The sequence below is a fragment of the Macrotis lagotis genome, chromosome 7 (genome assembly GCF_037893015.1).
Source record: "Macrotis lagotis isolate mMagLag1 chromosome 7, bilby.v1.9.chrom.fasta, whole genome shotgun sequence".
Taxonomy (NCBI): Eukaryota; Metazoa; Chordata; class Mammalia; order Peramelemorphia; family Peramelidae; genus Macrotis; species Macrotis lagotis.
Window position 1 is genome coordinate 1,641,722 of NC_133664.1, and position 139,449 is coordinate 1,781,170.

General features: G+C 51.4%; 4 protein-coding genes across 11 annotated transcripts; 2 read left to right on the forward strand and 2 right to left on the reverse strand.

Moving 5' to 3' along the window:
• Positions 1-5,668: 5,668 nt before the first annotated feature.
• COL28A1 (collagen type XXVIII alpha 1 chain) lies at positions 5,669-72,921 on the reverse strand. The gene is made up of 37 exons (XM_074195366.1): positions 72,836-72,921; positions 70,054-70,257; positions 69,142-69,698; positions 64,799-64,819; positions 63,583-63,639; positions 62,761-62,814; positions 61,942-61,983; positions 61,702-61,728; positions 59,066-59,110; positions 57,488-57,532; positions 56,960-57,013; positions 47,320-47,388; positions 46,083-46,151; positions 44,936-45,004; positions 44,031-44,099; positions 42,897-42,965; positions 40,782-40,850; positions 39,982-40,050; positions 38,083-38,154; positions 37,133-37,201; positions 34,980-35,051; positions 32,413-32,481; positions 31,750-31,818; positions 30,250-30,318; positions 29,275-29,343; positions 23,635-23,703; positions 21,952-22,020; positions 20,111-20,179; positions 19,603-19,683; positions 19,483-19,518; positions 18,693-18,729; positions 17,588-18,142; positions 15,266-15,423; positions 10,582-10,786; positions 7,979-8,154; positions 6,507-7,505; positions 5,669-6,340 (listed from the first exon to the last, which is right to left on the reverse strand). Exons 2-35 carry the CDS (start codon positions 70,190-70,192, stop codon positions 7,982-7,984), a joined length of 3,465 nt encoding a protein of 1,154 aa, XP_074051467.1. The 5' UTR covers positions 70,193-70,257; positions 72,836-72,921; the 3' UTR covers positions 5,669-6,340; positions 6,507-7,505; positions 7,979-7,981.
• A 5,871-nt stretch (positions 72,922-78,792) lies between these two features.
• Positions 78,793-97,834, forward strand: MIOS (meiosis regulator for oocyte development). 4 transcript variants are annotated; one of them, XR_012470398.1, is made up of 11 exons: positions 78,794-80,262; positions 80,487-80,585; positions 81,588-81,848; positions 82,507-82,676; positions 83,894-83,959; positions 85,598-85,756; positions 85,971-86,123; positions 88,558-88,762; positions 89,919-90,048; positions 90,868-92,363; positions 92,454-97,833. XR_012470398.1 is itself a non-coding variant. In XM_074195367.1 (10 exons), exons 1-10 carry the CDS (start codon positions 78,966-78,968, stop codon positions 90,962-90,964), a joined length of 2,637 nt encoding a protein of 878 aa, XP_074051468.1. In that variant the 5' UTR covers positions 78,794-78,965; the 3' UTR covers positions 90,965-97,834. The 4 variants fall into 4 exon arrangements, 2 of the variants coding, with proteins under 2 accessions (XP_074051469.1, XP_074051468.1); XR_012470397.1 differs by having other exon boundaries at positions 92,458-97,833; XM_074195367.1 differs by having other exon boundaries at positions 90,868-97,834.
• A 264-nt stretch (positions 97,835-98,098) lies between these two features.
• On the reverse strand, positions 98,099-99,554 carry RPA3 (replication protein A3). Its single transcript, XM_074195369.1, has 4 exons — positions 99,348-99,554; positions 99,187-99,261; positions 98,757-98,865; positions 98,099-98,400 (listed from the first exon to the last, which is right to left on the reverse strand). Exons 1-4 carry the CDS (start codon positions 99,444-99,446, stop codon positions 98,321-98,323), a joined length of 363 nt encoding a protein of 120 aa, XP_074051470.1. The 5' UTR covers positions 99,447-99,554; the 3' UTR covers positions 98,099-98,320.
• A 194-nt stretch (positions 99,555-99,748) lies between these two features.
• Positions 99,749-117,940, forward strand: UMAD1 (UBAP1-MVB12-associated (UMA) domain containing 1). 5 transcript variants are annotated; one of them, XM_074195374.1, is made up of 4 exons: positions 99,749-99,819; positions 100,067-100,169; positions 102,196-102,263; positions 114,747-117,940. In XM_074195374.1, exons 2-4 carry the CDS (start codon positions 100,088-100,090, stop codon positions 114,999-115,001), a joined length of 405 nt encoding a protein of 134 aa, XP_074051475.1. In that variant the 5' UTR covers positions 99,749-99,819; positions 100,067-100,087; the 3' UTR covers positions 115,002-117,940. The 5 variants fall into 5 exon arrangements, with proteins under 5 accessions (XP_074051475.1, XP_074051474.1, XP_074051473.1 ...); XM_074195373.1 differs by lacking the exons at positions 99,749-99,819; positions 114,747-117,940 and adding exons at positions 108,578-108,646; positions 109,541-110,239 and having other exon boundaries at positions 99,915-100,169; XM_074195372.1 differs by lacking the exons at positions 99,749-99,819; positions 114,747-117,940 and adding an exon at positions 102,773-103,295 and having other exon boundaries at positions 99,919-100,169.
• The last annotated feature ends 21,509 nt before the right edge of the window (positions 117,941-139,449 follow it).

The following is a 139,449-nucleotide window of genomic DNA, read 5'->3' on the forward strand; positions in this document are numbered from 1 at the left end:
GAGAGAGATCACCTGGCTTACTGTCTTCCCTCCCCTTCTAGCTTCTCCTCTTCCTGGGGCAGATGACTGGGGGGGCAGCAGCAGGGGCACCTGCCTGGGCCCTCCTCAGGTGTGGGTCGACCTGGCTTGCTTGGCTACAGACCAGGAGTCAGCCGCTCTGATCAGGTCTCATCCAGGGCCTCCCAGGCCGGTGGATGCTCGGCTTGGGGGAATTCAGACTCTGCCACCTCATCTCTCTGCGCCTGCCTCAGTTTCTTCAGTTGTCTGGACTCCCCTTCCAGCTCCTCGAATGGATTCTCTGAATTGCTGATCTTCACAAGTCTGTCTTTCAGGGTTAGAAAAGGGTTGCCTGCACAAGAACCCTGTGAGGCTGACGTGGCAGGGCCCATTTTAGAGAGCAGGGAACTGAGGCCCAGTGAAGTCTGTGACTTGTCCAAGGTCACCCGGCTACTGCGTGTCAGAAGCAGACCACTTCTTTGCCCATTATACCATACTGCTCCAAAGGGGGATATTCCTGATGGACAGAAGAGCAGCATTCTTCTTCCCTGGACCATGACCTCTCTCCTCTCCCCAGTGCCATCCTGGGTCTTCCTCCCACCTGGTCTCTCTCTCTGGAGGCACCTGTCTCTCCCTTTGCTCCATGTCCCCTCCACTCTCATCCCACCGCCTCAAAGCCCAGCCTTGTCCGGGTAGGTCCTCGCCCCCTGCTCCAGCCCTCCTGGCTGCTGCCTGCTTCCTATGCGCCCTCACCTGTCCTCCTTTCCCCTCTGGACCCCAGGAATCCTCCCCAGGTCAGTTGAGAGTCCTAAAGGGCGAGGTCAGCCCCTGGGGTCAAGCCAGCGGGTCCCACCCAAACTGGACCTCTGGGTGCTCTGTCCCAACCAGCGTTCAGTGGTTCCACTTGTTCCCATGAGCACCGTCTTCTCGCTCGTTTTCCCATCCATCAGCAGGAATTAGCGCACCCACAGAAGCCAGGATGATTCAGAGGCAGTTGATTTGCAGTGAGGCATTAGCCTTTGAGGATCCTAATTGGCATCTCGTGGAAGCTCTCAGCAAAGGGATGTGGGCGCCTGCTGGGCCAGCTTCCCTCCGAGGTGTGAGCCCAAAGCTCCCTGAAATCCTCTGATGACAAGAGGCCGCTGGAGGAAGCAAGGGAGAGCTTCCCGTGCTTCCCAAGCTTCCCGAGCTTCCCAAGCTCCCGTTATAGCCTCCTCCAGCCCTCAGGTCTGGTCTCTGCTGGCCACACAAGCTTGGCTTCTAGTGGGGGTGCCGGGTGACCGGTGACCAAAGAGAAGGGAGACCTGAACCCCAAGCCTGCCTTGGACGGGGTCGGCAGGACCTGGACCAGTCACTGAACCTCTGCTGGTCTCAGTCCATCCCTAGGGTTGCTGCATTCAGAGTGAAGGGCCCAGATAAGCTGAACTACTGGGAACTGGGACAACCGTAAAACCCTTACTTCTCACAGGAGCGCCAAGGCCATAGGGTGATGGCCGCGGGACGTTCCTCCCAGGATGACCTTAGAGGACTAGCCTGGGGGGAGGTCGAGGGAGCCAGGCTGGGACTATCAGCATCTGCCCAAGTCTCCTCGGGCTGCCCAGGCCCAGATCCTCCTGGGCTCAGACAGTTTAATGAAGCCCATGGCCAACACCAGGCATGGAGGGTGCGACCCCGTCATCCATTGGCAAAGAGCTCAGGCCTGCCCGCCCGGGCATGATGCAGCCTGCCAGTGGTGGGGAGTGGCTGGGGAGCGGAGCCCTTTCCAGACAAGAGAAGCCTGGGTGCCAAGCTGCCCTCTGGCACCTCCTGGCTGTGGGACCTTGCCTGGCTTTGCTCACCTGCTACATGGGGATCAAGACACCTGCACTTCATCCCTCAAGAGCAGTGAGGGTGAGTGCCTGGAAAGGGAGGCCAGAGCTGTCCTTCCCCAGGGGGCACAGCTCCTGCGGACCCTGGGGGCAGCAAGGAGGGCACCCTCTAAACAGAGCTGAGTCACCTCCCCTCTAGAGCCCAGGTCTGAGAAGCAGAAGTCTCAGACGATGCCCGGATGCCTCTCTGGGACCTGATCCCGAGGCCAGATGTGTACAGAGGGGCCTCACAGCTTGGGTCGACATGGGGACCCAACCATTCTCTGGGTGATGACAGCTCAGGCCGAGACTGGGGGCCGTGGCAGGGATCAGGGTGTGGAAAGGGGCCCAGAGTTGGGCTCTGGCCATCCCAGCTCCTCAGCCCTGCCAGCCGGTGTGTCAAATGGTGGGGGCTGGGGCTGCAGGGGCCGTGCCCACCCTCCCCTTGGACTCTATTGGAAAAGCCTGGGGAACAGAATGTGGTCATCTCTCTGAGTCCACACCCATGGAGTGAGCAGGACATGATCACTGATCAGAGGTGAGGGACCCCATCCTGGGGCAGGGAGGACAGGTGATTAGGCCTAGCTGATGGACAGAGAGCATGGGGAGGATGGTGACCACCATGAGTCAAAGTGAGGAAGGACGGGAAAAACAAGTTTAATGGGGTGAGTCCTCTTCTGACTGCGTGGAGATCAGGGAGCCAATGAGGCATCCAGAGAAAAGATCCTGCCAACTGCTGAGAGGGTGGGCCTGACCTTGACAGACAGTCACCTGTGGCTGGGGCGGGGGGTTGAGGGAGACAGAAGCGGGGAGACCAAAAAGAGGGGGACTTAAGGGTTGTGACACATAAATAGAAGGTCATGGAGGCCCCCCCACAGTATGTAGGGGAAGGAGGGAGGACCAGACCAGGAGCCACTGGCTGGCCAGGGAGCGTGCTCCTCTTGCCCCAGAACTCTGGACATTGGTCCTTTCTGCCCACAGGGAACTCTACTGGTCTTCCTATTTCACTCTTATTTTTTAAAATTTTATTTAAGACAATGGTGTTAAGTGACTCACCCAAGGACACGCAGCTAGGCAACTATCATACAGGGTACCTATTTTTCCACATTTCTCCAGCATTTAGTATTTTCCTTTTCTGTCTTAGTCACCCATTTGATAGGGCTGAAGGGGTACCTCACAGCTGTTTTAATATGTAATTCGCTAATCAAGAATGATTTAGACCATTTTTTCCATGGGCCAATGATAGCATTGATTTCCCCTTCTGAAAACTGTTGGTATGATCATACCTTTGACCACGCATCCCATGGGGAATGGCTCTATTTTCATATATTTGACTCAGTTCTCCAAATAGTTAGAAATAGTCTTTATCAGAGAAGTGTGCTGAATCTCCTCATTTTGACCTCACTGATTTTGTTTTTATTTCACATAATCAAAATGGTGCCTTTTAGTTCACATAATTCTATCTTTGGTTTGTTCCTTAACGCTTCCTTTATCCTATCCCTGGCCACTGAGCCCCAAGGACATCGGCATGTTCAGTTATTACATCATGTCCAACTCTTTGTCACCCTACGGACCAAAGTCATGTTAATGCTGTCCACGGAAATGGGTCTTTGGCATTGCCGGCTCTTTTTCCTGATAAGAAAACTGAGGCAGACAGAGGTCAAGTGACTTGCCCAGCAGAACACAGGAAGTGCCTGAAATTAGATTTGAACCTGGGTCTTCCCGACCCCAAGCCCAACACTGAGACTCTTCTGTGCCCCAACATTGACCAGTGTTACGTTTATCAGTTAGCCAGTTGGCTTTGAGATGGGCCTTCTACCCCAACTCATTCCTTCCAAACCAAGTTCCTGATCCACCTACTCCATCCCAGGTGACCCAATGGCTAAATCTGCCCTGCCTTCCCTCAGTGCCCAGTGTTCCCATTGCCCTCCAGTTCCCAACACTGGTACCTGAGGGCAAGACTTTAGGCCTTTCTCTGCCTCGGTTTCCTCAATGGCAAAGCAGAGATGAGGATAGGACCTAACTTCTGAAGTGACCTTTCCACAGTACTTGCTTGGCTGCCATTCTCATTGTTCCTGTTGCCTACTAGATGCTTATCTGTGTGTCTGCATCCCCTCCCCTTAGAATGGAAGCACCTGAGGACGGGGGTCCTTCAGTTTGGGGTTTTCCTGAAGAATTCCCAGAGTCCCCAGGTCTTCTGGGAGGAGCCAGGGACCCTTTTGATCACAGTCGCCATCCAGTGTGACTGAAACAAGAATCTGGGCAGGAACGGTGGTGTTTATTCTGGGATTTTCCAGTTTTCTAATGTAATATTCAGTAAAGATGGCCTGCTGGGGCTTTGACTTTTTAACTAGTGAGTCCAGAGGCAATTTTCTCCTTACCTCTCCTGCTAATGGAGATTCTGGTGAGCCCCTGCTAAGGCGGGCCCCTGCTGGGGTGGGTCCCTGCTGAGGAGGTACCTGTTGGGATGGCACCTGCTGGGGTGGGCCCCTGCTGAGGCGGGCCCCTGCTGAGGTGGGCCCCTGCTGGGGTGGGTCCTTGCTGAGGAGGTACCTGTTGGGATGGCACCTGCTGGGGTGGGTCCTTGCTGAAGCGGGCCCCTGCTGGGGTGGGTCCTTGCTGAGGAGGTACCTGTTGGGATGGCACCTGCTGAGGTGGGCCCCTGCTGGGGAGGCACCTGCTGGGGAGGTACGTGTTGGGATGGGCTCCTGCTGAGATGGCACCTGCTGAGGCGGGCCCCTACTGGGGTGGGTCCTTGCTGAGGAGGTACCTGTTGGGATGGCACCTGCTGGGGTGGGCCCCTGCTGGGGCAGGTCCATGCTGGGATGGCACCTGCTGGGGTGGGCCCCTGCTGGGACAGGCACAAGCAAGCTGTGTTCCCAAAGTGCATTTTTCAGGGGTCAGATTTGGAAGAAAGTGGGCTATTTCTGCTGTATAGACCCCTGAAACCTTTCCAAGGTGAGTGTTTTTTCAGAAGCTGCTCTGATAGCCCTTTTCCACGACCTCCCCAAGCTGCCACTCTCTGCCCAGTTCCCCGGAGGGAACCCCATTTACTAGAAATGAGGTCACATCCCAAGTGGCACCTGATGCTCTCCGGCCCACTGGTCAGGAGGGGTGGGTTTTTCTCTAGGAAAAGAGTCCCTTGTTTGAGTCATCCAGGGGAGTGTTGGTCCAGAGTCCTCAGAGCCCTGGAGCAGACTTCAGCCAGCCTTAAAACCAGAGGCCACCAGTCCTTGCTCAGCCTCCCCAGAAGCCCATTTCTTGGGGGGCATTTGTTTCACGGCTTAGGAGCCCAGCGGGGCCAGGCCAGCTGCCCTCCTGACTGGGGCAGATCTGGACTGAGCAGCTGGGCAGCTGCGGCTATTATGGAACTCAGTCCAGGAGCATGGCAGGCCCTGGCTCGAGCTCCCCAGCTTCCGAAAGGCCTAGGCACCCTCTGGGCAGCCTGTCCCACAGGTGACATCTGCAGTCTCCCATAACCTCAGCGGTTACATCAAGCTCAGACTCCCCGGGAAGCACGGGATCCGGGGAGGCCCAGCCCACTGACCGCAGCCCTGGCTAGGAAATCAATGGGATCAACTGGACCCGAGGGTCAGAGGCTGCAGCTTTGTCCTGGCCGGTCTCCCTTTGCTGGGGGAAGTGGAACCTGGCTAACTCTGGGCTCCGGCTCTGCCCTGTTCCTCACTGTCCCCTCCGGGGCCCCCCGCTTCTGCCCTCATTGGCTCCCTCCCTGAGATCTCCCCCACCTGACGCCCATCCTCGTGGCGGCCTCACTATCATTAACAATGAAGGCCACTTCACTGGAGCCTCACAAGACCTTGGGAGGTCATCCTCCTACTGGCCTACTCTACAGGTGTGCAAGCTAAAGCCCAGGGATGGGCTGGGACTTGCCCAGGTCACACAGCCCCGGGGAGTGGGGAGTGTTGAGGCAGCATCGGAACTCAGGTCCTCCCGAATCTAAGACTAGCACTCTGCCCTGTGATGCTCCCTTGTTACCAAGGTAGGGCAGGGGGTGGACGGTCCCTCAGGAATGTTGGTCTCAGGTTTTTTCCCAAGCACTTTGCTTTCCCTCTGAGTTGCACCCAAGAGGCTGCAATTGCCACCACTGGAGTGAGCGTCCCCAGCGAGGACATCATCCATCTATCTAGGTGCGGATCTGCATTAAATATAGACTGCGGACAGTCAGGGGCCACATCGCTTTCTAGGGGTGGCTCCCTTTTCTGGGCCTCAGTGTCTGGACAAGATTGACTCCAAGACCCCTTCCTGAGCTGCATGGTTGTGAGTCTGATCTCTGCCTCTCATCCTCCCCCTGCAAAAGCCTGTAAACTGTCGGTTCTGAGCTCCCGGTCCATGGTGCTCCAGAGAAGATTCTCTGAGCGTCCTGCTCCAAGGTCCAGGAGACCAGGGCTGTGCCTGCATGGACCAGTCAGTGAGCTCCGTGGCATGCCCAGCCCCTCTGGCCACTGAGGCAGATGGCCACCTACTCATTGAGGCTCCTAGTGACAAGAAGGAGATGAGTCCATAGATGCCGCTATTATTAATCATGGCCGTGAACATGTATTTCATGTTCACACCTGGGCGTCGATGCAAGCGGCAGCCAAAGTGCTGACACTTTCAGGGCTGTCGCCAGTGGGCATCCATCACCGTTTGGGAAAGTCCTACCTTGATTACTGTGGGGCTGCTTTGGTGAAGGAACCCCGCCCCCAGTATCTGGTCTCGTTTTTTGGGCAGGACAAGTCTGCTCCAGAAGCCCAGAATGAAGTGCCCTCTCTGGCTGCCTCCAGACCCCAATCCAGGCTGCAGACGCTCAGGTGAAGCTGGTTCAGAGGGACAGAAGAGGAGGGGGAGACCTGGTTTGACTCTACTGGGGGAGGTTTGAGACCGACCTCACAAAGGAAGCCTCCCTCCCTGCTCCACCTCCATCTTGGTGACAAATGGAGAAAAAACCAAGTGGTTCTGGCTTTTGCTCCCCCTTTTCTGCCTCCCTAACCCAATGGTCCTCGTTTGAATCTCATGATCCTTCAGAATTGGGCCTCATCTTATTTCCTGTAACCTCTGACGATGGGATACGTGGGCTATGGTCAGAGGGAAGGAAGGTGGGAGGGGAGAAGAGAAGGCAGCGTTCTTCACCCAGCATCCCCCTCAGAAAGCTCTGTCGGGACAGAGAGCATCACCGGCGCGCCCACCTTCACCTGGCCCTTCAATGGCCTCTGAAGGTTGGACAGACACACACACACACACACACACACAGAGCTTGGTTTCTTTCCTGTCAAGTTAAGACAGAATCTGCCTCAAGCAAGTCTTTCATTGACCCAGTGGAACCTCCTAAATACAAAGCCCTTGACCCCAAACCCCTCCCTGGCTTTCAGGGTCTCTGTGGCAGTCTCGCTTGGCCACATTCTGACCCTTACCGATCCCTTCCCTCTAGGTGGAAGGGACTCCAGATTGGAGTAAGTGTTGGGATGGGGCAGGGGCCAGACTTGGACCCAGCTCCGGGGACTCAATTCATGACATTAGAAGTTGGCATAGCCTCTACCCAGGTGCCAAGAGAGGTGGGCATCAGCAGAGTGTGTGGGTGGCATGGGGAAGCAAGCAGGGATGCAGGAAGGCAGGATGCTGTGGCCTCTGGCATGTGGGGATGGCCTCCTCCTCTGACCAGGGCTGCAAAGAAGGAAGCAATCACTAGTCAACTGGCTGCCAGGGGCCAGGGCTGGGGCTAGGGCTGGGGCTGGGCCTGGGGCTGGGCACTCTGAAAAAATCTACAACAACCCTGGGAGGTCAAAGTTATCATTATTCTCATTTTACATTTGAGGAACCCAAGGGAAGTACCTGAGGCCCAATCTAAACAAAGGGTACCCAGCTTGGGAGGCCGGTGCCCAGCTTGGGAAGCCTCAGCCTGGCCTCCCCCATGGAAGTTCAGCTATCATGTGGGGGGCAGGAGGCCCCAGGGGAGCCCAGGTGGGAGCCTCCCACCCTGGAGCTCTGGTGATTGGGCACCAAGAACCAGATGGGAGAGGGCTCAGATGAGGGCCTGGCTCTTCTCTCCCTAATCATTGAAGGGCCCAGGCTCCCAGACAGGCTTGTCTGGTGCCCAGGCTGGAGCAGGGCTGGGCAGAGACTGCAGATGCACTCACCCACTAGCCTCGAACGCAGGCCTGGCGACATTCGTGCTCACTGTTGAATCGGTTGCCGGTGCCGCCACAGCCACTATACCAGAAGCGGGCACATGCATCCACCACCTTGTCATAGTACCACCGGACGACATAGTCCCCACAGTCCCCAGGTTTCAGGGTTTGCAGGCACCGGGGATCTAGGAGGACACCCAATGCAATGAGTCGCTCAGAGTGGGCTCTACAGACCAGGAGATGGGGGCCAACAAGAGGTGGCACGCTTGGGCCTCAGGGGGAGGGTGATTAGGTCAAATGCAGGCCTGGCCTCTGGACCAATGGCCAGGAGGAAGCAGCATGTATGAGGAGGGTCCCAAATGGGTTCATTCCTTAGCTTAGCAGGGGTTACAAGGGACTAACAGCTTAAAGGGGGCTTCCCATGGGTCTGAGCACAGGGAGGAGATGTGGGCATGCCCATGCAGGAAGGTCTAAGACCTGGCTTCAAATCCTAGTCCTAGGGTTTATTTGCTAGCTGTGTGACCTTGAGTAAGTCACCCCACTTCTCTGGGGCTCAGCTTCCACCTGTGTAAACAATACTGATTCATGATATCTGCCCTCTCAACCTCACATGGGCCAATCACAAGAGATGGAGAAGACACTGATGATGCTCTCCCAAAGGTCCAAGGCATCCTGGCTCTTCTTATCATGGACCTGTGTCATCTGACCCCTACAACATTCCTGCGAGGGAGTGTTTTTACCCCCCCCCTTCATAATTGAGGAGATGGAGTCAAACAGAGATTAAGGGACTTGCCCAGGGCCATACAGCCAGGATGTAGCTAAGGCCATATTTGAACTCAAGCCTTCCTAGTTCCAGGCTCAGAGCTCTGTATACGGGGTCATCTAGCCAGTCAGAGTTAAGTGTCTAGCAGGTGGGAGATCCAATAGGGTCCACAAGAGGTATTTTTTGTACCTTACTACAAAGGAAGGAGGTCAGCTCCTCCTGGGTAGCCTCAGAGACAATTCCAGTGATGGCCAGGGTGGAACCCCCCTAGCTGTTCCCCCTGGGTTTGATTTCTTCTGTTTAGTCTCTCAACTGGGAACAACTTTCCCTCTCATATAATGGGAGTCGATATCTAGAGACTCTATAGAATTATCTAGAAAGTCTTTTTGAGTTTGGGTTTAACGAGGTGTCCAAGTCTGAATCTGGCCCCGTATTCAGTTGGCTATAAATGCTTGCCACTCGCGGTGATAAGTTGTTCAGCTCCTGCTGCTGTTTCCTGCCAGTCCTACTTGGGCTCTACTTTTCTGTAGTTTCTGCTTATAATATCTTGGTCTTACATCACTAGGCCTAGCCATTGGAAAGCAGAGCCATGTGGCTCAGCCATGGTTTTTTTGGCCATTTCTTGGTCATTGCACTGTCATCTGGGTTCCCGTGGGTGTCCCCTACAGTGGACCTTTTGGTCCTCTCTTGGACCTGAGCCATCTCATGGGCTCCATCCACTTCCATTAGATGAATCCAGGGATGTCTACCTCCTGGCAGCCTCTGCTCTTTTGCCATGAGGTGATCTCTATTCCAAAATTATTTCTCCATTCTATGTCTTGGCAACATCTACCGACCCTCTTCTTCCTCTGATTAAAGTGCTCATCTCTGCATAGTTGACTTGGCCTGATGGGCCTTGTGCTTCAGCAGTACCATAGAAGCTTATATCTGGACACTTCCAATTCAACTCTAATATTCCAAATATAGAGAGGAAGATTATTCATTGTTAATGAGTTTAAGCTGTCTGTCCCAGGCCTGAGGCTCCAACTCCAGCTTCCTTGGGGATCAACCACTATCTCTAAAGCCAGACACAGGGGATGTCCTCCTCACATCTTATCAGTCCCTGCTTTGAGAAGAAGACAAGAAACTCCCCATATTGCTAGGGCATGTTTGCTATGGTGACTCGGTGCCTCCTGCCCCAGAGAGTGGTGGGAATGAAAGTGTTCAGGGATAGATCATAGTGATGGCCATGACAATGGTAATGCTGCTGTTGTGTTGATGAAGCACCTTCCCGCAAGATGGGGCAGCCCCTGTTCCCAGGAACCCATGCTCAGTAGCCTCTCTGCAGACAGGAAGGTGAGGCAGAGAAGCAAAGAAGGGTCCCAAGGGTAGAGGTGGCCCCCATATCTGTTCCTCCAATAACCCCAGGATGGCCTTCTCTCCTGCTCTTACCTCCCCCCACCTGGAGGCAAGGCAATCTGCTGTCCCAAGTGGAATAGAGGGGCTGCCTGAGGACACATGGGGGTCTCCCTGCTGACATTTGCAAGAAGAGGCTGGAGATCCCCTTTTATTGGGGATGACACTCACCCAAGAGTTGGGCCAGGCAGTCTCTGAGTGATTCTGGGGTTGTGGACACAGTTGAAGGTCTCCTCACCTGCTGGCCCCAACCTTCCCAGCCCATGAAATCTAGAAACTAGAAGAGTGCTGCCTGCTCATCCCATCAAAGAGGAGAGGTGACTGCTCTCTGCCCCCTCCCAATCCCATTCAGGAGGAAATTTGGAATTCAGAGGAATGTTAGTAGGCCTAGAGCAATATTGCCTGTTTCATAGACAAGAAAAGGGAAGATGCCAGGATTAGCCGGCCCTCTCACCTTGATGTGCAGGCTCAACAGTGGGCATGACAAAAATGGGCTGAAGTGTCCTGAGTTGCTCATTCTGTGCCCCATCACCATCCAAGGGGCTGCTGGACTTTCTGGGAGCCACAGACATGCTGCTCATCGTTGCCACAGTGGAGACTTCCCTCCTGAGGGACGGGAACAGTCCAGCTCCTTTGTCCTGGGCTTCTGGAGAACCAAGCTAAAGGAAAACTGAGTCAGTCCCAGATGGTCCTCTCTCCCACATCTTCTCCCTGTGCTCAGACCCATGGGAAGCCCCCTTTAAGCTGTTGGTCCCTTGTAACCCCTCCTAAGCTAAGGAATGGACCCATTTGGGACCTTCCTCACACATGCTGCTTCCTCCTAGCCATTGGTCCAGAGGCCAGTCTCTAAGGAGCTATCATCATTCTGCATGGCCTCTGTCATCCTCCCCCTGCCCCCATCAATTGACAACCAATTCTAGGCTCTACTGTGGGCCAGGTTCATGCTATGACAAAGATGGTACAGGAGAGACTCCTCATAAGAGGGTCCCACCCAGAGACCCCAAGGTGCCAGTTCTCCAAGACCTGCCTCTGGTCACAAACACACCTGTCCTTTTCCCTCCCAGGGAGATAGAGTCACAAGGGTACAAGATGGAAAGTAGGGAGAGGGTCATTTTATCCAGGAGTCATTCTTTGCTCATCATTCTCCCCTGAATCCCATTTTCAATCATTATGGCTTGTCCAGTCCTTCATCCACAATAGTTTTCACATCTACTGACCACCAGTCCAGACCTGTTCTCCCCAGATCTCATCCAGAGAAGCAACTCCCATGGAGAAGAGACCTCCATTCCATTACCACCATGCAGGGCTCCCCTTGAGTGCCAGCCCTGCTCACCACCTGATCTCCACAGTCATCATCTGGGGACACAATCCATCTCTACCACCACTAACCCCAACTGCTATCATTTGGCCTCCAAATGGGCAGGCAAGCATCCTGGCCAAGGCAGCCAGGCACCCAAAGGAAAGATCTTGCCCCTTCTCTCTCCTCAGACCTCCACCAAGATAGCCCAGAACCCTCAACCTAAGGGACCAGCACTTCCTAGACCATTAACTCTGCTCCTAGTCTAGTCCTGAGGCTCCTATCCAGGAATTGAAACCCACCCACCCCCACTCCCTCTGACACACAACAATCATAAATACTGAACACCTAGGAAACGAAGTTCTCATCAATAGAGTTCTTGGCTCCATCACATGGGTTCAACAATGGGTAGATGGCTCAATGGATGGAGGGCTTGGAGTCAGGAAAACCTGAGTTCTAATCCAGCCTCGGCTACTTTGTTGACCCTAAATAAGTCATTGAATCTGCCTTCGTTTGCTGGAGCAGGAAATGGCAAACCTCTTTATTATATCTGCTAAGAAAATCCCATGGTCAGTAAGGCCCAGAAAATTTAATGAGGACTTTTAATAGAATTTATTGTTGTTCATCTTGTGTTTTCAATTGTGTCTGATTTTTTGTAGCCCCAATTTGAGTTTCCTTGGTAAAGATATTAGAGTGGTTTGTGATTTCCTCGTCCATCTCATTTTCCAAATGAGAAAACTGAAAAAAAAAATGGGGACAAGGGTCTTTCCCAGGGTCATAAAGCTAGTAAGTATCTGAGGCCAGATTTGAACATTCTAACTCCAGGCCCAGCCCTCTGTCCACTGAGCCACCCAAGCCTCCCCATTTAATAGGATGAAAGCATTTCAAAGAGGCATTAGGTGTGTCAGGGGTCGACATGACCATCTGATGATGTCATTACAAATGAAAGTGGGGGAGAACCAATGGTCTAGCAGATGCACTTCAAAAGGAGACCAGCTCGCCACAACCAAGTCCATGGACGTGATATGATGGACCATTGGGGTAATGACAAGTCCAAAGCATGGAGAGAAGCTAGGAAGACTTAGATGAAGAGATGCAGAGTGAAGTCAGAAGAACCAGGAAAACAATAGTAATCCCCTCATGGAGAAGGCAGCAGACAATGAGTGGACAAGATGGCCCCCGGGGTCAGGCCCAGTGGAAGCATTGGTTAATTGGACTCACTTGTTTTTGTCTTTTCTGCTTTTCCTACATCTCTGGGGTGCAGAGGGATAAAGATAAACTTGTAAATGAAAGTGATATAAAGATGGAGGGGCTCAGGAAGCAGAATTTTAAATGCAAGGCTCACCAAGGGCTCTAAACCTTGGCCTCCTGAGGCTCTCCCCTTCCTCCACCTACATATTGAATCTAACTAAATCACCTAATGCAGGAAGGGGTCCTTCTTGAATTCAAGGAAGGGTCAGCAATGAAGCTTTTGCCCTTGAAATTCTAGGGAGGAATGCTCAGAGTCTCTATAGCAGGCAAGCTGAGCTAGAAATGGCACAACCCCAGTGCCAATGTGCTGGGAGGGTGGAGGAGTAGGTGTCTGGGAATGGAGAAGGCAGCAGAAGAAGAAAAGGGAAGAATGGAGTGAAGAAGGCCTCTTCATGCATGTCAACAAGTCCAGGGCCCAGAATCCTGGAGGAGATGAGTGGGACATAATCACACTCTACTATGGGAGAGACTGCTGGGACAGAAGAAGGAAATGGATGAGTAGCTAGGGAGATGGACCCCCTACCCACCCAAAGGTTCCAGGACATGGCCTTCGGATAGATCGAATTCTAAGCATGAATTTGAAAGAGGTGGTAGCTCCAGTGGAAGTTCCTGTATCCTTGCCAGGGAGCCCCCCACGCCCTGCCCCGAGGTTGTGAGAGAGAAGAGGGTTTCTGGGCATGATCTGAAGGGTAGTCAAGACTTTGGAGAGTCCACTTGAGAGGGAGGATAAATGGAGTCCAGTGAGCACCAAATTCCTGCAGGAAGGTCTGTACAGGGGGAGCTCCCCAGAATGACCTTCTCAGGACACGAGGAGGGTGATTCCCAGCAGGCTGAGATGGGCTCACTGAACTTTGAAAAGAGGAGCAGGAAGCCCAGAGAGCCCAGGTCGCCTGTACCATCACCCCCATCCAGTATCATGATCCAGAATGAGTGGGCAGACCCTCCTTGCAGAGGTGCCCTGGTCTAAAGCATTAGTGGTTGGCTGGGGGGAGTCTTGGACTCTCTCCATCCTCACCTGGACTTCACTAAACTATACCCACCCCTTCGGCATGCTCCCAGGTCCAGGGGCCATCACTATTTTTTTTTTAGGCTTTTGCAAGGCAAATGGGGTTAAGTGGCTTGCCCAAGGCCACACAGCTAAGTAATTATTAAATGTTTGAGCACGGATTTGAACTCAGGTACTCCTGACTCCAGGGCTGGTGCTCTATCCACTGCACCACCTAGCCTCCCCCAGGGGCCATCACTATTCCAGGGAGTTTAGGTGCTGCCCTCTGTTCCTTTCTAGACCTATCGATGGCCCCAAAGCTGCCTCTTCTGGGAATAACTGCCCCAGCTGCCAACACCACTGTCCCCACTGGTATTTGTTGGCTGACTTCCCTCAGGCAGTGATGACAGCATATCTCTGGGTGGGCAACCGAGCTTGGTCAGTCTGTCTGGGGACAAGTCTTGTTTATTTTCTTCACTTGTCCCAGACAGCCTCCTCCCTAAGTGCCCTGAGATAGGAAATGTCACCTCCGAGTAGTGATGCTTCCAGATCCCCAGAGGACAGGGAAAACACATACACACAGATACACACACACACACACACACACACACACACACACACACACACTATAGACGTCTAGGAAACACAATAAAAACTTCACTATTTGAAGAAAACCTCTCATTAATACAATGGAGGAGACATCTATTCCAGTCAAATTTAGGGAGGGCAGGATTGATTTCCAAGACTGGACAAAGGTATCAGAGACCACCTGCCCCCACCCCCAGGTCTCCCTTGCAATCCTAGATCTCCCCCATACCTCCTGTCCAGATCTTGTCTGCCCGTAGCTGTTTGCCTGTTGTCTCCCAGTGAGTCTGGGAATCCCTTGCAGGGTCTGGTTTTGGCCTTTTCATAGCCTCCAGCCAGTGCTGGGTATACAGCAGGTGCTTAATCAGTGCTGTCAAAGGTTTAAAATCACCTCTCAAGGAACAAAGCCTTCCATTCTCATACTGAATTTACTTAGAAATATTCCAGAGGAACAAACCCAAAGGTTCTTCCCTTCTCCCCTTCCTCGATGCCCCTCTGGGTCAACTTCCTACAAGAAAACTATAGATCCTGCCCACCCTTTCTCAGAACCTCTGGGATCCATTTTCCCAAACTTCTGAGTCCCCTCCCAGAGTCATTTGCACACCCTCCCCCAGGCCAGACCAGGTCTTGACCCTTGGTGGTTCCTCCAGCTTCTGAAGGCCAGACTGATGAAGGCTCACCTGTCAGATAGTCCTGAGCCAGGCTGGGACTATCTGCCCTCAAGGACCTCATGTTTTCAAGGAGGAGACACCATTCAAATCATAGGCAATAGACCAAAGGTAACCTGGGAGGGGAAACCACTAGCTTCTGGGGGTGGGGGTGGAACACAGAGAGAGGGGCTGGTCACTGAAGGTTAGATTTGAAGCCACAGCCCTTATGATCCACATGGACCTAGAAGCAGCAGCACCAAAGAAGCCACAGAGCACAAAAGGGGGAAACTGAGGCCAGGGATCACACAGGAAAGAAGTGGCAGCGCTGAGGGTCTTGGGCTTTCCAGTGGGGAAGAGACAACTGACTTACCAACTCGCTGCTCTCCATCATCTCCATCTCAGCCGTGGGAGCATTCGCAGTACCCCTTAGGCCCCCAAATTCCTGGTGAAGAATCGAGGACCCAAGAATTTGATCCAGGTAAGAGTTCAAGTCCTCACAAATTTTTTGGAACAGTTTATTCTCCAGAGCTGCCAAGAAAAGCAGGGGGAGACTTGAGACGTGAGGATGGCCCACTGAGGAGGGCTCATGGAGGTTGGCTGCCATCTTCCTCCTAAGAGGAAAGACTTTCCTCCGCCCACCAATCAAGTGTCTCAGATGACCAAGGCGGGATGGAGGCACCTTCCTTCCTCTCTGAAAGTTCCCCAAAGCCCCAGCCACTGGGTCAGGAACGTCAGCTTCCCAAGTGCTGGGTTTCCTTTACCCAGAAGTATGGCGCAGTGCCTGCTCTGGTGGCCGGTGGCTCTGGCTAAGAGGAGAGTCAGTGCAGGACAGGCCCCTGCCCGAGTCTCCCCGGCCCTGCTGGGATGCCCATGCCCCCACGGTCCTGGACTTTGTTTGGACCAGAGCTTGAGGCTGCCTCGTCTCAGGGAGGGTCATACGAGGTGTTCTGCTCATTGTATCCCCCCAAACTAGCTTCCCTCCGTAAGCCAGTGGAGTCTTCTCTGGCCATTTACATTGGGCTTCGGAGAAGGGGTGGTCATGGGTGGCATGGCACAGGAAAGAGGAGGAAGCCCAACCTAGGGACCCCAGGTGGTCAGAAGGGAAGGGTTGATACATGCTGGTGGAGGGGCCTTGGACCGCTGCTGAGGGAAGACAGCCCCTCACCCACTGGGGGAGAAGAATGGGGTTGAAAGCAGCCACACCTGCACAGATTTCTGAATCAAACAACCTTGAAGTAAAGTCTACAAGGTTGAGGGAGAAAGGTGGCCCCTCTGCCAATTGTTGTGCTGAAGGCCTGAGTTCAAATCCAGTCTCAGACACTTACTGGCTGCATGACCCTAGACAAGTCACTTCACCTCTGTTGGCTTCCATTTTCCCAACTGTAAAATGGAGACAATAACAGTCCTCTGTCCAAGGGAGGATCGTGCCCCAAGGGTGGAGAAGGCCTTCATAGCCCTCATTTTGCAGATTAGGAAGCAATTTAGAATTAGGAAGAGACTAGAGACTTCCTCACCCAAGGTGACCTGTCCCAGAATCACAAAGAACTTTCTTTGCCTTTTCTGCCCTAGCCCGGGTCTCAAGGAGCATTCAGTCTCCTGGGCTCTTCCCAGGTCAGTGGCCACAGACTGGGGATGTGGAGCTTTCTTGGCTCCCTCCTCTTGGAGCCTGGGTGATGTGTGCCTCATAAATACCAAAGCTGGCCCAAAGGAAGCTCACCCAGTCCAGGTGAGAGCCTCCCGTCTGAAGCTAGGATGTGTAGGGAGCTAGGCAGCCTGGCCTTTTTCACCCAGGATGGGTAGGGGGCTCAGCCTATCATCTAGGGGCACAGTTGGCTCAGGAGCCCAGGATGGCATACTCTGTCTGACACATGGGGAGGTGGGCCAAGCCTCGAGGCCCTGTGCCCCCTAGGGTCCTTCCTTCCCCTCTCCCTCCCAGGTGTACAGGGAGGCTGCATTCTGTGGTGGAAAGGGATTGTGTAACCTTGTCTGAGTCCCTGCTTCTCAGGGCCACCTCAGTCTGTAAAAAGTGGTCCTTGCCCCCAGCTCTGACTGAAGTCTCAAAGCCAAGACAGGCTTTACCCTTTGGAAGCTTCGGGGTGCCAACCTCACATTTCCCTTGCTGGCTCAACAGACCCTAGGGATGAGCCAGGAAGGGCCTATTAGCACCCTGGGGGGCTGGCAATGGCCCAGGCTAATCTGAAAGTGAGGCACCTGCCAACATGTCCACACAGGTGACAAGTTGGCACAGGGCATGGCTCATAAGGCTGAAGGGTTTCATTACAGCCCTGAACTAGATGGGCCCTTGTTCTGTTGGCACCAGAAGGCAGCACAAGGAGCTCTGGAGAAGGGACAAGGTGGAAACATCAGCTGCTTTCAAGGCCTTTGGAAGCAATGGGCTCCATTCCTTTCTAGACCTATCTATGGCCCTGAAGCCGCTTCTTCAGGGAATAACTGCCCCAGCTGCTGACACCACTGTTCTCACCAGTGTTTGTTGACTGACTTCCATGGGCAGTGATGCTAGCATTTCTCTGGGTGGGCAGCTGAGCTTGGTCAGTCTATCCCCGTCTCTGGGAGTCTTTAGAATATGGTGGCATAGTAAGCATGTATTAAGTATCCACTGTATACAACCCTGTGCCCCCCCTCTCCTAAGTCCTTGGGGATCCTGGGGCAGTGGGCTTAGGCTTCCCCTTACCTGGGAGAGTTAGGAAGTCATCGATCTGGTAGACATGCTCACTATCGGGGTCTGTGGCGATCAGGTCCATCTCTAGGCGAAAGACCTCGAAGTTGGGGTCACTCTCTTTCACCACACCGATCACAAAGACTTCCACGCCCGAGGTATTGGCTGTCTTCACCACCTGCTCCAGGTTCATCTCATCACGGGCATCTGCCTGCCCGTCAGTGATGACCAAGGCCACCTTCCTCACCGCAGGCCTGGCGGCCTGGAACATGACATTGGCGGCCTGCAGTGCAGAGGCTGTGTAGGTGCCTTCGCCCAGGTACTGCATGGCATCCACTGCGCTCTTGAGGCGGTCCTTGCTGGAGAAGTGCCTGAGGTCGGCCTCCACCTCCACCTCGTGGCTGTAGTTGATGAGGCCCATGCGAGCAGCAGCATGGTCCACGGCCACACGGTCGATGAGCTTCTTGACAAAATCCTTAATGATCCCAAAGTTCTCTGGGCCCACGCTCTCGGAGCTGTCGATCACGAACACCAGTTCCAGGGGGCTCTCTCTGCACTTGGCCCCACAACCTGAAAGACCAGCAGGGTCCAAGTGAGGCGTCGGCTTGGGGACCCCATTCCCGACGGCCCAGAGTCCCTCCAGCCTCAGATGGTGCAGCTCCCGGAGGCCATGAAGGAGGACCACCATGCAGGAGAGAGTGGTGGGGAAGCAGACCAAGGGGGGGACAAGGCCACTGGACACCCCTCAACCACACCCTAATGGCACACCAAGTCCAGGAAGGTTATCCTGCAAGGTGGGTCCTGCTCCTGGCCTGGAGCCCCTGCCTACCCTGTCATTGACCTCTGGGGATCTGGTCTGGGGGAATGGGGGCTTGAACCTCTCCACCCTGTTGTTAGAAATCATAACAACAGCTGCCAGAATGCCGCCAGGTGGGGGTTCACCACCATCCTGGGAGGGGACCGGGATTATGCCCATTTTACATATGGGGAAATGGCAGGGCTGAAGAGGCTTGCTCGAGGTCACCCAGCTACTAAATATCTGAGGCTGGATTTGAACTTGGGCCTTCCTGGCCCCACCAGCACTAATGGGAATATATTCCTTCCCCAGTTCAAATCTTACCACAAATCTCAATAATCAGTTTGATAATTTCTTCTCTCTGGAAGGAGGAAAGAGAACATCATTCACTTATGCAAAATGCACAGACCCAACTTGGCCAGGAGGGACGGGTTCCCACCAATACAGGTGTGAGCGTGCATGTGCACAGGTGTTGTGTGTGTGTCTGGGTCCTCTGGCCAGCACACCATGGTGGACACGGCAGAGCCTTGCGCACCAGAACTATTCTCATGCCACTCAGCTGAGATCCCGCCGCCTCTGTGGACCTCACTACCCTCCCCAGGCTTCCCCTGGACCCTTAGTTGGGGCCCCAGAGAGAGGCTGGGCTCCCTCTGTGGTTTTTCTGGGCCAGACCCCGACTACAGGACCCCCCCCCCCCCAGCTTAGCCACCCCGTGACCATCTTAGCTGTCTGATGATCTAGTGCTGCCTGGATCCAGGGGGCTGCTGTCCAGGGAGAGCCGGGTCAGGGCACCCTTGTCAGGGGGCACCACTGGACTGGGCCAGCCGGGCAGGAAGGGCACAGCGGGGGCAGCCAGATTGTCCCTAATTCTAATCTCCAATTAGGTGCTGAGCTGTGACAGCCTTCAAGACCCTCTCACGGTCAGCACTGGGAGACCAAGCCAGGCTCTCTATCCTCCAGCCTTTGGGCTTGCTAGCCACATCACACGGAGCCCCCAGAGCCTCCTGAGCAGTGTGAGATGGAGGCCGGGTCCATGGGGGCTCAGGGTGGGGAGGCAGGTCCAGGGGCATCACCAAGGCCAGGGGCCCATCACGTCCACCCGCAAGGTACTCACTGTGAGTCCGAGGTCCCCTTTGGGTCCTGGCAGCCCCTGGGGAGGAGGGAGAGAGCAGCCGTGAGACCCGGGCTGCCTTCTTTAGCCAACAGAACCAAAAGGCCCCACAACCCAGCTTGCCTGTCTTCCTGGGGCGCCCGGCTCGCCGATCTCGCCCTTCTCTCCTTTCTTCCCCGCGTCGCCTTGGCTGCCAGCCTCGCCCTGGTCATCAAGGCAGAGACAGACATTCACTGCAGGCCAGGGACCTGCTAACCTTAGGGAGGGCACCCTCAGGCTGAGGTCCTCTTCAGGTGTGGAGGGCAACTCCACACTGGGACAGCTTGTGTTCCCTTTTCAGGTGCCCATGTCAATGGTCATGATGAATCACAGACATGGAGCTGGCAGGGGAGTGGGGGGAGGTTCTCTGAGATGCCCTGGCCAGGCTCAGTCACCTGAGGGTCAGGGGAAGCTGCCCGGCCCTCTTCCTCCTTGCCTCTCTGTCTCCTTGGCTCTCCCTCCTCCCCTCCTCCCACTCCCCCCTCTCAGATTCTGTCACTGAAGGGCACCTTGGCAAGGAGATAGCTCTGGTCCAGGCCTAAAATTGAGAGAAAAAAGATCAAGAAGCCACGATCCAGTGACTGGCACCTACCTTTTGGCCAGGCAGGCCGTGGCCCCCAGCACCCTTCTGGCCCTGAGGGCCTTGGGGCCCCTGCTCCCCCTGCAAGGACAAGGGAAGAGCAAGCTTTCTCATCATTCTCTGAAGAGGAGGGCAGCTCCTCCTGAGCATCCCAGCAGGTGCCCAGGTGTGGCTCAGCCGATCCCTTGGGCATGCCCGCGGATCCCCGGAAGCCTGCCACACTCACCCATACCCATCCCTCTGAAGGCTCCAGGACAACGGCTTCCACCATTCACCACAGCCCCTGGTGCCCCTCCCACCATACCTGGCCACCAGCGCCTGCTTCTCACCTCACCTCCCTCCTGGGGGGGGCAACTCCACCCCTGGGCTGTGGATTTCCGGCCCCCCTTCCCTCTTCCCAGGCTCCCCTAAAGCTGCCTCCCTGGATGGGGAAGGATCTGGGGGGGTGGCACACATGATTATTTTCACAAGTATGTACAAGTCTCTACAGTGGCCGTCTGCCTCTGCCGGCACCCTGCTCCCTTCTCCGTGCCAGGCCCCCTGAGGGCAGGGGGGCTGGCATCATCGCCAATCTCTCAGCTCTCTCAGCTTGGCCCCTTGCTCCCTGCCTCCCCGGCTTGGGTCCCTCCTCTGTGAGATCAGAGCCGGAGCAGATTGCAAAGATCATGAGGCCAAGCCCTCATTTTATCAGTGGGGAAACTGAGGCTCCTCTCCGGGGTTACGAGGCAAGGGGCGTCTGAGGCTGGGTCTAGCCCTGTTCTTCCCTGCTCCAGGGCTGCCTGGGAAAGGATGAGAGTCAGCAGGCCAGAGCCGCCATCCCCAAGCCCAGGGCTGAGGCAAGATAATGGTATTTGGTATACAGTCGGTGCTGCACGGATGCTAATGAGGACGAGTGTGTGGAGGTCAGAAGGAGGACACCACCCCTAGAGGCGAAGGAAGGAGAAAAAAGAGGGAGAGCCAAAGGGGGCCAGGGGAGGGTCTGTGCCACAGGGAGGGCTGGGCACCAGGACCACAGACTGAGCCTATGGAGAAAGGGGAGTCCACAAGCACTTATTAATCACTGACTGTGTAGGAAGCGCTCTGCTGAGTAAGCCCTGAGGGGCAGAGCAAGGCCCCCCCCTCCGCCCCAGCGCCTGGATCATGGAGCCACAGAGGTGACCACGGCCACGGGGGACCCCCCGGGCGGCTCCCAGCACGGTCTTCACTGACCGTGTGCCTCATAACGAATGATTCATCGTGCTCCAGGCTGTGACGTGCACCTGCGTATTTTGACTGATGATTACCCTGGCTCTGTCCTGTCTCTCCCGGGTGAATGTTAGCCCCTGGAGGACCAGGCTGTTTTGTCCACCTTTGTCCCTCTCGGGGGCCTTTGCCGTGTCTTGGTCATGTGGTTTCTCCATCAATCTTTGCTAAATTGACTTCTACAAGAAGCTTTGGGTGGGGGTGGGGGGTGGTTCAACCCCCCCTAAATGTTTCCAGGCAAAGTATTTGACCGTCAGTATGTGGATACTTGTCTCATAAAGGGGGAGCCCCTGTCGAGGGTGTCATCTCTGCTGGGGTTCTAGGCTCCTGAGACTGAATAGGCCCCAGCTCCCATAGTCAGCAGGGGTGGACTAGGCCATCAGAGTCTCTGCTTTGAGGCAGGCCTCCTCAGCAGGAGCTGGAGGGCCGGGACGCATGGGGTGGCCACCTGGAGCCCCTCACAGGCTCTCGGTTGGCCATCTGCTAAGCAGCTCGTGACCTAGAGGAGACGTTCTCTGAGCCAGCCTGCTAAGGTCTGTGGCCGGCCTTCATTCCTGCCCCCAGCCCCACTGCCTTCTCCTTGGTCCCCCAGAAAGGGTCAGCTTACTCACCTTTACCCCTTGTGTGCCATAGCCCGGGGGGCCTGGGGGGCCGGGCAGACCTTTCTGCCCAATGACACCCTGGGAGAGAGAAGAGGTAAGAGAAATATGCTGGTCTCTGATGCCCCCCCCCATCATCATCCTTAGCCCTGGTCAGCATGAGCAGAGGAACAGCTGGGAAGGAGGTAAGACCCTGCCCTCTGCCTCGTCTGTGCTGGACATTCAGGGATCCCCCTTCTCCCCTCAAAGGGCCTGTGCTCAGGAAAAGGTTATTCACACTAAAGTGTAATGGACTGAACTGGAGACTCACCCTCCCAACCTCCCAAACGCTCCCACCTGGGGGGATCCACCAGCCCATGTGAGAGAACCCTCCCATGAAAGGTCTGGGATGTTTAGACGACGGGGAGTTGAGGCAAAGGCCTGGTGGCCGGCTTCACTCTGCGGAGAGGAGCCACGGAGGGGCAGAGGTCGAGAATCCCAGCATCTCTGAGGGGGAAGCCCCCAGGGATCCCCTCTAGGCCTCCCCCAAGGGCTGAACATCAGCCTCTCCTGGACAGGGAGCTCACCACCTGCCCCCGGGACAGCTCTCACTGCCCTCCCAGCTTCCCCTTGCCTGGATCTTCTCACCAGCCTGTATGTTCCTTACACACCAGGCTCCTGGGCTCTTCACACATTCACACACAGGCGTTCATATGCACTAACACACACACACATATGCCCACACACTCACACCCATTCTCACCCACTCACACACGCACACTTGCACACCTTTACTTGTTGCCCTTAACTGGAATCAGAAAGTCCCCAAAGCTGTGGTTTCTGGCTGGTGGGGGGAAGGGGTAAAACCTCTGCTAGCTGAAGGCCCCCAGCACTCACCCTGGCACCTGGCTCAAGGCCCAAGATAAGTCAGGCCAAGTCTGATCCTGGTGGCCTCTGGTTTGGGGGACCAAGAGCCCACGAGAGGAAAGAAGAGAGAGCTCTCCTCCAGCTCTAGCCCCCTCCCCTGCTTTCCTCTCCTCTCCACTGCCATCTCTGTCTCTCTCTGTCTCTGTCTCTCTCTCTCTCTGTCTCTCTCTCTGTCTGTCTCTATCTGTCTCTGTCTCTGTCTCCCTCTCTCTCTCTCTCTCTGTCTCTCTCTCTCTCTCTCTCTCTCTCTCTCTCTCTCTCCTCTCTACTTCTCTGTATCTCTATCTGTCTGTATTGTCCTTGGTTGGAAGGGGATAGGCTGCAGGACTGACCACCCCTGGGGCCACTGGGACCAGCTAACTGCCCAGGCCTTTCCCAGAAGCATCTGTGGCTGTTCCCAGTGGAGCCCAATGCAGGGCATCTCTGACATCCCAAAAGTCCCTTCTTCCTCCTCCCCACTCCCTCCTCCCTCCTTCTTCCGGGGCCCTCAGTGGTGGCCTCAAAACCAAATTCAGGGGATGAAGGTGCCATCTTGAGCATCTTTGACACTACAACCAAATTGCTTAAAGGGGCCTAGACTCTCCGGTTTCCCAATGATGCCAGGTCTTCAATGGAATTTCACTAAAGCTCCTGGGGGGTGGGGACAGTCAGGGACAGAATCTCCATTTTTCTACAAGAATCAGCAAAGACCCAAGGTAAGAGTGAATTGTTTGGGAGAAGTCCAAAGGACTCATCTCTGGGTGGATCACAGCCCAATTTCCAAGCAGTGTCCAGCTGGGCAATGCTGACCTTTGGTCCCTGAATTCCTATGCCCCGAGGTCCAGAGGGTCCAGGAGGGCCTCTCACACCAGGTTCTCCCTGAAAAGCAAGGACAGAGAGATAGTTGGTCATTCCCTCACAAAGGCTCCAAGTTTCCCACAGCACCTACTTCAGGTCCAAAGACTTTTGTTACCCTTTGGGCTGGGGCCCCATCCAGTTTTGGGGTTCAGGCCAGTCATCTGGACCCTGGTGGTTTGGGTCGTTTGCCCATTGCCCATCTTCCCCCATGCCCACTTAGTAGCCATCCCACAGACAGTGACAGAGCATCCTTGTCACTTAGGAAAGCATCCAAACAAAGGGAGCCGGAGCTGGACCAATTAACAGGTTTTTTGTTAGAGGTTCATGCTATATTTGGGGAAACAGAAATTTTCAGATGCCATTTCATGCAGTTACTGCCTCCATTCCCCAAGCTCCTGGTCCTCCCTGCACCTACATCACCAGTTGGACAGGTGCTCAGGGCCCCAGGGCAGATGGAGAAGGAGCCACAATGCAGGAAAGAGTTGTTGGATGCTGAGAGAAGCCTTCTTCTGCCACCCTTTAATGGGGAGTGATGCAGGCTAGACCATGGGGCGGGGGTAGTGGAAAGGATGGGTAATCCTCCAATCCTAACCGGAAATGAAGGCTGGGCTGGAGGGTCAGGCAGATTTCTTCCTTGACTTCTATCTAAATGTCTCCCCTCCGACCAACCCCATCCCTTTTGAAAGCCTCTTGGGTCTGTTCAGGCGGGGCATTGACATGGGAAGGTTGTAGGGCCACCATCTTTCAAGGAAGCATAGTCCAGGATAACCAAGAAGTCACTAGGACTCAGGTCTCATCCCCAGCACACCAGACAGGTAAGGTTGGACATCAGCTGATCAGGACTCTGAACTCAGAGCTAAAAGGGACCCGCCTCACTCCTAGATGAGGAGACTGAACTCAAGGTGGTGGATGGAGTTGTCCAAGATTACCCAGAGAATAAGAGCAAAAGCTAGATTGGAACCCAGGGCCTTGGGCTCCAAAGCCAGAACACTTCTACTGTGTACCATGGTCCCAGGCTTGTAGCTCCAGGAGTGGTCAGAGTCACCAAGAGAATGGAAGGGTCTCAAAAGCAGGGACTGTCATTTCTCACTTTGTATTTCCAACAGTATCTAATAATGGTCTGAATTGACTTGAGTCAGCAGCGAGGTCCGGCCCCGGGCAATATCCCAAAATGGAGAGACCCACAGGAAGGGCCCATCTCAGTGGGCAGGCTCCTTCTGGGCTGTTTATGAGAGGACATGCTCCTTAGCCAAGATGAGAAGCCCTGGGTGGGTTGCACCCTGCCCCAGGGGATGAGCAGCATCACACGAAATGGAGGACTGGGCATTGCCCTCGTCTAGTGACTTGTGGGATCCAAGGGGGAATTCTAGCCGTGTTTCCAGTGTGAGTCAGCCCTCGGTGTTTCCACTCCCACTGGTTTGTGCATACGTGTCAGCTATCATGGACTGGAATGGGAACAGAGGAGGCCATTCAGAAGGTGGGGAATGTTCAGAAGAATGGTGCTCCAAGTCATGGCCCACTGGCTTGCATTCCAGTGGATGACCACTCCGCTCCCCAAATAAATCACATATCTGTACACTGGTCAAGTGTGAGCTGGCTCAGCTTTCTCTTCATTCTCTTTGCTTTGGAACTCTTGGATTTCAGGAATTTTTGTTTTGGTTGATCATTGTACCTAAAATCTTCACTTTTTTGAAGTGTAAAATAATGATGGAAAGTCAGATGGGCCCGCACTGAGCAGACATTGGAAGCAGGGCTCCAAGGCAGGGGTTCATTCTCATTGCCCAAGATGAGCCTGGGCCTAAGTCTGGGTCTGGGTCTGTTCCTATGTCTGTAGCAGAGCTCTCATGAGTTCAACCATAGCTTTCAAAACCTCAAATAGAGACATCCGGATTTCTTTTTTCAAAATCTTGATCAGGGGGTAGCTAGATGGTGCAGTGGATAGAACACTGGCCCGGGAGTCAGGAGTACCTGAGTTCAAATCCAGCCTCAGACACTTAATAATTACCTAGCTGTGTGGCCTTGGGCAGGTTACTTAACCCCATTGCCTTATAAAAACTAAAAAAAAAAAAAGCTTGATCAAAGAGTGACTTTTTCTGGCATCTAGGACTATTCTGGAGAACCTTGGGATGAGCCGCTGCTCTGCCTCCCCCACCCCCCACCAGTTATTGTGCCTCTTCTGCTGCCTAATTACTTTCCTGTATCACGGGAGGACTTGTAATAAAAGACTGAGAGAGCATGCCAGAAAATGATTGGTGTTTGAAAAAGAGATAAAAATGAAAATGGGAAAAGTTCTTTGCTAGAATGAAAGGTTGAGTAGATCACTTGGGACTTTGGGTGTGAGTTTGTCCATCTATAAATTGGGGGAAATTCTCAGATCTCAAAGTGGACAGTGAATGCTCAGAGACAGTTGAAACACCTGTGGGTGCTGGCTGGTGCCCTGTGATTGGAGAACTTGAGCCTGGATTTCTGTTTGAGAGGGGAATGCTACAAAAGCAGTGGACAGCAGGAAGAATCTGTGGGACAGGGGCGGCTAGGTGGCGCAGTGGATAAAGCACCGGCCCTGCAGTCAGGAGGACCTGGGTTCAAATCTGGTCTCAGACATTTAATAATTACCTAGTTGTGTGGCCTTGGGCAAGCCACTTAACCCCATTTGCCTTGCAAAAACCTAAAAAAGAAAGAATCTGTGGGACAGGTAGACAATGCGTGGACTTGGATTGGCACCTAGAGAATGCAAGGAAACAAACCCCTCAAAGGAAATGAAAACTCCTTCCAGAGAGTCATCTGGGTCACAGATTGTGGAGGAGCCAAGGCAGCAGCAGCAGCAGTCGGAGCATTCATGGGGACCCAACCTCAGAGGGACCACCTCCAAGGATGGCAGCTTATACAAGTAAATAAAGTCTGACAGGGAAATGGGCACATCCCCACGGGGACCTGAAATCACTGTAGGGCTGTACCCTGAGAAGAGTCTGTGGGAGAACAAGGGAGCTACTCTTCATGATGAGGACAAGGGGCGGCTTGGGAAAGCTCAGTGATGTTACCAGCATACAGAGGGGGTCCCAGAATCAGGATCCCAGATGTAAAAATTGTAAAAATTGCTACTGCCAACAGGAGACAGACAGGAATAGAGAGACAGATGACTGGCTGGGTAAACAGCCATGATAGCTAGAGTGCAGAGAGCCCAGGCAGGGGTGTCCTCCCCAGCCCTCTCCCCTTCCAGTCCAAGACAGGCAGCTTTGAGAACACTCACCTCCCACCTCACCATGCCATGCTCACAGGCCACCTTTGCTGACAGTTGAGCTTCTTATTTCCCTTTTATTAAAGATCAGCAGCAAAGGGGGATGAGACAGACCCCCCAAATTGCTGAGAAACTACCAAACACCTACAGGAGCAAGCAGAGTCTTCTGGCAACAGGAAAGTCACAGCTGTGCCAACCTGGGCCCTGCAGCCTGAACCCTTCCTGCCCAGCCCTCCTCCACTAGCCCCACTTGGCCAGACCTCCTTGACTGGCTCCTTCCAACCTCCTTCCAACCTGCCATGAATCAAATCTTTCAAAATCTTCCTCTTAGAAATGAAGACACTGAGCCCTGGAGAGATGAAGGACATACTCCAATTGATCCACAAGTATTTACACAGGCCTAGGAATGCCCAGAACCACCCAAGGTTGGCAGGATTCAAACCCAGGTCTTTTGACTCGAAAGCAGCCTTCCCTGGTTGCTTCCCTGCCTCTGTCCATCTCTCTGCTCCCATTCCTTGAGGGACGAATGTCAGGCCCAGTTCACTCCTTGGGCCAGACCCTCAGACCTGATCAAGTTTCAAAACTCTCTTCTAGTTCAGGGGGAAAAAAAGACCAGAGCTGCTGCCCCCTCAGCTCATGCCACTGGCCTCTCCCTGTCCAGTCAGGGTAATACTAGGGGGTGAGAGGCCATGGGATGCAGGGCAGGGAGCGCCAGCTGCTCCCTCCTTCCCTCATCCTGACCCGGACCCGTGGCTTTGCCAAAAGGACCTCCTCTCTCTGGCCTGACAGCAACACACCCAATTTTCTTGTAAAGATGTGGGTGAAGGTCAATGCACACACTGTTAGATGCCCAAGGTGCAACAAGGTGAAACTTGTCTCTCAGTCATGCCAGAGGGGCAGCTCGGTGGCGCCATAGTGCGTAGAGCCTTTGGGAAGTGGGGCGGTGAGGAGGGTGTCAGGAAAAGCTGAGTTTGAATTCGACTCCAGATACTCACTAGCTGCATGACTCTGGCTAAGTCATTTCACCCGTTTGCCTTAATCTCTGGAGAAGGAAATGGTAAACTACTCTAGGATCTCTGCCAAGAAAACCTCACACTGGATCATGAAGAGTCAGACACAGTTGAATGACTGAACAGGATGTGCTCAGATTCTCTTCACTGGCCTGGGGCCCTTGCAAACAGTGTCAGCTTCCAGGAGCCTTCCCATGAAAACCTCGCTGGATCCCATCCAGCCCTGTGGCACCCTCAAGTCTCAGCAATCCCCTGGCTTTGGAAGGACATCTTGTCCAGAGTCCTGCAGGTGGCGAAGGGGCTGCTCAGCCTTCCTGCCTGTGGCTCAGTAAGATTTTCTCAGCTGTCCTTCCACTATCTGGCCAAGGCTACTCACTTGTGGGTGGGTAGCTGGGGGAGGCCCAAGACAGCCCTTCCATTGCCCCCTAAGCCATCTATACTGACTCTTCCACCATCGTTGTGCAGTGAATTGATCCCCAGTAATGCTCTGGCATTCAGAAACTCCAGCTCCACTCTGTTGGCTGTGGGACCATGGGTGATTCATGCTATAAACATCCTCTAAGCTTCACCTGGTCAGGTACACAGTACTATGGTTCCATGAGACAATGCCCCATCGGGGTCACCTCTCCTGTTTCAGATTTGGACAAAGTCTAGAGAGTCCCCATGAAGAAGAGTGTGGGCTGGGGCTCCTGTCCATGGCTATTGGTTGACTGAAGCCCAGGCAGGCACAGATGAGGCTGGTCTTCCCTAGTGGTGACAGGAGGAGGCCCTTTCTGAGGGTCCTCTGCACCTGGCAGAAGCTGGACCCAAGAGCAGGCCGCAGGGGCCTTTCTGTCTCAGGCTGAATATAGGTCCATGGATGTCTCTGGCATTCCCCCTCTAAACATGGTGCTGATGGACTAGGAAGGCTGAGGAAGTTCTGTGCCATTCAATGTAAGAACCATTAAAGTCAACAGAAAGCAATGGCTGCACGGCTCGAACCCATAGACTTGGCAAAGAAGCAGCACTTGGTAGGCACAGAGTGACCACTACAAATCACACTGATGACTTGTGGGTGCAGGGACATAAAGGTTGGCATATCACAAGAAGGCAGTGGGATGGTCTGGTCACAAGAGCAAGGTGCAGCAGAAACACAGACACATACCACACTGGCACTGGAGCCATCTAGGAGGCAGAGACCCAGTCCCTAGTGTGGAAATTCTAGAGGTCATCGAGGAACATGGACAAAGGACACTCAGGACCCATGGAGAGATCCCCTGCGGCTAGTCACAGATTGTGGAAGTCCTGCCAGCCATGAAGCAAGAGACTGTCAGAATCCCTCATGTAGGTGGGCTGCTTCTTCCTTACCTTTGCTCCAGTGTCTCCTATTCCCTGTAAACCCATGGGTCCTGGCAGTCCTGGGAGGCCTCGAGGTCCCTAATGAGAAACAAGGGCAAAAAGAGTGATCTCTCTCAATCTGACTCGTGTGAAGCCAGAGGTGGGCTCTCCTGCCAGTGGCTCAGTCAGCAGCATCCCAAGTCACCTGGTCCTCATGCAGCCACTGCATAAGCCACAGCACATCCCCTTTCCTAGGGGCCTTGCCTTCGCCAGAATGCACCAAGAATGTGCTCAGCAGCTGCCACGTGCCAATCAGGATTGGGGGCATGGAGGCAGGACCCAACTGTCCTCAGAGCAGGGCAAAGGATGTGTGGGATCCGCCTGGAGAGCCCAAAGATATGCAGGGGAGGGGTGACCTGCTGCAGTCACCCAGTCAGCCTCATTCCAAAGACCAGAAATGATGATTACTGATCCAGGGGCCACAGGACCTGTCCTGGCGGATCTGGACAGACCAGTCTAAGGGCAGCAGCAATCCTTGTGGATTCATTCAGCAGGCTGGCCAGAACCGACATGGCTGGGACTCACTTGGGAGCTACTAGTCCACATCTTCCCTTTTGATAGCATAATTTTCACTTTCTTGTTAGAAAAATATTTTCTAACATCTCCATTTTAATAAAAAAAAAAACCTGTTGGCCACAAGCAATAAAAAGTACCGCCCCCCCCCCAGGATGTTGGGTAGATTTAACTTGGAGAATTGGCCAAAAGATGTGAGCAACATCTTAGGGCTAAGACAGAGGCAAAGTCCCAACTCCCATAGGCTCAAGGAGTTACTCAAGGATTTGGGCCTCGTCCATTCTGAAAGGTTAGTCCTCCTCTGCTCCCTCAGCTTCCTCCCAATTCTGGCAGACCTGGAACCACTCAGCACGTTTCACTTCCCACTGATCGTTCAGCCAGAGGTCCCCCCTTAGCAATCAGACTGGAAGGAAAAGAAGCATGCCCACTTACAGCTGCTCCAGGATGGCCATCACCTTTGGGGCCAGGCGGCCCCTCAGGGCCTTGCAGACCTTGGGCACCCTAGGGAGAAGTGGACAGTAAATACTCAATTAGTGACACCATAATCCTGAGCTCGAGATAAGCAGGTCTGACTCTAGTCTGAAGGCCCCCTGGAGATGACTGCAGGCCATGAGTGTGTTCCCTTGGAGTCAATGGGGCAGGAGCCAAAATGGGCACAAGCCAGCTCGAGAAAACTGCCTGGAGAGTGAGTGAGAGCAAAGGGAGCAGCTCCCAGGTCCTAGCTGTGGCCTGGAACATCGAAATGGGAGACCCTAAGATGGTGAAATTCAAGCTGAGACTTTCTAAAATTTAAGAAGCTTAGAGAGGAAAGGCCATGAAAAAGTCAGAGCCCCCAGGTAGGCATTCTAGGTAGGAATCCAAGGAGGAAGGAGACCTTTTCCAGAATTGGTCATGGTCTGTGCAGCCCCATCTCTGCCACAGACCAACTGCCAACAGCCAGGCTTATACAAATGAACTGATCTGAGAGGAGACCAAACTGATGCCAGGTGTGATTGTTGGGGCAGAATAGCCCCTGGGGAAGGGGACTGGGGCTGTGTGGTGGTCAGGCTCACCCAGGGCTTGGGCCAGGAGGGAGTAGGCACAGGGATTGGGAATCCCTTCCCTCCATGTTTCACCCTGCTGCCTTAGACATGAGGAAAAGCAGCAGAGGGAACATGGCTGGAACATGTGTCTTTACATAACATGGGAGCTGGGGAGGCAGGAATGACCACCTCATATTTTCCTTATGTGACATATGACTCAGCTGTTCTGTGTTGTTTCCTCATCTATAAAATGGGCTACCAATAACCCACCTCGGACTGAGTGGCTCCCTGAGCTCAAATCCAACTTCAGACACTGACTAGCTGGGTGACCCCGGGCAAATCATCTCCCCCAGTGTGCCTCAGTTTCCTCCTCTGTAAAGTGGGCTGGAAAAGGAAAAGACTAAAACACCTCCAGCATCTCTGCCAAGAAAGCCCCTAATGGGGTCAGAGTGTGCCAGGACTGAAGAACAACTGCATGGGGCAGCAGAGGCCAAAAGTGCTTAAGGTGCTGGAGGAAAACTCATGAGAAAGATGAAGTCCCACTGAAGGTGCCAAGACTGGACAGACTGACTTAAAGCAGCAGCTGCAGCAGAGCTGGGGGAGGAGTAGACATTTCTATAGCTTCTTACCATTACTGTCACGTTTTATTTTCACAACTCTGGAAAGCATGGGCTATTGTTACTTCATTTTATTGATGAGTAGAAGCAAAGTGACTTATACAGGGCCCCAAAACAAGTGCCTGGGGTAGGATTTGAACTCAGGTCTTCCTAGCTTCTGTTTACTGTGCCCCTTGGAGGAATATGGGGGTTGGGAGGAGGATGGATTTTCCTTTCCTCTGCCATCCTGAGCCCTTCTGCTTAGAACAGTGAGTCAGAGTGAGAAGAGAAGACAGAACATGGCTGAACGGTACCTTGGGGCCACGGATGGAAAGTCCGGGTTCTCCTTTAAAGCCTGGCCTTCCGAGCTCTCCCCTGTCTCCCTGCACGCACACACAAACACACCCAATTATTCCCTACCCTACGTGAAGAGTCACCAGAGAAGACATGAGCTTGGGGAGGCCAGAGCTGTGCAAGAGTCTTCTATCAATGGATTTAAGGAATCACCCAATGGGGCAGTGAGACAAAGCCTGAGCTAGGGACCCAGAGGCCTGGGCAAGGGAACTTAAACAAGCCCTTAGCCCTGACCGGGCCCACAGTTCACTGGACGACGCGGATGCTGAGATTTCCACTCCTGCCCTTCCACAGTCTTCAGTGGGCTCACCAAAGGACAATTTGAAAGGGCTCAGCATTTCCCTCTCCTGGCCCCCCACTCAGATCATGGGGAGAAAACTCTCCCCTTTTCCCAGTCTTAGAAATAGCCATAGCTAGTGCCCAATTCCTGGAGGATGCCAGGCCATGATGCAGGCTTTCTCAAGATCATCCCTTGGCTTCCTTAGACCAGCTGGAGCCTATGGCTGGAGGCAGCCCTTGCCCAGCCTTGTCCCCTGCCCCTTATCCCCTCCATGGTCCAACTCTTCCCCCCAAAAAAAGCTCAGACCACCCTCTACCTCCAACAACCAGGAGATCATCCATACCTTTGGTCCAGGAGGTCCCTGAATTGATGCCCCAGGCATGCCGAAAGGCCCCATAACACCAGGTTCACCCTGAGGGGGAGACAACCAAAAGATCCTCTTTAACAAAGGTCTGAAAACTCTGCCCCACAGGAAAAACACCTGAGGGTCTGGATCTAGATCTAGAAAGGAACTCAGAGGCCATCAAGATGGCCCCCCCGATAAAGTGTGCTGGCAAATGTGGTCACAGAAAAAGCAGGACGTCCTGCCTCCGCCTAAGGTAGCCCCTGATGACCAAGGAACCTGGAGAGACCAGCCAAGGAGAATCACAGGCAGCTAAGAACTCAGTCTTGGCATGAGCTGGTTCTGCCCCCAAAGGTCGGAGGTCTTTGAAGTTTCTGGTGGAGCCAGAGAGCAGGTGACCAAGAGTTAGGTGACCCTTCTCTGTAAACTGGGGTTGGACTAAGCCGTAAGCTGGCACTGAGCTGCTCTGTCACTCGGTGGCATTTGTTGAAATGGTGGTTCATGCTGCCCGTGTGTGTGTGTGGGTGTGTGTGTGTGTGTGCCTGTATGTATGTGTGATAATCCCATTCTATCTTCAACTGGGGAAGCTTCTCAGCACCATAGTCTCCCTCACTGGAAGGCCAGGGACCCCAAAGAGTCTACTGTGGCTCACTGCGGGAGCCAGAGCCTGCCTCCTAGAGATCCACCGCAGCTGGCCCACTGTGGAGACATGTTCCCATGATTTACACTGCCTCTCTACCTTTCTGCTGCTGGTCAGACTTTTCTAAAGAACATCAGCTCGGGGCGGCTAGGTGGCATAGTGGATAGAGCACCAGCCTTGGAGTCAAGAGTACCTGAGTTCAAATCTGGCCTCAGACACTTAATAATTACCTAGCCGTGTGGCCTTGGGCAAGCCACTTAACCCCATTGCCTTGCAAAAACTTAAAAAAAAAAAAGAACATCAGCTCAGTCTTGCTTCCCAAGAAATGACTCCTTGGGGGTCCCTGGCTGGTCTGAGCCTCTCCCTCTATGACCCGAGCCAACCTTCTTTAATGGTTAACCACTCTATCTGTCCTTGACCTTTCTAGGCTGCCAGTCCTGAGCATCAGCCTCTTCTGCTCTCCCAGAGCTGTGGCCCAGCAATGAAAAAGGGGCAAGTGCCCAGCATCCGGAAGCCCCCAAGTCATATTACTAGCTAAGGTTGGCAGAGGTCTTGGTTGAACTTCTACAGAGAGAACTTTTTTGAGGGGGGTTGAAAGGCAATGGGGTTAAGTGACTTGCCTAAAGTCTCACAGCTAAAGTATTAAGTGTCTGAGGTCAAATTTGAACTCAGGTGCTCCTGCCTTTAAGGCTGGTGCTCTATCCACTACACCACCTAGCTGCCCCTTTTTTGTTTTTGCTTTTTGATTTTTTTTTTCTGCAAAGGGAACTTAACCATGAGGCAAAGGAACCTCTCTTTGTCAGATGAGATAATTCGGGCTAAATAGGTCAGCGAGGCCAGAGATGTCCAAGCTGAGGCCATGGAGGAAATTTCCATTTTTTCACCAGCAGTTTGGGCTGGGCCATACGAGTGACTGAGCCTATGGTCTGAGGTGGTTGGTCAGGGTGCCCCAGTGCGCTGGCATGGTGGGGCAACCTCTCCTGGGTAAAAGGCTAACCTGCACCCACTAATCTCTGAGTCCCTAGTTCTGGCTCTGGATGAACATCCAAGAGTCTGATCCCTCCTAGCCCAGCAGCAGCTTGCACACCCCTTCTTGGGGCTTGCACTTGGAGGGCCAGCTGGGCATTGGCTGGTAGCTCTGGGACCCCTCTCTGGGCTGGTCAGGACCAGTGGGCCTTGATTTAAGCCCCCATGCTTGTTGAACAAAGCCCAAGTGATTCCACACCAGATCCTCCAGTGGCACCAGTCAAGCTTGCCCACTCTCCTCTCAGTGGGCCACAGACCACCCCCACCCCATCCCCTCTGAACTTCCACGAAGGCTCTGCTGCAATTGAAGACCTCCCCATACCCACCAGCACCGATAACAATTTGTATTGACTTGTCCAGGGAAATGAAAGCTCTTTGAGGACAGGAAGGCCTGTTTCTCTTTGTTTTTGTACTGGTCAGTTCCAGTCAAGAGCCTGTGAATACTTCAAAAGGGACCAGTGAGCTGAGGAGATGCCAAATCTCCTTCGCTCCCTGCCGGATCCCAACTATCCAGGGCCCAGGTTGGGAGACCTTGAGAGGCTCAGGAGACGTCAGTGCCCTGTAAGCCGGGGTCAGTTACTGCACCTCCCAGACTCACTCTCTCCTTCTGTTAAATGGGGAGAGTGATGCTAGAACCATCTCCCCATGGGATCACTATAAGGGATGTCACCTCAGCAGCCTCAGTTCTAAAGGAGCCTGAGGGGCAGCTAGGTAGCACAGTGGATAGTGCACCAGCCCTGGAGTCAGGAGTACCTGAATTCAAATCCGGCTTCAGACACTTGATAATGACCTAGCTCTGTGGCCTTGGGCAAGCCACTTAACCCCACTGCTTTGCAAAAACCAAAAAAAAAAATTTTTTTAAATAAAGGAGCCTGAACTGTCAGAAATGCCAGAAACATACCTTTGGACCCTCAGGACCCATGATGCCCTTCTGCCCTGGATTGCCCTTGCTCCCTTTCTTCCCTTCGTCACCCTGAAAATGCAAGATGGAAAACGTGAATATCCAGGGACCAAGAGCACCAGTGAAAAAATGACCAATTTTCATGTTTCAAGCCCTACTCCAAATTTCTCCCCATTCAGTGGTCAAAGTGATCTTCCTAAAAGAGCCGGTCTGATCATGTGACCGGGACAGCTGGATGGCCCAGTGGAGAGAGCACCAGGTCTGAAGTCAATAAGATCTGAGTTTGAATCCAGTCTCGGGCACTCACTAGCTGTGTGACCCTGGGCAAGGCACTTCACCCTGTTTACCTCAGTTTCCTCCTCTGTAAAATGAACTGGGGAAGAAAATAGCAAACCCCTTCATTATCTCTTCCAAGAGAACCCCAAATGGGGTCGTGGTGAGTCAGACATGACCGAGACGACTGAACCAGCTCCCTAGTCAATCAATTCCAGTGAGTCCTCCTCCAAATCCACAATCCTCTGGCATTCAAAGCCCTTTCTTACCCCCTACTTCCTTACCTCCTACTTTTCCAGTCTTTTGACCCTTTCAAGAGATAGATAGAAAGATAATAGATAAAGGTAAAGAGAATCAGAGATATAGGTAGGGAGAGAGAGAGAGAACAAAAACTGGGAGGGAAAGAGAGAGAGAGAGAGAGAGAGAGAGAGAGAGAGAGAGAGAGAGAGAGATGGTTGGATGGGTGATATAATTGATAAAGCCAGATACATGAACTAATAGATGCACAGAAGAATCAAGACCTGCAGAGCTCCTCTGCCTGACCTATTGGAGATATATAGGTATCTCAGACAAGAACTGCTGATGGGCAGTAAATGGGGCCCAGACCTGTGCAGGATCAGGAGGGGGACCATTGTTCTTTCCACAACTTCCAGCTGCTCCCTGACACCAAAGCCCACCCTCTTGATGCTGATACTCTCCAGAACTACTTGGGTGCCAGGTAGCCCTACAGTGATATCATAGCTATCCATGAAGGATTGGGGGGGGGGGGTCGGTGAGCCCTGGGCCAGCTAAAACCAGACAGCCTGGTGGGCCTTTGACCTATAGAGAAGCACACATGAAGTGAGATAAAAACTGTAAGTGGGCAAGATACCAGCAGGAAAGGAGGGCATCCAGTAATGCTGTGAAAACGAGGCACCATAGGCAGACCTCCAGCATATTAGGATGATTCGTGAGAGGACAAGGACAACAGCCAGGGAATGATCTGTACCAGTTAAGGGAAGGGATGTAGAAGGGGGGACCCCATCAGTCTCCCAATCCCAGGGCAATTGTAGCTTTTCTGACTCCCTCTTCTTCACTCCCTGTAGCCAACTGGTCACTAGGGCCCCTCCTGTTTTCATCCTTACCTCGGTTTAGTTTAACTTTCCCTCGTCTCACTGCTGTGCTCATCTCCCTCCAGCTTTCAACCCCTGGATGCACCCCCCACCCATCATTATCTTAAAAACACGTTCATCTTCTTTCTCCTCTGTTCATGGCTTTAGTGGCTCCAGAAGAAAACCCAAACTCCTCCGCTTGGCACTGAAGGCATCTTAGGTTCGGGTCTCTGCTCCCCAAAACAAATCCCTCATTGCAGCCAGTCACTCTCTACCAGTGGCCCTGCCCATTGCCACCTCTACGCTTGGGTTCGTGATACACCTCAACCTAACACGGGAGTGAGGATCTGGCTGGCTGACTTCCTGAACAAGTTGCCCAAGCTTCCTCATCTGCAGGCCCATTTCAGATCTGGAGCCTGGGGTCCTCTCTAGTCATCCAAACTGTATTCATCTGGTGGTGCAGGACCCAGCTCTTCTGCTCCACGTGGTCGCTATTCAGTCCATCACTGGATGTGCCCACCTGTGCCCTCTGGGAGGCCCCCTGGGGCTGTGACCTAAGTCACTGCAGATTGAAGAGCCCAGAATAAATGTCTGTGGGATAAATGAACAAACGCATCTCCAGACCATCTCTCTTCCTTTGTCTCTGTCTCTCAGTCTCTCTTTCATACTCTATCTCTCTGCCTGTCTCGGTCTCTTTATCTCTCTCACACACACAGAGGAAACATCTCTGGAGGGGCCAGAAGCCCCTCTGGAGGGGCCTCACATCATGCCAGGATGAGGTGTGGATACCTTTGGGCCAGGCTGCCCTTTACCAGCAGCTCCTTCTGGGCCTCTTGCCCCTGGAAGTCCAGCTTCTCCCTAAAGGTAAAGACATTGGTGTTAGTGGCTGACTCTGCTGACCAGGAAGTCCCATCACCAGCCCCAGGACTGAGCAGAGTTGGGGAAATTCATAAACCTGGTCCAAGTGGATCAGAAGGCCCCAGACAACTGAGGAAGCTATCTAGGACCAAATTAATCAGAACATTGTGAAATAGTCTAAGAAATCCTGAGCATCCTCAGTGATGGCTGCTTTTTGACCAGTTTCCACAGAGATGGTTGAGCTTTAGTCCATTCTTCCATCTGCCTCTTCCCTCTTCTCCTTCTCCCCACTACATTTCCCCCTTTTCTTCCTTCTTCCTTCCTTCCTTCCTTGCAATCTTGCTTTCCTTTCTTCCTCTTCCTCTTCTTCCTTCTCTTTCTCCTCCTCCCCTGCTACTTGGGAACTTTGTCACCTATACCTGTGTGACCTTGGCCAAGTCATTAAACCTCAGCCTTCCCATTTGTCACATGAGGAGCCAGACAAAAGAGCCTGTGAGATCCCACCAAGGGTGGGTCTCGTACCACTTTGGGCCATATCCCCCACTGATCATGCAGACTGGGGACCCCAAGTCTCTTGGACTCCCACCATGGTCAGAGGCATCTGCACCGTAAGTCAGAGGCTCTCAGGCCCTGGGTTCAACCTTATACCTGAGCCCATGGTCCTCCCTCTTTGGGCAGAGTGGGAGCACATGCCCCATCCTTCCCCCAGACCCTGTGGCTCTCTTACTGGGCTCAGCTCATGGGGTCACCATGGCCCCAGACCTTTCAAGGTCTTCTCTTTGGGGTGAGGTTTTCTCCTTTGACTGACTGACAGGCCTGCTGTGGTCTGGAGGGGGCTGGGGTTCCAGGGCTTCTTCCCACAGCGTAGAGGAGAGTCTTACCTTTTTGCCCATGGCTCCATCTTCTCCTGGGGATCCTGGTTGACCCGGCAGCCCCATGGATCCTGGCACCCCCTAGTGGTCAAGGAAAGAGTCGCACCTGTAGCTCCAACCAAGGTCAGTCAGAGGAGGGAGCCAGGGCCCCAGTGTCAGACCTCCACTCCCCCTCAAAACCAGCTCCCCAGAAGTTTTCAATCAGCTGCTGGCTGCCCATGTGGAATGGGAGAAGGACTCTTCAGCCCAAGCCTGGCAAGAAGACCTCTGGGGTCCCTGCTGCCTCCTTGGCTTCAAATTTGGGACCTTTGGTAAGAGATGCCTATGAGCCTTCTGACTCTAAGTGTCTGTGTTTCCCCTTTCTTCCACCTTCATAGCAACAAGATGGCCCAATGGGTTGAATACAGTTCAGATCCTGGGTTCAAATCCTGCCTCAGACACTTCTCTGCTTAGTGGACCTGAGCAGTTTCCTCATATGTAAAGTGGGGAGGAGGCTAAGATCTCCTTCAGAGGACTCAAATGAGTTTCCATGAAAAGTAATTTCCAAATCTGAAAGCGTGATGGATACCCCAGGGGTGCAAGGGGTGCTCCTCTTTGGTGGAGTTCAGGGCCCTACACCTATGAGAGGACGGAGGTATCTCCAGACCCTTCAGGCTCCAGGTTTATAATAAGAATGTTTTGACTCTGATGCTCCTTAGCTGGGGGACTATGGGCTTGTCTTCTACTAGAAGCTGAGTCCCAGAATCTCTGCCCTGCCCCCCCACTGAGGGGAGGGTAATCTGGAGGGTCAGTTCTCTCAGAGGACCCTCCATCCTCCTCTTCACTTTGGCCAAGGCTAGTGTCACTCCTTTCACAAAGCTGAGTTCAAGCCAGGCTTCTTGCCGTGAGATCGGCCCAATGTTTCTGGTCCCTTCCTGCCTCTAAAAGTAGGTGGGATAGTCTGATGGAGAGAGCAGAGGCCTGGGTTCAAGCCTCCCTTGATGTCTATTAGCTGTGTGACCTTGGGAAAGTCTCTTTCCCTACTCCAGGCCTCAGTTTGCTCCTCTGAAAAATGGGGATTTGATAGTCTCTAAGGACCTTTCCATCTCTAAAACCTTTGAAAATAGTTATTTTCTCTACTGTACTTTGACCTGAATCTACCCATACCTAAATACAAATAAGTTGATCATATGGTGACAAATACCATCTCTAGGGCCCTGGGTTGAGGACGTTTTTGACACAATCCAGATCTCTGGAGGGAGACCAGTGGTAAGGCCATCAAGAGCAACGGAGACCTGTGACACTGAAGACAGAGCCTTGGACATTCAAATGCTGGAACAGATACTCTGACATAAGGATTGGGATACATCCTCTGACATTGAAGCTCTAGGATAGACCCTTCATACTTGAATTTGAGATTAGGAATTCCGACACTGACTCAAAGTTCTGGGAGGACCCCCTTCAGACACCAAAGTTCATGGATAGGGTCTCTGACTCTGAAGACAGATGGTTGGACATTCAAATGCTGGAATAGATACTCCGACACAAAACCTGAGATAGCCCCTCTGAGTAGCTCTAAGATAGACCCTTCAAACATGAATGTGAGGTTAAGAACTCTGAACCAAAGTCCTGGGAGAGCCCCTCAGACACTGAAGTTCAAGGATAGGGGACTCTGACACTGAAGTCCTGGAAAAAACCACAAGCACCAAGTCTACCTCTTCCCAGAGATATGACCAGAGCTGAGATGGGAGACAGACCCTATCAGGTTGCATCTGCTTTGAACACATAGGCGAATAGCCATATTACTCTACTGGCACATTAAATCAAAATGGCACCAAGAAACACCATGACACCTGTAGACAAGAATTAGCCTCAAAGCCCCACTAAAGTATGCCAACAGCAACAGCAGGGAGGCCAGGACACACTCACCTTTGGACCTGGCACTCCAATCCCTACTGGTCCCCGAAGTCCAGGGGGTCCAGGCTGACCCACTTCTCCCTGGAAGGAAAGAGCAGAGATATCTCTTGAGTGTGCCTGGGGTAAGAAATCAGGAATGCTGGAACTTTAGGCTGCAATGAGCATCATTTTCTTAGGTCCAAAAAGGATGCTGGGATTGTTTCTCATGAGTCTCTGGCAGCCATCACATTTGCCATACCCTGGAGACAGCATTCATGTCCCTGATCCCTGGAGGAAAGACAAGTGGCCCAAGGGAAGCCACTCACATGGTTTTTTTTAGGTTTTTGCAAGGCAAATGGGGTTAAGGCCACACAGCTAGGTCATTATTAAGTGTCTGAGACCGGATTTGAACCCAGGTACTCCTGACTCCAAGGCCGGTGCTTTATCCACTATGCCACCTAGCCACCCCCACTCACATGTTTTAAAAGAAAAGGAAGGTTGTGATTTCCCATCACAGAAGAATAAAAAAAACCCTTGTGTCTCTTTGCCTGTAATCCTGTTTATCACCACTAGAGGAGTCTCCCAGATATCTCTCTGACCGGTTCTTCACCAACATTATAGACCCCAGCCTGAGTGTAAGATGGGTCAGTCCGAGCAAGACAAGGAACCTTTAGGGATTCACCAAAGCAAAGCTTCTATGGTTTGGAGAATGTGGCTCACAAATCCAGGTCAGGGGATTTTGAATAGTTGTTTCTTGCCTCCCCATTGAGTGCTCTTGGGCACAGCCACTAGGCCAGGTCATTGATGTCAGCTTCCCTTACGTAGGACCTTACCTTGGGACCAGGAGAGCCCAGGCCTGGGGGTCCTTGGGGGCCAGGAGGGCCACTTGGACCTTGCATTCCCTTCAAGGAAAAAGAAAAGGGCTTAGGTTAAGAAGAAATTAAGGGCCAATGGGCCCTTCCTGTGGGATGAGCACAGGCTCCAATGATCTCACAAACTTGGTTTCCTCTGCCTCCTGAGGGGCCTGAGCTGGGACAACACCTGGAAGAAGGAAAAGTCTGCTCCATTCTAAGCATGTGTGGTCATTCCGACCTTAGAGGATGGTGGAGATGGTGGAGGCATAAGCTCCTCTTTCCAGTCTAGAAGATTCTCTGTACAGAATCCAAAAGGGGCAGAGATAGAGATCCCAAATGGGGCTGGCAGAGTGCAGGCTAAATGTGCATTTATTGAGCACCTACTGGTTGCTGGGCTCTTCTACAGAGGGAGTGGGAAGGAGACCCGTGAGAGATCTTAGAGAAGGAAAATGAGCCACTGTGCCAATCACATGGCAGTGAAGGCTTGGATAGAGCAGAGTGAAGAGTTGGGGATGGTCCTTAAGGGGCAGAGGGTCTGGAAGGCTAACAGCGACCTCGAAGCAGGGGCCTGAGCTTTGGCCTCAGAGACAAGGGCCAAGGGAGAGAAAGTGGCTGGTGCTGAGCTGAGCTGACTGAAGAGAAGGGGTGAGGTCTATGAGGAGAAGCCTTTACTGTCAGCTAGGGTGAGGGAGTAGTGGAGAGACTGGAGGACAGGAAAAGTCTGAGCTGGCCATTGCCAGAGCACATTGGAGAAAGAGAGTCCAATGGCATGAGCAAAAGGCTGCTGGTCATGCAGTGATGGCAAAAGACAAGAAAATGGTCCCTGCCTTCAGGGAGATCCATACTGCAGGTGATATATGGTGGATCATTTCTACACAAAAAGAGAGAGACATCTTAAAAGAACAGAGAAATTGAAAGAAAAACATAAAAAGAAGCCTCTGAGTATGGGGGCAATGTGGACTCAGTTGAACAAGCGACTCTCTTTGCTGCCTGAAAGGCCCATCAGCCACACCAGTGGATGGCAGCCCAGGTGGGACTCTGCACCAGTCACCCTAAGAAGGAGGAGGGCTGAGGGGCTCCCAGAGCACAAATGTTAGAGGAGGTTCACCAGTGGCTCTCCACTGAGGGAGGGAGGCCTGTGACACAGGCTGAGCAGACCACACTTGGCTCCAGATGGGTCTTTGAATTTTATCCATGAGATTCCAAAGATTAGGACCCCACGCTCAGGGTCTGTTCTCTCTGTCTCTGTCTCTGTCTCTGTCTCTGTCTCTGTCTCTCTCTCTCTGTCTCTCTCTTTTTCTTTTTCTTTCACTCTCTTTTCTTCCTCCCTCCCTCCCTCCCTCCCTTCCTCCCTCCCTCCCTCCCTCCCTCCCTCCCTTCCTTCCTTCCTTCCTTCTTCTCTCCCTCCCTTCCTTCTATCCTTTTTTATTCCTTCTTTCTTTCTCCTTTACTCTTTTCGTCTTACTCTTGCCCTGACTCTCCCATGGTTAAGGAAAATTGCCTTCTCCCCATCACTTTGAACACAGCTTCCCCTACAGAGATTGGACAAGAATTTTGACACCTCATTTAAGGAGCAAAGACACTCTGGTTTGGTGCCCAGTGACTGGTACAATCTCCAAGATAACCGTTTGGCAGGAACTTATGGGGCCACCTTTTTCCATAGGCTTTCCACTGAGCTAGCAGACCAGTTTGGCACTTCATGAACTCCTCTTCCCTCTCCTTATTCTGGGGGTAGCCCAGGGTACAGCAGTGAAGAAGTCAATGCCTAGATACCAGGAACTAATTGGCACTGGTTGCCTTAGGACTGATGCCCAGGAGGGGCAGGAATTATCCTATAAAACCAAAGGAGAGATGCTGAGAGCAGATTTGCCCAGCAGGAAATGGCAACAGCTCTGAGAGCAGAGAATTCCGACACAACTGAAGCAGGAGTGTGTAGGACCCAGTTCTAAAGGGGGACTCATGACCCCACGTCTGTGTCCATCGGGGCCCAGGGAGTGGTGGCCCCATTCCAGGATCCCACCTTCAAGGAAGGGCCTTTGGGGAAAAGAGACTGCTGTGTTTTCTACCGAATTTGAAAGGAGAGATTGCCGGTACCTGGTCACCTTGAGTCCCGAGTCCAGGAGCACCCCTTGGCCCTTGAGGTCCCACAGGTCCCAGATCACCCTATGGGGAAAGGACACTTTGTGTATCATATTCAGACAGCCCTAGTTGTACCACCATAGAATGGCAGCTGAACAACTCAATAGAGAATGCCCCAACTTCCCTCCTAGGTCCCAACACCCCACACGAGGAAACAGTGAAGTAACTTATCCAAGGACACCCAGCAAGAAAGAGTCTGAGCTGCATTTGAACCCACATCTGGTATATTCTATCCTGAAGACATCATAGTATAGTGGAGAAAATGGTGCCTGAACGTGGAGTCCAAAGCTTGGGGTTCAGGGCACTGCATTTCTCCTTTTACCCTTGCCAGATAATACAATGCCTGATATTATTTTACACCTACTTCTGGTAAATCATTAGTCTCCCTTAACCAAGACTGCTGGGACTTCCCAAGGAAGGAAGGGCCAATGGACAAAAATACCCCAACTTCCTTTCTCACCACCCCCGCTCCCCATTAATCAGAGGACAGCGGGTATCATTTAACGACTTGGGGCCTGACTATGAATGTTAGGGGCGTGAGGATGCGGCAGCTACATTTGGTGTAATTGGAGTCAAGATAGAGTTGGGGGTGTGGGGGGGGATGTTGGGAAAGGGATCAGTCCAGACTGATTTTCTTCTTTATTTTCCCCATGATTTCAAATCTCTTCTGTCCCCTCCCTTTCCTGAGCTGCCCCTCACAGCTTAGCCTCCCCACTCCCAATCAGACTTTATTTCATCCTAGCCAGCAGTTGAGGGCAGGCTGGAGGCCACTGTCCTTCTGGGGGGCAGTGGTTTCCTCCCCAGTTAAAGGGCGTAACTCCCCCTTTGTGTCCCTGGGGGCCGTGGGCATGAGAGCCAGTGTGGGCATGCCCCACGACTTTGTTCTGGCTCTCCTAGAAACCATTCTGGGCCTCAGTGTCCCCAGCCTGGGACTTCTGCTTAAACTGAATTAGCCGGCACTTCACATGATTTGGTGGAGGACTGTACAGGATTCCAGATAATGCACCCCCCTTGATTGATTGCTTCATTCGTTCCTTCCTTCATTCATTCAGAGCAGCTTTCTCTGATGTGATCTGAGTAGACACTTACCCTGTCGCCTTTGATAGACAGACCCTGCAGTCCTTGGGGGCCAATGGGGCCTTCAGAACCTTTTTCACCCTGGAAACAACACAGCTATGTCTCAGGGAATGCAGGCAAGGCCTTATACCGAGCATGTGACAGAGACGGCATCGGGTCCGAGGTGAAGCAGTCAAATGCTTCCCCCCCAGTGCCCCTCGGACAATGCTTAGGGCTGAATCTGTCCCCTGCCCCACACCTCTTCTAGCTCGACAGATATTCCGATGGAACCAACTCCCTTCCTCTGGGCAGACCCAGTTTGCCAGCATCTGTGGGCACCCAGGAAGAGCAGGGTGACTGAAGCAGGGGTACAGCCAGGGAGTGGGCACAATAGACCTGTCCATTGGCACTGCCCCCAGAAGTTCCCTCTTGTGAAGGTGACCAGGGAATCAAAGTCCTTACTGGACCCAAAGTCTTTGCCTCTGGTATCTGGGCTGGACTTGTCATGAGGCCTCGTATGTGATGGATTTGTGTCAGAATATAAGTGTGTGTGTGTATGTGTGTGGCCCCTCTACTCTTTTTGCCATTTGTGGTTAGCTTGGGACTTTGGGGCTTGGAGGTCTCCGACCACCATGAGAGCCCCGTCTGTGTTCAAGGTCAGAGAGCTGGGCTTCCCCGATACCCTGCCCTGAGCCCCACCTTCTCAGGGCTTTGAGGGGTTCCAGACACAAAAGATGTGGCCCCAGAACAGAGCACAAGCTGAGGGGCATCAGCGCTGGTCCCGAGCTCAAGGTCTGCCTGGCTGGAGACAACTGTCCTGATCTCGCGGCTGACATCCGTGATATGGGCAGGTGCCCACTGTGTGCTTGAAATGCTATTGGGGACCCCTTGTATGCATTGCTAGCTTCAGCCTGTCAACCATGCAGTCTGGGTCTTACCTTGGGGCCTGGAAATCCTTCTCCAGGGGCACCCCTCTCTCCTGGGGCTCCTTCAGGCCCCCGGGGACCCTGATTACAGAGGAAGGAAGAGAAGAGGAGGGAGGAGGGGGCAAGAAAGAGGGAAGTTGAGTTACTTCTGTCCCTTGGACTTGCTATTCCCCAGAGTGGGCTGGGCTGTTTTAGGGGTCTGGCTGTATTCTCTCTGGAGAAATAGTGCATCCATTTCTCTCGGCTGGCCAGACTCCCTGAGATGCAGGTTCTAGTCCTGGGGGCCTCCACAGAGGCTGGGGCTGAGAACCTCCAGATGTCTCACCCAAGAGGCCTGGTCAGAAGGAAGGTTGAAACAATTGGATTGTTCAGCCTGGGAACATGCAGAAACAAGATCTTGGATCATGGCCTCTGGGATCCTCAGACCCTTCAAAGCTGCCTCTTGCTCAACGGAATGAGCTCTGCCAGCATGTGTTTCAGAAACGGCGATCTGGTCTCCCAACCTGCACTGCCCAGAGCAGATGAACCAGAGGGGGCTAAGGAAGGGGTTGAGGGCCTTCCAGGAAGCCACACCGCTGACAGAGACTCTCAGCTGCCGAGGAAGGACCAGACCCCACCTCCAGCCCTCACCATAACCAAGCTGCAGGGGCGAGCCAGGCCGTCTGGGCCTCCAGACCCTGTTGGCTTCCTGAGACCTCCTCTGGGGTCTTTCTTTCTTTTCTTCTCTAACAGTGAGCCGATAGACTCAGCTGTTCACACACTATCCCAGGGCCAGGGTTTGTCCCCTTTCACAGAGACCAAGGACCACAGAGTGACGGAGTCAAGGACATATTACATAGGCAAGATGGAAGTGAGGGAGCAGGGTCTCATCTCAGAGGGACCCACCCATTGGTGGTGGAGGCTCTGGCAGACTTCCTGCCATGCCAGGAGGAGGCTGGCATCAATACAGGCCAGGGCCCAAGGCTGGCTCCTGCCTGGGAGGTGGCACCAAGCCTCAGTCCCCCTCCGACTTGACTCCCACCTCCTCACGGCCTCTCAGTGTCCAGGCTCATGTAGTGGTTTCATTCTGTGCCTGCCTCTGCCCAGGGGGATCGTACCAGGTCTCAGGTTTATCCTCAGTTATTCTCCCAAGTCATGGTTACAGCTTCCAGGTACTTACAGGTTGTCCGGGCTCCCCAATCCCAACGGGTCCTGGAGCCCCCATCCGGCCCTCCTGACCTCTCTCTCCCTAACAAGAAAGGGAGGACATTGAGTCACTGTTGATATCTCTTACTGCTCAAAACCCCAAAGCATCTCTCCTTAGAGAGTAGGGAGAGAGAGACCCGGGGGAAGGGCAGCCCAGCCCCAGACTGGCCGGGGCACAGCTAGGTGAGCAGAGGGCTTGGGGTCAGGAGAGTTCTCAATCAGAAACCTTTCTAAACCACAGATCAACGATCCCAGTTCTGGCCTGCAGAGGCTCTAGAGCGGCCCAGACTGGGCCAGGGAGAGGAGTGGGGAGGCTTGTTCCATGATGGGAGGGCCCACCAGTCCGGCTCTGTCTGCCAGGTCGAGGCTGACCTGGGCAGGGATTCTGCTATGCATTGGGATGGGGGATAAGGAGCTCCAGGGTGAGCATTTGCTTCCCACAGTGACCCAGGGAAGTGGCAGTTGGCATCATCACTCCCGTTTACAGATGAGGGAACTGAGACACACAAAAATTCAATGCCTGGCCCAAGTTCATACCACAGATCAGTGTTTGAAGCTGCATAGGAGCTCAGGTTAAAAGGCTGGCTGAGCAAGTGACATTATGCCCACCTGAGCAAGAGAAATAAAGGGGAGGGGCAGAGGAAGCCCCTGCCCTGCCTGTGGTCAGGTGGGGAGGGGGACCCAGGAAGCAGGTGAAAATGAAGGCAACCAAAGCCCCCTAGGAAGTGCCTGGGAACAGGGGTGGACAGACACCGCGCTGTGGTTCCCCTGTTATGTAGTGGTCCCTGGTCTTGTCTCTCTACCCACAGGGTGGGCAGAGACCTGAGCTAGGCAGCAGTTGTCCCAGCCCTGGCTGGGCCTTTCAGTCCTCTCCTTCTGGGTGCCTTCCTTGTCTGACAAACATCAAGCTCTGGGTGAGTGGGCCGGGTACAAAGGGCAGAATGGGCATATTGGGCACATGGTTGACCAGCTCAGGGGACAAACAGATTCCCTGCTCCTGTCTTTTACTGCCCAGTCAATGGGAAGAGTGGGAGGGCCTGTGCCTGGGTCATGGACACACATATCACTCCTGCCACTGAGGAAGGCAGAGAAGGGCTTTGGATCTGTGGGATCAAGCCTTCCCCACCCACCCCAAGCCGGCCCAGCACCTTAGAACAGAGCTCCAGGGCAGGGACCTGGCTGCAGTCCCTCCAGGGTGCCAGCATCCTTACCTTTAGCCCCTGCTGTCCGATGCCAGGGGGACCAGGAGGCCCATATGGCCCAGCAGGGCCTGGCTCACCCTAGAAGAAGAAGGGGCTACATTAGGCCAATTACTCTAATTGTGATCACTTAGTGATAGTTCCCAGGATTCCCTGAGGGTCTAACCACCCAAGGGCCCCATGGCCTCACTCCAACCACCCAAAAGCTGGGCATGCATTAATCCAGAAGTCTCAACCCAGTCCTGGGGGACTGGGTTCCAAAGAAAATGTGAAGATCCTAGGTAGACAGCCCCCATCCTTCAGTCATGGGTCATGGAATCAAAATGCAAGTTTTAAAATATTTATTTAGTGTACAAAGCCTGTCAGCAAGGTTGGAGACCACCAGCATGATTTCAGAGGGTGGTCCAGGGCCCACGGAGGATGGGAGTCCAGCCTTGTTTACACTGACCACCAGAAGAACCAGAAGAGAAGGATTGAAAATACTGTCCTGGGGACTAGTCGGGCCTAATGCGGGAAAAGGAAGGTTTCTGAAGGTCTCCCATGTCTCTGTGTTCAACAAGGCAATAAAGGTGGAGTAGAAGAGGCTAAACAGGCCTTCTGCTGGCCCCCTCCACCCTCAGCTGGCCCCGGGACAGAGCTCAGAAGCTCTATTTTGGTTAATGACCCATTGGTCATAGGTCCCTCTGTACCGGCCCATCTGGGGGCAGGGGGAGGAGCATCCAGCAGGTCCAGGGCACAGTCCTACCCCCATCCCCCAGGCAGCCTCTCTTCACAGATGACCCCCACCCCCAGTCCTGCTCACTGTGGGCAGATTCCAGAAGTTGCCCAAGTTCACTACCAGGCCCGATGCCTCCTGGCTCCCTACCACCCTCCACAGCTGTCTCCTGGCAGCTGCTGGGTGAGACAGAGCTCAGGGAGGCAGCTTCCAGGACAGACCACACCTGAGTCTCCCTTCCCTCCCAGACAAGATCCGGGAGCCAGAAGGACAGGGCTAAATTCTGACAAGACTCTGCCAGGCTTGAAGCCTGAGGCCTGGGGGCCGTTGTGAACCTTGGCTCCTGGGCACTGGCTGCCAAGGCGAGTTGGACAGTGGCCCAGAGAGGTCCCTGGGATCCAGGGAAGGGTGAAAGGGCCTGTTAGGATGAAATGGCTCCTTGTGCTGGGGTCTCTTGCTCACATGATGGATTGAAGGCAGCCAGCTCCAGAGCCAGTCCTGCCCCTGCTGCCAGACAAGGCCGCTCGAGGCCTCCGAAGCTGCTGGGTCATGTATGGCCCCTCCACCCTGTACTGGGCCCAAGGCTGGGGGCCGGGGAGAAAAGCAGGCACCCATCTGCCCCATCCTCTCCGAAGGGGCCCAGCTGAGAAGGGTGACCTGGGAGACCAAGGGCTGGCACCTCGGGCCAAGGTGAGCCGGCTCAGGGCTGCCCTGCCTCAGCAGGAGGGGGCATGGCTCTGCATAAGTGTGCGAGACAATTGTGTCCTGCTCTGGTCCCCTGACCCCTCGCCTCTGGTCAGTGTGATGTTAACTTAGAGGGAGGCAGTGTAAAGGGGCAACGACTGAAAATAAGATTGTGAAGGGGACCTGGAAATCACCTCCAAACACCGAGGGAGCAAGATTTACAAGGTATCTCTAATACAATATCCAAAGAGAGCCCAGAGCCCAAGCCTGGGAGCAAGCCCGCTCGACTTCCCGAGTTCAAATCCAGCCTCTGACACTGTCACTTCACCCTGCCTGCCTCAGTTTCCTCATCTGTCAAATGAGCTGGAGAAGGAAATGGAGAACCCCTGACCGAAACATCCAAACATTCCCACCCCTAGGAGGAGGGTGCGAGTGACGGTTGTCAGGCCTACCGCACAGAAATCCAGAGCCCAGCCTCCAAGCCAGGGCTGGTGACACTGAATGAGCAACACCACCTCGGCTCCTGCCCCCCAGGGTTCTCCGCTGCCCATTTCCTCCTGCCAGGGGTGGCACCTGCCTCCATTTCATAACGACTTCCATTAAGAAGTGATTCCTGCCCACCTGTACACACTGGCCTATGTGCATCCTCAGAGAGGACCTGGAAGAGCTCTGAGAGGGCCCCAAGAGCTTGGGGGGGGTGCCAGCATTTCTGGTCCACAGTCTGATCCTCCCCCACACACTGAGCCCATACCCAGCAACCAGGTGGCCCCAGGCTAGGGCCTCTGAGTTCCAAAGTCTGAGGAAGAACATTCTTCCTCTGGTACCCCAACGTCCTGCAGGCCCCCACCATTTCAAGTAGCAGCATTGCCAGGAAGATGAGGTATACCAGAGGCCCTTCTGTCACACACATGTTCACATGTACACATGCAAATACACACACAACTCCTCAGGCTCCTCCATCTGGGTACCTTTGTGTCCAAAAATTTCCTAACAGAAAGTCCAGAGTCAAGAGAGAGGCCCTTTCTACCCACTGGACCCACATCAGAGCCAGGTCCCTAAGTGGCCTTGGCCAAGGTGCCCAGCCCACACCCAGGCAACCTGGAACAGCGGACATCGAAAAAGACCAAGGCAAAATGTCAGAGAAGGTTCAGGAGTGCAGTTGGCAAAGCAAGAGCCTGGCAGAGCTGCTTTCTCCTTTGGGCAGGGAAGCTTTGGTCACAGAGCTCTCCATCTCTGTCTCTACCTCTCTCCTCTTTCTGTGTCTCTGTCTTTCTCATCTCTCTCCTTTTTCTGTGTCTCTGTCTCCATCTGTGTCTCTGTCTGTCTCTGTCTGTCTGTCTGTGTCTATCTCTCCCTCCCTCCCTCTCCTTCCTTATTGTCTTTCTCCATCAGATCTAGGTCTCATCATTGACTCTTCTAGTGACCTCTCTCACAATTCTATGCCACCCTCATAGCCTTGGCACAGCCATAAAATGGTAGAAGACCAAAGGATGTGATGGGGGAGGGAAGAAAACCCCCACTTTCCCTTCTGGCAGGTGACTTGGTGGTCACACTGACTTATGACTAGGACATGAACCCAGCATAAAACCCTTAATAGTTTTGCAAACATTCTGGTGTGGTCAGAGCTTATAGATTTAGAATTTTTCTGTCATTTTTATGAAATAAACTCATCGAAATTGAACCCTCTGTTATAACAAAGACAAGCAGTTATGCAGTAACAGTCCATTCTTTGACGTGCCATCCTGCCCTGGCGGCTCTCTCCCATCCACCAAGGGGGAGGGTGCTCTAGTCCCCTCCACCAAGACATCTCAGCTCCCAAATCATGCTGGAGAATAGTGACCCCCATGTCTCCACCTCCAATTCTGGGGCCTGGCCTGAGGCCCTTTGGCTTAAGGCCAGAACACCCTTCTAACTCCTTTCCTAGAGAAGTATCCTTCAGTAAATCCTGTTTTCTACCTGCTGGTGGTTTTATGTGAAAACCTGTCTCTCCATTTGCTGGGACTTGACCCATCGTCTTACATCCTTGCATCCTTGCTTTGCCACCCTAACACACACATGGGCACACATCCACAGGGGCATGCACGCATGCATATCCAGAAGGCAACCCTCTTGTACAAAACAGGTTATGCTTCTGGAAAAATTGGCTCCTGGCCTTTCAACCCAACGTCAAAATGTCCTGGTGAGCTACAATGTGGGGAATCTTTTTGTGAAGAGGATTCGTTTGTAATGTGACCTGTTTTTCAAGTTGCTGCATTCTCGGCCAGGTTTCTCATCACGAAGAACACACCAGCACAAACTGGGAGTGCAGGTTGTCTCAATGGCCCTTGGCTGTCCTCGGGCAGAAGGATGATCATCAGTCAAATGACAGTCGACAACTCCCACAAGGATCATGAAAAATGCCTTTGACTTGAGGCTCCCACAGTGGTGGGGTCTGGATGCTGAGATGACTTGGGATTGAATCTTGCCTCTGCCGCCGACCGTATGTCTGTGGGCAAAGTGCTTCACCTATCCAGAAGCATTGATTCTAGACTTAAGGAGGTTCCAAGGCCCCTGGCACCACCCAACGCAAAACAAGAGACCACTGGAAACAGCAGTCTGTCATTGGAAGCAGTGATTTGGCCATCTGCAATATCGACTTAGCCTAAATTCTCCAGAAACGACCTTTGAACCTCCCCAAACATTCTAAAACTTGAAAAAAATGGACTCTTGGCTATCCCCTGAATGAGCTAAACTCAATTCACTTTGAGCCACCCTGACAGATTGAATCTGCAAAGGACAGAAGGACATTTCTCCCTTTGGAAAGCATGAAGGGAGCCATCCCATCAGTTGAATTGGCTGGGAGTCTGGGCTGTATTATGTGAAAAGAGTGGCCTCAAAGGCCAAGAGCAGTTAGGGTGATGGGAATGATTTCATAAGCAAAGTACTAAAGGAAAGGGGCCCTCAAGAGGCCATGAGGTCACGTGGCATGGGGAGGGTGAGGAGAAGCTGAGAATGGGGAGAAGAAAGCCTGGGGGACATTTTTTTCTTTTGGTCAAATTTCCTTCTGAAATCTGTAGGCCTTGAGGGGGAGGAGGTGGATGAAGGGAAGGATGGATAAAGGGTCATTATAAAATGCTTGGCATTCCTGGTGCCACACTCCCCATGAGCATGGGGAAGTTACTGTTGGAACACGGGCCTGTCCCAAAGGCACAGCCTGAGACACTGGAGAAGGAATGCCTCGGCTAAAAGATGTTGGGCTGGGAGAGCCAGGGCTCAGGATAGTCCTTCCAGAGGACAGCTTGAAATAACAAGTCCCTGAACTGCCCATCCCCAGGGATCCTCCCATGGGGCATGTGCCCAAGGAGCTCAAGGATGATGGCCCTGGCTCTGAAGTAGGACCTTTGGTAGCTGCCCTTGGCTTGGGAAGCGACTGAATGGCACAGGAGGGAACAGAATATTATCATCCTGTTAGAAATTCTGAAGATGAAGAAATTCAGAGAAATCCAAGAAAAGCTGGATCACTTCCTATGGATTAAGAGAGCAGCCCCAGGAGAACCACAGCAACAGGGATGGAATCATGAAAATAGGGTGACACTGATACAACAGGAATCCAAGTGAAAGGTGCTCATCTACCTTGGCTCCCAAAGCTCTTGGGACCAAACATTCAGCAAAGAGATGGGGAACTATGGATGTGGAAGGAGCATCTCTGGGTCCATTGGTTTTGCCCAATTGTTCTTCTATGTTCTAAAGGTGGAACTGGTGTATATTGGGGGCAGACACAATGGAAATTTTCCAAAATGACTTAAAGAAAATCTGAGGAAAACATTAGTTCCCAAGCACAGAAGCACCTCCCACACCTGGCACCCAGGGAACCATGACTGATCCTGGCCCTCTAGCCCTCCATCCTTGTCAGGTCCCCTTGGAGACTCAACAGGCAAGGAGGAGGATGGCCATGTGGGGAGGGACACTGGTGCAGACCAGCTTAGCCCAGACCAACCTGGCACCTACAGAGCAAGTATGGATCGGGGCCAGTATACCAACCATTTTTAGCATACACTCCACTCCCAGCGAAGACCTGCAGAGACCTCTGGGTTTCCTCCAGAGAGGCTGAGGTCCCACTGCCCAAAGCATTTCTCCCCAAACTGTCTTTTCAGGTTTCCTGACCTGGGGCTGCACTTTAAATTGTAGAGTAGCTTGGGTATGTTTTCTTCTCTTTGGGGCTAGTGCTCCTGCCCTGGCAGTACCCGGGTGGGTGGGGGACTCAGGTCCTCCTCGAGATGATGCTGAGCTCGGAGAAGCCCTTGACTGAGTTTGGCTCCAATCTTAAATTCAGACCATGAGCTCTGCTTAGAAGCCCGTGACTCAGGATGAAAGCATGCCCACCCATGCTCTGGGATGGACGCTCCATTCCCTGGATGTCCTTTACTGCCCAGAGTGCTTCCAGGTGCTGCCTGTGCTTGGCCAAGCTTTGCGGGTGTTTTCTTAGCTTTCCAGGAGCTGAGCTGAATCATGCACCGGGTCCAAGGGCCCCAACAGAGAGGCTAGGAGTGGGTGTGCGTAGGATGTGTGTCTAGGAGAGGGAGGAGGGTGATGCTCTTAGAATGAAGAGGGGAAGTGGAAGAAGCAAGGAGACATGTGGCAGAACATCTTCAGAAAGGTCAAAAATCTGTGTCCCACGGGGTGCCACCCTCACAGTTTGGAGGTCTTATCTGGGGCAGGGGCTCTCCTGCAAGCCACCTGACCCAACTCCTCAGAGGTCCACACTCAGGCTCAAGGTGGAGTCCAGATCCTCTCCCATAAAGAGAGCCCCCAGGGTAGCCTTTACCTGGCTGAGCTCTGAGCAGATGGTGCCCGTAGAGTCCTCTTTATTTCAAACCCAAAAAGCACCAGTGTTTGCAAAGAGCTGGAAGGGTTCTAACTTCCTCTACAAGCATCCAGTCTTCTAGGGCTGATGCCAAGTGCTTGACCAGGGGACAGAGAGACCCTGTCCCTCCTATGACTTGGATCAGCATAGGACCTTGACTAAGTCACTGAACCTCTCTGAAGTTCGGGCAGTCAGATAGAAATAGCTGGCTACCAGTGCCAGGGGAGGGAAGAGCCTTCCTCCCCAGATCCTCAAGGGGCAGGAATGGGATGGAATTTGGGCTAAGGCAACACAACATTGTCTCCCTTGACCCTCACGACAGGAAGAGTGGTGCACTGAGGATCGAGATCATGACTGATCCATGGTCACACAGTGAGGAGCTGTAGGGGCAAGATTCAAGGCCAGGCCTTCTCAGATGTAGAGCCCAGTGAACTGCCAGCTGTCCCCATGACCAGCGGGGGCCCCCCACAGGCTCTTGGGTAAGTTTAAGCTAGAAGAAAAGAAGGCCAGGTTCTTAAGGGGCCACAAGACATTGCCTCCTGGAGTCAAGGCAACAGAATCCATCAGTCCTGAGGCCAGAGTAAGTGCTGGCAGAGACCAGCCTGGGTGGGGTCAGGGCCCCTGTGGTGTGTCCTCAACAACCTGGCACTGGATGGATGGGCCATGTGCCCCTTCCCCATGAGAATCACAGATCAAGTGGATCAACACCGACCCTTGACCCATGACACAGAAACTCTACTAGGATTCCTCCTTCAACACCAACATTGGGTCCTCAGGACGCTTCCACTCCAATCCCGGTGAAGGCACCAGTGGGAGCCCCCCCAAGAGGACCGAAGGACATCACTCTGTGAGGATCTGACTGTGGCCTCTGGGAGCAGAAGGAGCCCGGAGGCTCCTGCCCAGGTCAGGCAACCAGGAGTCCTGGATTCTCTAGATTCATGCCCCCATAACGAACACTTCACAGGTACCACTGGAAATGAACACCCCCAGCAGAGCTGCCTCCAGGATAGCCCTCAGGGAAGGCCGTCCCTCCTCAGGGGGTGATCACACAAATGGGAATCCCTGAAGTCTGGACCCCACACAGTCTATTTTACAGAGTGGCAGAAATGGGACGCCTGGGACGACATAGTGGCCTACAACCTCCCCCATCAGAAAGGGAAGCAGCCCTCTCTCCTCCAACCTCTGGTGACCTTCCCAGCCCACGCATCCTTCAGGAGCCCCGGTGGGAAGAACGGCGCTCTGAGGAAGCTGGGCCCTGCCACGAGGACGTCCTGTTTGGTTTCTCAGACGACCAGACCAATGGGACCAATGAGAGCCTTTGAACATGTGGAAACTATTCCTGACAGAAAAGACTCAGAAATGGGGGCCAGGATCACATTTTCCCAGACTTGACTCATGGTCCTTTGTGTTCCTTTTTGGCCACCTTTCATGCAAAAGACACAGCCCAGAGCTGGCCCGGACAGGCAGCTGGGGCTCCTCAAAGGCTCCATTCAGGACCCAAGAAAGGACGGGTGGGGTCTCCAAGGGAGAGCCTGAGGCAGATCTAGGCTCTGGGTGGGCCAGGTCGGGGCCTCCTCTCTTGGCTGGATTCTCCTTCTCAGCAAAGCTTATCTTTGTAGGTATTCAGGCAGAAGCACCTGTCCAGCAAAGGCCCAAGCACCAGCTCTGATTGAGACCCAGATGCGAGACCCTGTCCTGAACCCCCCCCCCCCCCAGGTCTCCAGGGAAAAGAGACTGGGCCAAGTGTTTATTTTACCAATACCTCTCTTGGGGCATCACCATGCATCAAGGACCCAAAGGAGGAAGCAGGAACTTTGTCCTGGAGCCCCCTTCCCCCTCCTCCTATTTTTGTCCTCCCTGGTCTGCAGCCTCAGATTCATGGGGCAATCCTTACCCCTCCTGCACTTCTACATGGCTCCCTCTCCTCCTCACTGGGTCCCCTCCTCCTCTGGGCCCTCCTCACGTCCAGCCCATCTTCCTGCCTCCCCTCCCCTCTCTTCTCCATCCTTTCCACAGGGCCAGTCACCAGAGGATTCCATGAAGCTCGACTGTGACCGGGTTGCTGGCTCCCCGCTTCTCACCAGGCTTGACAAGCCTTTTGCCAAAGGGTCTGAGCCAGTCACTCCGCTGTTTTCTCCTCCCCCCCTTCATACCTGCTCAGCCCCACGCTCAAGGCCCTCTCCCTGCTCGGTGCCTAAGCCTGTGCCACTCCACCAGCCTCTTGAAATCCTTCTCAGAGACAGATGCCTCCTATGGTGAACCTCCTTCAACTCACTCCTTCCATCTGCTCTCTGGGGTGGCTTTGTCTCACTAGGTGGGCTGGAACCCCTTCTCTCCTTTTCCCCAGCCCCAAGACGGTGGAAGTTTCTTGAGGGCCGAGCCCCCCTCTCAGCTCCCTGCCAGGCAGCCAGGTGGTGCAATGGTTAGAGCACCTGAAGGCAGTTAGATCCAGCCTGTGTGACCCTGGGCAAGGCACTTCACCCCTGCCTGCCTTAGTTTCCCCATATGTAAAGAGGGGAACGACCCTCGCAGGGTTGAATGAGACAGATGCTATTGATAAGGTGCTCAGCCCAGTGACTGGCCCTCGGTAGGTGCTTAATCACTCTTTGGGCCTCCCCTGCTCCCAGCCCCACGGGGTGACCTCCCCAGACTACACTGAACATTCAGAGATCTCTCATGGCTACATTTGCCCTGCAGGCCCCACAAAGCCAGTCCTGACTCCATCATCCACTGGAACCCTCAGCCCCAGCTCCCTGTCCCCCAAAGCTTCCTGGAATCCCCATCCCACCCCCAAGTTCTCCTAGTGCTTTGTCTGGATTCACCTTGGGGTTGAGGAGAGGATTTTCCAGAAAGAGCCTGGCTGGGATGTCTGAAGACTGATGTTTGACACAGGGGACCCTGGGCAGATCTGGGGGTCTGCCCCCCAGTACCTCCAGTGGGATTGAGCACACTTCTATAAGTGGATCTCCTGGGCATTCTTGGCCCTAAACTCTCTCCCTTCCCCACAATAGGGTGGATTCCCCAAAGAGGGCATTTGGAGCCCAGCTAGATCCCAATGGAGACTCATACTCTCCCCCTCTCCCCCACCCAAGCCTCCCATCTTCCCAACTGCCTTTCTACTATGAAGGACTCCTTTATGTCCTCAGGCCACAAGGTTCAAGGGGAGCCGGTGTCCTCCTGGGAACTCCATTTGCTCCAGGTGACCAGGGCAGGAAGGAATTAGAAGCAATAGGGAAATAAAGGCATCTGTGACCTAGGCAGTCCCTGAAGACAAACTTGGGGCACATGAGCCCACCCCCACCCCGATGCAGAACCTCAGGCCCATTTCTAGAGGCTCTCCCTCAGCATTTCAAGGCCCCAACTTGTAGTCTCCTCTATTAAACATGGGCATCTTAAAGGGTTCACTTTACCTTGTTGCCTTGAAAGCCTTTTGGCCCTGGTTCACCTGGGGGTCCTCTCACACCCTGCCCAATGGGAAAACCGAGAATGAGTTAGATCATACAGCAAATGAAGATCCCATTGGCGACCCCAAAGTTATTGCCCTAGAAGATAGATTGGAGAGAATTTTAACTGAGTGGGACCCTTTCTCAGGAGCCCAGAGCCAGCAAAATGGGAGAGCTTCCTGGGAAGCCCTTTGGGGTCTTCATGAGACTCTCTTGTGGGGCTTGGGGCTCTTGGGGTGCTAGCCAGAGAGCCACCCCCATGGGGATGCTGAGCTTAGACCCAGCGATGGGAAGGACTCACTCTTCTAAAGGGGATGGCCACCCAGAGTGCGAGGCCAGGCTAGACATTCTCCAATCGGACGGCCCAGCCTAAAGCCGGTGACCTCCATCACCCTTCCTCTGAATGAGAGTCTCACTGTTTCTCCCAGGGCAGACCTGGAGGAAGTGTCCAGCTCTCTGCTCTGGCCAACCTGCATCTGCTCTAGAGTCTCTCACCTGAGGTCCCCGGGGTCCCTTGGGTCCGTAGAGGCCTGGGGGTCCCTAGAAAAGAAGAGACAGTATTCAGAGGATGGTGGCTTATCCCGGGCATGGGTCCTGGCATGTGGAACAAGACCATCCCTGTGGGGCTCCTCACAAAAGGATAGTGCAGGCTGGGGGTTGTTGGCATTGCTGTGTGGCTTGCTTTTAAAATGAATTGAACCGCTCCTAAGAGGTTTTCTTCTTCTTCCCAGGGGATGCCCTTTCTTGCTGGGATTGGACACTTCACTTCCACAGGGGACAGAGCAGCTTGAGGAAAAGAGGGATGAGAAGCCACACAAATTCAGCACCCTTCAGCCCAGGGAGGTAGGAGCGGTCATCATCTCCATGATGAGGAAACGGAGGCGGCCAGAGATGTGCCCCAAATCACACAGCCAGCAGATGTATGAGGCTGAATTTGAACTCGGGACTTTCTGGCAGTCTCTTCCCCTCTTGGATATGTGGTGGGCTGCTGCTTGGGTCACCCATCCTCTAAATCAAGAGGACTTGGAATATTTCCTGAGTGGACAGTCACCTGGTCATCCCCTTGTGCCAAGGCCTGCCTTTGTCCCCCCTCCCCAGCTCTGTCTCTGGCACCATCTTTCAGCGTCACACACGGCCTGCTCAGATTTCCTAGGTGATGGATGGATGCGAGTTCTCCTTGGCGGCAATCACCCTTCCTGACTTCCTGAGTGCTCTATCTGGACCAGTCCTGCCTCCCCCACCTTACTCCTCGGAATACCATCGGGAGGTCAGTGATGGTGTCATTGTCCTTCTGCTGCTCCCCCAGGGTCCAGGCCACACAGGCAATGCACATGAGATGCTCAAACCATTCGAATAAAGTGAAGTGAACATAGAATTCTTCAGGAAGTTCACACTCCCCTGACCTTGCTTGTATTTGGCTAAGGCGGACTCTGTCCCACCTTCAGGGCAACTCGCTCCCAGAGGGGCCCTGGAGGCCTTGGCGAGCCAGTCTGGAGCCCTGGCCCGGCATCTTCCATGCTCCCCACTGTTCCACGGTCCAGAAGTCAAGCTCGCCTGCCAGGAGGAGGTCTTCATCGTCAAGGGATCCCCAAGAAGACAGTGACATCCACCGGTGCTGCCTTCCTTCTCTTCCTCCTCAGCAGATGTTCCAGAATGGTCCTTCTGAAGAGTTCTCTGACTGCCCCTGGGGCCCAGGAAGCATCTCCATCAACAGAGATTGTCTTCACCCCAAGGTCAAGCCCGGCCAGGCTCTTCCAGCTCTGGCCTCTCGCCCACATTTCTGCCATCTTAGCCTCAGCCTATTCTGATTTGGCTGAAGCTAGAACTTACCTGGTCTGGCCATGTTTGAGGTGACCATCCCACTGCCTGGCCCACTAGGGAGGCACCACAGGGCCCTGGTGCTCAGGAGGGTGGCTAGTAGCACCACGGAGCAGCGGTCACTCTGCCCTCCTTTGCCTCAGGACAGCACTGTCTGTCCTCTGGCCCTGGACCACAGCTGGGCTGACACTCCCCCACCCATTTTGCTTCCTCTAGGGGAATGCCACCCACCAATTTTGTTACAGCATTACTTACTTTGTCACCTTTCACCCCTGGGGTACCACATTCTCCTCGGTCACCCTGGAGGAGCAGGAAGAGCATGTCAATCGATGGTCCAGTTATTATCAAGCTGCTCTGTCTGTGGGGAGCCCCTTTCCTTCTCCCCAGCACTGGCACCCCTCATGGAGCCCCCATGCAGGGGAGGGGAGCTCACATTCACATTCCCTCCCCATCTAAGAGGAGGGGAGGGGGTGAACTCAGAACTGGCTTAATGGCCATCCCCACAGGCCCACAGGATGGGGGAAGAGCCTTCTCAGGGACCTGCCCCAGGGCCCTGGCCCTGCCTCAGCTGTTCTCCTTAATGACTTTATGAACAGAGATAATCGGGCCCTTGAATCTGGGAGTGGAATATTAATATGTGGCCAGAGCTGGAAGCCACTGACCAGAACAGTCCGGAGCCTGGCTAAAGGCAAGCAGAATGAAAGTGGGAGCGTGCGGTCGGAACCCCAAGGCTGTTCACTGGAGGTCTGGCGAGAGACCTGGTCCATCTCTTGGCCACTCAGGATATAAAGGATGGGCACACAGACTCCAGCCCCAAGCCTCGTCTACAAGAGTCCTGAGAGGAAGAGACCCTGGGGGCTGCCGTCCTCCAGCATAATAGCTTCATTTGAGAGAGGAGGCTCAGAGAGGCTTTCAAGATGACTAATGTGCCAGTCAGTGTGGGCTCCCTGTCTCCAAGCCCCTCACCCTAACCCCCTCACCTCTCTGCTCCACACACAAATGGGAAGGTTCCAAAAAATCAATTTTACAAGTACAGGATAGGAGATGGCAAAGTCATAATAGACCCGAGGGTTTTAGGAGACAGAAAACCCAGGGATGAGTCAACAGGACAATGCGGCATCTCCCATCACCCAAGGCTGAATTAAAAGAAGCAGAGTATCTAGATTCTCAGGGTGTGATTGGCCCCCTTCCCTCTGGGATCAGGCCTGGGTATGACAGAAACAAGACCCTCTCAGTCTCAGTTTTCTCATCTGCAAAATGTGGATCACCAGGCCTCCCTCCCAGGGTTGGGGAATAAGTTAGTCAATAATAATTTATCCGATGCTTCCCCTGTACTGACCCCTCTGCTATTCAGCCTTCAAGTGCCATCTTGTTAGTGTTTTGTAGACAAGGAAACTGAGGCTGAAGACAGGTAAGGAGGTATGGAGGGGGGCGGGGGCCCTGATGCTCTTCTTCCTCTGTCCCCCGTGACCTTCCCCCAGAGCCCAGAAGCCAGGGGCTGTACCTGGCCATGGCACCACAGCTACATGATCCAGGGGGAGTAGCAGGACGTGGAGAAAAGGACCCCCCCAACCACTGGTCAACTATGTGAAATCACTTCCCCCTTTGGGTCCTGGCCTTTTCCTGTGCCAAAATAAAGAGGCTGGATGGTAGCAGGGATGACCTCTGGGCCCTTCCCATCCTCTCTGCTCCCAGTGTCTCTCCTCTATTGAGTTAGTGGTGGGGAAGGGGAGCCCTTGCGGACTGGGAAGGGCAGGCTGAGGTCCCAAGAAGCTACCTACTCTGTGACCAGAGAGGCCAAAGGGGAAAGGACCCATCTGGACGCCAATGTGTATGGCAGTGCCCTTTATGTGGCCAAGAAGCAGAAAGTGGGGGATGCCCATCTGTGGGGAGCAGCTGAGCAAGTGGCAGTCAGTGCTTGGGATGGGATGCTGCTGTGCTGGGAGAAATAATGAGCAGCTGACTTCAGAAACACCTGGAAGACTGACCTGAACTGGTGCAGAGTGAAGCAAGCAGAGCCAGGAGGCCAATGGAGCCAGGAACAGCAAGGGGACAGTCATGGCCTAGGAAAGGCTCGGCTGAGCCACACCATGACTGGGACAACTCCAAGGGACCACTGAGGAAAGGCTTTTGACTCTAGAGGGTGAAGCCTGGACCAGATTGTCCAACTTATTTTAGTTTTCTTGTCTTTTGGGGGGTTTCATTTTGCAAAATGGCTAATATGGAAATGTCTTGCATGACTTCACATGTGTAACTGCCTTCTCAATGGAGGGAAGGAAAGAATTTGGAGCTCAGCATTTTAAAAAATCAATGTAAAAATAACTAATATTTTGAAAAGAATAAAGAGAAACTGGGAGCTGTCCCAAGCATTCGAATGGGCCAGCTCTGCCCTGACCAGATGGGACCGTCTGCACCATTTTTCTCCCACACCCCATGGAAAAGAGAGTTGATCCTCAGAGAGAATTTGGAATGTTGGATTCAGATGGAAAATGTCCATCAGAACAGATGGCCCCAAAGTAAGCAATTGGACCATGGGGAATGGGGACAAAATGAGTCAGTCCCCAAATAGGCTCATCAATGGTTGGCCCAGAATGTACATTCCACTTGGCCCCAAAGATCTGGAAGGGCCAGGTCCCTGAAGGACAGCTTTTGTGTTAAAGATTGATTTTGTCAATGGGAAGCTTGTCCCCACATCTTTTTTTTCTATCAGAAAAGGGCTCCTCCTCATTGGTGGTGCCCTCCATCTTGGTGGAAGGCCCATGGAGATAAAGGGTCAATGGCAAGGCAGACTGTTTGGATGCAAAAGACTGCCTTCCAGTCTCAGATCTGCCATTTGTTGTTGGGGTGACCTTGGACAAGTCACTTGACTGCTCCATGGCTCAGTGTCTTACCTTGTCCCCTTTGTACCCAGGATCTCCCTGAGGAGGAAGGAAAAAAAGGGAGCTTGTAAGTGAAAGCCAACAGCCAAACTCCTCTCGAGCCCATGGTCATTAAACTTGGCCACCACAAAGTCCTCGGACTTTCCTCTTCCCCTTCTTGCACTCCTGCCCCAACCCCAGGCCTTGAATCACCAAATCACTGGTCAGAACGGCCCTTTGGCCTCCCAGTACTGAGGACAGTTGGGGACTTACCCCAGTGCCTTTCTCTCCAGGCTCTCCTTTCTGGGCATCCCCCTGTGACAAAAGTAGCCTGGTCAGAGGGGATGTTGGTTCAGAATACCTGCCCCCCTCAGTCCTCTTCAGTAAGACAAGCTTCAACCCCCCCTACCACAACCCCGACCAGGGGAGTCAGTTACTCTGCTGTCTGCCACAGGCAGGTTCTTCCACTAAGCTCAGTCTTGACCTTGAACATGATGGGCCATGAGCCCCACCTCCTTCTTGCACCCAGGCGGGGGCCCTGAGGTCTTCCAAGACCCCAGGGATAGATGGAGCTCAGTCGCATCTCCTCTGAGGCTCCAGGATCTTATCAGCCTTCATGACCCGGGTCCGTGGGCATCCCAAGACCCCCATACATGAATGCCTGCCTCCTTAAAGGAAAAAGAGAAACCCTGAAGGGTTTCTCTTGGGAAAACCAAGCACAAACTCTCTGGCCATAGAACCTGGAGAACTTGCAGTGTCCTTAGTTGGCAGAAGATGGGTGAGCTCTGTGCCACCTTCCTGGCATCCTCTGATAAGAATGGGCAGGAGACAGTTGTGATAGACCATCACTTTCTCCCACAGCTCTGGGCCTCTGGGACCTTAGGCCCTTCCTCAGCTATCAGCTTTGTTCAAATTCCCACCTCAACAGCCACCAGGGACTCTCAGGAGAGACCTTGCCCAGATGGGGGGGCACAGCAGGGGCCAGGGCTCTCCTGAAAGCCAGTCAAGTTAGTGGGCTCCTTTTGTTCTGGGCTTCTGGGTTTTAACTCATACTGGGGGGATGGGAGGGGGGAGAAGGGAGGAAAGACTCACCGGCTGGCCTTTGGGTCCTCGCTCTCCTTTGCTCCCTGGATAGCCAGGGCTGCCCTGCAACGGGATGACGTGAATAGTGAACAAGGGCGCACCCCTGGGCCACCTAGAAGAGCTCTGAGGACATTTATCCAATAGCTGCCAGAGGGCGAGGGGCCCACAAAGGAGCAGGTGGATGCTCGGGGCTGGGGGGAGGACTCAGGCTTCGCTCGGAGGACAGAAATGGAGACAAATGGACGTGAAGGGAGGAGGGGTGGGAGCTGAGCGCAGGCTTCTCCCAGCCTCTACTCCCTACTCCAGCCCCAACTTGGGGCTAGGCTGGTGCCCAAGAGGCTCCCCAGGCCAAGTCATCTGCTCATTGCATTTAAAGAAGAGAGCCAGGAAGGGGTCTCCAGCAAGGAGCTTGCTCAAGCCCATCTGAGGCTCCCACGGGGAAGGGACCCGGCCAAGGTCACTGGTCAGTGCAGAGCCTGGATCCAAACTCAGACCTCCGACTTGGTGCTCTTCCCTGCTCATCTCCCCACCTCGACACCCCCCCACCCCCACCCCCACACACACATACCCCTTCTCTATGGTCAGACAAGTCAGGTGTCCTTCTCTTTGGCTTGGCTTGATTCTAACTAAAGTTTCCCTTGTTTAACACTCCTGCCCAAGGGGGTGTTTGTGGAAGGGGCTGGCAGTGGCCACAGACTGGGTTCAGGAACCCTGAGAATGGCCACTCTTGGGGCAGGCTTGGGACCCTTCCCCCAAGGGAGTCTTGCTGCTTCCTCTGCCACTGCTGAGCAGCCCGCCCCCCACCCAGATCCGAGGGAGGCAGATACTCACAGGGGCTCCTGGCTCCCCGGCGTCCCCCTTCTCACACTCACAGGGCTTCTGGGAACACTGAAACAGGAGGGCTGCCATGAAATAGTCTCCAGAGCTTCGACAGAACTCTAGAGCTTGCAAAACCCTTTCTGAATGTGGACCTGGGCCTGCGGTCAATCCAGCATCAGAGCCCAGGCAGCTGGGTGACCCTGGCCAAGTCATTTCATTTCTGTCTGCCTATGTGTCCTCAAGTATAAAAGTTAGAAAATGCCAGCATCTGCTGTCCAGGGCAGTGAGGAGGATCCAGGGATAGAATTGTGGGAAAGTGCCTTGTAAATCTGAAAGTTCTATACAAATGCCAGCCATTGTTGCTAATGTTGTTATTCCATTTTGTCAGATCCTCACCACATCCCTGAGAGGGAGATGCAATTACTATTCTCTTTTTACAGTTGAGGAAACTGAGGCAGGTGATGGTGAAGTGACCTGCTCAGGGTCACCTGGCTAGTAAGAGCCTAAGGCAGGATTTGAACTCAGGGCTGCTTGCCTCCAGGTCGAGGACTATCCATTGCACCATATAGTATTTCACATTCTAAGTGATGTGTGACAAAGGACACATTTCCTGTTAGGTGCAGGTCACCCTGAGATTCCTCAACCTCCCCCCTCCTATCTTGTGTTCGTGAGGAATGATGGATGGAGGGTGGGATGCAAAGGTGGCAGGCAGGTGGTTCCTGCTTCCAGAAGGACCCCGGGTGCTTTCCTCCCTTCTGGGATTGCAGGGGTCCAAGGGCTGGGGTGCTCTGAGCAGCCGGTCAGAGACTGTGAGGAGAGGCCTGGGCTGCCCTGGGGTGGGATTTCTCCCAGGTGTATGTGAGTAACCTCTTGGGAGGGGTGGCCTTCCTTGGTTGGTTCCGGGAGACTGACCATGTGGCTCTCTCTCCCTCGGCTCTTTGGAGTTTAGGAGAAAGAATCTGGGCCTGGGTTCAGACCCGAGAATACCAGAGAGCTCAGGAACTTCCTCAGATTCCTGGGGGTTCAAGCCCCCTCCCGAACTCCCTGTCCTCTCCTTTTGCCCAGGTCGGGATCTGTCTGTGAAAACGGTGAACACCAACAACAAAGAGAACTCTTCCAAGTCCAAGGAAGACTCTGCCCTTAGAGGAAACACTCTCTAGGGCTGCTGATGGGCAGTGCCAAGGGGCAATGCCAGGGTGTTAAGGGAAGGCAGGTAGGTCAAGCTCACCTTCATATCAAAAAGGGTTTCCTGTAAAGAAAAAGAAAGGGAACACGTTAACCTGGGCAAGGCACTGCAGGTCTCTTGAATGAAGATGGCCCCAGACCCTGCCCACATAGATGGAGATTAGTGCTCCAGACCCTCAGGCAGGGAAGGCTAGGAGAGGTCCCCCACTTTCCAGTCCTGGTTCTGGTCTGGCAGCCACATCAATGGCATCCCCAAAGGACTGCTCACCAAATCTGAGACTCCCCAAAAGTCAACTCCCTCCCCTGGCCACTTTCCCCCTGGATGGGCTGTCTCGTTCTGCTTAAATGGAAGCTCCATGAGGGCAGGTCTCCCTGGCAGTTTAGCACAGTGTATGTCCATGGCTACTTAGCCCATTCTAAGGGCTTAACCATTTTTTACTCATTCGTCCATCCAGATCATTGCCCCCCTCTCATCCCAACCCCCATCAGAGGCTTCTCCAAGGGAATAAGGAAGAGGACAATGGTGGGGGGGAGGTAACAGGGGGCTGGGGACCCCCCCCAGAAAGTTTTCCAGGCCCCAGGGGCTCCCTCCAGCTCCTTCCCCCAGCCTCCCTCCCAACCCCCTCAAGCCTGACAGCTCACTGTTTGTTCTCCAGCCACAAGCAATGGAAATTCTAGGGCTGCTGATGAGCAGTGCCAGGGGGCAATGCTCAAGGTCCAACCCCATGTAGCCCCTTGGTCCACAGAGGCCGGCAGACTTGGCCCTCCAGACTTGGACAAACTGCCCTCAGATGTCTCCCCTTCTCAGACAGAGATTCCTCGAGGCCCTGATTGACCAGAGGCTTCTCCATCTCTCTGTCTACTCTGGTCAGGGCTAGAGCTGAGAAATGGAACTTGGCAAGGGGTGGGGGGGAACATTCGTCCTGGCAAACTTTGTCTCCCCAATGTCTCCCCATTGCTGACCCCTCCCTAGGAACACTGCAGAGAGAGACTCAGACCAGTCAGATGTCTTCCCAAGGGGCCAGAGGAGACAGTAAGGGGGCAGGGTCTCCATGCCCTGTGTTCTTCCTACCCTAGCTCAGTGTAGAGAGAGAACTGAGACAGGCAACAACAATCTGAACTGCTGGGATCTGGGACTGGGACACTTGGTCCCTCTCCCCCAAGTGCCCCCCAGGTCTCCACCAACAGCCCCCTAGGGCCCAGTCTTAGAAGAAGGTCTTTAATTGGGAGCAGGAAAGGGTTTCGGAATCAATGTGGTCTCAAAAGCAGAGCCAGGATTCACACCCAAGTCCTTTGAGGACCGATCAGAATTTTGTCTCCTCTATCCAATGCCTCCCAGATTTGGCTCTGAAAAGACCCAGATACTGATGGATGAGTAAGGAAGTGTGGGAAGAACCATCTGGTCTGGAGGCCTTTGCTCTGTACCCTCCACTAGCAACGTCAGCCCCTGAATGGGGACAAAGACCCCATGGCCACTCCGTCAAAGGTTGGAGATCAGTCACTGTGGCCTGGAGATGGTCCCACAGTGATCCAGCCTCCGACGGAACTCAGCCACCCACCCGTGCACCTGGATATACCCTTCAGAGAGAGAATGAGCTGGCCTGGAATACAGAGGCTGGCCAAGTCCAGGCTGGCTGGCAGGAGGGAGCTCCCACAACCCAAACACCAACTGCTCTAGGAGCCATAGCACAACTCTCCCAGGGGGCTTCCGTGTCTGCAAACCACAGACCACCAGGCTCTCGGGTGGCTCGAAGGGCTGACTTCTCCGGCAGCGACCCTCATGACCTGGCTGGCAGCTTCGAAGATAGCAAGAATGTGTAGGACCCAGAAAAGAAGTGGCTTCTCCAGCCAGGGGCTGGAGACAGGAGATGGTGGAAGCTGAGGATGCCCCCACACACACCAGGAGCAGTCTTTGTCAGGGAGACCTGGGGAAGCCTCTCTAGGAGGGACCCGGGATGAGAGTGGGGCTGTGGCCCCATCCCCAAAAGCGACCCAGCCTTGGCACAGAACAAAGGACCGTTGGATAAAGTTCTCATTGTTTTCAATCAAATGTCAAGACCAAAGGAAATTTTAACTATGCCACTATGACTGGTGGCCTCAGAAGTCCAACAGTTCCAGTGTCTCCCCGTCTGCTGTTTCAACATCCTCATTTTACACAGAAGGAAGCTGAGACCTCGGGAAAACGGAAAACAAAGCAACACCTCCCCCACCCAGAGATCTTTGTCCTACATGGGCACCTCTGGTGCCAGGGCTGCCTTCCACTTGGATGTCCAGCTGAGCCACCACACTCACCTGGGGCTCCAAGAAGCTGGAGCAGGCACAGCGGCCACAGCCCAGTAAACTGCTTCAGCAGGTGGGCAGGACCCGGTTGAGGGGGACTGAGGGAGTCTCAAACTCATCAGTGAGTTGAGGGGGGGGGTCTATTCAAGCATCCCTTAGAGCTTGGATAGACATCCCCTGCATCCAAAGAGAGCTCGGGGAGGAGGGAACAGTCAGGAGAAAGTGCAGAGATGAAAAGGAGAGTCCAGAAGCCCCAGAAGGGCTGCCCAGGGAGAGCAGGGCCAGCCAGGCTCCAGGCCAATGTATCCTAGAGATGATTCTTGTTTGGGACTGGTTGGTCTCCGGGGCCCTTTTGAGCCTGGGGGTTTGCCTCTTTAGTTTGGAAAGTTAAGATTTTGTGGTTGAAATCATAAGTGACCACCAAATGATTGGTGGCCTGGGTCTCCTGAGGGTTTGAATCCACCATTTCCCTGAAAATTCCATGGGCAGCAAGGAACATGGATCTGGCCATTCCCCCTCTCCCTCCTCCCTCCAGGGTGCCTAGGCAGTGGGGGTGGGGGATGGCCCTAGGGCCCACTTGTACTGTCCCAAAGTGTGGGCAGGAGCCCCACCCTGGCTGCTTCCCGGAATGGGTGGGAGTGTGGAGCGGTTTGCAAAGGATCAGTGTCCCAGAAAAGAGAGGCGGCTGAAGGCAGAGCAGCGAGGGGGGCGGTGGGGAGGAGTCCCCGAGATGGGGGAGTCCATCTGCTATGGCCTCATGGAGGGGTTCTGCATCGTGTGGAGGCAGATGACTCACGGGGGAGCCCAGACTGGGGAGACAGGCGCTAGAAAGGCGGATCACTAGGTGAGCGGCTCCCAGGCTCATCCAACCCTGGCTTGGATCTGTGAGGACCAAAGTGTAGGAGGTAAAGACAACATTTGAACCCAGGTCCTCCAGAATCCCTGCCCTTTCCACTTGAATTAAGAGTAGAGGTGAGGATTACAATGAATTAAATTAAATTATAAAATTAAATGCCTGCTCTAGACAAAGTTGGTTCCAAGAACCACCCAGCCCACAAGGAATCGATAATTCAGTAGACTGCTAGAAGCCTCACATTCAGAGAAGACAGGGGCCAAGTGGAAACCAAGAGCCAGCAGGGGGCAGGGGAGGTTTGGATGGAAATTTCGGGCTCTCAGAAAGGTGCCAGTCTTTAATGGGTGGTCAAGGGCAGTGCGGGGGGCAGGGGGATAGAAGAGAACAGAAACTCATCTGCCTCCCCTGTCAAAACCCTCCCAGACACCACAGAACCAAGCAAATTGTGCAGAGGAAGCAGACCAGCCTGGAGTCCTTTGGAGGGGGATGAACTACAAAGGCACAAATTCTCGCCAGATGATGTGACCAAGGAGGGGCTAGGTTTAGAGGCCAAGGAAGGGAGCCTGGCTTGGGCAGGGGCCCTAAGAACAGCCTGACCTTCCTATGATCAGAGGTGGGGGCAGGTGGGGACAGGGCTGGAGGCAGCTCCCCCAAATTCAGGAGAGCAGGTTGTTAATTCAAAAATCAGCAAGGCTACAAATCTGGCCCTGATTGTTTTGACTTCAGAAAATGATGGAAAAATGTAAAGGATGAAGACTGCAGTTTATTCTGTGAGACAGTTTGGGTTCCACAATGGAACCCAAACTGTCTCAGTATTATTGCTGCTGCAACAAAGGCCGATCCATTGCCAATGGGTATTAAAGAGCATGATGTTCTTTATCAGTACCAACGAGGAGGGAGGAATTGGACTAGGTTCCCAGGATAAACGAATCCACTTGAGACCCTCATTAAGGGAGGGGATGTGGTCAGAGAGGGAGGTTTTAGTCTGAGGGGTCCTAGAGGCCCCAGAAGGGAAAGAAGTGACACCTTCCACCATCCAACAGCGATGGCGACGTTCAGCCAAGAAAGCCTCCAGGTCTACGGGAGCCCCTAGATCACCGTCTGAAAGAGGCAGAGAGCCCCTTCTTCCCTCTGTCGCAGAGAGGAGCCAGGGCTACTCCTGGGCTTGAGCCCATCCACCTCTGACTCATGGGAACATCCCATCCCATGCTCCCAGAAGAAGCACAGAGCACATGAAGGAGGGTCGAGCTTACCAGTTGGTACTGTACATTCTCAATGATGTTGGGGTCACTCAGCAGTGGGATGGGGTTGCCAGAAGAATCACCTGATATCAACCGAAGCTTGGCTTCATTGGCCATCCGGGAAAGGCCAACAGTGATGAATGAGATGCCCAGATTCCGGGCTGCTTCTGAAATTCCCCGGACATCCGGATTCTTAGGATGGTCGATGCCATCGGTCATGAGCACAGCCACTTTCACGCCACCATCACGGCCTTCCTTCTGAAAGAGGCGTGTGCCATTGGAGATGGCATGGTAGGAGAAGGTGCCTTGTCCAATGAAGTTCATGGCTCGCAGCCTCTGCTGGAAGCTCTGCAGGCCTCTCCAGGAGGCGAAGGGCTGGTCGACCTGGACTGAGCTGCTGAACTGCAGGGCCGCCAGTCTGACGTCGGATGCCCGTGAGGAGCCCAGAGGTAGACGGGAAATCTTGTCGCTGAGACTGTGGACGAACTCCTTCTGTTTGTCAAAGAGGATGATCTTGGAGCTTTCGGAGCTGTCCACAATGAAGAGCACATCAATGGGGCAGGGGCCGTCTGAAACAGGAGGAGTGGGTGAGGCCAGAGAGCCACCTCTTGATCGGGGGCAGCCCTGCCCCACAGAGGGTGCCCATTGTGGAGACCTAGAGCTTCCCCCCTTCCCCTCCCCATACCCAAAGGAACCTGGAAGGACCCCCAGGAGGAAGGACCTACTCTGAAGGTAAACCCCTGTCTGTCGATGTCTTGGACCACCCACTTCCAGAAGGTTCTCTTTGGAAACCTAGGAGGTCCACAGAGCAGTGGGCACTGGCAGCCAAGAGGCTTGGTGGAGCCCAAGGAGAGGACGGAGACATCTCCAAACAATGGAGCATCCTTCTAGCTAGCTAAAGAAGACAGGAGAAAACCCTCTCACCCTGCTGGTCACTTCTCCTGAAGGACAACAATGACGATGGTGGGTTTCCCTTTGACCCCTTCTTCCGTTGGCCATGCACTTGGAGGATCACCACAGCCACCCAAAGGAGCAGGCACAGAGTAGGGCGGCTGGTCCACATCGTGGCACCTGACGCAAAAGCATCTGCTCCACCCAGGGGGATGGACAGGGCCAGGCAGCGGTCTCCTGGAATGAGGGAATGGTATTTGTCCAGAGCCCAAGGCTGCCGAGCCAGCAGGGACCACAGAGGAGGCTCTCTTGTCTTGGTCCATCGGTGACGGCCATGGTGGGGCACAGCCTGTGATCCAAATAGGAAGACTCTGCCTCCCACTCTCTACTCTCATGGGCACCTCCTCCCCACATGCACACATGCCCCACAGACATGCCAATACATGTACACTGCACCACAGCAACACAGGCACAGAGTGATCACGTATGACCACATACCAATCACACATGTGTGTGCACATTACCTGGTCACACAACACACATGAATATACAGGTCTGCACACACTGGTGAAGTGGGGAGCGTGCTGGAGTCAGGGAGGCCCAAGTTTGAATCCTGCTTCAGATAGCAGCTGAGTGACCCTGGGTCAGTCACTCTCTGTGCCTCAGTTGCCTCTTCTTTAAAATGGGGACCATCCTAGCACCCTCAGTTGGGTCAGTTGAGAGAAAACTGTAGAGCGCTTTTCTGGCAGCAGCTCCTTTGGGCTTCACTTGACCCCTTTGGGCAGAGGGCTCCTGCCCCCTCCCACATCCCCAGCTGGCTTCAACTCAATCCATCCCAAGCACTGGGTCAGTCCATTTTCCCTCTGATCAGATGCTCTTCCTGCAGTCAGTGGCCATCTCTGCCTGCAGTCCCACCATTCACTGCATTTCCTGCGATCTCTCCCCTTTCCAATCCAGGCAGTTCCCAAATCCTCTACCCCTCCCCACCAACCTTAACTGAATGATGCTTGTCCTTCCTTCTCCCACCTGCTTCCCACCTCCATCCTCCTTGCCCTTGAACACAGGTCCAGTTACACCCTCTCCTCTCCAACCCTCAGTAGCTCCCTATTGCCTTCTAGGCAAAGTTTCCACTTCTTAGGCTTAGTTGGCGGCCCTCTGCCTCTTCTCCAAGGCCCTGACCCTCCACACCTGTCACCTTTCCAAATTCCCCCAGCCCCCAGTGGAGAAGGAAGCCCCAGGAGGGAGGGAGCTCCCTTCCTTGGAGGACTTTGAAGGTTGGGGGAGCTCACATGGGGAAGGCATGAAGAGGATACCCCAACTTCATCCATTCCCTCAAGAAGCATTTTGAAAACACCTGCCTGCTGGGCTGGGTCTTGGGGACAGAGTCAAAGACCAGTGGGGGCCCTGGGGAGCTTCCCTCTCTTCCTCTTCCTCTGGCCCTGCCCTGATAGCATTTGGCAGAGGGACCCCCGTCCTCCTCAGACCACACACAACAGCACAACAAACACTCCTGGGCGGATGCTCTGGGTCCAGGCCTGAAGATGAGTCACCCCAGACTCGCACTTCCAGGAAATGGGGGAATGCTTGTACAGGGGAGTCACTAGCCCAGGGTCCTGAGGTCACAAGCCATCCTTAAAGTGCCAAGGGGGCATCCTGCCAGACCAGCCTCCCCAGGGAGGCCTCCCACCAATATCAGAGGGCGTTTGTGGATATGCACTCCACCGACCTGTGTGAGCCCTGAGACTGGCAGCATCCAAGTCAGGGGACTTGGACCCTTGAGCTGTTTGGTCATCCTGGGGAGCAGGGTCTCCCTGCTCAGCTCGGCCGAGGGAGAGGGGCATGGGGGGGGAGACTAAGCTCTGCCTGCTGGGGAAGCCCCCGTGTGAGCAACCCCCTGGGTAACTGCCAGTGGAGCCACCTGTAACTACCCATAAGACCTCTTGTGTAACTGCTGGGGGAGGCACCCCCTGTGTAACTGCCCCCCATGTAACCCCCAGGTAGTCTTAGGAAAGGCCCCTGGCTTTTCTTCCTTGCCTGTACAGATAAAGTGAGGTGCTGGCCTGGGGGCTGCTCTTGGATTCTTCAGATAACAGACTGTGTTCCCCACTCCCTTCCCTACATCTTATCTTTCTTTAGTTCACTAAGACCTGAGGTCTTTTCTTCTCTTTTGGAGGGACCTGAGCTTGGGCTAAGTGTCCCCCAGGTGCACTCCCCCTCCTTTTTAAATTGAGGGTGCCTCCAGCCTAAAGTCCTCTCCCACTGACTGAGCCACCTCTGGGCAAGAATGACAGGGTGACCTCAGGAAGCAGGTGCCGACTCAGAGGAGCTGCCCTGTCCTGGGGCAGGGCACTTTCAAAGAAAAGCCCACAGGTGGGCAGGCTCGAAAAACAGACCCAGACTCAGCCTCCCTGACTGCCGCAGTTCACTTCTAGCTGGTGAGGTGACAGGCAAAGGAGGGAGCAGCCCTAGAGAGTCAAGGGAAAGCACCCCAGCGTTGGGAGATGGGGAGCACCCAGGGGCTTGAGGGGAGCATCCGTGGGACTGCAGGGAGAGACACTCCTGGAGGCTTGAGAGAAAGCACCCTTGGGGCTGGAGGGAAAGCACCTTTGGAGTTGGAGACAGGGAGCACCCCTGGAGGTTTGAGGGGAGCATCCTTGGGGCTGTAGGGAGGAAGCATCAGAGGAGCTTGAGTGAGTACCCCAGGGGCTCCAGGGGAACACCCTTGGGGCTGGAGGGAAGGAGCACCCCTGGAGGCTCCCTGATGGTGCCAAGCTGCTGAGCTGTCCAGGTCCCCCAGGTGCTGGCCAGGGCTTACCTAGCTTCTCAGGTCAGCAGTCCTGGCCTCCAAGCTGAGGATGGGGTTGCCTGGAGAGATAACCCTGGACACCGTCTGGGCTGATGGCAATCACAAGGAGCTTTGCCTCTGGTCCAGCTTGGCCCTGCTCATTAGCCTCGGTTGGACGCTGAGTGGTTAGGCAGGATGCCAGGCTGGAGAGCTGGGTGGGAGCTGGAGGCTACTTAAAGGTACAGAGCCGTGGAGGAGCCAGACCAGGCTCGCCAGCTTGTGTCCAGACTGACCCAAGTCTGTGGGGCGCATCTCTGCCTGGGCATCCACTGGGGGTGAAGCGACTTCTCTGGTCTCCAGTCCTGTGACTGAAATCTGCTGGGGCGGGGGGACTTCTGCTCAGATAATAATAACTGATAAGAGCAACAATCCTAACTTTGTCAGCACCTTGAAGCTGGAGGCTGTCGTGCCATATGTTCTCATTTGATCCTCACAGCAATCCTGGGGTGGGGGGTGGGATGTTGTTATCCCTATTTTAAAGATGAGACGACTAAGGAAGGCAGAGATCAAGAGACCTGGCCAGGATCACACAGCTAGTAAGTATATGATGGAGCATTCAAAGTCAGGTCTTCCCCTTGTGGTCCAAGGCCCACCAAGCTGCGTTGTTGACCATCTAATTCTCCATTAGGGAAGTGCCTATGTTCATTCCCTTGTGTCAGACTTTTACTTCTGACATGGGCAAACTGGGTACCAATCTGTGGGGGAGGGTCCTATTCTTTAGCAAATAGGTATCTAACAACACTCTCATATGAGTTAACTTAAAATGAGTTTCTGCTTTTGATGTGCTGATTAAAAAAATCGAGACAGATGAGGCTTGATGCGTCAATGGGCTCTCGGGGTCCTTTCTGTGGGGCTCGATGGTTCCCAATTCTATTTGAGTTTCACATTAGGGCTCTGGCTCCTCGTTCCCACCCATGGCATCTGACAATCATTTGTCTGGCACTGGCTGGCATGTCGCCACCAAGGCCCCTTACAAGCATTCAGTTCACAAAGCTCAAACGAGAAACCCAGAAATGGACAAGTCAAAGGACTCGTTCATGAGGTTCACGCCAGAGCCAAAGTTGTGCTCCCCCATGCACAAAGCTGTCCCCGGAGGCTTCCACCCCCATCCCGATGCCCTCTCCCTTGGGGTCTCCTCCTTGCAGCTTTCATTGCCCAGGAGAAAGCTCCCAACGACCTTGTACAAATCCACCTGAGTTGTCTCTCCTAGTACTCCCCTCCTCCCTGAGTCCCCAGGCAGTGGTTACCTCCTAGTGGAAGGGAAAGGGTCTCCAGATTTCCTTGGTTCCCCCCTCCCATACACATATACACAAACACACTCTCGCATCTGTGTCTCTGGATTTCTCTTCATAGGTTCCCACTCAGCCATACTTTGCAAGTCCAGCCTTCAGGAGAACCTATCCTCCCCATAGCCTCTTACCTCCCCCTTTAGAATTGGAAGCTTTCCAGAAGATATCCCACCCAATCCCATTTCATTTTCTGTGATCCCACCTTCCCATGATCCTGTGGCCTCTGGCATGGGAGAGGTGAGAGGGCAAATTGTCCACAGCAGCACAGAGGAACAATTGGGTTCCCCCCACATAAGTGTTTTAGGAGAGGACCATGGCCTCCTTTTCTCATCCCCTGGGAGTCGCTATCCTGCTGTGTTCAGACTAGTGTTCAGAAGACAGGTGTGGAGATGGAGAAAATGACTGCAATTAAATAAAATGACTGGGCTGGATGATAGGATGATAGGCCTCTGGTCAGCACCTTCCACCCACCTCCCAGAGCAGGTAAGGGCAGGTGCTCCTCGACGAGGTGATGCCATCTGCTGAGGTTCTGTGCTCAGAGAACATCTCATCCTGAGGAGTCTGGAAATGAGGAACATTTGATATGGCAACGCGGAGCAGTGGATGGAGCACTGGCCATGGAGTCAGGGAGATCTGAGTTCCAATCCACCCTCAGACCCTGTCTGGCTGCGTGGCTCTGCGCATGTCACCTCAGCTCCCATCTCAGAGTCCTCATCCACAAAAGGAGGCTAAAAATGCCCCCCTTCCAGAGGCATAGACTCTATGTGTACATCCCAGCCCTTCCAGAATTATCTACATGCTGGCTCTCCTAGAGATTGGCTGATGTGACAGAAAGGACACATGAGAGATGCTCAAGGGGAAGGGGGACGTTGGGCTGTCAAAGCACCATTGGGAGAGGTAGGAATGGATTAACCAGCTCTCAGTGCCATCTTCCATTTTCCCGGGGGATAGGGTTCCCCTGGCAAAGGCTGGACCACCAGTCAGTGGGGACTGAGGCAAGGGAATCGCACAGGTGCTCTCTGTGATTTTATATCAAAAGAGAAAAACAAAAAGGGAAAGGACACACCTGGACAACAGTATTCTTGGCAGCTCTTAGTGGTGGCAAAGAACTGGAAAATGAGGGGGTACCAGGATGGTCTCCCCATGAGTCACAGGCCGCACAGCTTTACCTCATGGAAGTGACCCCAGGATTGATGAATGCTTGTTGAACCCAGGGCTCCCAACACCTGCTGGCTGCTCCGTGGCAGGACCTCTGGGGGTGACAGGGCGGGGCAGACACTCTTTGGGGGAGACAAGGTCCAGAGAGCCTGAGAACAGGGCTGAAACCTAGAGGACGGGGAGGGAAACTGGAGGTTTAATGTTGAAGCAAGGCGTTCCCTCTAATAACAATGAGAGATCTGAGTGTAAAGTGGCAGCTGCCCCTTGGAGAATCAGCCTCGCCTGACCATCTGGATGCCCAGACCAACAGCCACCTCCTGGAGGTGGGAGAGAGAATCTCCTGCGTCACACCAGCCAAGGCCGGCTGGCCGGGGTCTCCAACAGTCACGACGGGAAGCCGACCTCCTGGACCCGGGAGGGATGCTGGCATGAGGGTTTGGGCATCTCAGTCATTCTGGGGGCCTTTGGCAACTCACCTGGGATGTGGGTCCCAAGCTCTCACTCCAAGCTGGTGCATGTGGCTGCAGAGCTGGGAGAAGAAAGGGAGACAGGAAGGAAGAAAGGAAAGACTGAAGGAAAGGAAGGAAGGAAGGTAGGTGGGTAAGAAAGAAAGAAAGAAGAAAGAAAAGGAAGGAAACACAAAAAGAGAGAAAGAGAAAGAATGAAAGAAAAAGAGAGACAGAGACAGAGAGAGACAGAGAGAGACACACCTTTACCTAATTTCTCTTTGCTTTTTCTTAAGACCTCCCTTTGTTCCCTGTTAGGGCAAATTCTGGAGGTCCACATATGTCATTAAATTCTTTGTTAGGGTGAAAACTCTTTCAGTAACAGAGAAGAGGCAGCTAGGTGGCGCAGTGGATAGAGCACCAGCCCTGGAGTGAGGAGGACCTGAGTTCGAATTCAGCCTCAGACACTTAATAATTACCTAGCTGTGTGACCTTGGTCAAGTCACTGAACCTCCTTGCCTCTAACAGCAACAATACAATAATAGCAGCCAAGACGCTTTCTGAACAAAAGGGTAACCTAGTCACTTAGACAAGATGCCCTCTGCTAAACAGAAATGCCCCTGATTATGGGGGGTCAGAAATGAGGGGAGTGACGGAGCAAGGGGAAGGCAGGCAGGGGGCCGTGGAGGGAGACAGAGGCCGGGGCGGAGGGGGAGCCGGTGCATGAAGAAGAGAACCTTGGTCTAGGTCCACCCGGTGGGTTGGGAAGAGGGAGGGGAGACTGCGGGAGGGGGGGAGGGCTGTTCCCTCTTTTGGAAGATGCCCATCTTAGCCTTGACACCCCCTCCCCTTCTCCTTTGGGTCATGAGCTCAGACTGGCAACCAGGAGCCGTCCCGACCACTCCCACTGACTGCCCCTTGACCGGGCTTGGCTGCACCAGCTTGGAAATGGATTGGGCACCATCTAGTGGGCCCTGGGCGCAGGGCCCCGAGCCCGAGCTCGATGGGCAGGGGGCTCCTGGGCCGCCCGACCGCTCCTTCCGTCTCCCCTGTCCCTCCCTTCTTCTCTGCCCTCTCCCCCAAAGACTCGAGGAACCGGCTCAGGACATGAAGGACCCTGCATCTACCTGGAGCTTCAGGGGCGGCTCGCACTCGGGCACCCCCCTTCAGCTCAGGACAGTCGGGGGACATTGGTGCAGCCAGTGTCCCAGGCAGCAGAGTGTGTGTGTGTGTGTGTGTGTGTGTGTGTGTGTGTGTGTGTGTGAGAGTGTGTGTGTTGTCTCGGTATTTGTGTGTCAGTGTGCGTCTGTGTGCAGCGTGTGTAGTGTGTGTGTTGTGTGTCCGTTTGTCTGTGTGTCTGTATGTGTGTGTGTTGTCTCTGTATTTGTGTGTCAGTGTGAGTCTGTGTGCAGCGTGTGTGTGTGTGTGTTGTGTGTCTGTGTGTCTGTGTGTCTGTATGTGTGTGTGTTGTCTCTGTATTTGTGTCAGTGTGAGTCTGTGTGCAGCGTGTGTGTTGTGTGTATGTCTGTATGTATGTGTGAGTGTGTGTTGTGTCTGTATTTGTGTCAGTGTGTGTCTGTGTGCAGCGTTTGAGTGTGTGTATGTATGTGTGTGAGTGTGTTGTCTCTATTTGTGTGTCACTGTGTCTGTGTGCAGCGTGTGTGCAGTGTGTTGTGTGTATGTGTGTATGTATGTGTGTGAGTGTGTGTGCTGTCTCTGTATTTGTGTGTCAGTGTGCGTCTGCGTGCAGCGTGTGTTGTGTGTATGTGTGTATGTATGTATGTATGTGTACATGTGTGTGCGTTGTCTCTGTATTTGTGTCACTGTGCGTCTGTGTGCAGCGTGTGTGCAGTGTGTGTTGTGTGTCTGTGTGTATGTATGTGTGTGTGAGTGTGTGTGCTGTCTCTGTATTTGTGTGTCACTGTGTGTCTGTGTGCAGCGCGCGTGTGTGTATGTGTGTCTGTGTGTATGTATGTGTGTGAGTGTGTGTGCTGTCTCTGTATTTGTGTGTCACTGTGCGTCTGTGTGCAGCGCGTGTGTGTGTGTATGTGTGTCTGTGTGTATGTATGTGTGTGTGTGCTGTCTCTGTATTTGTGTGTCACTGTGTGTCTGTGTGCAGCGCGCGTGTGTGTATGTGTGTCTGTGTGTGTGAGTGTGTGTGCTGTCTCTGTATTTGTGTGTCACTGTGCGTCTGTGTGCAGCGTGTGTGTGTCTGTGTGTCTGTGTGTATGTATGTGTGTGAGTGTGTGTGCTGTCTCTGTATTTGTGTGTCACTGTGCGTCTGTGTGCAGCGCGTGTGTGTATGTGTGTCTGTGTGTATGTATGTGTGAGTGCGTGTGCTGTCTCTGTATTTGTGTGTCACTGTGCGTCTGTGTGCAGCGCGCTGTGTGTGTCTGTGTGTATGTATGTGTGTGAATGTGTGTGCTGTCTCTGTATTTGTGTCACTGTGCGTCTGTGTGCAGCGTGTGTGTGTGTATGTGTGTGCTGTCTCTGTATTTGTGTGTCACTGTGCGTCTGTGTGCAGCGTGTGTGTGTGTGTCTGTGTGCATGTATGTGTGTGTGTGTGCTGTCTCTGTATTTGTGTGTCACTGTGCGTCTGTGTGCAGCGTGTGTGTGTGTCTGTGTGCATGTATGTGTGTGAGTGTGTGTGCTGTCTCTGTACTTGGGGCGGGGGCCACACCGGGCCGGGGGGCCGGGGGTCCCACAGACTTACAGAGGGGGAAGCTGCGAAGCTGCGGCCCGGCTGCGGCCCGCTCCTGCCCACGTGGCCTGCGCTGGGCGCCGCCCCTCCCGACTCCCCCCAGGTGGGGGCTCCCCTCCCCCTCGGGATTGGTCCAGGGACCGGTCTGTCCCCGGGGGCGGGGGTGAGGGCGGGGCCTGCGGCGGACGCCGGCAGCGAGGGAGCAGCGCGTGGGGGCGGGGCGGGGCGGGGCAGGGAAGTGGGAAGCGGGCATGCGCAGAGGGGCGGGGCGGGCCCCCCGGCTTCCGGGGCGGCCGCGGCGCGTGCGCAGAGGCTCGCCGGAGGCTGGCGGCGCTGCGGAGGCCCCGCGGGACCCCCGAGCTCCTGCGGCAGGTGAGTGCGGCCCCCGGGGCTGGGGGGAGGGGCGGGCCCGCGGCAGGGGCGCTCGGGCCGGGGCTCGGGGGCCTCCCGGGCCGCCCCGCCGACCCCGGCTCCGTCCCGCCCAGGTCTCCCCGAGGGGCCCCGCCATGAGCGGCTCCAAGCCCGACATCCTGTGGGCGCCGCACCAGCTGGACCGCTTCGTGGTGTGCGACTCGGAGCTGAGCCTGTACCAGGTGGAGCCGGCCGGCAGCTCGGAGCTCAAGGCGGGCTCCCTGCGGCTGTCCGAGGACACGGCGGCCACGCTGCTGTCCATCAACTCGGACACCCCCTACATGAAGTGCGTGGCCTGGTACCTCAGCTACGACCCCGAGTGCCTGCTGGCCGTGGGCCAGGCCAACGGGCGCGTGGTGCTCACCAGCCTGGGCCAGGACCACAACTCCAAGTTCAAAGACTTGATAGGGAAAGAATTCGTTCCCAAGCACGCGCGGCAGTGCAACACGCTGGCCTGGAACCCCCTGGACAGCAGCTGGCTGGCCGCCGGGCTGGACAAGCACCGGGCTGACTTCTCGGTGCTGATCTGGGACATCTGCAGCAAGTACAGCCCCGAAGCCACGGTCCCGCTGGAGAAAGTGAGACTGTCGGCGGGAGACGGCGAAGGGGGCCTGGTGGTGACGAAGCCCCTTTATGAACTGGGGCAGAACGACGCCTGCCTGTCCCTCTGTTGGCTGCCCCGGGACCAGAAACTTCTCCTCGCCGGCATGCATAGGAACTTGGCCATATTCGACCTGCGGAACACCAGCCAGAAGATGTTTGTCAACACCAAAGCCGTCCAGGGCGTGATGGTGGACCCCCACTTCCACGACCGCGTGGCTTCCTTCTACGAAGGCCAGGTGGCCATCTGGGACCTGAGGAAGTTCGAGAAGCCCGTCCTGACCCTGACGGAGCAGCCCAAGCCTCTCACCAAAGTCGCCTGGTGCCCCACGAGGACGGGGCTGCTGGCCACCCTCACCAGGGACAGCGACATCATCCGGCTGTACGACATGCAGCACACACCCACGCCCATCGGGGACGAGACCGAGCCCACGATCATCGAGCGCAGCGTCCAGCCCTGCGACAATTACATCGCGTCCTTCGCCTGGCACCCCACCGGCCAGAATCGAATGATCGTGGTGACGCCCAACCGGACCATGTCCGACTTCACCGTCTTCGAGCGGATCTCCCTGGCCTGGAGTCCGGTCACCTCCTTGATGTGGGCCTGCGGCCGCCACCTCTACGAGTGCGCCGAAGAGGGCAGCGACCCTTCCCTGGAGAAGGACGTGGCCACCAAGATGCGCCTGCGGGCCCTGTCCCGCTACGGCCTCGACACCGAGCAGGTCTGGAGAAACCACGTGCTGGCTGGCAACGAAGACCCTCAGCTGAAGTCCCTCTGGTATACTCTGTACTATATCCTTTGAGTGAAAACTCTTATGGTGGGAGCGCCGGCTGAGACTGGCAGTTTGGCTTCCAGAGACGGACCCGCGGCCTTCTAGAAGGCTGGGGTGCGTGATGCTGCTTTGAGTGGGGGTGGGGGGAGGGGGTCTCGGTGAGGCCTTAGGGTTGCCTTGACCCGACACCAGCCCTCATTCCCAAGGAATGCCAGCTTTAGTATTTCCTATGCATTTTAATACTCATGAAACAGTACACGGAAGACTTGGACCCCAAATCTCCAGGCCACAAGGGCTCACTGGTTTACGCGGGCATCAAAACCATCGTGAAATCCTCTTTGGGTAAGCACAAAGTCATGGAATCATTTGGGAGTATTCTTTAGACAATGGGTAACTTGGGTGGGTGGGGCCTTGATTTAGCTTTTTTAGTAAATGATGCTAAGTTAAAAACAGCCTTTTTGAGGGGTTGGCTGACTGGTGGTCCAATCCTCTAGTGAAGCATCCAGATGCTCCCTTTTTACCAGGGCCCAGAGCTGGCTGAGCTCACACACGGGGCTGAACTTTGTGACTGAGCCCCCTGAGTATGGGGGGAGGGCTCCCTTGCCCTCCTCCCCTTCTCTTAACCCATCTGCTGTCAGATCAGAGCTAAAAATAGGAGACTCTTAAAATTGTAATAGAAAAGGAAAGAGACTTTTCATTTAATCCTAGTTCAGGATTCAACCTTTGTGAAGAGAGGCAGTGTGTCATAGTGCTTAGAGTCCAGGGTTCAAGTCCCTTCTGGACATATGCTGGGTACGTGATCTCTGGGTCTCTGGCCATTTGTTTAATTTATTTATTCTTGCATCAGTGAAATAACAGATGGGTTGTGGGAAACATCAGCCCATCCTCCCCCCTACCCATGCCCCCAAAAGGGACTGATGATTCACTCAGTGAGGCCCTCTGAGCCCCCAAGCTCTAGGGTGCTGGGACCTTGCTGTCAGACAGCAGGTCATCAGAGGTCTAGGAGGTCTAATTACAAGACTGTTCCCACCCCCTAATGACAAGGCTGCCCGGTGTTCCAAACCTCTAATAAAGAGGGACCCACCCTCCAGAATGAGGCTGCTGGGTTCATTTGGGTAAAAGTATTATTATATGTTTTGAAGAGGCCTGGTGTCTGCTGTGGGCGCCTCCTGACTTTGCCTCACTCTTGACCCCAAGCACAGCAGTCAGTGCCAGAGAATCACTGTAGTAGCACTTAAACAGGGGGCCTTCTCTCTTCCTGACCTAGTTCCTTGATCACATGTCAGAATCTGGATGTTCCCAGCTGAGAAATGGCCCCTAACCATGGTGTCCATCCTCTCCTAGGCATGGCGGAAGGCAGCAGCAGACAAAACTGGAGTGGGGCATCCGAGAAGCTGAGTGAGGGCCAGAGTCTGAGTGAAGAGAGGATCTTGGCCTTACAGCTCTGTGGCTGGATAAGCAAGGGGACGGACGTGGACGTGGGGCCCTTCCTCAACTCCCTTGTGCAAGAGGGAGAATGGGAGCGAGCCGCTGCTGTGGCCTTGTTCAACCTGGACATCCGGCGTGCCATCCAGATTCTGAACGAGGGGGCCTCTTCTGAGAAAGGTTATCAGGGTGGTCACAAGGGCAGGGTGGTCCCAGGGGGATCAGGACAGTAAATATAATCTGTCACCTCCTCCTGGGGTCCTCAGACCACTATGAGAAAGAGAGGAGAGCCAATGTTGGCCTGGAGGATCTGAGAACAAAGGATGCAGCAGGATGGACAAAAGGTCTAAGAGAGGAAGGAGTTCAAGGCTGGAAACATGGACTAACTTTGACACGGCAGAGAAAGGGATCAGGAGCCAGACAGGAACCCCCTGAGTCCTGGTGCCCTGAGGCTGCTCCTGTAGGGCCACCTGGGGAAGTGCCATAGCTAGAGGGGAGGGGAAGACTGTAATGGTGACTCTCCCAACATCATTTAGAAAGCTCCTCCTTAACTAACTCACATACCCCCGGCTGATGGAACCAAAGGCAGTTGAACCAAGCTGGGTAAGACTCACTCTTGCACCCAGGTCCTCTCTGAGGATGCCCATGAGGTGGTTCTTCAGCAAAGAAGGGAGCATGGTAGTGAGGTTGGCCCACTCCTCACTGGCCCCCAAAAAGTTCTTCTGGGGCATTTTCTGTGGTAGCCCACCTCCCCCAGATTCATCATCTGGGTTAAACCCCAGCAAGCTGAGTGGGCAGGGGACCGCTCATTCTGACCAGGCATGTTTCTACTATGTAGGTGACCTGAACCTCAATGTGGTTGCCATGGCGTTGTCGGGATACACAGATGAGAAGAATTCCCTTTGGAGGGAAATGTGCAGTACCCTGCGGTTACAGCTCAGCGACCCCTACCTCTGTGTCATGTTTGCCTTTCTGACAAGTGAGCCTGGCTCTTACGACGGCGTCTTGGTAAGCTCCCTCTGACTCTGTTCCACCTACCAGAGCTGCTAGGCCTGTGCTGTTTCCTATGGGAGTCCTCTGTTCACTTGGTCCACCATGGTGGAGCTCTGTTCATCCCAGTTGGTCATCTCACAATGTTGCTGTTGATGTGCACAATGCATCAGTTTATGCAGGTCTTTCCTAAAGTCTGTTGCTGCCATATTTATGCATTGCGCTTCCCTTGGTGTCAGAGCAGCAATGTGAAGAGACCTGGCCCCAGGGCAGCCTCAGCCGGGGGGACTCCTGAGCCCTTCCCCCTACCCCTCAGCTTCCACACCAGCAAAAACAGGGAGTGAAGAATCCCTGTGGTGACTCTGTCTCCCAGGGGCCCATAAAGCTTCTTAGACAGCACGTCTTTAAAATACTTGGGGTCCCTCCCTTGGAGGGCTAGTGAGCCCTCTTCCCAAGGAAAACAGAACATTTCCCAAGTGTTGTGTGAAGAATCCAAAATGGTGACCAAGGTGGGAGATCTGACCCTGCTCTGATTGGCTCCCTCTCCACCTTCGCGAGCATTTAACTGGGCATTGTGCTGGTATTCAAGAGGAGAGAATCCTAGTCTGGGCCCTCCAAAACCACCACAGATGCACCCTATGTTTGGAAGTTAAATGTAACTTAGGTTTTGTGTGTCCAGCTTGGAGTGGTGTTTGAAGCCTGTTGTAAAAGCCTTCTGTACTCATGTTGGGGTGGGGGGGAAACGAAACCCCAAGGAGAATCATTTGGGCCCAGCAAGTAGGAGGGGCTGCCACCTGCCATTGAGATCTGCCAGTGTTCTAAGACCCTGATCTGACCAGACAGCTCCTCCAGATGCCAGTGCTGACCACTAGTCTGTCTTTAGAGATAGCACTTTAGCCTGGATCTCTGGACCAGTTCACAGATCTTTTTAAGGTGTTCCCAAGCTACTGTTGAAGTAGGGATGCTTGGAAATTGTCTGAAGCTATTATTTATACTGGGCAATTGATGTTTCTACTGCATCTCAAGCATCATGTGTGGACGTTTGGTGGGATCGCAGCCTTTGGCTCTAGGACATTGGTCACACCATTAGATGATGTGGGAGGACAAAGTTGGTCCTCTTGATTTGGTAAGAGGTCCATGGAAAGTAAAAATAGGAGCAATGAAGCATGATTGTCCTGAGGTCAGACTTACCACAAGTACTGGCTTGCTTGTTTTTGTTTTTTTTTTCTCTGCAGTATGAGAATAAAGTGGCAGTACGAGACAGGGTGGCATTTGCTTGCAAGTTCCTCAGTGATGCTCAGGTGAGATCTTGTTGAAGAATGCATTGGTGGATCCCTTTGGCACAGGGTCACTGGGGCAGAGGCCCTTGTGAGATGTCTCCCAAAAGGCAAAGTGGTTTTCATTTGGAAAAGCTGTCTTTTATGGATGGTACAGCTGAATCCCTAAATTTCATTGAAATAGGCCTTCTTAGAGTTTTGGGCTGTGCCCAATCAACCTTCATTCTGTGCATACTCATAACAGGAGGAATGGAAGCAGAAGGACTGGGCTGGGATTCCCAGGTCCCAGGCCCTGCTTTGTTCTGTTCCTAACAAGTTCTGGAAACATTTGTTCTTTTGGAAAATGGAGGTGTTAGGCTAGATGGCCTTGCTTTGTCTAGCTCTAGGGTTATATTATCTAGGCATTTGTTTTCCTTTTTATCAGCTAGTTTCTTAAGTTTCCCTTGAATTAAGAGAGGCAGACCCACCTTTTTGCCAGAATTGTGTGTCTTAGATGCCACTTGTGCCTTGAGGCTAGATTGGCCTGGCTGCCTGCCTCTGGGAGTACTGGAACTGTGAAGACTTGGTTAACTGTTGAACCAAGTAAATTTGGTCTGCCCTTTTTTTTTTAATTATTCACTTTTTTTAAAAAAATTATTTATTTTTACAATTCTATGTAAAGATAGTTTTCAACATTCATTTTTGTAAAGTTTTCTCCCCCCTTTCCCTCCCCCATCCTAATTTGATATAGGTGTTACATGCACAATAATGTTACACATGTTTCTATATTAGTCATGCTGTAAAGGAAGAATCAGAACAAAAAGGGAAAAATTACAAGAAAGAAAAAACCAAAAACGTGAAAATATTGAATTCAGACTCCCTAGCTCTTTGTCTTCCGCAGATGACATTTTCCTCACAAGTCTTTTAAAATGCAGTGTTCTTCTGATTCTGCTCACTTATTCAGCATCTGTTCATGCACGTTTTTCTATGCTTCTCTCAAGTCTTGCCTCTCATGGTTTCTTCTGGAACATTAGTACTACTTCACATCTGTATATCATAACTTGTTCAGCCATTCTCCAATGGATGGACATCCCTTAATTTCCCATTCTTGGCTCCATAAAAGAGCTGCTATGAATATTCTTTCCCCCCCCTTTTTTATGATGTAGACCTAGTAGTGATACTGCTGGATCAAAGGGGATGCAGTTTGGTTGCCCTTTTGGGCATATTCAAATTGCCTCCCAGAATGGTTGTTCTCAACTCCATTAGCAGTGCATTAGTATCTTTGGTCTACACTTTAAAGAGCATTCATTTCAGCTACTTTCCAGGTGGTCTTCCGAGCACCCTCTCCATGGATATGGGGCTGTGGGTAAGGTCATGGCTTATGTAGTAAGCTTTGATCTCCTCCAGATCATTTATCCAGAACAGTCTGAAGTTTTAAGAGGAAGCTATTTGGGGGCAGCCAGGTGGTGCAGTGTACAGAGCACTGGCCCTGGAGTCTGGAGGACCTGAGTTCAAATCCGGCCTCAGACACTTAATAATTACCTAGCTGTGTGGCCTTGGGCAAGCCACTTAATCCCCACTGCCTTGCAAATAGAAAAAGCAACAACAAAACAGAGGAAACTATCCAATGGGACTGCCATACTTAGAACAAAATGAGCAAAAATTAACTTTTAAACTTTTTAGTTGAATAGATATATTGAAAAGCTGACCAATGAAATGAAAGAGGCGGGAAATCTAGAAGGAATCTTGCTGACTGGCCTGACAAAGGATGGAGTCGATTTAATGGAAAGCTATGTTGATAGAACTGGAGATGTCCAGACGGCAAGCTACTGTATGCTACAGGTCAGTGGAGTGACCCAGGAGCTTTGGGACATGCTGTCTTGGGCTTTGGGGCTTGGGGCTTTTTCTCCAACATTGGGAAGAATATGGTATTCACCTGGATTCATTTCTTTATTGGATCATGTCAACCAAAGCATCACTTACTATTGGAGCTGAAGCCAAGAAACACTTCAGTGAAGAAAATTCAAATACTAATGCTTGTTTTTTCCTTTGTCAGGGTTCTCCACTAGATGTACTTAAAGATGAGAGGGTCCAGTATTGGATTGAAAACTATAGGAATTTGTTAGACGCCTGGCGCTTCTGGCACAAGCGAGCAGAATTTGACATTCACAGGAGTAAGCTGGATCCCAGTTCCAAGCCTTTAGCACAGGTAAATGACAAACAGTTTGACATATTGACCTTGAAAGTAGACCTGATATTGCAACCAAAGAAACATAAACTCTGCCTAGAAGTGGGATGAGGTTAAAGAGTTAAAAACCACAAGTGCAACCCCACTGTTGTTATTAATGACCACTTCATTCTCAAACGTTTATCCTGAATCTTACTGACATAGTTATCCTAAGTTGCTTATCTGCCCTGCTGTTTTCTGTTCTTTTATTTTTTTATTTTTATTTTTTTTGCAAGGCAATGGGGTTAAGTGATTTTCCCCTTAAGGCCACACAGCTAGGTAATTATTAAGTGCCTGAAGCGGGATTTGAACTCAGGTCCTCCTGACTCCAGGGCCGGTGCTCTATCCGCTGTGCCACCTAGTTGCCCATTTTCTATTCTTGTGACTTGGTTAGCAACGATCTTACCAGCTTGGACTGTCATCTGACCAACTGGAATACATTTTCTAGGGTCAGGATCAGGGGGTTTCCATGGCCCAGAACCACCAGGGAAGGTATGGCTAGGCTTAGGGTTTGGGTCTGGAAGTTCTTGAGAGGATGATGTCAGTTCTCAGTCTTCTCATGATTAGATTATCCCCAGGGGAAGATTTTGTCCAGGATATGTAAAACCCATGCCTGTGGGTTCGTACATCATGTGGGTAACTTTGTCCACCTGTTTGGCACAATGTGTGGCACCACTCATAGTGTAGGCAGAGCCAGCCTTGTAATCAGAAGACCTGAGTTCATATCTTGCCTCTGACACCTAGTGATTGGGTGACCTCAGGCATGTCTCTAAGATTTTTATTTGTAGAGAAGGTACACATCTTCCTTGGTAGACAGAGCTTCCCCCTAACATTATAAGTCCTAATTTCTTAAGTCACATCACAAGGTCAGTCCCATCCCCATTTTTCCTCTTCTCTCATTACTTCAAATAAATTTTTATTGTTGTCTTCTGTTTCTTATGTCACCATAGATATTCCCACAATCCTCCTTTTCCCCTTCCCAGAGCCATCCCTCTACTGAACACTATTTTCTAGAAAAGAAATAAAAACCAACACAACTGATCAAATCATTGAAAAAACTGCATACTATGTAATTGCACCTTTGGACCTCCAGTCTTCTCACTTTTGTAGTTTGTCACAGTCATTTTTTTTTCTCGGTTTTTGTAAGGCAATGAGGTTATGTAACTTGCCCGAAGTCACACAGCTAGGTAATTGTTAAGTGTCTAAGGCCAGATTTGAACTCGGTCCTCCTGGCTCCAGGGCCAGTACACCCTGTCACATTCACTTTTGATTTTGGGGTGGGTCGTTCTTCCTTCCATTTAAATGGCTGTAATGTCTGTGTGTGTTTTTTCTTAGTTCTACTGACTCCATTTTGCATCATGTCAAGGAGATCTTGCTAAGCTCTATATTCATTATAAGCATCATTCATAAAACAATAATTTTGTATTATATTCATATGGTACCATTTGTCTAGCTGTTCCCCAATTGATGGGTATCTACTTCATTTCCAGTTTTTGGACAAAAAGCAGCACAAAAAGTGCTGCTATAAATATTTTGGTCCTCGGAGGCCACAATTCTTATCACTAGCTTCCTTGGGAGGCATAAGCCCAGTAATGGAGCCTCTGGTTCAAGGGGTAGGAACATCTTCCTCACTCTATTGGCATAATTCCAAATGATCATGTTATTTCACAGCTCCATCAATAATGTAGTAGTATGTATCCTTCCACAACTCCCCCCTCCAACATTGACTGTGGCCTCTTTAATTTGCATGTCTCTGATTATTAGGCCTTGGGAGATTTTAGCATTGATGTGGAAAAATCAGCTTGTTCTGGCATGCTCTGGATTTCAGCACCTGCTTCTGTATTGCTCAGAATGCCGACAAGTGAGACCCAAGAAATAAGTTCCCCCTCCTCTCCTCCCAACCCCTCTTTCTCCTCAGCCCTGCTGATGTTTTCTTCCTGGTATCTCTGTCTAGGTGCTAAATAAAGGGCATTTCTTCCTCATGGGCCTGGGAGCCCTTCATTCCTTAGGACATAGGGCAACCTCCAATCTGTCCCTTCAATAGTTCTTGTTGGGTCTGATCAGTGTGGGGCTGCCTGGCCTGAGCAGAGTCACCGATCCCACTGCAGCACAGACCTTTTCTTGATTGATTTGAGGAAAGTCAGTTTTTTCTTTACCAGGACTTTTGGAGTCCCCATCAGGTGACCATGGTCAGTGCCCCACCCAGCGCCCTTCATTTCTTGGTTGTCACTGGTGAGTTTAAACTGTAGTTAAAGTTCCCTCTTCTCTGGTCTCCCTCTCTGCTGTGGGTTGGGACAGCAGATGATGGATGGCAGAATCTCAAGATGGTACCTGATGTTAAAAACTCTAAGCTTGATGAAAAGAGGAGAGCGCCACTTCCCCACACCAGGTGACCCTCCTGATATCTGTTTCATAGGTCTTTGTGAGCTGCAATTTCTGTGGAAAGTCCATCTCCTACAGCTGCTCAGCTGTGCCTCACCAGGGCCGGGGCTTCAGCCAGTATGGTGTGAGTGGCTCCCCAACCAAATCCAAAGTTACAAGCTGTCCCGGCTGTCGGAAGCCTCTCCCACGATGTGCACTCTGCCTGATCAATATGGGGACACCTGTTTCTAGCTGCCCAGGTAGGTCTAAACACCAGGAAGTACCTGGCAGTTACAGTAGTTTGGTTTTTTTCTTTTCTATTCATTTTTTCAATTGAAATTTTATTTTTTTTCTCCAGTTGCATGCAATGGAGATTTTCTGCGTTCATTCATTTGCAAATTTCTGAAGTCCTCATTTTTCTACTACCCTCCCTTCCCTCTCCCCTCCCCATGGGAGTAAACAGTCTGGTAAAAGTTGTCCATGCATTTGTCTTTTTATTTATTTTTTAAATACCATTTTCATTTAAAGTGTGGAGTTCCAAAGTCCCTCCCTCTTCCCAGATGCCTCCAAGATAGCAAGCAATCAGACATGGGTTATACATGAATAATTTTGTAAAAGATTTTCATAATAGTCATTTTGTACAAGAAGAATCAAATAAAAGGAAAAATGAAAAAAGGAACGGCTGCTTGCTCGAGTGCGTTCAGACAGTACAAGGTCTATCTCTGGAGGTGGAGAGGGCACTTCATCTTGAGTCTTTTGGGATTGTCCCAGATCATTGTATCACTGAGAAGAATGAGGCCACTCACAATTCTTCGTTGACCAACGTCACTGTTCCTTAAGCTCTTTGTTTGCCAATAGCCCACATGCATGATGCTCCGTTATTGAGAATACTATATAAAAATCACATGGATCAAGGGCATTCTGTGTGCAGAGCACTAGGGCCCAGACATAGCCAGTAGACCGACCCTGCTCTTCTCTTGGGGGAGACCACCCTGTAGAAAGGTGACCCAGAATCCTTAGGGGCAGCACAGTCGTGGGAAGGTCCCTGGGGCTCATCACCTCTTCTCAGGAGGTTGAACCAGGATCCTGGACTCCCAAGTGTGTCATGGGGAAGTGGGGCTTGGGGAGGCAGATGAGTCTTAGATTGGTGGGACAGTTGGACCTCCTCTTGTATCCTCAGATACAAAGGAGGGACTTATAAAATCCTTGTTGATGGGCTGACTAGCTTAGAAATTTGTGAAAAGTGTGGCAGAACTCTTCCCCCAATCCTTGAGCATTGGACCCCATTGGTAATCAGTTTACAAGGCTTACATATGACTTAAGTTTTTCTGTCCATAACATGTTTAGGAGTCATTTTTTAAAGGCCTCGGAATGAAGCATCCTGACACAGTAATGGAAAGACCTTCCTTTTCCTAGGAGGAGCCAAGTCAGATGAAAAAGTGGACCTCAGCAAGGACAAGAAGCTCGCCCAGTTCAACAACTGGTTTACTTGGTGTCACAACTGCAGGCACGGCGGCCACGCCGGCCACATGCTCAGCTGGTTCAGGTAACTGCAGTCACTGCCATCAGCTGTGACTTCTAGGAACCCAGGGATCTGGTCTCCATTCTCCTAACAGCTTGACCTGATGCAGACATAATTGGGAATATAAAGGGGAATAAGAACAAAACTAAATCCAGAAACATTACATTTTAAATGTGAGTTAATGCGCACCCCTCAGGGATCCTCCTGTGCCAATTGCTGGTTTTGGTTTCTATTTGACTTTGCCTTTCTAAAAGAAATGGCTGAATTATGGAGGGATTTAGTTTTTGACTGATGCCTTGGGATGAGATAGGGTTTGAGTGTATGAGCTGTTTTTTCCACAATTGAATACTTGTAATCAGTCATAGTATTAAGATATGTCAGCTTCTAATTGGCTTCCAGGTAAAAGAATCAGTTAGCCTATCACTCAGCTTGTAATAACTTTGGAAAATTCATCAACAGTTTTTTCTTTGCTCATAATCTCATGCTCTTCATCTCTTTCCTGTGTCTTACATAGATCTGCATTTATAGCCTCCAAATTCCTTAACTTTTATTGAACTGAATACATAAAGGCATTTTTTTTTCTACTCTGAAAGAGGCTCAATGGTTAAAAACTTTTCAAGAAAAAACAGTTTTAACTACTTGGAAAAAATAGCAATCTCATTGCCTTCTCTGAGTAATTTCCTCCCATTTAGTTTGTAAGTCATTGATGTTTTGAGGCTTCTTGCTTTGAGGTTTTATTTTCTCCCTTTGGAAATTCTAAAGACGTTCCAGTGTGTGGGGGAGGCAGAGAGCGGATGGGAGTGGGAACTATCTTTCTAACTCAGACCTTTCCCTCTTGTTTAGGGACCACGCTGAGTGTCCAGTGTCTGCATGTTCCTGTAAGTGTATGCAGCTGGATACAACAGGGAATCTTGTCCCAGCCGAGACTGGGCAACCCTAGACCATCTCCCTTGCTGATAGGACTAGTCCCTCAGGATGTTCCTACCTGGTAGTTGGACATCCCCATGATGGCAGGGCACCTCACAAACCCTCCTGCAGTGAGGAACCAGCCTGTGTCCACAAGGGCAGCCTGGTCACTGGCCCAAGCACCTCATTTAGGAAATTCTTGTAGAAATCCAGGCTGCCTCCCACTCCCATGACATTGATAAGGCCTTGGGAGTCCTGGGGAAGCAGGAGATAGTTCATTAAGATATGTAGACTTTCCAAATAATGTGCTTCACCCCATGTTCCTTCATCCAACAATGCTTGTCAACTTCTCGGGGAATCTGGTTCCTTCCTCTTCCTCATTATCAAACCACCCCACATCCAGAGCTGTGAAAAGGAATGAGCTGGACCAGTGGATAATGGACATCTGTTCCCTAGGCCCTCCTCTTCCGCCTGGCACAATCACCCTTCACTGACGTGTTCTCAAGACGACGAGCATGATCCAGTGATTACCTTCAGTTGACTGGAGGAGACAGGGCCTTAAACTTAACATTGTTGAAATACCAGTCAGCCTTTGGGATCTAACTGGATTCCAGCTTTCCTCTAAGTTGGGGTCATCTGTGAGTGCCTAGAGCCCTGACCTCCCCCCAGTAGGTCCTCCTTGGAGTGCTGTCTCCTCTAGAAAAACGGAGGCTCATTTCCGAGGCAGCTTCTCAGGTCACGGAGGACAAGCCCGGTAGAGCCCAGGCTTTCATCAGTCCTCTTCTGGGGGAGGATTTTTCCCGGGTGTCGATTCCTGCAAATATGCTTCCTCTTCAGGCCACAGCAGGGCCTGGGAACCAGCCCAACAAATGCAGTGGATTGATTTTTTTCTGCATTTGCGTATGTATAGAAGGGGTGTAGGGGGGAACTGGTTTCTCTGGCTGACAGTGAACACTTCACTCAGAGCCAAAGCCGGGGCCTGGCTGGATTCAGAGGATACCGGAGTGGAGAGTCTCTGACTGTGCAGGGGTGATACACTGCCAGCCAGGTGGTTTCAGAATCCTGACAGGCCCCAGGGGGCTTGGAGCCAAGCTGGGGGGTGAGGTCTGGCCTTGGGGTGGAGACAGTGGAGAGGCCAGGGCCTCTACTCCAAGGCTAAGGCTCTAGGTGGTGGGTATTTATAATTTTTGTACAAATGTGCTTTTGTTAATAAAGATGTTTTATTGGGTCTCCATGCCAGAGAAAGTTGTGATTTCTTCTGAGGTGTGCCCTGCTTCAGAAGGACTATTGTGGGGCACCTTGGATGCTGTGTTCAGGGGGAGCAAACCATGGGCAGAAACCTGGCCACAAAAGGAGTTGCAGCAGACACCCCAGTGTTTAATGTAGAAGATGAAGAGGCAGGCGCTGAAACAAATACTTCATCAGAATACTTGGTGAGAGTGAGGGGGGAAGGCAAGGTTGGTCTCAGGATTCCAGTGCCTGAGAGCCTCAGAAAAAGGGCATTTGGTTCTGTTCATTCCAAGGTAGAAAGTGGCTCCTTCATCTGGGTACCATCATGCCCCCCACTCCTGGACTAAAAATAGGAATGAAGACCGAGCTAGAAAGAGTCAAAACTTGAAGAGGCTGCACAGCCACGAGAGCAGCCTAGCCCAGACAGTGTGCCAGGAGGTGCGCGGGAGAAAGGATACCTCGTTTTGAACAGCTTCATTGGTCCCGACTGACTGGGTCACTGGAGACCCCCAGAGCCGAAGACCCCCATAGAAGGTAAACTGGGCTGAGAACACCAGAGATATGTGGTGGCCAGGGCTGCTTGCCCGCCATCAAGGGTGGCCACGATGGCCAGGATGAGAGCAGTGGTAGTGATGCCTGGGGCAGACTTGGTGGGAGGCCTCAGTGACAAAGATTCACCTGGAAAGGGCCCTGAGCACTTGGTCAGGGAGCTCTTGGGTGCTTGAAGGTGAGCCTGGACCTGACACCCCCTTTGCTGCTTGAGTTTCCTGGCAAAGGCTTCACCCATTGGGTGAGGACGGATTCTGGAATGTTAGAAATGACTGAATTACAGACTTAGTCCAGAGAGGTTAAAATAGCTGTTGATTAGTTAAACTTTTCAAATTGTGATGTCTTGTCTTATTTGTGGCTTGAAAGGCTTGCTGCTCCCTTCGTGCCTGTCCTTGGTCAGGGCTGCAGTCTAATCAATAAGCTCACCCCCATCCCAGCCTCTCACAATAGGTTTCCCCCACGCTGGGGTCATTATACTCATGAGCACAAGAGTGTATAACAATGCAAAGGAAAGGAAACCTAAGTCAACTTGGAACTAGATGGGGCAGGCCTGGGCTAATCTCAGGTCTGAGTGGGTTGGGGTCGATTCCTTTGTCTTGCACTCAGCTGCAGGTGGACACCAACTGCCACAGGCAGACCCCAGTCTCTAAGGTGTATTTCTATATGTTTAAATCTCCTCTGACATTCTGTGGAAGCTGACCCCCCTCTATTCCTCACGTGTAATGAGACATTGGTTTGTAGTTTGACTGACCCCTTTGGGGTTTTTCTTGACAAGGACATGGGAATGGTTTGCTGTTTCCTTCTCCAGTTCATTTGACAGATGAGGAAACTGAGCAAGCAGGGTGATGTGACTGAGCCTGGGACCCCCATCTGGAAAAGTGTGAGATTTCCTCACTCCAGGCCTGGCCCACTGCACTGCCCTGCCTAGCTGGGGTAGAGAATCACCCACTTTTGCCTTGAGGTGGGAACATAAGGTTTAAGACGTTGAGAGTGCACCATGTAAACGTGGTGGATCTCACTTCCTGGTCCCCTGCAGGCTGGATGGGCTGAGTCGAGCTGATGAGTCCCTTTTTCTGGGCCACTATTTGGTTGGGTGAGGAAGCCGGGCCCAGTATCTGCACTAGTCGTCATCTGAGCTCTTGCATGTCCCTCTGTGTGTTGGCGTCCAGAAGACAGGGTAGTCTTGGAATTTTCCACGTTGAGATAAAGGTCCAGGGATCCCCAAGATGAGTGTTGGGAGCCCAGGAAAGGCAGCTCTGGCGTTCACCAGGACCACAGCCCTGACTCCAAACCCCAACCAGAACTGAGGCATTTCCACTTGAACCCGAAACAAAACTGAGTTCAAGACTTTGAAGCACATAACTTATTCCTGTTCCCCTTTCGTGTTAAAATGGGCCATCCACTTCATGATAATTTTGCAAAGGAAATTTTCAGAAATTTCACTTAGTCGTCCACCTCCTGGGCCTGGTGGTGCCCCAGCGCCTTCCTCATCTACATAGTAAGATCCATTCCTCCTGAGGAAGGCCTGAGAGTCCTGGACTTGGAGCTGAGCAGGCCTGGGTCGAGAGGGCTTGGGTCACAGGCTGCCATGCTGGGCTGGACGGCCAGGCAACCTCTGGCAGGCACTGGGAGCAAGGGCCTTCCTCCTCCCCTTTGCATTTTGGATGGGGCCGGATGGGCAGAGGCAGATGTCCCACCCTACCCTTTCCCCCAGGGCTGCCGGCTTGGAAGGAGTATTCTCTTCCTGTCCTTTTCATAAAGGCTCTCTGGACTGTAGAATAATCCTGTATTGTTTGTATTCCCTTTCCTCCTCCTTTGAGAGTTTCCCATCTGACTGCAGTTTATTGTCATTGGAGTTGGGGTGCTTTTCTGGACCATTGCACCTTATCCTTTCCTGCAATGTAGCTTCCTGCTTTTTCATTTATGTTTGTAAGGCCTGTCTCTTCAAGGTCAGCCCCTCTGGCTCACATGGAATTCCTGGGGTCTTTTAACAGTTGCCTTGGCCTTGCTTCTCTTCTGCCCCCTTCTCCACCACTGAAGTCTGTTTGGCCCTTTGCAGAGATTAGCCCTGGTAGACTCAGGGTTTCTTAATCTGCCAAGTACCGAGGACACTTGTTCAGACCTATATTCAGTCCCATTTCCTTCTTTCATCGAGTTTGAGGAGGAGGAGGATGGTGATGGTCGATGTTTGTCCTTGTTCTCAAGCACATGGGTTGGGTTTGAGTGAGGGGAACTGTGCTAAGTCCCCAGCCTCACTTTTCCTCCAGAGCCATCTGGGTCCAGTGGCCAGATGTGAATCAGGACAACTGGAGACTGCCCTAGATGTGAGGCAGTGGGGTTAAGTGACCTGCTCAAGGTCACACAGCTAGTTTGTGTCAAGGGTCTGAGGCTGGATTCAAACTCAGGTCCTACTTACTCTGGGGCCAGTGCTCTACCCACTGCAGCATCTAGCTGCCCTGATGCCCTCCCCTTCCTGGCTTTTGGAGCTTCAGTGGTGGGACCTGCCCATTGCAGGGGAGCTGGGCAGTGGCATCTACAGCCTCAGAGACAGAGAGGGAGGAAGAGAGAGAGAGACAGACAGAGACAGAGAGAGTGCACACAAGAGAGCGAGCACCTGGTTTTTGGGTGGACCCTGTGCTGCTTCCTTTTCCCCGCTTCCTTTTTCTGCCTTCATGATGGCTTCCTTCATTGATTTCATGTCTTTTTTGACTCACTGGGGAGTTTCTCATCATTCACGTGCTCTGAGTCTTTTCTCCAGACTACTGGGTCACTTTCCCTCATGTTCCATGCTTTTCCTCATTCTCAGTTCTGTCTTATTTTATGTTTCTCTTGCTGGCCTTGGTAGCCAGTCTCCCATTTGGCTGGATGCCTGTCAGCCTTTCTTGGAAGAGAAGTTTTAATGAAGTGGTGCCTGAGGCCCAGGGTGTCCTGGGATCTCTGCAACAGAGGGCAGACGGGGAGACTTCAGCCCTCAGAGGTGTCCTTAGAGGAAGACCCACCCCAACCTGACCCATGTGGGTGTGGCAGCAAGAGCACAGTTTGCTGGGAACATGGGAGAGTGCTCACAAAATGGCAGTGATAGGAGGCCATGCCCGGTGATCATGGGTGCTTGGGTGGCCCACTGAGCCTGCCCTTGTTTTCTAGTGCCAGCAGTTTGGCATTCTCCCATTGTGGGAGAAATCCCTGTTTTTTGGAATTTTTGTTGGCAAAGACAATCGGCGGCTGAAAACCTCCCCTTCACCCAGAGCTGGGTGGGAGTATATGTGCCAGGTCATGGGTAGGGATAATTTGCTTTGCCAAAGGCTCCAGCTTTTTGTAGCCATAGGAGGTAGGCAGGTGCAAGGCCCAGGCCCCTTAGCATGGGCTCTGCAGAGGGTCCTGATGGTTCCATTCAGATCTTTCAATGGCATCCATAGCTTACTTTTGCTGCCTGCTTCCTGGCTGGCCGGGCTGGGCTTTGCCTGCAGGTGATGGGCTTTGGGGATAGTTTCCTTAGAATGGTATCTTAGGGTTTCAGACTTGGAGCCAGCTGCACCCAGGGGGCCATTGGTGCTACCAGTGGTCATGATTCTGTTCCTGATAGGTGAGAGGCCTGCTGATTGAACCCCACCCCCAGCATGCCCCTGTCCAGCCCTGCATCCGGGTCTGGGGAGGCCAGTGAGGGCCAAGCTAAATGTACACAGGGGTAGAAGTGATTAGGTTTCATTTCTATGTGAGTTATGTCTTACGGAGAAACAGCTGAGATGAGGAAAGAGCTATGGGTAGAACCCAAGGAATGTTGGCTTGCAGATGCGATCATCTTCCTGGGAAGAGTCCACATCACACATAGGGGTCCTGCCTTTCAAGGGCCTAGCTACCAAGCACTGGGGAAGGGGAGGTCTGAGGAGGAATTGGAGCCCATGTGGGGAGTCGATCAGAGAGGTCTGGGGCAATACTCAGCACAAGGGAGGGACTCGTGTTTCTTGGTCCCATTTCCAATTGGGACACCCGTTCTTGAGGATGTGTTCAATAAAGGATCCTCTTTGCTCCACTAATGGCAGTTCCAAGTTTTTAGTAAGGGGGTTTATTCCTTACATCCAGGGAGCAAGTCAAGAAGACCCAAGTTCAAATGCTGCTTCAGGTGCCTTAGCTAGGTGACTTCATCTCTACTTGCTTCAGTTTGCTCCTCTGTAAAATAGGGATAACAAAACCTCCTCCCCACCCGAATGGGTTGTGAGGATCCCCTCTGCCTGGTCAAGAATAGGTGCCACCCACATGTGAGCTGTTCCTTAGCTTGGAAAGCAAATACATAGGAACTAAAAATGGAAGACCAGAAACCAAGTCCCAGAGGAGAGGGGGGGGACCCCCAGGAGACCAAGGAGGGTCCCCAGATAACTGGGAAAACCATCCAAGCCCCAACCCTGGAGAGGCCTCCTCAGCCTTGGCAGGGAGATCTGGGTCAGGGGTCAGTGTGGCTGCTGGAAACTTTGTTCTTTCGATCCAAACCCCATGTTTTACAGAAGAGAAACCAGGTGCAGAGATGAAGACCCTGGAGCAGAGCAGGAAGCTGAGCTTTTTGGGGAGGCTGGGAACCAATCAGGGATCGGGCACCAAAAAGGCAAGCTGCCCTGGCCCAGTTCAAAGGTTCTGCGATGACCAGTCATGCAAGCATAGGCCAAAAGGGTACTCAGTCTCCAGAAACAACTTGTAAACAAAATATATAGAACTACAAGGAGAAGCAATTATGGTGGACAGTTATCAAAATGTTTATCCCTGAGGGAAGACATCCTGGGGACTCTAGTGCCATCTTCTGCTCAAGCCTGGCTTCTTCCCTGGTAGTGAGGCTATACTGAGGCCAGGGCCCCAGGCACAAGCAGCAATCTGTTCCCAAAGGCTGGCCAACTGCCATCTCAGGACATTCCCATCCTCTTAGCTCCCCTCTATTTGAGGGCTCATTATCTTCATTTACAAACCTAATGCACTTTATTAGTCAGCCTCCATTGGATAATTTGCAAAGCACTTGAGGAAAAAAAGCCTAGTCTGAAAAATTGGAAAAACCGTGTTTCCTTTCTGCTCTTTGGTCCTCAGGCCATCCCACTGGGGACTCAGCCTCCCAAATGGGGCTGGAGATGGGGGAGTCTGTGGGAGTCAGACAGCCCAGCCAATGTGGGGGGGGGGGGGAAGCAGGGAGCAGTGAGGACAGGGACTGTTGTTGCTCTTGGCATGGCCTGCTAATCCAAAGGGACCTGGAGACTTAAGAAGGATCCAAATTAAGCTGTGCCACCAGCAGTGAGCCTAATGAGGCTGAGGAAGGATGAGGGCTGGTCTTTTAGGTTCTGCCTCACGCTCCCTCTGGCCCAGAAGAGCCAAGACCGGGCCCTGGGAGCATGCCACGATGATGCAATCATCATTCAAGAGCACATCATTTATTAATAAAATAGAATTGCTTGTCCAGGAGAAAGTACCCAAAGCTAACTTGATTGGACAGACAGCCAAGAGTCATCTGGGGCTGGCCCTGGGATGCCGCCAGACGGTAGGAAAGTCCCCGGTCTGATGGGGCTCAGGAGGCCCTGGTCGGAGAGAAGCCACGGTGGAAGGCTGCCATCCTCTGGCGGGAAGCGGCTTCGAGACATCAGTCCTGCGTGGCCCCGAAAGGGTAATACTGAGGGAACTCGTGGATGATTTTGAGAGCATCATTGTAGAGCCTGAGGTCTAAGAGAGAGGAAGGTTCGGGTGCATCTTTGGTGAGCGGAGCTCTCACCTCTACCCCCTCCCGCCCCCCTTCTGGAGATTTGCCCAGGCGGGGCGGGTCTGTCGAGCTGCCCGGCCGTGCCATGGCCTTGCCGGGCTCCAGATGGGTGTGGGACTGCGACATAAAGAGCAACGTGGGGCAAGCGGCCTTCAGTGGAGAGGAGGAAAGGTCACGGCCAAGCAGGGGGCAGGACACAAGGCTCACATGCCCGCCTCCGTCCTGGCCCGGCCACGGTGCCCGAAAGGGGCACGCTGCGCCCACTCTCTCCTGGAGGGGCCCACTGCAGGGCCGGCGCCTCCCGGGCCCGAGCTCTCACCGAAGCTGCCCTGCTGGTCTCTGAAGAGCACGTAGGAGGCGCACAGGATGGTGGCTCGGGCCGACACTCTGCCCACGACCTCCAGGACCCCGGACAGCTCCTCTTCCAGCTGGGGAGGCAGCCAGGCTGGGCCGGGGGACGCCCGCGGGGCGCAGCTCCCCCCCCCCCGGGGCCCGGCTACCCTCCCCCCCCCGGGGCGCAGCTCCCCCCCCCCGGGGCCCGGCTACCCCCCCCCCCCGGGGCCCGGCTCCCCCCCCCCGGGGCCCGGCTCCCCTCCCGGGGCGCGGCTCCCCTCCCCCCCCGGGGCCCGGCCCCCCCGCCCCCCGGGGCCCGGCTCCCCTCCCCCCCCGGGGCCCGGGCCCCCCGCCCCCCGGGGCGCAGCTCCCCCCCCGGGGCCCGGCCCCCCCCGCCCCCCGGGCCCCCCACTCACGGGCTCCGCCAGCTCCACCGTCACCTGCTGGCCTTCTCCGTCCGCCAGGACCAGGGACTTGCCGCTGGGGTGGATCTGGGCGGAAGCAGAGGGGCCGTGAGCAGCCCCGGCCCGACCCCCCGTCCCCGGGCCCCGGGCCCCGGGCCCCTGGCGCCCCGCACCTTCTCCAGCCGCCCCACGAAGCACACGGGCCTGTCGATGAAGCGCGCCACCTGCGCCGCCCCGATGCGCGTCCGCGGTTGCTCCAGCACCTCGGCCATGGCGGGAGAGCGGCCAGCGACGGCCCGAGGGCGGGACTTCCGGCGGCCGCTCGCCAACCGGGCCGCCCTCGCCCGGAAGCTGCTGCGCCGCCCGCGCGCCCCGCCGGAAGCCGGCGCAGGTTTCCCTGGGAAGCGCTCGGGCGAGGGGCGGGAGAAGGGGCGGGGCACCGCCCCGGAAGTGGCCCCGAGGCGAAGGAGGCGGGAGAAGGGGGCGGGTCACGGGCGGGTCACCGCCCCGGAAGTGGCCCCGAGGCGAAGGAAGCGGGAGAAGGGGGCGGGTCACCGCCCCGGGGGCCCCGAGGCGAAGGAAGCGGGAGAAGGGGGCGGGGCACCGGAAGTGGCCCCGAGGCGAAGGAGGCGGGACGGCGCCCAGGTCCTGGGGGGCGGGGGCGGGCGGGGCGCGAGGCCCGGAGCCTGGGGGGCGGGGGGCGGGGCTGTTCGTGACACCCCCGCCTCGGGGGTGCAGGAGGGGCGGGGCTCGTCCCCTCTGGCAGATGGGGGTGCGGTCCCGGGGGGCCGGGGGCGACCCCGCGGGGCTAGGCCGGCCCCTCCGGAAGCTTCACTTGGGGGGCTCCCCGCGGCGCCCATCCTCACCCCACCCCGGGCCCCTCTCTCCCCAGACACCCCCGGACCCGCCGACCATGTTCCACTTCTTCCGAAAGCCCGCGGAGCCCAAGAAGGCCGCGGTGCCCGAGGCAGAAGCCGACGGATTCGTCCTGCTGGGTGAGGCCCGGCCGGAGCGGCGCGGACCCCGTGCGGTGCCAGGAGCCTCTCGGCGGGGTCCTGGAGGCGCCTTTGCGGCGGCTCCCCGACCCCCGCTGCGTGACCCCCCGCCGCCCCTCGCCCTTTTTTTTTGCAAGGCAATGGGGTTCAGTGACTTGCCCAAGGCCGCACAGCTAGGTCACTATGAAGTGTGTGAGGTCGGATTTGAACCCAGTTCCTCCCGACTCCAGGGCCGGTGCTGTGTCCACGGAGCCACCTAGCCGCCCCCTGATGTCCTTCCTTCGCAAAGACGACCATGACATCAGGGAGGCGATGCCATGACAAGCACCTGAATGGGATTTGAGTAAGGGGAAGCTACGCCAAGTCCCTAGCCCCACTTTCTCCTCCACAACCATCTGGTCCAGACGACTGGAGATGGTCCTGGACGGGAGGCAGTTGGGGCTGAGTGACTTGCCCAAGGCCACACAGCTGGTAAGTGGCTGAAATTGGATTTGAATTCAGGTCTTCCTGACTAAAGGATCAGCTTTCTATCCACTGTGCCATTTAATTGCCTCTTCCTTCCTCAGTCACTTGACACTAACTAGCTGTGTGACCCTGGGCAACTCCCCTCACCCAAATCCGGTTCTTATGCTTGTCACAGTATCACCTTCCTGATGTCATGGTTGTCTTTGAGAACAAAAGACAAACATCATCATCAACAGAGAGGAAGACAGTGAGGAGGAGGTTTTCACAAAGCCACCTATGGAACAGAAAAGGCAGGCCTTGATTGGGGAGACCTCAAGGTCCAAAGGCAGCTCCTTGTGCAGGTCTTCAGCAACCAATGCATTTCCTCCTGAACCCACAGCTGCAGCTGCCTCCCCATGAACCTCTTGGATGCTGTGAAATAGTCCTCGCTTTCACAACAGGGGCTTAGAGGTGTATCTGGAATCTCATTGCTCTGGTCCCTGGGAAGATCCTGAAGGCATTTGGTTGAATATGCCACAGAAATTGAAGAATACAACTTTTGTTTCCAGTATAGTAGAGGCTGGGAAGAACTCAGTTTTGGGAAACAGGAAGAAGCATGGTTTGCTTTTCTTGGGATGTTTCAGAGTCTTAACAGTTGGCAACCTGGACCAACTGCTGAATGGGGGTTTGGGGGAAGGGGTAGCTGCGCCTCTTTGGACCTGACTCACAAAAATGAGGCCTGTTTTGTTGGCTGGGGTGAGGGCCCTGCTCTCTGGATTTGCTCATTGCAATCATTCATTTACCTTTATTAAGATAGAAAATGGTTCTGATCTGTGTTGACTGAAAATTCTTTTACTCATTTCCCTTTTTTCAAGCAATTAGATTGGAGTTTCTTTTGTTTCCATTTATATCTTCTCATTTTTATTCCCAGTGTTTAATGAGAAAGTAGAAATAACACTAAAGACTAAAGAAGAGCTTCTGACCTTAACCAAACCTCCCTGAGGAAGCCTTTGCTAGCTAAGGGATTGGTTCTTGGGTAGCTCCCTGAAGGGATGCTCACTTACATTGGGCGAAAGTCACAGACCTTTTCTTACCCAGTTGGATGCTGAAGAGAAGGTCAGTGATGACCAACCCTCTGCCCAGAAGGATTCAGTATTCCAGTGTGTATTCAGAGATTGGGCTTTCTCACCTTCTGGAGTTTACAACTAACAGCTGTGTGGAATTGCTTGTGTGCATCCATATGTGTTACATGTGGATCTGCTCTCTACATATACAACAGTAACTATTTAAAAAATTTTTTTTTTTAATTTAAGGCAATGGGGTTAAGAGTGACTTGCTAAAGTCACACAGCTAGGCAACTATCAAGTGTCTGAGGTCAGATTTGAACTCCAGGGCCAGTGCTCTATCCACTGAGCCACCTAGCTACCCCAAGTAACTACTTTTATACATGGCTAAATAATCTGCTTACAGACTTCTTTGGTAAGAATCACTAGTTTTCCTTGGATACCAAGGAAAGAGTTAAAAAGTCATTTGAGTTGAGACCAATGACCTCAGTCAAGTCATGTTTTCCTCTTGTTTAAAGGTGACTCAGCAAATGAACAGAGCCCATCCCAAGGGAGCCCATCCGAAGAAGCCAAGCAACCTTCTGAGGTGAGAGGTGACTCCTTCTTTGCTATCTTTTGAGAATCTCAAGGAATAAGTGGCAGTGACACGAGACTTTTTCCAAGCCTGCCATGATCTAAAGACGTCTGGGGCTGCAAGTGAATGGCTTCTCCCTCTGTAAATGAGATCTTGCTGAGCACCAAAGCAAAGGGATATGAGGATGGTCTTAGCCTATCTAAATGTTGGAGGTAGGCCAGGTTATCTGCTCCTGGGAAGTAGTAGCTCAGCTAACATGAGAGCAATTACTGCTCTTTATTTTTTCATCCATTGTTTTTGGGGAGCCCCTCTAACTTGGTGTCTTTCCTTTGTGTTCTTCATTGGATCGTGCCCTAAATTCCCTTCCTTATTCTGAGAATCTGTTGGGGTTTTGCTTTTTGCCTTAGAAGCTGGATTCATTTCTGAGCTTTTCTCTCTTTGCCTCCTAATCTTCTGCTCTCTTGTCTTTTGAGAAGGAGGCACGATTAAGTCTGTACCCTTGGCTCCTTCTCTATTCACAGCCTCCCAGTTTTCTCTCCTCCACACTACCAGCCTCAGACAGTTTCTCTTGGGGGTTGGAGGTGAGCTGTGACTGCCATTGCAAACGTCATCTGCAGTTGGATTTGAAGCCCCTGCTTCCCATCTCTTCTGCATTCATAGGTGCCCTCTTCCCACAGAACTGTTCACTTTCTTTATCAAAGTGAGGTCAGTTTGCTGATCTCTCTTCTTTGTTAGAGGGTAGGCCTATCAACTATCAACACCATGTCCTCTCCCAATATCCCAAAGAAAGTTGGGTGAGGTCCAGGGAGGAGGATTCTAAGCCTGTGGGGGTTAGAGGCAGGCATGTTGGGGTGGGTTTCTAACTTGGCTCTCTGTTTTCCTTGGATTTTTATCCTCCAACCCTCTGACTGTCAAGCAAGGCCTGTGGGAGCTCTTCTTTAGAGGAGCACCATTCATGTCATCCTGAAAGCTCCTCTCTGGGATTGTGCCAACCTTTCTTTTCTTCTTTTAAATAAACAGACTAGTAACTTTGAACTGGGTTCTTTATAGCTTCCCAGTGTCCCAGTTTGGAATATCACCCAGTACTTTATAGTGACCTCTCTCGCTGTGCTATCTGCGCATCCCGTCACCGTCATCTAGAATGGGAGACAACAGGGAAGAGGACGAGCAACTTCCAAGACTTCAGAGACTTTTTTCCTCTGAGGTCACCTGATGACTTATGATGAAGGCTGGAGATGATCCCTCATTTGTGTGAATTGGGTGGTGATGGAGGCTGGGGTGAGGACATTTCTGGTATGGGCAATGGTTTGTGGTGATGTGGAGGCTGGTGGAGGTTTCATGCCCACCTTGTAGTTTGGAGCCCTGAGGCCAGTCAACTCTCCTCCCCATTCATTTGCTGTAGAAGAACGGTGTACCAAGAAAGCTCTGTGGGTAAGGGGAGGTATCCATGAGTGTACCCACACTTGGGGTAATATTCTGACCTCCTTTAAATGAAAGGTGGAAGCAAAGTTTCTGTCTCAAGTTTCTACTGTGCTTAAACATGTCCCATTGTTGAAACCAAAGTAATGGCACAAATCATCACTTGTATGAGAATATCCGACAACTCTTAGTCAAACAGACAAAGGTGAGGAAGGGAAAAGAAAAAGGACACCCTCCCCTCCAATCCCATATCCACTTTGTTCTATATGAGAATTTGTCCTGTATGATAACCTGGGCTTACGGAGGCAGAGCTACAATTCTTAGCAGCAGGTGGAATGACTGGAAATGACAGGATTTGCAGGGGTGCTAATGAGCTGTGGTCCTCAGGAGACCCCCACCCCATAGCACTGACAGACACCAGAACTATTTCAAGGGCTCCTTTAATTCTGTTTATGGTCAAAGAAGAATCAGAACAAAAGGAAAACACCATGAGAAAGAAAAAACAAAAAGCTAAAACCAGTACGCTTTGATCTGCATTCAGACTCTACTCTGGCACTGGAAGGCATCTTCCATCTCCAATCTTTTAGAATTGTCTTTGATCACAGCACGTCTGTCATAGTTGATCATCTCACAGAGTTACTGCTAATGTCTCTGAGGTTCTTCTTCTGCTCACTTCCCTCAGCATCAGAGCATGCAGGTCTTTCCAGGCTTTTCTGAAGTCTGCCTGTTCGAGAGCATTCATATACCATAACTTGTTCAGCCATTCCCTAATTGATGAGCATCCCCTTTATTTCCAACTTTTTGCCCCCCACAAAAAGAGCTGCTATGATCATTCTTATACATTTGGTCTTTTCCCCTTTTTAATCATCTCTTTAGTAGTGGTATTGCTGGGCAAAGGGTATGCATAATTCCAAATTGCTCTCCAGAATAGTTGAATCAATCCACAGCTCCACCAACTATACATTAGAGTCCCAGATTTCATTTCCCTTTTCTGTCATATTAGCCAATCTGGTACATCAGAGTTGTTTTAATTTACATTTCTCTAATCAATAACATTTTAGAGCATTATAGATAGCTTTAATTTCTTCATCTGAAAGCCACCTTTTCATACATAGGATTTGACCATTTATCAATTGTGTGATGACTTGATTGCTAATAAATAGGACTCAGTTCTCTATATATTTTAGAAATGAGACTTTTATCAAAAACACTGACAGTAGGGGCAGCTAGGTGGTGCAGTGGATAGAGCACTGGCCCTGGAGTCAGGAGTACCTGAGTTCAAATCTGGCCTCAGACACTTAATAATTACCTAGCTGTGGCCTTGGGCAAGCCACTTAACGCCATTTACCTTGCAAAAATCCTAAAAAAACAAAAACAAAAAAACCACTGACAGTAAAAACTGTTTTTCAGCTTTCTGCTTTCCTTCTAATCTTGATTGCATTGGTTTTATTTGTGCAACACCTTTTCAATTACATCTAAATCATCCATTTTATATTTCATAATGGTCTCTTTCTTATTTGGTCATAAATTCTTCTCTCCATGATTCCTTGTTCTCCTAACTAGCCTATGGTATCACATTTTATGTCTAAATCATGTACCCAGTTTGACCTTATCTTGGTATAGGGTATGAGATATGGGTCTTCCTAGTTTCTGCCACACAATTCTCCATCTTCCCAGCAGTTTTTATCAAATAGTGAGTTCTTATCCCAGAAGTTGGAGTGTTTGCATTGCTCACATTATTGTAAAGCCCAGTGTCCTAGCTGTGTGGAAGGAGGAAGGCAGCATCCTTTGTTTTCTCGAAAGAGGATGCACTCCCATCTGTGGTTTCTGTCTGTCTGGGCCTCCCCTGGGACTGCGCATGGGGTGTTGGTGACATTCACCATGAGACAATCAGGCAGGGCCTTGACTCTCAGTTGTGGCTTCTCACCCCCACCTTACTTCTCTGCTGGATTCTGGGAGGAGAAAGGTTCTTTGTAATCCTCTAGAAACATTCTTGCTTGGGAAGAGCTGCAGATGAACTCCTCATGGGCTCTTCAGCTCGAGGGCCATCACCTCCCAGAGCACACCAGTTGATGAAGCTAGGCTGGAGTCTGAGCACCTGCTGTTCATCCACTCCTCTCCTGCCTAGCTCCAGAGACTGAAGGACAGTCCAGCACCTGCAGGGATTCTTGTTCCTTCCTTCTTTACTCAGAATCCCAAGAGAGCATGCATGCTACAATGATGATGAAATCTACAGAAAGGAGATGGGCCCATCATCCTCATGGTTCTCTCACCTGGTGAAGGACCATTGTTTTAGGGGGCTGTGGGAAGTGCAGCCTTGGATGGTAGGAGAAAAGGTTTCTGCTAAATGCAGAAAGGGTCCTCAACCCTCCAAGTGACAATCCCCCAAAGCCTGTTGGCTTAGTGTTTGGTGCTGGACTCCCCAGCTGGGGGGGGGGGGCAGGGATAAAGGAGACGCTTTCTAGGGATGGGCTTTGGAACCTGCCTTCTGTCCAGATGATTTGAGTGAATTGGGACGCATGATGACCTGTTTGTATCCCTAGCTTCTTTGAAAGGGCATCACGTGCACAGTCCCCAGCCTGCTGGAGACAGATACTAAAGGTGTGCAGATTGACTATACATGTAGCCTAAGAAGGAGCAGCAGCAGCAGTTACACTGGCCAGCGCCATTTTGGAAGAGTTTGAATCACTGCTGTCTCCCCAGTTCCGGAAGTTGCTTTTTTCATACTATGCAGAATTCGTCTTCCTCTTTTTCTGGTTACCTCATGCTCCCCATTGTTTATCCCTTTAAGTGTCCTTGGTGTAAAATCTTGGAATCAGCAGGATAAAAACTCAGTCCAAGCAGAATGAACCAACTGTTGGGAAAGACTGATTATTAATTACTTAATAGATTGTCCTAAGTTGCAGTGTCCCCAAGTTGTGTCTGGGTCTCTCAACTGAGCTCAAGGCTCTAGGCTAGGGCTGCAACAGTCAGGGGTCTACTAGAGCTTTGGAGGTGGCCGTGTCTCAGAGAACTGCTGGGGGCTGTGAAACTGGTAGGATTCTAGCTCCTCATTGGCAGTGGGACAAGCAGGGCCCAGGAGGGGAATGGATTTGCTGTCCCTGACTACTCTGCATATCCTTTAGGCTACTCTCCCCACCTTGCTTGTAGTGACAACCAGTTCAGCTATGCATCCATGTTATTCTCTTTATCAGCTGAAAGGCTGGACCTCCATGCCCCGGTCTGGCCTTCTGGCCAGGCAAAGTGGTCAAGGCTTGTGTCTGGTCAGTGAACTGGAAGGACCTTGGGAGAGCACAACACAATGTGCCTCTGACCCCCTTCTCCTTGTTTCTGCCTTCCTGTGAACCTCCCCTTCTCTGGCCCTCTTGTAATGGCCCCCTTAAAGTCAGGGATAAACCAGACAGATGGTGGTGCTGAACAAGAGCTGGCCAGAGTCAGGGGAAGAACCTCTGGCCAGAGGCTAGACTGGGTTGGAGTCTTGAGGAAGCAGGAGTGGCTGGAGGCAGAGGTGAGGGCAGAGGGCCTGGCTTAGAGCAGGGCTGCATGGTGTCTGTCTGTCTGACTTGTAGCAGCCTTGGGCCCAGTCTGAATGAGCTCCCAATGGAGGACTCTGGGATTGGGTGGGGGGCTGTGGCAGTCAGGGTTTGCCTTTCCTGGATGCTCTGTAGATGGGGAGTTGGCTGGGTGGGAACGCAGTGGGGCAAGATGGGGTCTTTGGGGGTAGTCACCTGCTGAGATACTGAGGTTCTATTTGTAGGCTGTTTCAGTAGCCTCTTACTCAGGAAAATAACCTGGAGCTTCCTTGACTCTTCTGAATTAAGAAAAACAAGCCTGGGAGCTTGGACTTGGGAAGGGAGCCAGGCGGAGGGATGCCTGCCTGCGGGGGGTAGGGGTGGGGATCAGGCCAAATGTCTTCTGATTCACCAGACTCCCTGTATTCCCACAGCATCCCCCTTCCCCTGAACTTAGCTCCTTCCTTACCGTGGCTGGGTCCTCCCAGAGCCTCCATCCAGTCTCCTATCCTCCCTGGGCTCCACTCAAGACTGGACTTTTTCTACAGTCCCCAGGCAGATCCCTTCCCCCGTTAGAGTGTAGGCTCCTTGAGGCCAGGGATCACTTTTTTCTTATGGTGGGCTTCTTGGTGCACAGCAGAGCACCCAGCACATACTAAATGATGGGGAATAGCACAGAGGCAGAGACTGGGTGCCAGGCGTGGAGAAGTCTAATCTATATGGTGAGATAGGACTGGCCTTCGTTTTGTTTTGTACAAAGCCAAGGGTTAAGTGACTTGCCCAAGGTCACACAGCTAGGCAATTATTGTGTCTTGAGGTCAGATTTGAACTCAGGTCCTCCTGACTCCAGGGCCAGTGCCCTATCCACCTAACTAGCCACTAGGGCTGGCCTTTCTTTACAGACAGATGGAGGCTTTGTTATATCTTAGCAGAAGCAGGGAGCCCCAGATGCTTTGTGAGGAAGGGAGTAACACTGTCTACTTTAGGAATGTCAACTGGAAGCCCCAGAAGAGGAGGAAGAGAGTCCTGGAGAGAAGTTGTTAGGGTGGAGAGAATGGAATGATGGACGCTGAGAGGATACTGGGAGGGACAGGGCTAAGAGTGAGAATGGGTGGAATTTGAGGTGCCTGAGGGAGTGCAGAGTTAGTGAGTGCAGAGAAAGGGGTCCAAGACTAGCCTTGCCAAGGGAGGGGGGTGAAGCAGAACGGATGGGCCGATGGACAGGTGCCTCCCTCTCTCGGCCCTTCCTCATCATCCCAGGATCATGCTCCACTGCTCCTTTCTGAGCAGAGCCATCACTCTGGCCTAGACTCTTCACTCTCCCTGTTGTGCCTCATCGAGCTTGCCTGAGGACTCAGGATGGGGGCATTGGAACCCAGACCTTGTGTCCTCCAGGTCCAGGCTCATTCTCCTTGGCCTCTTTGCTTCTCCAGGCCTGTGGGTCCATTTGCATGGCCTCGGATGGTGAGTATTGCTCTCCATTTTCACTTTATTTTTTTGTTTTTGTTTATTTGGCTTTTGCAAGGCAATGGGGTTAAGTGACTTTCCCAGGGTCACACAGCTAGGCAATTATTAACTGTCTGAGGCAGGATTTGAACTCAGGTCCTCCTGACTCCAGGGCTAGTGTTCTATCCACTGCGCCACCTAGCTGTCACTTTCTTGACAAAGGTGGTCAGTAAGAATCCAGGGTTCACCAGAGAGGGTGTGAACGATCCCTTTGTGGCTGCCACAGATGCTCCCCTATGGCTGCCATCAGAACTTCCATTCTCCAGTTGGTTCCTACTTTTGGGAGAGGGCTCACCAGAGGGTCCTGACCATCACCTGCTGGGAGTCGGAGCGCCAGTGGGGGTCACTGAGTTGGGAATTGACTGGCAAGTTAGACCAGTGTCCCTGGGGTTTCATTTGCTCAGAATGAGCAGAAAAGAGGAATCATACAAAATTGGAGAAGAGATTGCACTAAGGCTCTGTGGAAGCTCTGCAGGAGGTGGGTTTTCTGGGTCTCCGACAGCCTTATGTGATGGGTGAATGGACACCTGATTGGAATGGAAGCCTGCCTGCGCTCCAGTTGAGGTGGCCTCCAGTGCAGGGCTTCTTTATTGGCCGCATTGGTTGTTGAGATCAAGAAAGCATCACAAATGCCAATTGAACTAGAAAGGGGACTGGGACCCTGCACTGTTGGCACCCTGCTGGCCGGGGCCAGGGCCTGGCGCAGCCCCCCTTCACAGGCTGGGACAGAGGGGACCCAGTCGGTGTTCCATGTCCTTCTCTCTCCCCCAGACCCCATCCTGGCTCTTGTGAACCATCTTGGGAGGGCGGGGGTCAATGAAGCCTATCCGCTGATACCCTTTTCTGTCACAGGGTGGGGATGAAACAGGAAACGACTTTGGATCAGTTGAGATGTTCTGAAAACCCTTGGATACGCTGGAGGGCTGTTGCCTAGGGAATGTGGTGGGATAGATGGAGGAGAGCCGGCTGCAGGGCAGATTCCTTGGGGTGAGGAGCAGAGCGCTGTGGCCCGCACTTGAGCAGAAGGGAGCCATGTAGGCTTGGGGGATTGAGACCTTCAGACTTTGCATCAACATTCCAGTACTGATTCTGGCAGCATCAGCCTGGCCAAGGAGGACAGCTTAGGACCAAAAGAGGCCAAGCAGACCTGGGCTCCATCCCTAAGGGAGACCCCTCGTGGGGAGACAAAGATGCACTCAGCTTTTACCCCACTAAGCTTTCACCTCTCGAGGTGTTAGTGAGAAACAGTTTTGAGGAGGGGGAGGAGACTTTTATAGCAACTGTTCTTGTTGTAAGTGGTTGGTCAATTGATCATGGCATGGTCCTAGGAGGAGGTCCCTGGTTGGGGCTGGTGATCCCCAGTGAGCCCTGGGAACCGCGCCTGGGCTTCCTGCAGCGGACAGTGCATGGGATTCTGTGAGCAATCCTCCTAGGATGCCCCAAGGGATGGAGAGGGCCTAGTGGCCCACCAAGACTTTGCAGTGCTCCCACATTCAGGCACAGACTTCTCTCAGTCCCCAGAAACTTAGGGAAAGAGTAAAGAGGGAGGTGCCGAACCCCTCCCCAGCCCAGTTGGTCCCACCGGACTCCAAGGAGGCTTCATCTTGTTCCTGGACTTCTGCTCTGCATAGAAGCACCAGCTGGGGGCCAGACCAGGATGAGCATCCTCGGAAGGTGACTGTCCTGAAGGCTTCGGTCCCTCAGGTGGGACATGGGAATGGCAACCAGGGGCAGTGGGGATCTTCCTCCAGCCTCACCCTCGTGGGAAGGACAGGGCTGCACCGCCTCAGCTAGCTCTAGGGCTGGGCCTCCTCAGCTCATGGGTCACTGGATCTGCCCAGGGGGGCATTCCCCCTTTAGGCTGTCTGTCTGGTACCCTCGGTCCTTTTCCTTCTCTACTTGTGCATCTTCAGGAATGCTCTCCACTCTTGTCCACATCCTGCAGCCCCCTCACCTCCACCTTGCCTCCCTCCACTCTGTTGGGTCTTGGTATTCCTGGTTGACATCATCTCAGGAAGGTGAGGCATGGATCCAGCCTCAACTCGGGGTCTACCCAAAGGACTACCTGCTTTGAGGAATGTGCGTTCCTCCAGGAGGACCTAGGTACTCAGAAGGAGCCAGAACATTGTGTGTGTGTGTGTGTGTGTGTGTGTGTGTGTGTGTGTAGGAGGGAACCTTGCTTGGGAGGAAGACCCCAGAAACTTGAGAGAGGTGACAGCATGCCAGCCATGGTGGATGGGAAAGGTTTGACCCCCCCCCCCAAGCCAGCCTGTCTGCCCTCCTCGGGATTCCTGCACAGGAGAAGGACTTGGCGGGGAAGCTGCCCACCGGGCCACCTCTTCAGGGCTTCTGGACTGGCTTCCCAGAGGAACCGCAGCTGATTACCCAGCCCTTGGCCATATCTGGGGACATTTGAACTTTGGGGGCCAGTGACCCCCTTAGGCAGTGGCTGCCTCACAAGATGCCAGGGCCGGCCTCTTTTGGGGATACAACCTTATTACAGTGACTGAACAGAGACTTATGGGAATTTGGGGTTCAGGGGTTCTGCTGTGTTAGTGTTTGTTTTCTGTGACCTCAGCCTCTCCAGCAAGCATTTGATAGACTTGTTTTGAAATCTGGCTACAAAATAATCTCACTTTTTTTAGAAATTTGGTCCTTCTCCATTCACTGACCTTCAAAGCCACTTCCTTTCTTTCCAGCCTTCTTCCCCTACTCCCCAGCATGTGGTGCTGGCCCTGGCTGCTCCTCTGAAGTCCTCTGATGGGGCTCCCCCAGGCCTGGCAGTTTCTTCCACCCTCTGCCCTGACCACTGACTACCCCCTACTTCCATTTGCTCCAGGAAGCCTCTCCCACCTCCTTCATTCGGGGCTTTCCTTCTCTGCACCCACTGGCTTGCAGGTGAGCTCCTGTCAGGCTTCTAGCACCTCAAGGGCAGGGATGGCATAGTTTGCCTCTTTTTGTTTCCCTGGCACTAGTAGAGCACCTAGTAAACAGTAGGCACTTAATCATTGTCTATTAACTGACAGTCTTCACTGACCTGGCCTGGTGGAAGTGGCCCGGCTTCTGGTTTGAGAGGCAGCTGGCCTTTTTTTTTTTTTTTGCCAGTGGAAGCCAAGGCCCAGGCCCAGCACTTGGCAGTGGCTTCCCTCATCAGGCGGGCCCCCTCTGCCCAGGCTGCCATCCCCCTACTGCCTTTAGTCTTTCTTTTCATTTTTTCCTTGTTTTGCCTTTTCACTGCCTCTCTTTCTTCCTTTTAAATCTCCTGCAGCTCAGCCTGCAATCATCTTCTACTTCCTGAAACCCAGACCTTCCCACTCTGGGCTTCCCCCCAGAACCCTTTGGATCCCTTCCCACAGAGGTTCCTCTCCATTTATTTTTGGGGAGGTGGTTAGCATTTACTTATCTGTGGATTTCTTTTGTCCTTCCAGTAGGACCCCCCCCTCCCCCAGTATCACTCTACAATACCAAACGTGGAGTTGTTGCCTTAATAAATGTCTATTTAAATGAAATTGTTTGTGATAAATATAGTCTAGGGCAATGTTGTGGTTACTTGTCGAGAGTAGTCTCATTTTTACTGCTGACAATGGCCTAGAACACCTGGCATCTTTTCAATCACAGAATCACCTGATAATTATTGTATAATTTCCAAAAACCTGAGGACCATTGAAAAATCAAATCCAAATCTATATTCTTGGGGACTTCACAAATAATTATGATTAGCTCTCCAACAACCTGATCTCTCAGCTTTTCAAGGAATTTGTAAAAAGATTTTAAAAAGTGATAGGATTGTTAAGAATCAAATGAGGTTCCAAAGGTCATGGTGGAATGGCCTAAACAGGAGGGGTAATGAGTTGTCATGAGCCTTACTAGTGATGAGAGCTCAGGAGGCAGGCTCTTGGGTATACTTCTCACATCTGAGGGGGTAAGAGTAGATGACCAGGAGGGGTGGTCGGAATGGTGGGAGCAGGGATGATGTTGTCAGCTCAGAGTTTAAACAGTAGAAAATAAGTGTGATTTTGGCCTTGTTTTTGATGGTAGTGGTAGTGTCCAAAAAACCAGTGGATAGTTGACTTTTTTTTTTTTTTTTTAGTTTTTGCAAGGCAGTGGGATTAAGTGGCTTGCCCAAGGCCACACAGCTAGGTCATTATTATGTGTCTAAGGTCAGATTTGAACTCAGGTACTCCTGACTCTAGGGCCCATGCTTTATCCACTGTGCCACCTAGCCACCCCGTAGTTGACTCTTATTTAAAAAATGTTTTTAAAGGCAATGGGGTTAAGTGGCTTGCCCAGTTAGGTAATTATTAAGGTAATTATTAGGTAATTATCACCCAGGTGCCCCTGGGTAGTTGACTCAGCTCTCAAGGGTTTCTGACATTGGTTTGGAGATTAAAGAGAAATTGTGTGTGGCCGACTTAGATTTTTAACAAAGCTTTTGATAAAGTGTCTCATACTGTTTTTTTTTGTTTTGTTTTTTTTTAGATTTTTCAAGGCAATGGGGCTAAGTGGCTTGCCCAAGGCCACACAGCTAGGTAATTATTAAGTGTCTGAGGTCGGATTTGAACCCAGGTACTCCTGACTCCAAGGCTGGTGCTCTATTCACTGTGCCACCTAGCCACCCCCTCTCATTCTGTTCTTGCAGAGAAGATGGAGAGAGAGCACTTGAACAGTAATATTATTCTATGGGTTTCAAACTAGTTGGATGATCAGACATAGAGGAGATGAGAATAATTCAGTGCCAAGGTGGCAGGAGGTCTCCAGCAGAGTGTCCCAGGGTTCTGCACTTGGCCCTCTCCTATTTCACATTTTAAGCAGTACCTTGGATGCTTGATGCAGTGTGGATGACGGAGACAAGCTCCAGATGGAGCTGGGCAGACAAATTGAAAATCAGTGTACAACACTACTGAGGGCAGACAGGGATCGATAGCATTTGTTCTGAATAAGATCTGGAGGCTTAATTGGACTTGTGCTTATTCAAAGTCAGCAATGGATGTGGCAGCCAATACCATCTTGGACATTACATCGTTCTCTACCCTGATGGGAGCCCCTTCATCTCTATGTTGGCTCAGATCTGGTGCCCCTGGCTTAAGGATGAGGATCAGCCAGAGGTGCCAAGAGAAGGGCAGCTAAAATGGGCAAGGGCCTTGGGAATCATCCCAAGGAAATGGGCATATTGTAGAAGAGAAGACTGAGACAGACCTTGAGGATGGCTATACTGTCTGGATGAGGATTGGGCTTGTTCTGTGTGGTCCTGGGATGGGGACAGAACCAGGCTTGGCTGAGGGAGGGAGTTCACAGGGGTTTGAACAAGAGGCTGTGGATGCCCCTGTGGGTCTCAAGCCCTGGGACACTAGAAAGGGAGAGGGACTGAGCACCAAAGACTCTGGGTTCCAATGTGATGCCTTGGAAATATTGGATAAATGATTTCACCTTTGAGGGCTTCAGTTCACTCCTCTGTATAGATGAGGGGGGTGGTTCTCTTGGTGCAGATGCAAGTCTCAAAGTTGCTATGAGCAGGGGACTTTGTACTCAGGAAAGTCCCCCAACGATGGGAGCAGTTCCTCCTTCCCTTCTTTCTCTACCTCCCCTCTCTGGGAAGGGAAGAGAGCCCAGGACAGAGCCCTTGGGGCAAGTGTGAATGTGGGTAAGTGTGTGTATGTATGTATGAAAGTGTAAGGGTATGCATGGTTTTGATGCATATATGTGGCATGATGTGTGTGAGGATGTGCATGGTGGTGATGTGTATGTGTAGTATTGTGTGTATGAGTGCATGTGCATGTCTGTGAGTATGTACGTGAGTGTGAGCTGTTCCCAGAAGGCCTTGAGGCAGCCCAAGAGGACAGGACGTCCCTGAGGTGCCTTCCCCAGCCAGGTACAGATATGTCTCTGAAACCCAGGGCCAGCACTGGGAAGTCTCATTGGACATGGTTGTTCTTGGGGTGGACTGCTCCTGCCCCCTCGGTCATCATGTTGTCAAGTGTCAGACCTGGGTGGCCACAGGTCTCCACAGTGCTCTGCAGTGGTTTCTAAGGCCCACCATTATGATTTTTATTCCCTTTAGGTAGATGTGGGAAACCAGCCCCGTGGCAATGGTTCAGGCCCTCCAAAAGACGGTGAAAGCCAGACCGTGGACAGCAGTGTCCTCGTGTCTGAGCTGCTCAGGGACGTGCCCTTCACCCTGGCACCCCATGTGTTGGCCGTGCAGGGTGGCGTCAGTGACCTCCCTGACCACCTGCTGACCTCCAACATCAACGACAACTTGTCACGGTTTTGGTACGATTTTACTCTGGAGAATTCCGTGCTCTGTGACCCCTAATGCATCCACAGGACAAGCGCATGAGCATCATCATCGTCCAAGTGGAAATGTGCTTGTGTCAAACCTCCTCTCGCTTCGTGTTTTCATGTGATTGTTAATGTTCGAGGACCTTCAGGAATCACAAATTCCCTAGGCATTTATGTTTTCACCTCATTTTGGAATTGGCAACATTGGCATCCAGAAGCTTAGACCAGATTGGCCTCTGCCCCTTTCCCCTTGCCAGAAGGAGGATGGGAATTGCTCTTCACTGGGGAAAATCTTCAGCAGAATGGAGCCCCTCCAATGTGTTTTGGAGAAACTGAGGCGCAGCACCTCTGTGGCCTTGCTCCAGAACTCACAGCCTGTCATGGTTGACAGCTGCCCAGTGTTATGAAATGGTTGGGAACCTATGTCCACACATCTCCTACATCCCCAGTTTATGCACAAATCTATGGTTTTTGGTCCACCTCTGTTTCCTCAAGAAAACCATCTGTGGATGAGAGAATGACGCCAATTAGAGACTTGCTGGTCACTATGCAGATGGGAGCTCCTTCTCTCTGGAGGCCCCAGGACACTGGTTTTCAGCCTCAGAAGGTCCATCAGCGCCAGCCTTGAAGGCTCCTGTTTGCAGCCTCTTCAGTGTGGTGACCACCTGGGCCCAGCCCTGGTAAAGGAAAGTAGACAAAGGAAGAGTTCTGTGGACCATGGGATGTGCCCGTGTCACTGGTGGCAAGAAACAACAGCAAGGACCCTGGGCCCTCCAGATGTTCAGAAAGATGTCAGCATTCTTCCTGTGCTTTGGCCCATGTTAATGAGTAAACTTGCTAGGAGAGGGTGGCAGGCTGGGTGTGTGCTTCAGAAAAGAATGGCATTATTTTACTAAAACTTAGCCCAGAGGATGTGACTGGAAAGGACCTGGATTACTATTTATATCATCAGCAGAAATGAGCATTATTTTTATAACGTGTATGTGATCACCTTTTATCACATGCCCCAATAGATCTATTTTTCCACTTTAACCAGTTTTCCTGAATGTTTTGTCAGATTTTGTCTAAAACATTTTTGCGTTTCATTTGCCTCAATTATGTTGTGAATTTGTTATTTGCAAAAAACGCTTATAATTCTATTTAAGTAATGAGAATTAAAATGTGGAACATTAAGAAAATGATTTCCTTCGTATTACTCAGTGTCTATGTATAGTGTATGAGTTCATCAGGAACTGAGAAATTGAATAATCTGTGGGGTATGATGAAGAGAAATCTAAAACACAGTCATCAACAAAAGCAGCTTTTAAAAGAACATCAGTTTTTTTGTGGTAAGAAATCTCCCCCTGAGTAAAAGGACTGGGAGAGACCCCATGAAGAAAAGCCTTCTTGGTGGGCAAAGGTCACCAGGTTGGAAGTGTTGGGGGGAGGAGCGAATTCTTGGTCAGGACCTTCTGTTGGAAGACTCCTCCATCTGTTATAGCACTTAGTGAATCAACCAGGGCCTTTGGGACCAGCGAATCCCAGTTAAAGAAACTGACAGCAGTTAAGCCCTTCTGCTTTACAGCCCTTTGACTGTCCCAAATCACAACATTTTGAGAACTCGTGGGGAGGCTGGAGATAGACCTGGAAAGTTTGGGTTATGGCCATAGGCAAGTTTTTATGCCATGATCGTTTCCAGATAGGTCTACTTCTAAGAACTAAAACAAAACAAAACTTTATCCTTCAAACTCTGTGCTCCTTGGTCTCTTGTGCAGCATGAGGGGGAGTACTGATGCCCCCCACAAGGGACCCTTCTGGGCTCTCGTTCCTCCCAGCCAGGGACCCATCTCCCATGTGGGCACCAGTGCCCCACTGGCCCCCACCCCCTGCAGGAAGGGAGCTTCTGTTCTTCCCCTACTCCCTCACTTCTGCTCATGGTGCCCTCAGCCCCTGGCCAGGTCATGGTCCCCTCCTTGGAGAGTCTGTGACCCACCAAAAACACTCTTCTGTTCCCAGGGAAGACCTGTACTCATAACCTGCAGCAGGAAAGCAGTGCCTTCTCATGTTCTTGAGGATGGCAGGGCTGGCTTTCCTCCTGGGGTTTCATCAAGAAGGGCTTTCACTTTGAAGCTTGACCTCCCAAAGACCAAGGCACTTCTTTTGGTCCATATTTCACCTGGTCAGCAGGACATGCACCGTTCTCTGGAACAAGGTGCATCTCAGCAAATTACATTGGGGTGGGGGGAGGAATCAAAACAAAAAAACTTTTGTGTTGTCCTTGAGAGAAACCTGAACCTAGTTCTTTGTCAAGTCTCTGCTCACACTCAATTTCCAACCCACAAAAGGAACTAAATTCCTCCCAGTCAAAGGATAATTTCCTCCAGATCTACTCTTCAGACAGTTTACCCCAAGTCAGCCCCCTAAACCTCTTCTTAGCCAAGAGCCCAAGAAAGGGAGCCCACCTAGAAGGAGAGCCACCTAGAAGGGGTGCTGCCTGGAAGGGGAACCCACCAGTGCCCTTTTGCTGCTCAGTCAGCCACTCCCATGGCCAGGGGTGCTGGCTTTTGCAGTGAGGTGCATGGAAGGAGTCTCATAGTGGAAGGGCATGGGCCAACACTGCTCATTGATTTTGTGTTCACTCCGGTATTCCACAAGTGATGGTCCTTTGGGCTCATAGGGAGGCCAGGAAGATGAGGTGGTCTAGCATGTCCTGTAGTCTGGAGCCCTTTCCCTTCCCAATTCTGTGATTATTGTTGAGGACCCTGGGAACATGGGCTCAGTTACCTGGGCTCCAGCCTCAGCTGCCCCTGCTCCCCTCAACCCTAGACCTCTACAAGAGCCTGCACCTTGACCTTGCATCAGCCTCCAATCTTTCCCCATCTGACTCCCCAGAAATCTGGGCAAGAGAATGCATCCCAGGGGTGGCTAGGTGGTGTAGTGAATAAAGCACCGGCCCTGGAGTCAGGAGTACCTGGGTTCAAATCTGGTCTCAGACACTTAATAATTACCTAGCTGTGTGGCCTTGGGCAAGCCACTTAACCCTGTTTGCCTTGCAAAAACCTTTGAGAGAGAGAGAGAGAGAGAGAGAGAGAGAGAGAGAGAGAGAGAGAGAGAGAGAGAGAGAGAATGAATGCATCCCTTAACGCCTCTTCCCTGGAGCAATCCCAAGTCCATGTGCAGGTGCTTGATTGTGTCTGTGGGAAGCATGTGAGCAAATGTAGAGCCCTTCCCACCAAGGTCACGGCCCAGGCTGGACTCCACCATCTCTGATGCCCATGGTTGAGAGCTTTCTGAGGAAGTCTTCTCGGTAGGAGGGGCCATGATCCTCCCTGGTGTCATTTAGATTTGCTTGTGTTTGGGCCTGTGTCCAGTGGAGAAGCCTTCTTCTGCCTTCCCTTATGTTGGCTTTCCACATCATGTTCTTGGAAGTTATGGCCATGTGTATCTTTGGATGGGTGCTACAAAACCTGCAGTCTTAATGGGCTGGGGAGAAGGTTAGTCCTTTGAGTGGTAGGTCAGATTCATTCACTATCTGCCCTTGTCCCTTGGGATCAAGAGAAGATGAGTGGCTGAGTTGTGGGGAGAGGACTTTGGCTTCCAGGGTCAACAACGGAATGCCAGGTGTGAGGCTGAGGGGATATGAGGCACGCCTCTCCCAGGATCTCAGGGATGTGGCTGCTCTTGGACAACCTCTCTAGGTCATGGTCCTTGTCTTCATAAGAGCCTTGGCCAACTCCAGGGCCAGGATGCTCACAAATAACTAGAAGACATTCTAGAACATGGCACCCACCAAAAGGAGGTGTGAGGAGAAGACTGCTTGAACATCCCTCCCCACATCTTGTTAGTATTCAGATGGTTTGGGGGTTTGGGCTAGGCCAAGGTTGATTATACTAGAATTGGTAAGAGAATGCAACAGTTGAGGAGCTGCTAAGTATAACTTTATTATAATATTATAATTACAATGCACCAGGCCCTGAGTTCAGCCCCAGGAGTATGAGGCCTCAGCCAGAGACCCTGCCCTCAAGTAGCTTACGTTTCACTGAAGAAATCACTGGAAAAAGCATCTCCGCTTCTGGGTCATTTTAGTCAGGTCCAACTCTGGTGACCCCATTTGGGGTTTTCTTGTTCAAGAGGAGTGGTTTTCTGTTTGCTTCTCTAGCTCCTATGACAGATCAGGGGCAGGGACTGGTCCAGGGCCTCCCAAGCTAGGTTTCCTCACTACAGACCTGGCGCCCTCTCCACTGTATCACCCAGATGTCCACATGATAGGACTGTGCCTATATCAGAAAAAACGATAACTGCCTAAATGAACTGGCATATTTATGTTGTATCAATTAATGTACAAGGGAATGCCTTAGTTTTTTAATATGTTCATTGTACATTAACATATTATACACAATATATTAATATATAATATTTAATTAAAAAATTTTTTTCAGCAAAAAATATTCATCTTTTCCTTCCCCATGAACCCTCTGCATTGAGAATAGGAATAAAGCAAAATCCATGTAGTCAAGCAAAAAAAATTTCTACATTGGCCATGTCCAAAAAAAAACAAAGATTGTCTACATTCTGAGTTTTTCACCTCTCTATCAGGAGTAGAGATATGCCTATTGATCCTCTGGAAATGTTGTAACCCTGTTAAGTTTCCCTAATTCTTTCAAAGTTGCTTGACTTTACCATACTGTTGTTATTCTATAAATTGTTCAGGTTCTGTTTTCTTTGCTTTACATTAAATCAGACAAGTCTTCCTGGGTTTCACGTCATCATTTCTGATGATTCAGTAATATTCCATCAGAGATACACATAGAATGAAAATAAAGGACTGGAGTAGAATTTATTATGCTGCAACTGATAGAAAAATTAAGCAGGATTATGATCTCAAAGTTGAAGCTAATATAGATTTAATTAAAAGAAACAAACAGGAAAAGTACATTTTGATAAAAGATACCATAGATAATGAAGTGTTATCAGTACTAAACCTATATGCACCAAATACTATAGCATCCAGATTTTTAAAGGAAAAGCTAAATGAATTACAGGTGGAATTCAATAGCAAAATGGGAGAGTGGGAGACTTCAATCTTCCCTTTTCAGAACTAAATGAACCTAATAAAAAGTAAGAAGTCAATGAGATGGATAGAATCTTAGATAAGTCTGTTTGGAGAGAAGTGAATGTGAAGAGAAAGGAATATACCTATTTCTCAGTGAGACATGATACTGTTAAAAACTGACTATATACTGGGGCATAAAATCTTTATAGTTAAATGCTGCAAAGCAGAAATATTAAATGCATGCTTTTCAGAATATAATGGAATAATCATTTAATAAGGAACCATGGAAAAATGAATTAAAATTAATTGGAAACTAAATTATCTCAACTTAAAGAATGAGTGGGTTAAAAACAAGTCATAAAAACAATAATTTTATTAAAGAAAATAATAATCAGATGATATACCAAATATAACACAAGCAATAATCAGAGAAAAATTTATATTTCTAAATGCTTACATTAATAAAACAGAGAAAGGATGGACCAGTAAATTGACTCTGAAATTAAACAAACTAGAAAAAGAAAAAACTGAAATCCCCAATTAAACACCAAATTCAAAGTCCTAAAAAGCTAAAGATGATTAATAAAATTGAATACAAGAAAACCCTTGAATTAATAAATAAAATAGACAACCCATTAATTAATATAATCCAAAAAGAGAAAACCAAATCACAGAAGTAAAAAAAATGAAAAGGGTGAATGTATCACTAATGAAGATGAAATCAAAGCAGTTATTAGGAATTATTTTGCCCAAATATATGCCAATAAATTTGAAAATTTAAGTGAAGTGAAAGGATAGTTCAAGAATATAAATACAACATAGAAATTGCCTAAATTAGAGAAGAAAAAAATAGTATATATGAATAAACCTGTTTTAGAAAAGAAATTACACAGAACAAAGTGAGCTTCCTAAGAAAAAAGCATAAGGATCAGATGGATTTTCAAGTGAATTCTAACAAACAGATAAAGATTAAAAAAAAAAGAATCCTACAACATGCTAACAAGAAACACACTTCAAGCAGAAGACACCACACAGAGGAAAGGTAAGGGGTTGGAGCATAATCTATTATGCTTCAGCTGAAATTAAACAAAAAGCAGGGATAGCAATCTTGATCTCAGACAAAGCAAAAGCAAAAAATAGATCTAATTAAGAGATAAGGGAGGAAATTATGTTTTGTCAAAAGGTGTCATAGACAATGAAGGAACATTAATACTAACCATTTTTGTTCCAAATGATATAGTATTCAAATTCTTAAAGGATGGGTTAAGTGAGTTACAGGAGAACAATAGACAACAAAACTATCCTAGTGAGGGACCTCAGCTTTCCTGTCTCAGAACTAGGTAAGTCTAACAACAAAATAAATAAGAAAGGAGTTAAAGAAGTGAATAGAATTTTTTAAAAGTTAGAGATGACAGACCTCTGGAGAAAATTGAATGGGAATAGAAAAGAATACTTTTTCTCATCAGTACATGGCATCTGCACAAAAATTTAACCTGTATTAGGGCATAAACATCTCACAATCAAATAAATGTACAAAGGCAGAAATATTAAATGCATACTTTTCAGACCAGAATGCAGTAAAAATTACATTCAATGCAGACACTGAAAAGATATTTCCTTAGGAAAATGCACCATTTGAAAAAACTGGTATTATGAAAAAACAAATACATTTTTAAATTTTTATTTTATATAATTTACTTTTTCACTGTCTTTACATTGAATAAAAATTAAGCTACAGCTATATAACAAGGAAAATATAGATATTTAAAAATGACTTAAAGATTTGCTTGTGTAATGTGCATTTATAACAAACCTCTAAATGCACAGAACCCCTGCCAGCTCAAAATTTACCCAGTATCTATATTTATCCAGTTGAGCATTTTTATAATTACTACTAATTATAATGTGTAATTCTTTTTCTTCTCTTTGGAAATTAAATAATCTAATTGTAAAAAAATAAGTGGGTCAAAGAACAAACCATGGAAACAATTAGTAATTTCTTTAAAGAAAATGACAACAAGGGGCGGCTAGGTGGCACAGTGGATAAAGCACCAGCCCTGGAGTCAGGAGTACCTGGGTTCAAATCCAGTCTCAGACACAATAATTACCTAGCTGTGTGGCCTTGGGCAAGCCACTTAACCCCGTTTGCCTTGCAAAAACCTAAAAAAAAAATACAGCATTAAAAAACATACCAAAGTTTATCAAGTGCAACTAAAGCAGTACTGTACTTAAGGGAAAATTTATTTCTCCAAATTCTTATATTAATAAAATATAGAAAGCAGATTAATGAATTAGACATGCAACCAAAAAAAAAAAGGAAAAGAACAAATTAAAAATCTCCGATTAAGAATCAAATTACAAATTCTGAAAGCCCAAAGTGAGATTGATAAAATGAAAAGTAAAAAACTATTGGGGCTAATAAATAAAACTAGGATGATTTGATTTTAAAAAGAGAAAAAAAATAAATTGCCAGTAGCAAAAATGAAAGCGTGAATTTGCCATCATCAAGGAGGAAATTAAAGCAATCATTAAGAAATTTCCATCCAGTTATATGCCAATAAATCTGTCAATCTAAGTTAAATTGATGAATAATTATGAATATAGATTTTCCAGATTAACAGAAGAGGAAAGTGAATACTTAAATAATTCCATTTTAGAAAAAGAAATTGAACAAACCATCAATGAATTCCCTAAGAAAAAATCCCCAGGTCAAAGATTGTTTCACAAGCAAATTTTTCCATTTAAAGAACAATTAATTCTAAAATCATATTAAAAAACTATTTGTAAAAATAGGCAAAGGCTAGCTGATATCTATACCAGGAAGCATGAAAACAGAAAAAGAATACTAGGGCAATTTCCCTAATGAACATTTATGCAAAAATTTTAAGTTAAATGCTAGCAGGGAGATTACAGCAATATATCACAAGGGTCATATACTAGGACTCATACAGCTAGGATTTATACCAGGAATTCAGGGCTGGTTCAGTAAGTAGGAAAAACTATCAACATCATTGACCATATCAATAACAAAATCAACAAAAATTGTATCTTGAAAGATGCAAAAAAAAAAAACCCAGCCTTTGACAAAACACAACTTTGTTTCTGATTTAAAACACTAGAGGGCATAGAAAGTGATAAGCATTATTTATTTATAACCATCCTTAAGCATTCACTGTAATGGGATAAATTTGAAACCTTCCCAATAAAATAGAGGTGAAGCAAGAAGGCCCATTATCACCACTATTCAATATTTTTCCAGAAATGTTAGTTATATCAATAAGAGAAGAAAAAGAAATTGAATGAATTAGAATAGGCAATGAGGTAACAAAAACATCACTCTTTGTAGATGATATGGTAGAATACCTAGAAAATCCTAGAGATTTTAATTTAAAATTTAAAAACCTATTTGAAATAATTAACAACATTAGCAAAGTTGCAGGATATAAAATAAATCTATATAAATCATCAGCATTTCTATCCATTACTAACAAAGGCCAGGAGCACGAGATAGAGAAATTCCATTTAAAATAGCTATTAAAAAAACTAGTGGATAAAGCACCGGCCCTGGAGTCAGGAGTACCTGGGTTCAAATCGGTCTCAGACACTTAATAATTACCTAGCTGTGTGGCCTTGGGCAAACCACTTAACCCCACTTGCCTTGCAAAAACTTGAAAAGAAAATAAAATAGCTATAAAAAAAACCAAATGAACCCAGCAATTATATGAACATTCTCACACAAATAGTCCTATTTAAACAATTACTCAAAGGTCAGCTGAGCCAACATAATAAAAAGTGACAATTCTTCCTAAATTAATTTACTTATTCAGTTCCGTTCCAATCAAACTATCATAAAGTTAGTAAAAATATAACAAAATTCATCTGCAAGAATAAAACATCAAGAATATCAAGGAAATTAGTGAGGAAAAATCAACAAAGGAAGGTCTACTAGTTGAACTGCCCTCAAAACTATCTGACATCAATGGATTCCATTTGTATATTGGGTATAGTAGTAAAGAACATAGTAAAGTTTGATTACCCCAAGGACCAGCTTCTGGGATGAGAACCCACTGCCAATATCTGCTGGGACAACTGGAACATGCTATGGCAGAATCTAAACCCACATCTCCTCCCTCTTCCAAGATAAGGTTGCAGTGGGTCCAGGATGTAGACATAAAGGGTCTATCACCATAAACAAATGCGGAGGGCAGGGAAGAAATAGTGTTGGGTCTCTGGAGAAGGGAAGAATTTTTGACCAAGTCAGAGAGCATTACAAAATAGAAAATGGCCTGATTATATTAAATTTAAATTTTGTTTTTGCCCAACCATAACCAATGCAATTAGATTAGAAGGAAAACAGAAAGCTGGGAAACCGTTTTTTACAACTTGTGTCTCTGATAAAGGCCTTGTCTTCTTATAAATTGGACTCAGTTCTCTGCAGAGATCCTCAGTGGATAAATGATCAGAGGATGTGAGCAGGTATCTTTCAGAAGAAGCACTCCAAGCTCTCTGGGGTCATCTGAGGTCCACATCCGTCCATCCAAATGGCTCCTCTGGCAGGTGGGAGCAGTGGCCGAAGCCACTTTCCATTTCTAGGCTCTTGGGAGAGTTGTCCGAGGGGCGTCCGGTGCCCCTGGAGGCTGGCCAGAACCAGCCGGGGAATCTGCATGGGGGAGATGGCATCTGTTTTCTGGTTTGGGTCTTGCAAAGTCCTTCCCACCGCCTCGGTCTTCACACATGAGAAGAGCCTCTAGTTCTTTGGTGTATTCTCCTCTAGTCCATTAAAGAGCAGTGCGGGACAGTGAGAAGGCACTCACCAGCTCTGGAGTCAGCAGGACCTGGGTTCAAATCCCACATCTCCCACTTGCTGCTTAGATGATCCTGGGCAGGTCACTTCTCTATGAGACTCGGTTTCCTCATCTGTAAAACCAGGGGGTTGGCCTTGATGGCCTTTCCAAAGCCATAATCAAAACTCCATGATCAGGGAATTCCCTAGAATGAGATCTGTTCATCCTTTGGTGCTCCTCACATGCTAGATGTGCATCACATGGCTGTTCTTCAGCTGGGGACAGAAGAAGACTAAAGCAAGACCACTGGGCATTGTCTTGTGCCCAACCCAAGGCTCCTCTTTCCTGCCCTGGCCCTAGAGTAGCTCAATACTATTTAAAATAAAGAACAATGACTAGCACGTGTATATGATGCTTAATGGCTGGGCACTGCGCTCAAGCCATTGATCCTCCCACCCACCCTGTGAGCCAAGAGTGGCCAGTGTAGGATATGACATCTAGGATCCTCTCCCCCCACACACACCACATGCAAACCTGTGCCCCCTCTCACTTTCCGCTGGCTTCTCTGACCTTCAAGTCTCCCCGGATCCCCCTCATTGAAGTATCTTCCCTCTGTGAGTTATCTCCCTGCCTATCAGATGGGAGCTCCTGGAGGGCAGGGGCTGCCTTGATGTCTTTGGGGACCCCCCAGCACTTGGCCCTTGGTCAGTGGGCATTGTTTGAGGCCTTGATAGTTGAAGTCATCTGTGCTGAGTTTGACCCCAATGAGACCTGGGTGGCTCTTCTGAAGGCCCCCCCAGGTTGTTTGCAGAGCCCTTGTTGGTTTGTGCTGAGGATCTGAGGCCTGAGCTGGAGGAGGGAGCACATTTTAGCTCAAGAGCTCAGTGTGGGCCCAGCTTTGCCTTAGCGAGGCAGGAAGTGGGAACTTGGCTTGGGCAGCCTCCTACCCACTCTGGCCCAGAAGCCAGCTCCTCAAGGCATAGGCCTCATTCTGTTCTCCCAGTAACATCACCATAACAACTCCCTTCTTTGCTGGAAAAACACGTATTTCCCCTGGAATTTTGGCCCCACAGCCAGGCTCTGGGCCACCCTGCAGGCCAGGGAGCAGCTGCTCCTAGATTTGAAGGTCTGCTGAGCCTTGAGGGAATGGCATTCTGCTTGGGGGGGTGACTCTGTCATTTCTCAAGAGCCCCCCACCTTGACCCCAAGTCAATTCCATCTTCTCAGAGATTTCCCAATGAAGGACCCCATCCAAAATTGTCTGTAGTCTATCTCTTCTAAGAATCGCCTGCATTTTCTGCCTCAAAAATCCTAGTAGCAGGAGAGGATTCTTGGAAGATGGCTCCCCAAAATTTACTCCACAAAAACAAAGTCAGAACATTGCTTCTGAGCAGCAGAAACAAACATGGGATAAAGCAGTTGTCCTCCTGAGACAATCTGAGAAGACCCCAGGAAAGAGGGGACCTCAGAGGGTGGAGGTTAGCCTGAGTGAAATGTCAACACCTCCAGGCCAACTTTGCCAATCAAGCAGCGAGCCCTGGGGGCAGCTTTCATCTCCAGGATGGTATTGGGGGTTATTGGGAGGCATCTTTCGTCTCCCAGGTGGTGTTGGGGGGGTGACAGCTCAGTAGCAGAAAACTAAGGACCTTCCACTGTTGAGAGACACCAAGTCCATCAGTGTCCACTGGACCGTGCCCACCGGACCGTGCCCTGGCTTGTGGCTCCAGGACCCTGCTAGTTGTGGGCATGATGTGCAAGAGAACCATCCCTGGGTTCAATTCCAGGGCAGAGAGGACAGTTGGTGTTTGCAGCCTCTGGAGGGACCTCAGCATTTGCAGGAGTGGCCAGGTGCTCTAGTCGGGTCTTAGGAGAGAAGAGGAGAGCCCAAGGCTGAGCCCCAGGACAGACATCAGAAAACGAGAGTAGGAAGGACCAGAGACTTGGGGTATCAGTCCCCATACCTGGGGACTGAATTTTGATTACACTAAGAACTGCTAAAAATGAATGAATGAATGAATGAATACATAAATGATGAGAAAGCAAAAGAGAAAGTGCCCTACCTTAGATAGTTACCGGGGGATAGAGAAGATCTAGGTTCATATTCAGAGGAAGCCAATGGAGATAAAAAAGACACTCCTTTTTCAGTAGCAATCAGCAAATGGTTCTAAGTACAAAAGAGAGTTCTTTGAAGAACTTAAAAAAGACTTTAAAAATTAAATAAAAAGGGCAATGAGGTGGCCCAGTGGATAGAGAACTGGTCCTGGAGTCAGGAGGACCTGAGTTCAAATCCAACCTTAGACAATAATTGCCTAGTTGTGTGATCTTAGGCAAATACGCCATTGCCTTAAATAAATAATTTTTTAAAAAAATCAAATAAGAGAGCTTGAGGAAAAAATAGAACAAAAAATAAGAGCAATCCAAGAAAATTATGAAAAGAAAGTCAACAAACTGGAAATATAGAACCAAAAATTTAAGGAAAAAACCAATTCCTTAAAAACTAGAATTTGGCAAGAAGAAACTAATGCTATTTTAAGACAGGGCTGTCCAACTTTTAAAAGCTTTTATTGAACAATGAACAATATATTAATTTGCCAATTTAATGAGAGCTCTTTAATAGCTCAGCTTCCTTTACCAAAAGCATTTAGTAAACCCACAGAGGGTCTCATAAAATCACACTGTGGGTCAGGCTTGCTGCATTTTGGACAACCTTGTTCTAAGATACCAAGAAATCATAAGACAAAATCAAAAGATGAAAAAATAGAAGAGAAAGTAAAATTCTCATCAGAAAAACGACCAATCTGAAGAACAGACGGAAGAGAAATAATGTATGAATAATCTGACTCCCTGAAAATTATGGTTAAATATAAAGAATCTTGATACAATATTACAAGAAACTATCAAGGAAGAAGGTCAAATAGAAATAGGAAAAAAATCCACCCATCACCATCTGGAAGAGATCCCAGGAGGAAAACTTACAGGAATATCATTATCAAGTTTCAAAGCTCCTATGTGAAGGAGAAGATATTGGAAGCAACAAGAAAAATAACATCATGGAGCAACAAGGATTGGACAATACCTAGAAGCTATTTCCCCCAAAATAAGACCTAACCAGAAAATGAGCCCTAGCATGATGCAAGATGTTTGTAATATAAACACTATCCCTCCAAAAGGCCCAGTTAAGATTGTTAGCCAGACAGATGCATTTATTACATCATTGCAGCACACAATGGACATATTGAATTTAAAATAATAAGTCATTAGATATAAATAAAAATAGATATATAATAATATAAATTATATAAAATATAAATTAGAAATAAATAAATTATTGATGTACTTAAAGTGATAATATCAATTATAATTAAGAATTCACAAGTACCCAGGTGGGTGCCTTTGGATGAGAGGCAAATGCCTATGCAAACAAATGAACCTGAAACATTGCCAAATGATCAGGGGGAGTTCAAACACAATCCGTGAATAACTTGCACACTTGATAACATCTAGATAGAAAGAAAGCCCCACTTCTAATCATCACTAAGGGTAACAAAGATAAGATTGAACATGTTAAGACGTTTATATTCTTGAAAGCAAAAAGTCTGGCACACCAAGTGGTTATAAGGAAATGGTTTGGTTTAATGCTGCCACTTGTTTCATGAGTTGGCCAGAGAGGTCTACTGGTCTGCAGGCTCTCACCTGCAAAAGACATGAAGACTGTCCTTGCAGAGAGAACAGATCAAATGTGTCTCTTTTGGAACAAAAATGAATATAAGTCCCGCTCTTATTTTCGGGAAAATTCATGTTGAAGGACTATAGATCTTAGAATACTATATATTCCACAGAAAAACAGAGCTGGGGTTATAACCAAAGGTAGCTTACTCAGCAAAGTTAAGGATAATCCTGAATGGGAAAAAAAAGGATATTTAATGAGTCAAAGACTTCACGGTCACTTTTGTGACAAAACCCCTAGAACTCAAGGGAAAATTCCCTATTTGACATCCAGGAGAAATATAAAGTTTTGCTTTTTAATTAAAGACTAATTATAAGGGACTCGATAAGGTAAAATCGTTTGCTTTGTATACTGGAAAATATTAGCAGTCCTTTAAAGACTGTCATCATTATTTGGGTAGTTTGGGGGTTTTTTTTAGTTTTTTTTTGCAAGACAAATGGGGTTTAATGACTTGCCCAAGGCCACACAGCCAGGTCATTATTAAGTGTCTGAGGCTAGATTTGAACTCAGGTATTTCTGACTCCTGGGCCGGTGCTCTAGCCACTGCACCACCTAGCCACCCCTATTTGGGTAGTTTGAAAGAAAGACTTGGACCAACCTGAGTATGATGGGGTGATTCTTAAAAAAAAAAAGTGAAAAACTCTGAGGGAGTTTTGATGTTTTGATGTTTTTGTTATAATTATCTCATAAAAATGAAGGATAAAAGGGAAAAAAATAGATACCAAAGAAGCTAGTAAGGAGTAAAGCAGATAATGCTGGAACCTTTCATTGAGAATGGGTGTATATATCTAGAAGGATATAAAAAATCTTCTAAATTCAGAAAGCAAAAAGAGAGGACAAAGGGATAGGATCAGGGCAGAGGATAAGGGAGGGACTCTTAGAGGGGTGTGTAGGTTAAGGAATAAGAAGACAAGGTAGTGGGGAAATAAAGCAGAGGAGTAAGGAAAGAGGGTAAATAGGATGAGAGGAGGTTGAAGGAGGAAAATTCACAGCAAATAGTTGTAACTTAGAATATGAATGGGATGAATTTACGCTTAAAATGAAAACGGAAAGTGGATTAAAATTTTTAATTCTATAATATGTTGCTTTCAGAAAAATTATAAAATTGAGAGATACACACAAAGACAAAAAATTAAGGGAAGGAATAGAATTTAGTATGTAAAAAAGTAGGGATAATAATTATGATCTCAAAAAGTTAGTTAAAATAGATTTAATAAAAAGTAAAAAATAGAAATACTACATTGTGTCTGCAATATTATTGAAGATGGTTTAGACCACTTAAAATACCTAGACTGTATAAAGTACCTGAGCAAATCCCTGCCAAAACAGTCACAAGAACTGTATGAACACAGACATAAAACATTTTTGTACAAATAAACGTAGATCTAAATAATTGGAGTAATATTTATTGTTCATGAGTTAGGTAAAGCCAACATAATTTTTAAATGGCTATTTTACCTAACATCTATTTATTCAATGTCAATTCAATTAAAGTACTGAAAAAATTATTTTGTTAAATTAGAAAAAATAATTACAAAGTTCATTTAGAAGAACAAAAGTTCAGGAACTTTAAATAAACTAGAGAAAATAGATGTAAAGGAAGTGGATTCAGCACTATTAGATCTTAAAATATATTGTGAATTGAGAACATTGTTGAAATGTAAAAAAATAATAATTTTGATTATTTCAAATTGAAATTTATAAATAAAACCTATATTAGTCAAGAGTAGAAGAAATGCAGAAAATTGGAGGGGAAAATCTTTCATTGACAATCTCACAGGATGTGATGGGTTGGATTATTGCTATGGTGTTGGTTGGTTGGTTCCTTTTCCTATCAAAGAAGACTAAAATGACATCACTATGTTTGAGACAAATGACAGTGTATCCGAGGGTGACTGATCAGATCAATACGAGCTCAGAATGCTCTACCACAAATAATCTATGTGAACACCTGGGGTGGGTACTCTAAACTCACAGACGTCACATTTCCTTTGAGCTACTTCAATTCTGCCTTTCTCATACAGGTCATGCTGGGCGAAACTGTGCCAGTGTCTCCCATACTGTAAAATCAATTCTAAATTTCTTCAGTGTGACTTTCAGGGTGGTCCTGTCATGGAGTCTTCTGACCCCCTTGTGAGCACTTGCCCTGTGTGAGTTCTCCATAAAATAGTTTTATTGGTAAGGGCACGACTGACATTCTAACCACATGTCCAACCCATTGTAGTTGCACTTTCTGTAGTAATGTTGGAATGCTAGGCAGTTTAACTGAGAAAGGACCTCAGTGTCTGGTATCTTCTGCTGCCAGATAATCTTCAGAATCTTCCTGAGACAATTTAAATGGAAGCGATTCAGTTTCTGTCATAGTGCTGGTAGACTGTCCAGGTTTCACAGGCAAATAGCAATAAGGTCAGCATGGTGGCTCTGTAGACCTTCACTTGGGTAGTTATCTAATACCTCTTTTCTCCCACACTTTATTTCCGAGTGTCCCAAATATTGAGCTAGTTCTGGTTAATGCAAGCGTCAACCTCATTGTCATTGTGAACCTCCTTAGAAAGTACACTGCCTAGATAAGAGAACTTGTCCATAGTACTCAAAACTTCTCCATTTGCTGTAATCAATGGTTCCACATCTGGATGGTGTGGTGCTGGCTGATGAAGCACCTGGGTTTTCTTGGTTGATGAAAATGATGGGAAATACAGAAGCTGCTAAATGAAAAAAATGAGAACTCCACAGGGTTTACCAGCAGGATAATTCATCCATCATGCCATCAAAAGTAAAGTACAAGAGAAGCTTGAGAGAGATGCAGGACTCTTGGCTCAGTAAGAAGGCAGATGCTGTGGTGTAAGAAATAAGGAATTGATTCACTTAGGAAAAACATGGAAAGATTTGGACTTATAAAGGAAGATGCTCTCTACCTTCTGAGAAACAGATGATAGGAGGAAATAAGCTGAGGATGGTCTTACATATATGTGCAGGATGTTTGTAAAGAAGAGGTTTTGAATGCCTTTAGGCCCCTTTCAGGTGGCAAAGCACCTCATGCTGATTCCATTTCAGCTTAGATCTACAATGGGGGGGTCCATTGCTCATCCAAAAACTGACTGAAATTTTCCAGGTTATATGAAGGATGGGGGGGGGGTGGCTAGATGGCGTAATGGATAGAGCACTGGCCTTGGAGTCAGGAGTACCTGAGTTCAAATCTGGCCTCAGACACTTAATAAATACCTAGCCGTGTGGCCTTGGGCAAGCCACTTAACCCCATTGCCTTGCAAAAAAAAAAAGAAAGAAAGAATTCAAGGATGCCTCTGTTGTCCTTCTCTATAAAGGTAAAGGGAATAGATTGTCCTATGACAATCATAGGGGTGTTTCTCTTTTAGTCAGACTCTTGGCAGAGGTCTCCATAGGCTGATGCTTCACCTGGAAGATGGTCACCTTCCTGAGAGGCAGTGAGACATCAGAAAGGGTAGAGGAACAGTCGATATACTGTTTGCTCCCCAACAACTTCAGGAAAAATGCCAGGAACAGAAAAGGGGTCTGTATACATTTGGAGATCTGACCAAGGCCTTTGATACCATCAGTTCTGAAGGTTTATGGAAAATTATGTTAGAACTTGGTTACCTGGAGTTCATCAGTATTGTATGTTACTCAGAATCCATCAGGTTTACTTCTGGAGGTGGATAGTATTTTTCATCATAAGCCCTTCTGAATTGTCTAGGATCATTGTATTGCTGAGAATAGTTGAGTCATTCAGAGCTGATCATTGGACCATATTGTTGTGGCTGTGTACAATGATCTCTTGGTTCTGCCCATTTCACTTTGCAGTAAGTCTAGATTTTTCTGAAATCATTCTGCTTATTTTTCCCTATAGCAGTCATAAGCCACAACCTGTTCATCCCAATGGATGTGGAATCAGTTTCCAATTCTTTGCTCTTACAACCAGAGCTGCTCTAGGTCCTTTTCCTTTGATCTCTTTGGGATACAGAAGTAGAGTAGTATTGCTGACTTTAAAGGCATATGCAGTTATATATTCCTTTGAGCATGGTTCCAGTTTATTCTCCAGAATGGTTGAACCAGTTCACAACTTCACCAACAGTGCATGAGTGTACCTAATTTTCCACATTCCCTCCAGCATTTATTGTATTAGCCAATCCAATGGGTGTGAGATGATACTTCAGAGTTGTTTTTCTACACATTTCTCTAATCATTAGTGATTTAGAGCAATTTCTCATGTGACTACACTTAGCTTTGATTTCTTTTTCTGAAAACTGCCTATTCATATCCTTTGATCATTTTCAATTGGGGGATGGCTCTTTTATAAATTTGTCTCAATTCCTCATATATTTGAGAATTGAGACCTTTATCAGACAAACTTGTTGCAATATTTTTCCCCTCTAGATTTTTGCTTTCCTTCTAATTTTGACTCTATGGTTTTGTTAGTGCAAAAGCATTTGAATTTCATTCAATCAAAACGATCCATTTTACTTCCTGTGACCTCTCTACCTTTGGCTTTTTTGCCCTTTTCCATAAATCTGACAAGTCATTTTTCCATGCTTTCCTAATTTGCTCATGACATCATCCCTTCTAAATTACTTCTCCATTTTGCCCATATTTTGGGACACAATGGGGTAGGGGTTAGTCTAGGTCTAATTGACAAGCTGTCATTTTAAATACATATTCTTGATTATATAATAACTCATTGGTTCTATTTTCGAGAAGTTTTCCACATAAAAGTCATGTAAATTATGGAAGGCTCTCCTCCTCTGCCAGTGCCTACAGCCCTGAAGACCCATGATTGTGAAGTCAAAGCTGCCCCCAGCTTCCTTCTGTGTTTCAGGGTGCTGGGACATTGTGAAAGCTTCATACTCCTCAGCCGCACTGGCTCCTTCCATGTGTCAGAATCCCTGTCATACTCATTAGGATACTGATGCTTTCTCCAGTATAACAAGATAAGTTGGAAGTCCCCTTCTTGGAACCTGAGGCTTATTTTAGAAATAATATTTAAAAATGAAGGAGAATTGATTTAGAATTATTTTTGTATGTATATTTATTGGAATGAATCACCGAGCATTTGTTATCTTTAAACAACCAGAGAAGCAGCTTTGACTGAAATTCTTAGATGAAATGCCTGGAAAATATTCTCCATGTGCTGATTTGGCATCACCTGGGAGAGGTTTCTTGTGGGAGGCAGCCAGAACTTCTAGCCCAGAAAGAAGGGATTTAGGCTGACCAAACACCTTTTTAGTATCCCGTAGGCAGGAGATCTTGGCTTAAGATCTGGATAGATTTTTATGGACATCACTGGGAAAACACTTTCACTAATCCCTGGGAGAGATGGAACATTTCCTTTCATTATAGGAAACAAACCACAGTAGGATTCATAAAGTAACAAAGAAATCCCAGATATTTCCATAGCATATTACCAATGCTTCAGTTATCTGGAAATGTCTTTTACAGTCATCATGAATGTGAAATGACTTTAATTATTAGAGTTATTTTGGATCATGCTAGACATGATCACAGTCTTCTTATCTAGAGATTGATTTTGGTATCAGAAATTTCCTTTATAATCCCATTCATTCTATTTGAGGCATTGAAGAGCATCACTCTGAGAAGACCTATCAACTTCACCAGTTGGCTGCCAAAGAAGTTCAGAACACAAAATGTTAAAAAAAAAAAAACCAAACACCTCTCTTATGGAGAAAAGAGGATCCCTAGTTAGTGGGTGTGACCTGGAGGGAGATCCAGCAAAATTTATTTAGGAGGAGGGGTCAAAGCCCAGCTTTCCAGAATGAAGTCACTCCTAAGGAATCATCTATGATGATCGATGATCATCTACGGTCTTTGTTTCATCCCGTCATTCTCTTAACTTGGATGTAAATTTTGCTTTCAAGATCAGAGGTCCATGACTGTGGATTTCTCTTCAAATAATATTGAAGGCAGTCATTGAAAGCTCCAGTTCCTTGACCCCATTTGGTTTGTTCAGGACCAGAGTGGCCCTGGTGCTGAAAAGAACCATAACTGTACTGATGGTGGATATTTCCCAAGAGCTTTGAGTCTATAAAAGTGCTTTTAAGATGGATCTCTTTTGATTCTTGCATGGGTGGTAGGAGGGCTGGGGGGGGGGGCACATTGCTTCACATTCACATTTGTCACACTTCAGCTATAATTTATGGTCCATACTTTATAATCTCAGAGAACTCAAGGGTCACAAAGTAAGTATCCGAGAAGACCTTTGAACCTGACCTCCAGGCAGCTGATGGTCCCTCAGAAGCATCCTCAGAACCTCCAGGCCATTAGACACTGTCGAGGTTGCCCACTGGGTGACCTGGGAAGAGTCTCTTGTTCTCTCCTCATTTAGAATAGGAAGAGGGTGAACTTGGCAGCCTTTATTCATCTGTGATCTCAGCCAGAGAAGAGTCTGGCTCATTTCTTTATGCTCTCATTTAAAAGAATAGTGAATAATAGCAATCGCTTACTGATGTAGCACTTACTGATCCTCACCAGAAGCCTGGAAGGGAGATGCTCTTATTCCCCTCATTTGACAAAATTGAGGCAAACTGAGGCCATGACTTGCTGGGTCACTTGAAGACAAAAACCTCTTTGCTTCTGTTGAGCAGCTGATTGTGGTTGACCAATATGGGAGAAGTCCTTCTCTAGGCCTAATACCAGTGCTCCCCCCTTCAAGGGGACTCTTCCCTTAGCATGTGGAACACTTCTCATGTCTGTGGAGGCCTCATTCCACCAATGCTAGTCATAGCTCTTCTTGAGTCACTGGCAGTCCAGAATTCCTCCTTTATGGCCAACCTGATGTGAAATTTTGCCACAAAGTTGGCTTGTTCTCGGACAGCAGGTCAAGAGGCCTGCAGAGCCTATGCCCAGAGGAGAGTTTTGGGTCATGTCCCTGGATGTTGCTTGCCGGGTGACTTTTGAGGACAATTCTCTCATGGATTTATAATCTGTCTTCTAGACTCCAAGCCTTTCTGGCTTGGCAAGAGAAAATTGTACTTATCAGACATTGGTTTTAAGAACTGAAGGGCAGGGGTGGCTAGGTGGCGCAGTGGATAGAGCACCCACCCTGGAGTCGGGAGGACCTGAGTAATTACCTAGCTGTGTGGCCTTGGGTAAGCCACTTAACCCCATCTGCCTTACAAAAACCTTAAAATAAAAGAAAAAAAAAACAAATATTAGGTTTCTTCTATATGCTCAGTGCCAGGACAGACACAAAATGTGGACAAGCCATTGCCCTCAAGGAGCTTTAATGGAGAATCATATCTATTTCCTTTGGGGAAGCTAGGTGGTGCAGTGGATAAAGCACTGGCCCTGGAGTCAGGAGTACCTGGGTTCAAATCTGATCTCAGACACTTAATCACCTAGCTATGTGGCCTTGGGCAAGCCACTTCACCCCATTTGCCTTGCAAAAACCTAAAAAAAAAAAGTGAAAAAAATGCAGAAATTGATGCAGAGTAATGTGAGAAGAACCAGAAGATATTGTAGACAGTATGAGCAACGCTGTGTGATGATCAACGATGATAGACCTAGCTCTTCTCCGTACTACAAGCATCCAAGTTAATTTGGGATAATGATGAAAAATGCTGTCCACTCCCAGAGGAAGAACTGATGCTATGAATACAGATCGAAGCATACATTTTTACTTTCTTTTTCCTTTTTCTTTTTGGTCTGTGTTTCACATGACTAATATGAAAGTGTTTTGCATGGCTACACACACACACACACACAGACACACATATAAACTAAATATTAAAACTTATTTTTAAATGTAATTAGGAGAAAATGAAATACTAAATATTTTATAAAAAAAGGAATTCATGGTAGTTTCATTATGCCCAAAGATAGTTTCTATCCCTATCCTTTGATCTAGCAATACCACTACTTGGCCTGTGTCCCAAAGAGCTTTTTAAAAAGGGAACAGGACCCTACTGTACAAAAAAATATTCATAGTCGCTCTTAATGTGGTGGCAGGGAACGGGAAACTGAGGGGATGCACAGCAGTTGGGGAATGGCTAAACATGTTTTACTCTATAATAATTATGGAGCACTATTGTGCTATAAGAAATGATGAGCAGGCTGATTGCAGAAAATCTGGAATGATATCAACTGACATAAAGTGAAGTGAGCAGAACCAAAGAACATTGTGTGCTGACCAACTGTGAATGACTTAACTCCTCGCAGGAATGATCCAAGGGATTCATTTTGAAAAGTTCTATCTACATCCAGAGAAGGAACCAATGGAGTTCCAATGCAGATGGAGACTTAGTATTTTTCACTTTCCTTTTTTGGTCTGTTTTCTTTCACAACATGACTAATATGGAAATGTGTGTTGCACGACTGCACATGGAGAACTTAAATGTCACATATGGAGGGGGAATCTGGTCAAAATTTCTAAAAGTGCATGTTAAAATTGTCTTTATACGTAATTGGGGAAAAAAGAAAATATTATTGTTTTAGAAAAGGCCCTTGAGTCCTTTCGGTGGCTCCCTGGGCAGGCCCTGCCCCAGAAGCCCGGGCTTCCTGCGAAGCCCGCCCCCAGCCCCCCTCCAGCCCGCCTGCAGCCCCCCTCCAGGCCCCTCCAGCCCCCTCCAGGCCCCTCCAGCCCCCCACCAGCCCCCCCTTCCAGGCCCCTCCAGCCCCCCTCCAGGCCCCTCCAGCCCCCCTCCAGGCCCCCCTCCAGCCCCCTCCAGCCCCCCTCCAGGCCCCTCCAGGCCCCTCCAGCCCCCCCTCCAGCCCCCCTCCAGCCCCCTCCAGCCCCCCTCCAGGCCCCTCCAGCCCGCCTCCAGCCCCCCCTCCAGCCCCCTCCAGCCCCGCCCCCAGCCCCCCTCCAGGCCCCTCCAGCCCCCTCCAGCCCCCCTCCAGCCCCCCCTCCAGGCCCCTCCAGCCCCCCCTCCCCCCCTCCAGGCCCCCACCAGCCCCCCTCCAGGCCCCTCCAGCCCCCCCTCCAGCCCCCCCTCCAGGCCCCTCCAGCCCCCTCCAGGCCCCCTCCAGCCCCCCCCCAGCCCCCCTCCAGGCCCCTCCAGCCCCCCCTCCAGGCCCCTCCAGCCCGCCTCCAGCCCCCCCTCCAGCCCCCTCCAGGCCCCTCCAGGCCCCCTCCAGCCCCGCCCCCAGCCCCCCTCCAGGCCCCTCCAGGCCCCTCCAGCCCCCTCCAGGCCCCCCCAGCCCCCCTCTGCACAGGTCTGTGCTGGGCCGCCCTCCCCCCTGCAGCCCCCCCCCCCCGGACTGCCCGGACGCCGCCCCCCGCCAGCCGCCACGGCCGGCCTTTGCTGATGTTGGGGCGGCGCTGGGGCCCCTCGTACCCACGGAGCCCCCGCAGTAGTGGTCCAGCTGCCAACGTCTGGGCGCCAGCTCGTGGCCTGGGCATCCCGGGCGGGGGCGCCGCCACCCCTCTGCCCGGCTCGTCCCTCCCTGCCCTCGCCCCGTTCGGCAGCTCCTCCTTCCGGGCCACCCCGGCCCTTGGCACCTCTGGGGAGGGCACGGGGCTGTGACAGGCCCTGGCACGGGTCGTGCCCGCCGGCCCTTGGGCTCCCCGGCCCCGGTGGGTGCCCGGCCCGTTCTCACGGGGGGGCCCCGGCCGCCCCGCTCTCCGGCCCCAACCCCCGCCCCGTGGCCGCCGGCGCTTCCGGGGCGCCGGGCTTTTGGGGCGCAGGGCCCCCCCCCCCCCAGCCGCCTCGGCCCCTCCTCCGGCGGCACGGGGCGGCAGGTGCGCGGGGCGGGGCCGGAGGAGGAGCGCGCAGGCGCAGACCCCGCCGCTCTGGGGCTGTCAGAGGCCGCCCCGCGCGCCCCGCCCCCGCCCCGCCCCCGCGGCGCCCCGTGCCGCCTGCCATTGGCCCGCGGCCCCGTCGCTCCGGGCCGCGGCCAATCGAGGCGCCGCCGGGGGGGGGCGGCCGGCCCGGGGCGGAGGGGGCGGCGGCGGCGGCGGCGGCGGCTCGCAGGCCCAGGCGGGCGCCTCGCGGGTGCTGTCGGCCGCGCCATGGGGGCGCCGGGCCCCGGGCCCGGCCCCGGCTCCGGCCGGCGGCGGCGGCGGCGGCGGCCGCGAGCCTGAGGCGCCCCGCCCGCCCCGGGGGCGCGCCCCGCCCACGCCCCGGGCACGCGCCCGCCGGCCACGCGCCCGTCTCCCTCCGCTCCTCCCCCTCCCGGGCATGGCGGCGGCGGCGGCGGCGGCGGGGGGCGCGGCGGGGGGCCCCGGGCCCGGGCAGCCCCCCGCGGGCCCCCGCATGCGGCGCAGCGCCGCCAGCTCCCCGCCGGGCCCGGGCGCCGGCCGCCTGCTGCAGCCCATCCGCGCCACCGTGCCCTTCCAGCTGCTGCGCGGGGCGCCCAGCCCCCCGGCCCCCGAGCCCCCGCGGGCCCAGGCCCGGCCCCGGCGCAGGAGCGGCTCCCCGGAGCCCCGAGGTAAGGGCCCCCAGGGCGCGGGTGGGGCCGGAGGCTGGGGCGTGCGCGGCCCCGCGCCGGCGTGCGCGGCCCCGGGGCGCCCGGCAGCTGCACGTGGCCGGGGAGGGGCCCCCGCGCCCCGCCAGCCCTGCCCCCCGGGAGGGCCCCGGGGCGCCGGAGCCGGTGACCTTGGCGGGGCTCCGCGGCTGTGTGGGGCCGCCCCGCGGCGGGCCCGGGCCCGGGGCTCCCGCCCCTCCGGCCGCTCGGGCCCGGCCCGGCTGCGGGGGGCGCGCGGCCCGGGGGGAGGCCGGGGCGCCAAGGGCCGCAAGCCGGGCCCGGGGGCCACGCAGGGGCCACGCAGCCCCGGCACAGCCCGGGCCCCGGGCGCCGGGCGAGGCCGGGGCTGCGTTCTCCTGCCCCGGAGGCTCCGGAAAGGCTGGGGGTTTTGACGCGTTCGGACGTTTTAGAAGTTATTTGGATCCGAACTGGGCTGAGGGAGAGCGGAGCCAGGGCAGCGCGGCCCCGCGGCACACGCCGGAACACAGGGGTCACCCCACATGGC

Excerpts from the sequence above, each read along its gene's own strand:
- COL28A1 (XM_074195366.1), bottom strand. The coding sequence starts at position 70,192 with ATGTGGACCAGCCGCCCTACTCTGTGCCTGCTCCTTTGGGTGGCTGTG. Across the intron at positions 63,640-64,798 it reads AAACCCTTTTTGATATGAAG|TGTTCCCAGAAGCCCTGTGA; the intron begins GTGAGCTTGACC and ends CTCCTGTTTCAG. Across the intron at positions 40,051-40,781 it reads TGGGCTCTCCTGGTCCCAAG|GGAGAAGTGGGTCAGCCTGG; the intron begins GTAAGGTCCTAC and ends CTTTCCTTCCAG.
- MIOS (XM_074195367.1), top strand. The coding sequence starts at position 78,966 with ATGAGCGGCTCCAAGCCCGACATCCTGTGGGCGCCGCACCAGCTGGAC. Across the intron at positions 81,849-82,506 it reads GGGGGCCTCTTCTGAGAAAG|GTGACCTGAACCTCAATGTG; the intron begins GTTATCAGGGTG and ends TCTACTATGTAG. Across the intron at positions 85,757-85,970 it reads CAAGCTACTGTATGCTACAG|GGTTCTCCACTAGATGTACT; the intron begins GTCAGTGGAGTG and ends TTCCTTTGTCAG.
- RPA3 (XM_074195369.1), bottom strand. The coding sequence starts at position 99,446 with ATGGCCGAGGTGCTGGAGCAACCGCGGACGCGCATCGGGGCGGCGCAG. Across the intron at positions 98,866-99,186 it reads CGGTGGAGCTGGCGGAGCCC|CTGGAAGAGGAGCTGTCCGG; the intron begins GTGAGTGGGGGG and ends CTGCCTCCCCAG. Across the intron at positions 98,401-98,756 it reads AGACCAGCAGGGCAGCTTCG|ACCTCAGGCTCTACAATGAT; the intron begins GTGAGAGCTCGG and ends CCTCTCTCTTAG.
- UMAD1 (XM_074195371.1), top strand. The coding sequence starts at position 99,941 with ATGGGGGTGCGGTCCCGGGGGGCCGGGGGCGACCCCGCGGGGCTAGGC. Across the intron at positions 100,170-102,195 it reads CGACGGATTCGTCCTGCTGG|GTGACTCAGCAAATGAACAG; the intron begins GTGAGGCCCGGC and ends TCTTGTTTAAAG. Across the intron at positions 102,264-114,746 it reads AAGCCAAGCAACCTTCTGAG|GTAGATGTGGGAAACCAGCC; the intron begins GTGAGAGGTGAC and ends TATTCCCTTTAG.